The sequence below is a fragment of the Esox lucius genome, chromosome 16 (assembly GCF_011004845.1).
Source record: "Esox lucius isolate fEsoLuc1 chromosome 16, fEsoLuc1.pri, whole genome shotgun sequence".
Classification (NCBI taxonomy): domain Eukaryota; kingdom Metazoa; phylum Chordata; class Actinopteri; order Esociformes; family Esocidae; genus Esox; species Esox lucius.
The window spans coordinates 19,576,037-19,720,215 of record NC_047584.1 but is presented as its reverse complement, the minus strand read 5'-3'; the positions used below and the strand labels follow the sequence as shown (position 1 = coordinate 19,720,215).

Below are 144,179 nucleotides of genomic sequence, written 5' to 3'. Positions count from 1 at the left end.
AATAAAAGGAGGGAACACATTTATCACTTTATAACCCCAAGTCAATTTTAATAAGTATTATATGAGATCAACTGGCCTATTATAGTAATTAATCATTATAAAAATAAAGGATAAGGAAAAAAGCCATACAATTGGCCTGACTTGAACAGCCCTATCCTACTACAGGGAAAATATGTAACAATATAATGAAACAAAACAGTACTCTTTCTCTTTCTTTACCTGTTCCATCAATCAACAATAGCTTATACCAATGTACATCCTTCTCTTTCTCCAACAGCAGCCAGTCGCACGATGTGATTGTGGGCATACAGTTTTCTTTAATTAACTGAACGATTTAAGATCACAGGCTTGCTGTTATCTCATCCAGGATAATAACTGTCTTGTGTTCTTTTTATTTACTTAATAATGTACAGATCCAAACAGTCCGGTCGGTAGCCTAAATCCTACATAATTGCAAATACCTGAGACCTGTTGCAAATAAGTCAGACCCAACCCAGATCCAAGAAAAAATTAATATTGTTGGACAAAACCTTCTTGGGTCCAAGGTCACCTCTCAGAATTTCAGGTCTGGGGGACCCTTGAAGACCTCTACTCTAAAGATACTGTTAGAAGGTTAATTAAAGCTATTTGTGCAAATTATGTCAATTATTATAGCCATATATTATAAAAGTAAAATAATTTTTAGTTGGGAAACAACATGGTTTGGTCTCTCTAGCGTTTGTGGTAATCATATCCCATGTACACCTACATTTTAGAGCCCTTGGCCTTATCTGAGGATATAAAGATCAGGTGTGAAATGAGGAAAGATTGCTTTTAATAAAAGACCCAGCATCCTCCAAGTTGTATTTAAGATTGGTGCCAGCAGGCTTTTTGTACACTGTGAAATTTAAATTTGGTCACAAGAAAGATACTAACGGCATCCGTTTAGAATTACCTTTACCACTTCAAAGTACCTCGGAATAGGTTTAGCAGTTCATTTCCAATTTGACTTTTGTTGCCTTACTAATAATTGTTTGCAGTTGTGTGTCTCTGTGGAGGAATTGTCCCTTTGTGATGCTCTAATGACTGTTTTTACGATCTGCTATCACAATAGTCATTGTCTTCAGTGTCACCGACACAACAGAGAATTGAACTGTTCATTAAGTGGGCAAGAAATGCAGAAATATTGCGTTATTCAAACAAATTACACACCTCTGCCCAAAGCACTGTTATGAAATGTAACACTCATAATAACATTTTATACTAACTCCACCCAAACTGATTAGCAGCTCAGAATCTGCTGATGTGCTAGAATCAATGTTTCCATTAATACCTACAGTGAGAGGAAAAATCTGTTTTTGTTTAAACACTAGACTTGATTGTCCAGTGATTGATCAATGACATTTATTACAGCTCAGACATTCTACTGTACCGAAAAAAAGCAATACTTTTATATAAAGGACACAACATTAGTCATGTAGCTGAGACAATGCATGACATGGATCACAGATGCAATGGCTCATAGTTCGGGTCTCTGCTTAAAGATATTGTGCCCAGTTAGGTCTGATGCACATTTGAAATCTCACTAGTCAAATTGATGTGCAGAGAAGGAACATCCGGCTAAACGCTAATTATGAAGGTTGAGAAACTAAACTTTTGAATACCCTCTTACATAGCCTTGCTTCTATTAATCTATTATGCACAGGCAGATTAAATACTCGTTTAATGCAAAGGTCTTGCTGGAATATCGCTTGGGGCACCATTAAACGCAGAGTTGGTGGGATTTGGCCAAATGATTTGAATTGGATTTGAATGACATTGTATTACAGGGTTGTCACTTTCTGGCATTGATCAATTGCATCTTTCATAGAGTGTTTGGGATTTATGCAATGGACACGATAAGCTTTTGTCACCATGTTGAGCTTACATTGAGATGTTTTTGGCAGGCAGGCCACAGTGATTAATTATGTTGTCTAACGTCAGTATATCAACATGCACAAATTGTCTTCATTTTTTTGTTGTTGGTACATTAAGTGTGCAATGTGCATCAGTCAAAGCATTTATTCAAACTTTTTTTTCACTGACTATGGAAAGAAATACATACATATATGTACACTGATCAGCCAAAACATTATGACCACCAGCCTAATATGCTATTGGTCCTCCACGTACAGCCACAAGAGCACCGACCAGCCAGGTCATGGACCCTACAAGACCCCAAAAGGTGTCCTGTGGTATCTGGCACAAAGACATTTTTGGCAGCAAGTGGAACAGCATTTTTCGGCAGCTGGTCACAATGTTTTGACTCACCAGGGTGTATATCAAGCATCTTTTTCTTATTTGACTCAACAACATTTTTGCTTGAGTATTCAAAATTTGTCAAGGGTTTATTTTAGCAATTATGCTGTTTTAACTTCATACCTTGCAGTCCTAGTCACTAACCTATACATTGCATGCTGTTGTGAGTTTAACTGGAAACTGGAAACAGGAATTATACTTCAGTATTTTGCTGACCTATTCTTTTGTTATGCCACAGAGCACATTGCTGTTGCCATTACATTCAAAATGAGCAATATGCAATTTATGGATGTATTGCAATAAAATCTTTTTCATCCTGAAGTGTTCACTTATGCACTACTGTACTTGCCACAAATATAAAAGCATTGTATTGATAAACATACGGGCCATAGGAGTTTAATTATTTTTTTGACAACCCAGTATTCATTTTCTAAAGAAGGATAGGTAATTGGGACAGCCGTATATTCAATAGTGTTCTTTAAAGAAACAAATCCAACATTTATGCATAGATTAACTGAAAAGGAAATTACTGGTTTCTTAGAAGCGTCACCAGGAAAGGCATGTGGAGATATTCTACCACAGGCTAGATGGATGAATGATGAAAAATATGGGCACTGGCCTTGTCTGTCTCTGCCGAATGTGCTTCAGCTACAGCCCACATTCATTACTCATGTATCAGTGGGCCTCTGACAGAAATGTTTGATAGATTCCTTAAGACATCAATTTGATATTGACATGTACTTTTCCTGACAGAAACACAGCTTCTTGTTGGTTGGACAGGGCTTTGCTTTTACCAAGTATGTTTGTTTGATGATAATAATGTTTTCGTAGTTAGGGGAAAATGTTCTTTTGGATTTCCTGGCTGCTACTGCCGATTTTAACAGTCAACAATTACAGTGTCCTTGAGTGTAAAGGTAAAGCTTTTACCTGCACTGTTGAGCCTTCATTAATGCTCTACCAGCTGTGCTCTCTTATGTATAGACTGATTTAAAGGCCTATTTTGAATAGTAAAGGTCAGTCAGCTGCTATACAACCATAACCAGCCTTAATAGTGATAGTATTTAGTCAATAATACAGGGAATATCAAAGAGCACTTTACCAAATGGTAGCAATTACAAGGAACATCTACATATGGAATGACTTTACTGTAGTGTATACATTTTCATACTTTTTGTAATGGACCCCTTGGGAATCAAACCCAAAACATTGGTAGAATGCAAAGCTCTTAGCAACTAAGCTACAAAGGACCATTGCCATCTAATCACCCACAATGGTAAGAGAAGGTTTCTGAACCTTTAGAGCTTTCTGGAATGCTTAACCTAAATGTCAGTCCTAATAATACAACCTTGTTTACAAAAAAGTAGTGTAAAATGTAAAGAAAAAAAGAATGCAATGATGTGCAAATAATTTAAACCCTATATTCAATAGAAAATGTGTACAGTTAAATAGAAATTATAGTACAAAGACAACGTATCAAATGTTGAAACTGATAAATGTTGTTGTTTCTTGAAAAATATATGCCCACTTTGATGTCAGCAACAGGTTTCAAAAAAGCTGGGACATGTGCAACAAAAGACTGAAAAAGATATGTGATGCTAAAAAAAACTTGGTGGAATATCTCACAACTAATTAATGTAGGTTAATTGGCAACAGGTCCGTAACATGATTGGGTATAAAAAGTGCGTCCCAGAGAGGATGTGTCATTCAGGAGTAAAGATGGGGTGGAGTTCACCACTCTGAAAGACAGCACAGACAAATAGTGAAAAGATTTAAGAACAATGTTTCTTAATGTAAAATTGAAGAGTTTGCTACCATCCAGACAATGTCTTTTTCAGGGAAGGCCTTGCTTATTTCATCAAGACAATGCCAAATCAAATTCTGCACATTACACAATAGCATAGTTTGTAGTATGGGGGCATGTATTTTTCCAAAAACCATAATATTTCTCAGTTTCAACATTTGATATGTTGTCTTTGTACTATTTTCAATTAAATACAGGGATATATGATTTGCTCATTGCATTCTGTATTTATTTACACTTTGCGCAGCGTCCCTACTTTTTTGGAAACAGGGTTGTAGATGAAGTGAACCTAATTTAGTAAATAACACAATTAATAATGTCTTGTAATTTTGGAAGTATGTTCAGAAACCTTTTTACATTCATGGGTAAGTTACCTTAATTATGGATAATCATGAGGTTTTGAATAAGAGTGAGAAGATTGCTGAGGTACAGGAAATCATGCACCATCAAACATGCTAACCTCCCCTATTATGGTGAGAGTTTTGTGTGTTTTGTTGTGCCTCTAGTGTTTTATTAGGTCATTTGAGAACCAGTTCAATTCAGCAATGACAACCTGTTAAAGTGCATACAAATGTAATAGCACTGGGGCAGGGCATTGTTTGGATTTAAATTGTTGTAATTTACTCCATGAAATGGGTGTGCTGAAGAGGGGATGAATGTGCCTTAAAGGAACTTGGAAATATGTTTCTACCAGTGAGTCTGGTGTTGTGTATGTCAATGAACCAGAGTGTAAAGTGTATTGTAGTGAGTGTTGAAGGGGGTGTTTGTGACAAAGCAGATGGCCGTTTGCTTATTTGTAATGTATCTCAATAAATTATTACACATAATTTTTTGAGATACATTACATTAACAAAGCCTCTAGCAAGCCAACATGACGTTGCTATAGCTGAAGATAGGCAGGATTGTCATTTTTACAAGGGTATACTTGAAGCCATGAGTGAAGGATGCCTTGTTGTAGAAGAATCCAATCCTGATTTAAAATTTTGACTGACGGTGGGTGATATTGGTTTTGAATGTGAGCAGTCAAGCCCAACGCAAAGATATTTCCAAGTGTCAATATACTGCAACTTTGTCCCATTCCGGGAGAGAATGCTTGGGGGGCAGGCAGGTTGAGAAAGGCTCTAACTTGAGAGCATACATTTCGTTTTATATATAACTGAGTAGGTCAAGGACAAAGAAGGTATGCTGGATGTTGTTCATGTGATGTTGAAGGGTGTAAAGCGCAGGGGCCAATTGTATATAGCATAATGTATACAGCATGAAGAAAGATGATAGAGTTATGAGCAGCAACAGCAACATAATGAATATACACAGAGACTACGGTTTACCCAAGAATTGAACCTTCAGGAACACCCACAGATATACCGCCAGAGCTGTTGACAGCAGCCCCTCAGATTTAACACATCTCTCAGGGAAATAGTTAATAAACCAGGCTAGATCCCTAGGTTGCTCAGTTAATTAATTACAATGATGCTTGACAGAGTTTAAAGGCTTAAGCCAAATCAATAAAAACACAATCACACAAAACGACGTGTTGTTAAAAGCATGATGTGATGCTGACAGATTCATGTTTTCCTTAATGATTGCATTATCTGTTGAAATGTTCTAAACCTAAATGTTACCTACTCAAAAGTAAAATTACTTTAGTCATCATTTACCACTGTGTTAAAGGGGAAATTCACCCGGGAGGGAGCTTAAGTTGTGAGTATTACTGTACATCTGAGAGATTTCTAGGGCAGTGAGATGTTTCACACATAACTGGCCAGGAGGAGCAGGTTTATTTTTTGCACAACAAAAAGTACATTCTATGACATCTCTGTATGTATTTAAGGAAGGGCGAGACCTAAAAATGAATGTAGTCATGTTTTGCTTCTATTTGTTAAGACTCCATGTTGTACCAATTGCACTACAAGTCAGTTTCATATGTTGTCAAGGCTGTCTTTGATTGGTGAAGTCACCAGATATCTTTCAGCGATGTTCCTATCAGCAGAGATATATTGATAAATCAACAAGATATCAAGATTTTCTGTCTATCATAAAGACTACAACTCTAAAGCCGTAACTTCCTGTTCTGCCATAGTCCCTCCTCTTCCTCTCCACTTGGCAGGTTCTTAACATCTGCAGAAGGCTGGATACTGCTAGCAAGCTAACTTTACAATAACCAGTAAAATGGCTTGTCATATTGATTTGAAGGATTCATTTTTTAAAGTGATCTGATATTGGATACATGTACATGAACTAAAGCAAACTTCTGTACAATGGATTTGAAAGACATTGACTGGATCTTATGGGATTTTTTTCCTGCCTGGTGAAACACGTTCAATATGTATTGAAGTATGTATTTGATAATTGCATTTACTGAATTTACTGCTTTTTTTATCTACAGCTTTTTTTGGCTAGATTAATAAGAGAACTATTAACATATGTGTCTGGTAATCTACTGTAAAATGTATAGCCTGCTCTTTTTACAAATGGCTAGTTATTATTGTAAAATCATGCCTATGGAATAAACTCTTGAGACCTATGGCCAGCATTGAACTGAATAATGTATTAACAAATGAGAATGCAGTTGCTTTGCTGTTATTCAATCTACTATCTGAACATTTAGTACAACACATGTTGGTATCTGTCACAGATCCACTTGATTTAATGGAAAGTTAAAAAAAACTATTTCTACTGGTACGTGTGTTAGGATTTGTTTTTGCCAATTTAGCTGGATATAACACGAGGGTATAGCCTAGGATCTTTAAATGTGTTTAGTCAGAATGCCAACTGATTTTATTCTTGCTTAATGAAAACTGTGCTATGTAAATAAATTATTGAGATCTGTCTCCAGCAATCTACTGTACAATGGCTACTCTTTTTGAACATGGTTACTTTGCTGATATTGCAAAAAAAGAATGGCATCCTTCATAGAATACCAGATTTAGTGAAGAATGTTGTTAGCATTTATTTTTAGCTATTCCTGCTGGTAAACATGTTTACTTACAGTATGTTTGCATTTTTGTAAGTAACCTCAAAAGTACAGAAAAAGCTTGTCAAAAGCAAATGTACAATGTTTTTGTATGTTGGTATGTTTTGTAAGTGAGGTAAATGTGAAAGTGATGTTTACCAGTGAGATCAGTTACTTATGGGTGAATTACTGGCAGTGACACCAAGCAAAAGACAAATTGATGGTGTCTCCATTCGACATTGACATTGGGGAGGCGGTATCTACGTTCTCTATGAATTCTGGAACTTGTTTTATTTCATGGACAGACCAATACAGTGGAAGTAGACTCAACCACAAAATTAAAATTTGCTCATACTAGATGAGGTGACGATGTGTTTAGGAGACCTTCTGGATTTACGACACAAATGTATCATTGCTAATATTAGTAATTGGTACATTAAGTAATTGTGCTATGGTGAAATGTCCCTTTAACATTTGGCAAAACATTACCCAAAACACTACTAAAACAGTCAAATAAGTTTGTTTAGTAAAATGCTTGATTTTGACCAGACACTAAACTTTTATCTAACAATTCCCATTTTTTCCCCCAAAAAACTAAATGTACTGCTGGACCTGTTTGTTGCATAAATAAATATTTGTGCTTATTTGTTTTTCAGGTTCACTTTCATTATTAAGATTTCAATTTCATCAATATTTTTTGGCAAATGTATGCAGAAATCCAGAAAATACTAAAGGGTCCTCACCGGTGTAGCTCCCTCACCTTGCTCTTAATTTACCTGGCAGCACTGCCTGCCAATCAAATATGCTAGAGTGACTGATTAGATTTGAAATGCAAAACAGCGAGGGCGCTTTAAGGAGTATGGCACTGATGAGTTCCCAGTTGTATTCCTCTCCTGCATCAACAACATCTTATTAGGTATTCTTATAATGCACATCTGCATGCGGGCGGATGGCGGCACACAGCAGGGACAGATCTCCCATATCCTGTTCCTCCTATTAGAATGCTTCCAGTAATCAAATTAATTATCCCAGTCTGTATTAAAGACACCGTGTGGGGGGTCCCTTCTCATAAGGGATGAATGAAAAGAAACCAGAAAAGACTAAATCTCTCAGTCCTAAATGGAACCCTGTTTCTTACATAGATGGAGTATTGACTAGAGCCCTGTTTAAAGGGAATAGTGTGCCATTTGGGACAAATATTGTGTCGCCAGATCTTTGGCTAGGGTTTTCATGAATAGAGCCGAGGGGTTATTTATCAGAAGCGTCCGAGGCATGACGTGAGATCCATGCCGAACAGCAGGTGATGCAGTTAACACACGGGAAAACTGGGTTGAATCTTGAAACGGAGCAGCTGCCCTTCAGCAATTACAGTTATGAACCCATAAATCACAGCTAATAGTGCCTAGACTCTAGTGAAGAAACACAGACTTATGGACGGACCTTACAGTCATTAAGCCAGGGTTTTTCAACTACACTGAATTAATTAAATCAGTTGTGGACTTTAATTATTGGAACAGTGGTTTAGAATTAAACGGGAAGTTGAAACGTAATTGGAGTTAAGTTTACGAATGCATCAATGCCTACTCTTTGTATTCATAATTAAGTTGCCATGGCGCCCTAACAGCAGGCCAGGCAGAGAGCTCCAGCTATTTTTTAAAACTGTTTTATGAAGTAATATTTATTTTAGCTTATCTAAATAATTACACCTAAGCAAATGTTTAAGACAGAAGTTGGTTTGGTTGTTGGCTAAACTAGGTCTGACTACCAGAGATGGTAGTCTGGAGGTTGGGGATGGAGAGACGTCTGACTGCAGAGATGGTAGTCTGGAGGTTGAGGATGGAGAGACGTCTGACTGCAGAGATGGTAGTCTGGAGGTTGAGGATGGAGAGATGTCTGACTGCAGAGATGTCAGAGGACTACTATGTGGTGCCTAATGACTGCCAGGGCTTTACAAAAGTACAGCAGATCCAGCATTTTAGTAGTAGTGGAGAATAGATAGCAAGGTTGTAGTACTGTGGCTAGTACTGACCTCTATCCTGATCTGACTGGAGGGTACTATGAAGCCAGAAACCATGCAGTGCACAGGTAAGGCTCATCCTGTGCAGAGCACATGCCGCTTTGCTATATAGTGCCCTTTCCAGTTGACATGTGCACATCCATCTCCGTAACGTGCGTCACGCACACCGACGAGCATTTGTTGTCCGTCTTTACACGCATCACTCCCCCCGACGCATTGCCCATCTGTGTGAGCCGACAGCTCCGCCCACTTTTTCAGTTTCAGCACATTCCTCTCAAAAGGTCTGTGCACAACACTGCCGTAGACAGTTTGGATGGAGAGCCACCATGCTGTCCCCTTCTGTTTGATCCCCTTGGCCACTACGTCCCACCTATCGCCCCCTATGCTTTGACTTTTCTCCACCTTCAGTCACTTGACCTTCTACTCATCGGTATTAACGGAAATGTTGTTTATTGCTCGTGTTTTTTAATCGCTTTACAGAGCTTTGAAATTCATGCAATTAATAGCTCTATAAGTTCAATTAATTATTGTTGGTATTACAAAAAAAAGAGTATTGAAGTAATAAACTTTGTTTGTCGCTTCAATTAATACTGTCCCTCTAAATCTCTTCCACTCGGGAGTCATTTTTAGACTTTCAGCCAGGGACAGAGCAGACCTTGCCTTGGCGACTAACCTGCGAGTCCCTGCTTTTCTCCCACCCCTCCACCCCCCCCCCCTTTTCTGACGGAGATCAGACAAGGTGGGTGGTGCCCTGAGGAAAAGCCCCCAGTGCAACAGCTTGCTCCCCTGCGTCCGCTTTGCTGTGAAACACTTCTAACGGAGGCAGGGCCGCGCAAAGGTTAATCCTCTCAGACAAGAAGCAACAGCGGCTCCGGTGTGACATGCGCCCACACACCCCCCCCCCCCCACCCCCAGCCCCTCGTTCTGTTAGTCCACAACACACACAACGCCTCTGCAACCTGAGGCCAGACCAGCTTCACCATTGCATTGTGTTTGTCTGTTCAAATGGGTTCCTGGAGCGATACAAAGAATCGTTACATAATACTAACACTGTGTCTGTCTCAGTTTCATTTAGACGCCACCAGGCACATTACACAAACCGCCAGAATATTCTTTACACCGCTAAACTAAAGCTGAATGCATGACACGGGAAGCTCTGTTCTGGTGTATTAAGGTAAATGCAGTATGTTCAGCTGCATTCTGCTTTAGCCAACATAGTTATGTTTCACCCTCATGACCACAGGGGCAGGTCAAGGTCTCCTGTTGCCAGTTTTTATTACTGGGGGCTGGGGAGCAGAGTGACAGGCGCGTGATCTCTGTGATGATGATGCCTTATTGCTTTCCGTGAACACCCTGGTGGCATGCATATTTATGACCCGCTGGCTGTTCCGTTTCCTTGACGCTTAGTAGAAATATCTGTTTAACACCCTGCCTGGCTGCTAACCCAGGCAGTGCTGGCAGTAAACGCCCCCCCCCCCTTTTTTTTTTTACAGCAGAAGCCAGAGAATGACTTCTATTTAAATGTATTCAAATGGTTTTATTTGCTAGTTGACATGAGTATGAGAGAAATGGCCCAACAGCAGGCCACGTACTGTCAGTCAAAGAAAAATTGCCCGACCTATCACCATAGAATCAAGACCATCCATAGTCCCATATAAATCTTCACAGTACTCATGTAAGCAATTCACATTAAATAGGAATGGCCCTTGACCACCCATTGAATTCATTTGAACTAATTGGAGGGACAGATTGATTTGTAACACGACACGTGTATGTATTAAATATTAACAACCACTGGTTCCCTCTGGATGGAGCTTGGATTTTAAAGGGCAACTCATACGAGGTAATTCACTTGATTAATAAGCGCCTCTCATTGCTAGCTGACATTTTTGTTCCTATTTGTCCATATTTTCTCATAATGCATCTTCTTTCATTTCGTTTTTATAGAAGGCTACTGGCTCCTGGGTTAAGAACAAAGAGAAAATATTGATGTCATACTTTTTTTGTATACAAGTATGTTACAGGTCAGATCAAGGTGAACTGCGTAATTCATAAAAAATCTATGTAATGCATTAGAGTTTCATTCTAGGAGAAAAAGCTATTTGCATTGGAAATTCATATTCTGCATTGTAATCTCTTTTTTGTCAAGGATTAGGCGTGATCTTAATCTGGTAAACTGTCCAACACAATATTCAACACTACAACAATGAATAGCCTTTAGCCATACACTGGGCCACATCCATCTCCAACAATTACAGCTACTTGTTCTATATTGCCTTATATATATATTTTAGGTGGGACTTTTATCTATGTCTTAGATTTGTTTTCAGCACCATACTTGATCACATGTTCTAAATCAGATCTAGCATTTATCATCTGCATGTTGCAGCAATGATTCATGACGCGGGCAGCTTAGGCAGGTTAAATTATTGTCTGTTGCATTGTACTGTACTGTATATCCAATAGCTGGTCTTTACTCTTCCCAGTACATGTCTTTGGGAAAAAAAAATCTCCAGGCCACTGAATTTAGAAATTAAAATGTGGTCAGCAGACATTGTCAACCCTCCATATCTCTCTTTTCATACAGGGCCACCTTCTGGTCTCCGAGTCGATTGGCTTGTCTTGGCTATTCCCCTCTTACAAGCAACTCTGTTGAGATCCTGTCACCTGCAAATGCATGCAGTGGATGAAGTGGTTGGCCTCTGTGATGGGGCTCAAGAAATGATCCCAGACCTGCTACTGATTTGACAGTGACACACCCCAGACGTACACCAAGTTATCCCTCAACTACAAACCCCATAAGAGCCTCGGTATGGAGATCTGATCATATATGTCAAACTATATCCTGGTTAAGTATACAGTATATGATTTGTCATATATTCTAATGTATTTGTGGTCATGCAGACGAACCAGTCACTCCACCCTGGCCCATGTGCATATAATTCACCACGGGATGCAATTCGTTAAATACATTAAAACTCCAATTTAGGCGACAAAGTAGGAATAAATCATTCTGCCAACTCTGCTGAAATAGGCACTGATTATTCCACTTCGTGACTCAGAATGGAGACACAAGGCAGCCACACACTCCCATTGATAAATACACATTTATTTGATCAAACATAGCTGTATTAGTCATCCACTTATACAAAAAAATGAAACTATCATTTAAGTTGATTTAAAATCTGCTAAATTGATGATTGAGTTTGTCGCACAGTAGGCTATTACTCAGATTCATGTGTCACACAGCCTAGTTTGTAAGTTCACTAGACCTTAGTAGAGCCCCAGAATTGCCATTGCCAGTTTTCCAGAGAATCTCTTCCTGTTGCCATCCCCATTGTTGGTTTATATCTCACCTAAGGGATAGAGTTTTACAGTCATGTGCTTGGCTTTGATTCTCACCCTTTATAAGTGAATTGTCAGGTTGATACAGACATAGGCATTCCAAGGATTTAAATCTGTACATTTAGGTTGTATATTTGTCACTGTAATGGGGTCCTCCAGAGTAAAAATCCCCATTGCACAGTTTGTGTGTATTTATACAAACGTGATTTAATGTGATGAACTGTTTAATGGACCATATCTTTTTTTAAAACATAAGCAGAGTTTTCTATCTCTTGGTGCTTTGAGGACATTAGTTCGACAAGGTTCTATGTTTCTATTTCTGTATTTTGGGGGGTTAAGACTGCCATGTGCTAAACAGTAAATTAACTTAGCATAACCAAAATACTTAAGTCAGGCTTGTCAGCTGCTACTCTGCTAAAGTGACACTCCAATGTATTGGCTTTGGCACTGGCATAAAATGTACCATCAATGTCACTAGGTAAAGCAAGACAGTGATCATAAAAGGGAATGGATGATACAGAAATATTCCCACTTTTATAAAAGTACACGCCCTGCAAAGTTTTTACATTACATTTTACATATTTGGACCATTTCTGAGCTAAATTACAACCACATTCATTGATACAGTAACCCAATTTAACAAATACAAAATAAAATTTACTTTGGAACCATGTATGCAATTAAAATGAAAATACATTCATTTTTGTTGTACACCCTGACCTTTACAATCACATAAAACGCCTAGAATTTGAAATATATTTACCAAAACAGATGAAAATGATTAGAAAGAGTAATTTGGAAGGGTCCAGCCCTTCATAAAGATTAGAAAATAGGTCTGGTTTGGTGTAAACAGAGGCACTTGGCATTATGGATTGGGGCTGTTTTGCTGCCTTAGGTTCTGGACAACTTGCCATCACTGAGTTAACCATGAATTCCATATGGTAGCAGATCATTCTTAAGGAGAATCTGTCAGAAACGCTGAAGCTAAACTGTATATGGATTTTGTTACATCCAAAACAAAAGCAATGCTTCAAAAGAATAGTTACAAAATTAAATGGAGGGCTATGAAATCCAGTTGAAATACTTTGGTTGTTCTTCCTCAAACATGATATAACAGTTCTGTGAAGAAATATTGTGGAAAGTTCCTCCCTGTCGAATAAGAGACTGACAGACAGTTGGCTACATTAAGTTATTTCAGCAAATAGGGGTCAATATCAGCTATGGAAATGAAGGGTGTATTAATTTTTCCACTCTATGAAATTGCATTTCTGTTGATGTTTGATGAATCAATTAAAGTGAAGATTAAATATCTATATTATGTTAAAAAAAAACATCCTTTCCAGGGAGTGTGCGTACCTTTTCACATGACTGTACATTTCAATTCAACTTTTTGAATAGCAAATGTCTTCCTCTAGATGATACTGTTGTAGGTCTGTGAGTAATTATCATCTATCCACAGCCCCCAGAGGCAATTGAACTAATACAACTTTATCACTTTTAGAACTACGGTTTGCAGCCCATCTGTAGAGGGTTGGCTTGTCTCATTGAAATGCACTGTGATGTTCCCTTTAGTTTGATTGGGCTGCTGGTTATTTGGGGCATCAGTGGTGGGTCATTTGTTTCCTGATTAAAGAGTTCTGGCCTGTTAACATACCACATTGTAGACACCTTTGATTTTGACTTATAAAAACAAAAGCATGCTTTTCATATTAGGGAAAATGGCTTCTGAATTGAGGCATGATTTATGGGGAACCCACCTGACTTTAACTTATTATACTCAGGCACAAACAAATGTAATTTAGTTCATTCTGCATTTTGCTCGTCGTTGGGTTACCCAAGGCTATTTTGAATGAGTCTATCCAAGTCTTCTAACTGAATCAGCTGTTTATAGGCTGAGGTGGAGGAAAGAGAGAGTGAGGAAAGCAATTGGCACCGTGCTTTGTGATTGGATGGGAAAAAGTAACCAAGGGAACAACGGTGCTTAAAGTTTCCTAAATTGGTTTAAAGCTGTTTAACTGCAATGCGACTTGCAACATTGGTGAAGTAAACATGATCAATCAATGATGAGGTAAAGCTCAATATGTGTGGACACCGTGCCCTAGGCTATTTCTGTATTCCCCTTCCTTGGTCTGTGTATCCATAATGTTGCAAGTGGCCTGCAAGAGTACTTTATGGAAATTTGGAAAATAATTATAGAAAGCGTTTCAAAGGTACCCTCATAAATAATGTAAATTCAGCGTTAAATGTCCCTGACAGCCAGTGCTGGCGCTGCAGAAAGGCTGCCCTGGGAAAGGCTGAGCTGGTCTGTCTGGTCAAGTGCATTCATTGGAGTGCCATAAATTGACAGGAATGGGAGACGCTGCCGAATAAATCGGATAGCCTGAGTGACTAACGTTCCCTATTAATAACATGTAAAACAAGGGGATGAAAAAAAAACGAAACCTACCTATAATCGAAAAAAATATAAATGAACATTTCACTTAAGATCATCTCCATACTCCTCAGATCTACTTAAATCAGTCAGGGATACTGTCCAGAATACATAAAACCAAGCTAACTTCAGTCATCAATCATTTTTCATTATTTTGAGAAACAGAATGATGGTCATCATGACTTATAGCAAATCTGTCTTTCTAAAACAATTAATGTCTTGTATTACCTAATCTAATAGTGATTAGATATTTTTCCACTTTTATTATTTTATTTCACCAGGTAAGACAATTGAGAGCAGATTCTCATTTGCAATGGCAACCTGGCCAAGACAAAGCAAAACAGTGCAAAGACAACATAAAAATACACATAAAATACACTAAGTACAAAATGCAAGATAATCAAAGTACAGTAATTAATAGAACATTTCTATGTACAGTTTGTGCAATAAAGGTCTGTTTAAAAGCAGATCAATAAATATGCCGAGGTGGCATAGCAATAGTAATGGGACAGGAACACTGGGGCATACCTGAGCATGTGTTAAAGTGCAAATAACTGTGCAGATTTATGATGTGCAGGTATGCTTTGGAGCACGGCAGAGAGACTGGGGCATACTGTAAGATGTGCAAATGCACCATGTGCATATGCTAAAATGGGGGAGAAATTAAAATGTGCAATGATCAGAGAGCATATCTAACAATAGTTTCTGAAAGGCAGTGAGGGAGATGAGAATATCCAGTTTCAGAGTTTTTCGCAATTCGTTCTTGTTGTTGGCAGCAAAGAACTGGAAGAGTGACGGCCAAAGGAGGTATTGGCTTTAGGGATGACCAGAGAGATATACTTGCTGGAGTGTAGATTATGAGTGGGTTTTGCTTTAATGACAAGTGAACTTAGGTAAAGCAGGGATTTATCTAGCAATGTCTTATAGATGAGCTGACACCAGTGGGTTTGATGTGGAGCGTCTAGCAAGGGCCAGCCAACGAGTGCATAGAGGTTACAGTGGTGGGTGATATATGGAGCGTTGGTGATTAAACGGATGGCACTGTGGTAAACTAAATCCAGTTTATTCAGGAAAGACTTCGAGGCAGTTCTGTAGATGACATGTAGATGAAGTCTAAAATTGGTAAGATGGTCATTTTCACCAGGGCATGTTTAGCAGCGTGAGTGAAGGAGGCCCTACGGAAAAGGAAGCAGAATATTTAATATTAGACTTGGAGGTGCTCAATATGGGTCTGGGAGGAGAGCGAGCAGTCTCACCAGATGCCTATATATTTGTAGGTATCGAAATAATCTAGTTGAGAACCATCCAGAGTGGTAAGGCTAGTCAGACAGACAGGTTTGGGCAGAGTTCAGTTGAAATGCATGGATTTTAGTTTACCGGAATTCAAGAGCAGTTGGAGATCTTGGAAGGAGTGCTGTACGTCATTGAAGGTTTTTTGGAGGTTAGTTAACACAGTGTTCAATGCAGGGCCAGATGTATACAGAATGGTGTCGTTAGTTAACACAGTGTTTAATGAAGGGCCAGATGTAAATAGAATGGTGTCGTTAGTTAACACAGTGTTCAATGCAGGGCTGGATGTATACAGAACGGTGCCATCTGGGTAGACGTGAATCAGAGTCACCAGCATCAATAGCGACATCATTGATATATACAGAGAAAAGTGTCAACCCGAGAATCAAACCCTTTTTAGATTTCATCTATAATTTGTATTGTCTTTATTTTCTGCTTTGAGCAAAACATAATAAAGATTAAGTTAAACCTGAGTAGAAGAATGACACAAATGTTCAAACTGTCAACTCTACTTTGCCAAAACGCACCAGGAAGCACCTGTCACCAGGCTTATCAGCACACCAGGAAGAATGGGCAGGAGAGTCAAAAGTAGAGCTTCTTGGACTACATGGTCCTATAACTAAACACTACATTTCACAGAAAGAACCTAATAGCAACAATGGTCAAGCATAGTGGTGGTAATGTGATGTTCACATGAAAATGTTAGTCTTTTAGCAGAAACTCTTATCCAAAGCGATACATAGGAGCGATTAGACATTTTCTTATCTTTTTCTTATCTTTTGTTTTAACAAAAATGAACATCCATTAATGAAGCAGACCAAAATAAAATACATAAAACTAAAACTTTCTGTATTTGTAAGTATATTATTTTGCATTCAATCATCATTGTATTTCTCACTGGGGTGTAATGAAAATTTTCTCTAGTATTTCTAATTATTTCATTTCTATATTTGTTGCGGGACAATATAACCTGTCACCAACATCCACCTCATTTGTGATAAATAAAGGTCCTTATCCAATATTACATTCAAATATCTGTGGGGCATTTTACCTTTTGATGGATTGTGCCGAAACAAGAAGGGACTCAATTTCATTGAGCAAAGCTCTAAATCTCTCTTCAGTAGTCAATGAGGAAATGAAGTGTCTAACTTGTAGATATTTGAAGAGGTTGGATTTAAGCACATTGAGTTAATCACAGAGCTCTTGGAAGGATTTCAGTGTTGAGGTATCCTGATGAAACAGGTTTGAAAAGGTCCACAAATAGAGTTTGGCATCTGTGAGGGCTTTTGGCAATTCTAGGTTGCAAATTACACTATATGCGAGGGAGAGCATATCTGATAGGAAATGCCAAGATATTTTATGCACTCCTTCCATGCCAGTAGTATGTGGAAAATCTCAATGGATTTGGATATGTTGCCCAATTTACTAAAGTCATTAATTAATATAATATACCTCTAGGGCAATGGATCACAGTAAAGGGCTTCTATCTGAATCCATATGAGTTTTTGTCTGTTTGTGATTCATGTTATTACATTTCAGATTTGGGCAGAACAATTTTACAGTTAAAGGCAAAGAAGGGTAAGATCACCATTAGATTAAGGTTTGATAGTGGAGAACTTTATCCTGTCATTCTTTCCTTCGTAAACATTTAGAGATGCATTGGTTGGTTGTTTTGAAAGAATCTGCAGTAGGTACTTCAATCATAAAAAAAAAACTGGTTCTCTGAAATAAGCTCATTGGGAGGGAGAACCAGATGCAGAGGTCATTTTCAATTTAGTCCACGAGTGATTGTTTACTCCACAAAATTGTTTTCCGTTGTGTGTTTAAAACAGGGCTACCTTGTCAGGTCACACTCTAGCAACTCTTTGTGGTAGGTCCGACAACTGCAAGCTCAATCGTGGTTGTTGTCTTGGATTGCATTCTCAGCGCATGTGTATCAATGGAAACTTCCTGGTGAGAAGTTTGATGAGATAGGCTTGGTGCAAACATGTCATTCTATAAACTATTCACACCTTCTATGGTTGTTGCAATGAGGCAAGGTTGCAATTATAAACTGGACATAATGAAAAATGTGAAATTCATTATACATTTTACTTTATGTATTAAGAGACATTTTACAAGTTTGCATATAGAACATGACATCATCAGAATAGGACTCTAAAGGCCGACTGCAAAACAGCCATAATACCTATTCTTCTCTTTACCATCTACAATTCTACGGTGCCCACCATAAGTATTGGGACAGGAAAGTCAAAATTACCATATGTGCTGTACACTAATGCAATATTAAAAGATTAATATGAGGCAAAACACTATTTCACAACATAAGATGTACCAACAAAAAAGAACAGCACTGTCAGAGTTCCATCCCCAAATTTGTGTGATAAGTGTAGAGATATTTGGCTCACAAGTGTTTTTTTATTTCCTAGTGCATTGATTGTTTAAACTTTAAAGAGCTGTAAAAATATTGTCTCAGTTCCATCCTTTGCTTTTGCCTTTGGAGTCTATGTTTGGTGGTAGCAGCATTATCCAACATATTAGGGAGTTGTCTATGTAAGAAAAGCAAGAGATTTGGATACTAAAAGAAAAGATTAACTCAATTAGAACAATAGCAAAAAAGTTAGGCAAAGCCAAATCAGTTTGGAATGTCCTGAAAAAGTAAGAAACCACTGGATTCTTCAGCAATAAGCAACAACTAGGTTGGCCAAGAAAATCAAAAGCAATTAATGACAATGGACAGATGAGAACCTTTATCAAAGTGAAAAAAAATGTACTGCAGGGCAGGTAATCCAAAGCATACCACATGGCATTGGCATGCATGGCTACCTCCAAAAGGGACTTACTGTATCTAACGAATAACTGACCCAACAAAGGAATTCATCAGGGGGAAAAAGGTGAACATTTTAGACTGGCCAAGTATTCTTCCTGATTTAAATCCGATTGGACATGCCTTGCACTTGTTAAACATGAGACTGGAGTGAGAAACTTCCCAAAACAAGCAACAGCTCAAAAAGACTGCAGGAAAGACTTGGAAGAGCATCTCTAAGGAAGATACCAGGAGTGGTGATGCAAATGGGTTGCAGACTCACTGCAGACAACATCACAAACCACAAAGTAATGGGAGAAAACTTTTTTTTTGGTTTCTCCAATGGAAGTCCATGATGTTCTTTGGTGATACATGTTCTCCAATAATTAAAAAGTTAGCCCAGGCGTTTATGCCAGAAGAGGTGGTCTATATTGTGAAATTGTGAAACCCTACACAGTCTATTATTCTCCAATCAGAACCTGACAGAGGATCTGGTGTGGGCCGCATCTGTAATTGGATCCAGATGTTCCTTCTCACCCATCTTCTATGGAGTTTCAGTCAGTACGTCATGCATTGTGTTAAGTTTTCAGGCCCATAACCTCACAGCTCTTTTAAGTCACACTCATCATGCGACAGGCTAAAGTGGGGTGGTGGGTGGGTTTAGCATGTGCATGCAAATAAAACAAGCTGAGCAGCTGATTGAATACCCTGTCAAAACTTAAATAGGACGCAATATTAGATAAGGAAATCTTGACTGTGGTAGGAGTGATCCCTACGTCAGACCCAATGCCCACTCGGGTTCCCTAAACTAGCTGTGCTTTATTTTACAGTTTCTAGTCTTTTGGCAAACCACTTGGTAATTATTTTGATGTCCAAGTCCAAATGGCTTATGGGTCGGTAAGATGAGCATGAAATAGGATTTTGTCCTTTTTGAGGTAGTCTGTGTTATGAGCTGTCTAGAAGGGCTTTGCTTTGGGAAGGGAATCTTCCAGCATTCAGATTAAAATTAAGAAAAAAACAATGGCCTAACTTAGAGCACATTTACACATCCAAATACAAATGCCAAAGTCCCAAAACAGTAATAAAGAAGTAATGTTGGGAGAGGTTATTATAGATTTAAGGATGGTAGGTAGCCTGTCTGTCATTCTGTCTGGAGCTTCAGCTCAGTAACTGAATGGTTGCCAGATCTGATCTTCCATCTTCGGTGAGATATGTACTTCTGTCCGGGAGCAAGACAGTTAATGCCAATTGCTTCCATTCATTTTGGTAAATGAGAGTATTCTCAGTCAACTTACCTAGTAAAATAAGTGTAAGAAAAGTAAAGAACAAAAATTTGTTTGTGAAAACATTGTAATTTTTTCAAATACCTACAGAAAATCAAGTTGAACGTGTTAGTGTCTCAGATTTCCATGCACTTAAACTAGGATTTTTTCCCCCTACTTATCTACACCATATTTTACACTTTTAAGGGGATTTTCTTGTGCCAAACAGTGGTAGACTTTCAATATGCATTGAACACTTTTGTTCTGTTAAATATTTTATTTTAAAACACTGTGGGGACATACATAGACATTTAAGAGTATGTGATGATATTACTATGGTATAGATTTTAGCATTGGAAGAATCCTTTCCTCTGAAATAAATGTGAAAAGCACATTTACAGACATTTGAAAAGCACTAATACGATACGATGCAATGAATATTAAAACATATTTTTTAGCACATTCATTTTTTCCTTCCTTCACGAAATGATATTAAAGACAAAACTCTAGTGGACCTTCTAATTCAGCAGAAATATAAACATATCTCCCATAAACATAACATCTTAACTGTCGGTCATGAAAGTGGATAATTTCACAGTTAAGGAAGCAGTGACTAAAGAGGTATTAAATTAATACATAATTAAATTTGCATATGACCATAACAAAATAAACCACCTTACCTCTGAAAGTTAATAAGAGTTAAAAGCCATTGTCTTGTGTCTGTATTCATTCACTACATTTACATTTTAATATTTTTGCAAACACTGCTGTACAGAGCAAAATAATTATTTGTATAAGACTGATGATGCCATCTTATAAGCAAAGTCAGATAAACAGAAAAGGCAACTTGCTGAGAGACAATTTAGGAACATTTATAAAAAAACTACAACTACTTCAATATCTGGACTTATTACATAACATTAACATTATATAACTTATGATAAAATGACTAGTCTTTAGCTAACCCACATATTATGACAAAGTATATTTGCTAGCTTGTATATTAGCTATACTGGGTTCAATACTAAAGTATTGAAATCCCCTATGTATCCCCACTTACTCCACATTTTCTTGCGGTAAAGACATAATTTATAATTTATTACATTTATTAAAATGTTCCCCATCAATATACAAACAATACCACATAATGATAAAATGAAAACACATTTTTCAAAATGTGTTTACATTTATTGCAAAAGAAGAACTTGATGTTCAATGAAATGACACAAATATCTAAAAATGTGTTTTCGCTTTGTCTGAGAATTGTGTGTAAATTGATGCCAAGGAAAAGTATGTAATTATAAATTTAGTCCATAATGCAACAAAATGTGGAGTCAGTGATGGGGTTTAAATACTTTCTGAAGACACAATAGTTTATAGAGTTAACAGCTGGCTTATTACCTAATGTTTTCTATTGAATAATACAAATAGCTTTCTATATAGCAACATTTGTATAGGGCTGAACATCGAGTCATCTCTGTGCCTGATGCTACGACTATATGGGAATACGCATACAATAGCCTATATCGCTAGACAGTTCTAGTACTTGACACTCCAAGCTGCTGGAAGAAATGTTTTAGTCAATAGTTTGGGGTAAATTGGATTACAATATCTAAACAGGATAATGAATTTCCTTGTTATTTTATTTTTTTATAAACTGAAGCTCAAATTCATTATTTCAATTTTGTAGTCATATGAGGGGAAATAAATAAATTTGCAAGGTAAAAGTACAAATGTACCGGCCAAACAAATATTTAGCTTGTGGGTGTATGCCTTAAGATCTGCATCACTCTGATAGCTTTAAAAGCTTTCAAAGGCTGCCCTAGAATTAAAGGGGCAGTCTAGGATTAGTACTGCATGGTTTGCAATTTTAATCAGTCAGTGCCTTCATAACCCTGACTCTGAATTTAGGTGTAGTTTCTAAAGCTGCAGCCCATAGCTGTTCACCAGAAAAAGTGCTGTTTTTTTGTTCAAAACCTACAATAGATACTGCATGTAAACCTAATATAAATGATTTCTGAACAATGTGGTATAACTTCTATAATGCATCCCAAAGAGTATGCATCTGAAATATACTTTTAATTTTCAGATAAATGTATTTCATTTATAAATCGATCGAAACAAATAAAAATATTCATAATGGTTGGATCCCAATTTTTTCCATTTTCAGGTAAATAAAATTGGTTGTGAAAAAATTTATGTTTATCAGCTTGAGCTCAATGAGTCTACCCTGTGCATTTTGTACTTTGTGAACCCTCCGATTCACAAGTTAAAATCTCTGAGTCATCGTCAATAAGGTTTGTTAAGGTGGGAGAACAAATAGGAAGGGATTTGAGACCAATACACCACACAGAAACTCTCCAGACCCCTAAAGGGATAGTTCATCCAAAATTCATATTTTTCTCAAAGTTAACCTATGAAGAGATATTACAAAAGGCAGATTCATAGTCATTTTTTCAAACAATCCATTCAGCTCTGTCCCAGGCTGTAATTAGCGTTATTAGCATCGTCCAAATTCATGAATGGAAACGGTTGGTACCGCTATCGCAAAGCTGCAATGCAAGTGGAAAACACAGGAAGTACCCGTTTATTTGAAATGAGAATTATATTGCGAAAGTTAAAACTTTATTTAGAGGAATACAACAGTGTCATGTTCATTGCAGTAAACACCCTCACGTGTCTTAGTTTGGTGTGTTTTAGAGTACTTTTCCATTTGCAATGCAGCTTTGCGATAGGGGTTTCCATTCATGAATTTGTACAATGCTTATACCACTAATTACTGACTGAAAAAATGACTGTGTCTAAAGGACAAACCTGGGGTAAGGGGACTGTCACAGAAATAAGATTTTTGGATGAACTATCCATTTAAGAGGTTATGGTCCTCACTTGTGGACTGACTTCATAGGTTTTTAATGGGATTCAGGTCAGGAGACTGTTAAGGCCATTGCAAAATCTTCACTCAGTGGTCAGAAAACCATTTTACTTTAGATTTGAAAGTACTTCCTAGATCATTGTCCTGCTGGAAGATCCAACAACGACCCAGTTTCAGCCTCCTGGCAGGGCCAGAAATGTTTTAGCCTAAAATCTCCTGGTACTTGATTAAACAGGCCCACAACATCATAGCTCCACCACCATACTTCAGAGTGGGTATTAGGTTATATTATGCATGACCTTGGCTCTTTTTATGCAAAACCCACTTCTGGTGTTTGAAGCAAAAAGCTTAATTTTATTCATCAGCAAAAATCAACTCATGACTAATACCTGCGATTCTCCAACAGCGATTCTTGGAGAGTTATCTGAGAATTGTCGTGGGAACAGCTTGACCCTATGGTATGTAAGTGCCCATCAAGCCAATCTAACTTGTGGGAGGTGCTTCAGGAAGCATAAGGTGAAATCTCTTCAGACTGCCACAACAAATTGACAACTAGAATGCCAAGATCTGCCATGCTGTAATTGCTGCATATACAGGTGCTGGTCATAAAATTAGAATATCATCAAAAAGTTGATTTATTTCAGTATTTCCATTCAAAAAGTGAAACTTGTATATTATATTCATTCATTACACACAGACTGATATATTTCAAATGTTTATTTCATTTAATTGTGATGATTATAACTGACAACTCATGAAAATCCCAAATTCAGTATCTGTAAAAATTAGAATATTACTTAAGACCAATATTACATAAGACTCAAGATGAGATGAGACTTAAGACCAATACAAAAAAAATATTTTTAGAAATGTTGGCCAACTGAAAAGTATGAACATGAAAAATATGAGCATGTACAGCACTCAATACTTAGTTGGAGCTCCTTTTGCCTGAATTACTGCAGCAATGCGGTGTGGCATGGAGTCGATCAGTCTGTGGCACTGCTCAGGTGTTATGAGAGCCCTGGTTGCTCTGATAGTGGCCTTCAGCTCTTCTGTATTGTTGGGTCTGGCATATCGCATCTTCCTCTTCACAATACCCCATAGATTTTCTATAGAGTTAAGGTCAGGCAAGTTTGCTGGCCAATTAAGAACATGGATACCATGGTCCTTAAACCAGGTACTGGTAGCTTTGGCACTGTGTGCAGGTGCCAAGTCCTGTTGGAAAATGAAATCTGCATCTCCATAAAGTTGGTCAGCAGCAGGAAGCATGAAGTGCTCTAAAACATCCTGGTAGATGGCTGCGTTGACCTTGGACCTCAAAAAACACAGTGGACCAACACCAGCAGATGACATGGCACCCCAAACCATCACTGACTGTGGAAACTTTACACTGGACTTCAAGCAACGTGGATTCTGTGCCTCTCCTCTCTTCCTCCAGACTCTGGGACCTTGATTTCCAAAGGAAAGGCTAAATGTACTTTCATCAGAGAACATAACTCAGCAGCAGTCCAGTCCTTTTTGTCTTTAGCCCAGGCGAGATGCTTCTGACGCTGTGTCTTGTTCAAGAGTGGCTTGACACAAGGAATGCGACAGCTGAAACCCATGTCTTGCATGTCTGAGCGTGGTGGTTCTTGAATCACTGACTCCAGCTGCAGTCCACTCTTTGAATCTCCCCCTACATTTTTGAATGGGTTTTGTTTCACAATCCTCTCCAGGGTGCGGTTATCCCTATTGCTTGTACACTTTTTTCTAACACATCTTTTACTTCCTTTCGCCTCTCTATTAATGTGCTTGGACACAGAGCTCTGTGAACAGCCAGCCTCTTTAGCAATGAACTTTTGTGTCTTGCCCTCCTTGTGCAAGGTGTCAATGGTCGTCTTTTGAACAGCTGTCAAGTCAGCAGTCTTCCCCATGATTGTGTAGCCTACAGAACTAGACTGAGAGACCATTTAAAGGCCTTTGCAGAGACCATTTAAAGGCCTTTGAAGCAACAGCCAATCACATGGCAGTTGCTTCAATGCATTTAGGGGTGTGGTCCTGGTCAAGACAATCTCCTGAACTCCAAACTGAATGTAGATTGGGAAAGAAAGGTGATTTAAGCAATTTTGAGCGTGGCATGGTTGTTGGTGCCAGACGGGCCGGTCTGAGTATTTCACAATCTGCTCAGTTACTGGGATTTTCACGCACAACCGTTTCTAGGGTTTAAAAAGAATGGTGTGAAAAGGGAAAAACATCCAGTATGCGGCAGTCCTGTGGGCGAAAATGCCTTGTTGATGCTAGAGGTCAGAGGAGAATGGGCCGACTGATTCAAGCTGATAGAAGAGCAACTTTGACTGAAATAACCACTCGTTACAACCGAGGTATGCAGCAAAGCATTTGTGAAGCCACAACACGCACAACCTTGAGGCGGATGGGCTACAACAGCAGAAGACCCCACCGGGTACCACTCATCTCCACTACAAATAGGAAAAAGAGGCTACAATTTGCACGAGCTCACCAAAATTGGACAGTTGAAGACTGGGTCAAACACAGTATTAGTATGGTGTTCCTAATAATCCTTTAGGTGAGTGTATCAGTCTGTGTGGAATGAATGTAGAAATTATACAAGTTAAAATTTTTGAATGGAATTACTGAAATAAATCAACTTTTTGATGATATTCAAATTTTATGACCAGCACCTGTATTTCCTAGTAATTGTGCTATATTTCCTATTCAAACACATTTCATGTATGCTTTCATGAAAAATATGGAAATTTGTAAGTGGCCCCAAACTTTTGAATATCTACTACATTTTATTCATAATATAGGGGGCCAATGATTGTGGCAAGCATGTTTTTGAATGTTAATTTTTTTTTGATGATTGATGATGAACAATTATCAATCAATTAAATGTTTGATTCAACATATTTTTTAAGTTGAAGATCATGCTACAGTAATAAAGAACAATTACATTTCTACCAGCCTTTTTGTTTACTTTTAACTGTTTGCGTTTTTATTACTGACATAGTGGGACAGCAATTCAAATAGCTCAGGTAAAATAACAAGATGAGCCCGCAACAATGTTCTGTTTTGCTCAAATAGATTACATTGAACTCTTGGGATCACTGCACAGGGACATGTTTTTCTCTTCCAATCCATTTGTACAGTGTGTGTGTGTGGTCAGTTCGATCAGGGTAACAACAGTGTATTTTTGGAGAACATGCTCCATGGTGGCTCTGACTGGTTGTCATGAAAGGTTGCTAGGTGAACATGTGCTAATGGGGAAAGCAGCATGAGTGACTGTGTGATGAAAGTGGATGGATACATTAGTATCATTTGCTACAGCAGGATCACAGAGTCTGGCTCTGTTTAGGGGCCATTTGAAGAGATACAGATCTGTGAAAATACCCAGATTTACATTATTACATAAGAGAGAAAAGATTTAAATCACATACATAATTAAACATATTGCCTTTGGTAATAATTAGGCTATATAAAATGTACTTCTAACCAGTTGCAAGGGTTAAAACAAAATCAATGCTGTGTTATGGATAAGCTCTCCAGGTATTTATGTATAAAGAACTTTTCTTTCCCTCATATGCTAGGGTTGCCTAGTTATCCACATATCGAATTGGAAACCAGGGATTTTTCAGTTGTTGTACAATTTCCTAACAAGAAGTGCATTCATAATTTAGGCTTCACTCCAATTCAACTGTAGAAAAAGCAAATCATTTAATATAAAATGTTTTATAGTTTTATGTAAAGGTTTGAGGTGTGGGCAAACATGATAACAATATAAAATAAATGTATCATATTGTTATTGCAAATTGCTAAACCAAACATGAAATGTATGACCTATGAACAGTTTTATTATGCTTTCATCAAAAGTACTATAATGAGAATACTGTGGTTTTGTTTAAAAGATCCAGGCATGTTTGCCTTGGCTGAGCAACCCAAATTACCAAAAAAAAATGCCTGTAAAGAACAAGAACAAAATCTGTCCTGGAACTTAAAATTTAAAGCACGGCAAGCAAGGTAATTTTCCTCTACCAGTAGAATTAATATTTAATGTATTCGTGTCAATTCTGATTGGCCCTAAATTATTTGGGTCCAGCTAATCAAATATGCCTAACCAGGCGGTATTTCATTCAACCAGACACCAATTATGCATATTTAAAAGCCTTGTGTACATTGAGATTTCCTTTGAGACTGGAATGAAGCAGTGCCATTTTCCTGTTGCACAGGGGTTGCCTGAACCAGCCTCAATCAGCGGCATGCCAAACCTCTAGCGTTCTGTGGTACAAGTGTGTAAAAAAAAAAAAGAAAAAACGCCCGGAACAAAAGCAGTGAGAAAGAGTGCCTGGGAGTATGCATAGCCTCAGTCAACCTCAACCTCAGCCTCAGTCAACCATGGGAAGTCACTAACTGGAGTATACCCAAAAGAGACGTCTTATTTAGTCAACAAATCACATCAAAGGAAGAGTAAAAAGTGGTGTGTCTATACTGTAATTGTTGCAGAGTGCACAGCTCAACATCAGAGAAGATCATGGAGAGGATCGCGTGGCATTTCACACTCCACAAAAGCACAGGTAGTATGTTTTGCAGTGCTCGTCAAACACTCCTGGAATTGTAATACTCGTCTATCCATCACCCTCTTATTTATTCTCTCCTCACATTAAAAATAACAGCAAAACATATATAGAAAGTGTACATTTTCCACATTTAAGTTGACCATTTCTTTGAGCTTCTCTGTAGAGATCTGTTGATGGGTCTCATTTGCCTCTACATATTAAAAAAACATTGGTGATTGAGATTATACACTGTACAAACATACTCCATGTAAATCGTTACAAAGGCAGAATTCATTCTGCAGCAGAGAGAGAAATGGGTTCAGTTGAACAGCTATTCCAGTACTTGAGTACATGAGTGCCCGCTGTCATTTGGGCTCCAGCTAAGTAGACTACACAGTGGTCCCTCTGGATCTGACAAAAGGGGTTTCTTTTATTCATTCTCTCCTCGATAAGAGCATCTTAAAACACTGTCAGAGACAACGGGGTGAGGACTAATGAATATTCGGTAAGGGGGTATAGAAGGGAAAGCGATTACATCTTGACTCTACTCTGAGATTTCAATGGAAAAAGGTCCAGGGCTTGCTCTTATCAACAATAAATGTTTAATGGCATAACGCATTGTGAAATAATGGAGAGCAGGCATGCAACCTGAATACAAACTCATTTCAAGGTATAGCATGTCATCCTGGGGTATCTGTGCCTGTACACCATAGTATATGTATTGTATGGACAAGACTCACGGACGTCTTTATAAGATGCTACTCTATGCCTCACATAGAGGAACACTGAAATCATTCCTGAATTGACACTGTAAAAAAGCATTTTTCTTTGAATAAAGCTTCAAAGTATGGAATTTTCCGAACTCCAAATTGTATGGTATTGAATTGCCCACCTTGCCACAAAAAATAATTTGTTGGGAGGAATCTAATTGCTTTGGACAGTGGCCAAGAGGAGGAGAGCTGTGAAACGGGTTTATTATAAGTTGTGATCTACCATGGCATAGGATCAAATGGCAGACAGTGATTTATTTTGCTCCGGTGACATCAATTGCTGAGAAATATTGCTTTGGTCCAGTTGGTCAGTAGATTGTGGATTTAACTGAAATGACAATCACCAATGATTAACTACTGTACAAATGGTTAACTATTATACAAATTAAATACTGAACATTGGGTTAAACCTACTAGCAGAAACCTGAAGGGAAATATGCTGTTTCAAGGTTAGGGAAAACGAAGTCTATACATATTTTTATCTATTATTTCTTAACCTTAGTAGTGAAATCCATAAAATTGTTACAAGAAAATCGTCCCTGTCAGGCAGAAACCTTGTATGTCCAAATTCTTTTATTTTCAGCAAAACAAATAAAACTCTGTGTTCTTAGAATAATGGAATACCGCACCATCAAAGTTGGTATTGCATCTTTATATACGATCAGATACTTGGATCATTATATTACTGATATTTTACCAACATGAAGCTCAGAGGGATTTGCAAGGTTTTTGAATAGCGAATGGCGAGATACGTGTTTTGTCCATCATTGATTAGAACGGCTGCATCTGAGGCAGTAAGTGCATCGCATTGTTATCATCAACTTACAGGTTTATTTTAGCTATGTGTGCCCTCAGGTTTTCCTGTCATTGAATACAAAATCTCTTGTTATAAAGGATAAAATGCTATGAACCGGCTACTGAAGACAGTATTGTCCCCTTTCAATTGGCATACCACCCCAATAGATCTACAGATGATGCCAATCGCCCTGACAACACACACCGCCCTCTCCCATCTGGAAAAAGGCAACACATATATGTGAGGATGCTGTTCGTGGATTACAGCTCTGCATTCAACACCATTGTGCCCGCCAAGCTTGTTCCTAAGCTAAGGACCCTGAGACTTAACACCTCCATTTGCAATTGGATCCTGGACTTCCTTATGGGCCGGCTCCAGGTGGTGAGGATGGGCAACCTCACCTCCTCTACACTGACCCTGAGCACTGGAGCCCCACAGGGCTGCGTACCCAATCCCCTCCTGTACTCCCTGCGTGGCCACGCACAGCTCCAACACCATTCTTAAATTTGCAGATGTCCCAACCATCCTGGATCTCATCTCCAAAAATGATGAGGCCACCTATATAGAGGAGGTAAAGAACCTGGCCACATGGTGCCAGGACAACAATGTCTTTCTCAGCATCTGTAAGACTAAGGAGAGGATCATGGACTTCAGGAAGCGGCGGGGGCATGCCCCCATACACATCGATGGAGCTAAAGTGGAGAGTCTCTGAATTCAAGTACCTTGGTGTGTTTCATCAAAGTTGACCTTACTTGGTCCAGGCAAGCGAACTCTGGCAGTGAAAACTGACATAAAACAAATTTAGAAGTTTGGCATGTCTGTAAAAACTCTCACCAACTTCTACAAGTGCATAATGAAATCATCCTTTCTGGCTGCATTACTGCCTGGTATGGCAGCTGCTCTGCTGCGGACCGCAAGACCCTCTAGAGGGTGGTAAAGTCTGCGGGGCACATCATCGGCTGACATCTCCCCTCCATGCAAGGCATCTACATTTTATAATGCCAGAGGAAAGCACGGAACATCATCAAACACCACAGCCACTCAGGCTCTGGTCTGTTCATACTGCTGCCATCTGGTAGACGCACTGGGGCATGCACATCCAGACTCACAACGTTTTTTCCTTCAGGCCATAAGGCTCCTCAACCAACAATGATTTATGATCATACTGTTCATACATGAACATTCCAGATGCTCTGATATCTTTTCAGGTACTTTCAATGTACAGTAGAATATTCCCTCTCATGTTCCACTCATAAGCATATTAGACTCATATGTATTTATAATATTAAATACTTAAATACCCATAGTGCATTTTCCCAATCCTACTCCTCCTAAGTTGCTGCTAGTTTTATAGTTTATATTTTTGCTATATGTTTTTGATTATTTCATTTTTCTTCATTCTTACTACGCAGATGTTGGGTGCCATGTCACAAGAAGTTCATTGTGCAGGATGAAGCTTTGTTATTCAGTACATTTGACAAATAAAGTTGAATCTTTTGGCTTTTTTGTTCGATGGCAAATGCTAGGCTAAACTGCACTCCAACCAAGTGTTGCCAGATATTGCAAGAGAAACAAGAAACTGGGACTTTCAAAAGAAGGCTGCAGATGATTAGCCAATGCTAGCATCACCAGGAGTGCTTTGCTTGTGGGTGTGTCTGTGGGCATGCTAGCGTAATAAAAGCAGGTAAGCTGTGTATCAAGGTTTGAGCATTGCAAATTTGTATGAAGGAACACCAGCTTATTACAATGGTTAAAATAGCTTGCTACCAGCTTGCTACCTAGCATTGCACCAGACTTTTTGGCTATAAGGTAGCCAAAAGTCTTTCTCGGCCACCGTTCTCCATGCCACATAATCTTTTTTGTAAGCATCTCTGAGCGAAAATAACGTGCAATCGTACAGCTCAGGGAATCCCATCACAGCTTACTAAACATTTTTAAAAATGGTTCATCCATCTTTTTAAAAATGACCGCAAAAGCAGACGATGGAACTTTGTCTGTTCTTTATCTGTTCTTTTAGTGGTACGGAGAGCATTTCACAACCACCCACCTGTATATGTGGTTGTGAAATGCAAACAAACATAAAAAAATAATAATAATAATAATAATTCAGCATGGAAATGCAAACAGGTGGCCGAGTTAGTTTGCTATCTAATATTGACACCAGAAGCACTATGTTAGCTGACTGGAGGCTACCTTATTCTAGCAAGTTGGTTGTACCCTTGTTAGGTAGTTGATTACAAGCATGGCCATAATAAAAAAATCATTAATTACTAACACATAGATACAAAAACAAGTAGTTCATCATAAAAGTAAGATTGCACCACAGATTAAATCAGACGAAATTGCCTCGTTGCAGTTCAGCTTGAGCTCTGCCGTCCACAGAACGTCTTCATTCAAGATGGAGGTGGGGTGGAGCTACAAGGTTTTGCAGACAGTTTGAGGATCTATTAGAGTTATGAGGTTTAGTCACAAGCTCTTTTTAATACTTTTCGTTAAATATTTGAAAAACCCACTGACTGACGTGAAGGGTGACCACTTGCATTGATTTATGAAAAAAATGTCAATGACAAAATATGGAGATACAAGGTTTCTACCCCGCAGCGTAAACCTCCATATTTAGAAACATTTAAAAAAATTGTTTTGAAAAGATCTGCAATTTGGACAAGACTGTATGTTTTTAGAGTATTCGTTTTACTTTTACTTTTGTTCTTTGTAAGCATATGTTTCCTCTCTGAAATCTCTTGTTGTACTTTTCTGACAAAAAGTTAATCCACACAAAAGGAATGCCTGTCAGAATGTGCTACTCCAAATGTTAATTCCTAAGCATATGTCTATGCATGGTTCATTGCTCATGATGCAATCAGTGAAATTAAAAGGAAAGCCATTGAATATGATCAAATTGTCCTTATTCTGACAGGCCCATTCATCAGGCTGTCAGATTCTTCTCTGTCACCACCAGCAGCCCCTCGATCTGCTCTGTTCTGCTGCACCGCTTTGATGGGAAAATGAAAGCATTGTTTAGAACTATTGCCATGAGTGCTGCATTGTCTTTTAGGCAAAATCGTTATACTTGTGAACCTTCATTCAGACACAAATGTCTTAATTTGTCTTAAGAGTCACAAGACATTTGTGAACACATCCTATCAATTGACAGTGCATGTTTGTGTTGCCACACAAATTTATTCAGTGGGGATGTGCCACAACAAGCCAACGTGATACTTAAAAATAACATTTATGACTAAAGTAGATGAAAGTTAAAATAAAATTATTTTCCCATCATAAATTACTTCCTTCATAAATTTAGCTTTTGCTTTCTGACACCAAGATTAATTCCTCACTTGATATCCAACCCAGGTGACATGCAGCTTCAAATAAAGAATGGTTATCAAATAATTTACTCACACTCCTTATATTCTAATTAGGCATATTTACTTGGGCAATAATCATTTTCAATTTCACGCCATTTTAACTTGAAGTTAATTAAAACAGGAATGTTCCTCTGCTCAATGCCCATGCCACCTCCCCATCTCCCCAATCCGACCCCCAAGCCTCACCTGCATCATGGGTAATGACTAGCAGTCGGGAAAAACATAAATGTACTTTTTAACATTTCTACTGTGGGTGGCTCCAAAGTAACCAAGTTAATACTTACATATTTGAAAAGAAAAAAACAGCATAAAAATTGTTAAATAAAAGTACATTCAGCAGGTTAGATCATTGGTTTGACTAATGAGGCACATTAGTTAAAAATAAAATGTATGGAGGTTCCATTAAAGCCTACTTATAAATACATATTCTTCTCTACTGATGAACCATGACAATGTGTAAACAAACACTGAAATATAATAAAGCTTGCTGGCATTCAAAATGACTTTAATATTGCTGGGTTCATTAATTTTACACACACTCTTTATTACGAAATGATCAAAATATTTTAAGAGAAACCAATAAGGTGAGGCCTCTTGGAAAATGTTTTCTTTACATGACCATTTCTGCTTGGTAGAGCATGACATTGGGTTGACATTAGGTTTGTAAGTAACAATATTGTAAACAAATCTAGCCTTCATGGGTGTATTTTTTCCTCCCGTAAATAAAGTTTAGACGGATAGGCCAGGAGAGACACTATCAGTGTCCTGCTACCCGGTATACATTGTCAGCCTTAATTTAATGTGTGATTCATTTTCCACCCTTTGTGATCCCCAGTGAGACAGCTAGTAAAGCCCAGGTTTAGGCAGCATGGCCGTCTGAGATAACACTGCACGATTCAACAACCAAAAGCATTTTAATTCATTATCAAAGGACTGTGAAATGACGAGAGAGAGAGAGAGAGAGAGAGAGAGAGAGAGAGTTTGTGATTATGTGTAAAATAAACCAAGCCTGCCTGCCTAGCCCATAGCAGAACCTTTCAACCACAAGACTTGAGCACAAACACTGTTCAACCAGCAATATTTTACAATATCCTAACAACAGTACAGTTAATGTGGACATAACATAATGGAACACGTACCTTACAGTGCTTAGTAAACAGCTACAAACCAACTAGACTCCAAACATCCAAGCTAACTATATTGGACTTAATATATTTAACCAATAAGTCTCAAGGGGCTGTGGTAAATGGCCAATATACCACAGCTGAGAACTTTCCATAAGCACATCGTGCTGCAGACAAATGTTATTGCCATTATAAACCATTTACAAATACAATAAGAGCAGTGAAAAGCGCTGTGATGTCACCCGTGGATAGGCTTATCAGCCAATGTACATTCAAACCTGCTGTACGTACTGTGGAGGTGTCAGTGTCTTCATCAACTAGCAAAACAAATCCCCTCCATCTGAAACAGGCACGTATGGTGCACATGAGGGGCGAGGGGTAGGTCTGGTGTTTCACAGGGAGGGCACACTCTCTGATTGATGTTTTTATAAGTAAGACCTTGCTCCACGCTCCCCCCTGGGCCGGGCCCGTGCTTCCTGGCATCAATCACGCATCATTTCCATTCCTGCGCCACCGCGTGACAGAAATACTGTAAAGGTGATCTATGTGTGTGTGTGTTAAGTAATTATTAAGTGTCCAGCTACACTAATAAATCATTGACATCCACCCCCCCCCTCCCCCGTCAACCCTTTCTTACACCCCCACCTTTATGACATAGAAATAACAACTCAAACCTCAGGGGGGCCTGTGTTGGTTCCGTTTCCTCCTCTCAGTTCTTTCAGTGGGTTGCTTAAGGGGAACCTAAAGGTAAGCTGTCGGTTATGCTGCCGGCTGGATCGGGCCAGGCCGCGTATCTCTGGTTGGTGCGGAAAGCCTTGGGCTGGTTGGGCGTTAATGAGAAGCTCGCCATCAATCAGAGACTGTGGGACGGGAGATGGCTGTAAATAAGGTGGTGATTACAAGAGGCCAGTGAAACGCGGAGGCCGACATGGACCGGGTCCCCCGCTCCTCCACACTTGTTCTGTTTAAACACGTGTCAAGGTGACAGGGGTCAGGGCACACCGCGGTACCTTTATTGGAACCTGGTGCAGAACCCAAGATGCGCCCTGTCAGCATGGAGACCCCCCTTCTGATGGATGAAGCTGTGGGATGGGAAGGGAGGGATGGAGATGGACCGGGGAAGACTGATGGCTTTTCAAACGGTGGCCTTCAAGAAAGCCTTTCGGTAATTTTTGAGAGACGTTTTTTTAATCAAATTAAGAAGATGAAGCAGATGCAAAAAAACACAAAAGATTATTCACATTTTGTCGCCACTTCATATGGAGATTCTTTGATTACAGTCTATTGTACTGTGCACTGGCAGTCTCTTTCAATCTACGTGATACAGAGGGCAACCAAGTGCATGTCACTTGTGGAAGTACTGTCTCTAAAATAACTGCTGCGGTGCAGATTAGACATGTTAGTCGGGTGGTATTTGGGCCAATGAGCAATGGGGCTGTTAATTGATCAGGCATCCCAAAGCATCAATCAACTTAGCAAATGGCATGTTGCTTGAAAGAGATGTGTTTGTCAGTTAACAAAATCTTTATCTATTCAAGGAGCATGCAAATAGCTCAACAGCTTAAACCATCACATCAATACAAATATTTCACTGAGTACTAAGTACTGTAGTTTAATGTCAATATATTCAATAGCCTCTATTTTACCCTGCCCAGGCCATTGTGGTATTCCCTGTTCCAATATGTACATTCTACATGCCCAGAGACGGCTAATGAGAGAGTGCCTGAACTTCATGACTGAAGGCACAGCAGCCAAGCCATTTCCAATTAGTCACAAAATTACTTATTTAATATTATGCATTAGAGTGATTGCAAAAAACTTCCATTGTAATTGTATATTGAACTATATTTCCGATAAGGTATAGAGTTAGAATTATTTTTTTAGCAGAGTAATGATTAAGCATTTACCCTTTTCTAGTGAATTGAAAATTGGTTATTAATGTGTAATGTGAAGGTGTTACTGAAACAAGCTAAGCAGAGAAATGTTGTATCATTTACAGTCAATTATAGTACCACAGGGAAATGGTTAGAGATATTGGGGTAACTACTTGTTTTGCTGAATGCAAGGAAATTGTACCTATTTCAACCATGCCCTTAGCATAGACTATATCCTGTGAGGGGTGAGCATGCCTACATCAAGCTGCCTCATGCTACTCAAAAAGGACATAGGTTCAATGGATCATTTGTCAGAATGCTAATTCCAGACTGGGACAGAGGTGAATAAATACTTGTGAAAAATGACTCCATAGGCCTTCAAGAACAACAATGAATCTAGGATGAATTTTCCCCTTACTTAACAGTAAGTAAATGCCATCTGAATTATATTTCAAAATGCGGAAAGGCCTTTTTTCTTCCAGTAGAGCATAAGAAACATGGATTTATGGATGAATCCTAATGAAAGGATGCCTCAATATAGACAAAAAGCATTAGTAAACATGTTGTCCCCCACTCTTGCTGTTCCATAGTGATAGGACTTTGCAGCCTTGGTGTTAATGTTCTGCAAAATGTAGTTCTACCGAGTTGTGCTGACCACAGGGCTACGCAGAAGCTTGGCGCGCCAAGCTCATTTTATGTATTAGAACGTGCAAGCACACATGTTATTCAATTTATTACCATTATGCTTGTGCCAATTAATGTTTTATTTTTTTATTGCCAGCTCTCAATAACAAAATTGAAAAATGTCACAATGTGTTACGTTACAGCGTCAAGTTCAACAGCTTAACAGCATAGCGTAGTATAATAGAAAACATCACTGCATTTGATAGTTGATGATAATTCTCAATAGTGATATTCTCAATCACATTAATGGGGAAATACCTTTTGCTCTTCTGAGTTATACAGTGTTGTTTTGAATGAGTTGTCACAACCTTTGGATGCAGAGACAGCTGCTCTGAGCACTGAGCTTTGCAGCAGCTTGGTGTAGCCAGCAAATGCATACTGTATATACAACTATGACAGCACGTGTTACATTGTGAGGTCTCTACATGTGCCAATAAACACAATTTAGAAAAATGCTAATTTTCAGCAGTAAGACAATGCACATCCACTAATGAACGGACTGAACACGTTACTGTCCCCTTCTGATCTCATTGGTAGGGAACACAAATAAATCTAAATGTGGCTGGGTCCAGTCCTTCTGTCAGCCTTTCTCAGAAATTGCAGATTCTGGGGGAGTTTAGAAGAAACCTTTACAGTCTCGTAATAAACTGACCTATGCTTGGCCCAGTGCAGTTATATTGGATTATTGAGTTGTATTTCCTCACTGTGAGGTTGGAATAAAAATGGAAAAGTGTGAAAAAGATAATAACGGTAAAAAGAAATGTCCACTAAAAATGTCAAACTCTTTTGGTTGGAAAGAGTTTTGGCTTGCCGGGTAACATCACCAGATGTATAAGACCTAAGAAATAGAGTCACCCTTTTTGTTGTTTTGGTTTAAGTAATTTTTTTATTGAACATGAATGTTTTTCTTCTCTCCTCTTTTTGTTTATTTTTTCCTGTAAGTAAAAAAGTAAGTAAAAACATGTATGTAAAAATCTAAAAGAAGATTTTGCTCTGCTAAGAAGCTGTTAGTTTCTTTTTTTACCATTTAATTTAAAATAATCACTGAAATGTAATACCCAGAAATTATTTGATTTGGTGATAAAAACAGCTGCACTGGACCTTTACAAGAAATGAGTGGGATCACGGTGGATGAGATTTATCAACCATTGAGATAACAACATTATCCAGCCGGTCTGCCGTCTCAGCTTACAGGCCACCGGCCCTATCCTCAGAAGTGAAGACCCGTGCACTGGAACATGGGAAATAAATCTACTTTTGTTGAGATGTGATGAAGGGTGCCACAGTAAACTGAATGAGCAGAATATAGGTGGAGGATGATACACTTTGAAACACTTTTGCTCAGTCTGTCTTTTTTCAGTGGGGAAAAAACACAGCTCAGCAAACTATCAGAAATGTTCCTCCCAGATGGCATCAATAGGACATTTTCAGATTTGTTTCATTTATTATACTGTATAGTCAACAGAATCATTATGCATGTCCTTCATCTTTGGCATGAGCAGATGTACTAAATCTGTGCCAATGCAGACCTTTTCACTCCATCTGAATATTTTCTTTCTTCACCTTTCTGTGTACAACTTTGGATATGTACTGGCTGTGCAGTATACACGTACCATGCCTTTTCACTCATTCTATAGTAAGGAATTTACTGTTTGGTGTCACCGTACTGCAGTTCATCCTCCCAGTTTGAGACTGGAAGTGGAAAGGCAGGTGTTTTTAGTCACACCACAGGCTTTAAAGCTTATTCCTTTGGTGAGAGTGACAAGAGTTCAGGAGGATCCCAGCATGTCACACACATCCAAGCCCACTTCCGCCAGGGGTTGCCTGATGAACCATGAAGCCCAATATGACTCTGGCCCTCGGAACAGCTAATCTCAGTGCAGCACAGCCCTGCTGGGGACCCTGGACAATCTCTATCTGCTGGCCTTCTTGCCTCCCTACCAGCCTGCTGTCTCCAACATCATGAACATGAAGCTGCTCTCTGTCCTACTGGACACGCAGCCTCGCCTGCCGACCTCCAGATCACGATTGCGGCGTTAACTCTCTGTAGCAATTCCCAGCAGTTTTTGGCAACTTGAAGATTGAGAAGTGTCCGCCGGTGCACACCGCATTAAGCCGCTCTGCCTCTTATCAGTTTCCTGAACCAGGAAGTATTAGCTGATACATACACGCCTGGAGGAGAGTGGCCCTGCCCAACGTCCTATCCATTTACCCTGGAAGATACGCCGCAATCAGGATTCTGAACTCTCCGCCTCTATGGCGCGGCTGTAGTGAAAGGCAATTGACTATTCCCCCCCTCCTAACCATTCCTCCATTTCTTTCCCACTCCATTGTGTCCCCACTACCCAGTAGATACATTGATTTTCTAAACTAGCGCCTGATACAAGATGTCACGGCCTCATCCCCTCCTCCTAGTATGAACTCTGGGCCAGTGGATATGACTTGTCCATAGACGAGGAGAAGGCCAGGCCGGGGGCCGAATAATTCCCAGCGGGTGATGGGTTTGGCTGAGACCTTGTCCGCCCTCCATCTCCATGGCTGCGATGCTAATGACAGCAGCGGCGGTAGTAATGGCGACACATGCAGACAGGATCCATACAGATAAGAGCGTGATAACACTGATGGAGTCTCTCAATGTCATTAGTGTCCATCATGTAGAATTACAGGGCAAAGCCTCAAAGCCATATCTGTTATTATCAGCACGGCAACCTGGTGTGTGATTCTTCTGAAAATATAGCAGTGATTAGGCCCATCGACCTGGTCTGGGAACCTGATGTGGTGTACTCAGATCTGGAGTGCTAAAGCTAAACATGCATGTCTTCTCTCCTTCTATGCCTTTGTCTTCATTACACAGATAGGATAAACCCCTCATTGTACCTTCTACTTTGTCCTACTCTTTAACAGGGAATTCAAACATGGAATTAAATATTTAACGTGTTGACATTTTCTAAAAGCTGTTTGATATATTTCAGCAGTCACTACATTACAAAGATAATTGTTAATTACCACAGAATTTTAAATATTAACATTGCAAGTGGATTTAGGTGAGGATCAACACATGTTGCAATTAGGTTTGACACATTCTAGCATTAATACTGCAAACACCAACTTCCACAAGGTGCACTTCAAACTCATGTTCGATTTACATAAATCGAGGCCAGGGAAAAGAACAGCAAATGTTCTGACTGAGAAGCTGTAAAAGCATCATTCCTCTTAGCGCCCCACTAAACTGATAGCCAACAGAGCTGTGTATATGGTGAGCTCCCTGTACTAACATAGGAGAAAGCAAGAGAAACAGACTCTATTCTCTGTGAGTTTAACATTCCAGGCATGCAGCTACACTGAGATGAGAGGGAGGCTCAAAGGTTTATTTGGGTGCAGAATAAAAAGACTTGGGAGGGTAATATAAATGTTGAGGTTGCTCGATGATTAGTCAAATGACGTCTATTAGTCAAATGACGGTTCAGGAGGTTTAATAATAATTCTCCAAATCAATTTAACAGACTGCACGACTATAAGTCAGGCAAACCTCATTAGGCTTTCCTTTGAAAGTGTGTCTGAGCAGTAGTTATTGCATTTAACCATAATAGAGATTACGTGACAATGACTTATTAAACATTTATTAGACCTGTAAAGTTTTGAAACACCAGCCCCCTTTAACTGCATGACAGAAACACACAGCTTGACAAGCAGACAAACTCAAATTAAATGGTACCAGTGTGTTGAACTCTGGAACAATAGTTTAGTTTGTAAGAGTGATAAATTACTGATACACTGATGAGCCAAAACATTATAACCACCTGCCTAACATGCAGTTTGTCCTCTGCATGCCACCAAAACAGTGCTGACCCGCCGAGGCATGGACTCCTGAAGGTGTCCTGTTGTATCTGGTACCAAGTAATTAGCAGCAAAGCCTTCAAGTCCTGTAAGTTGTGAGGTGGAACCGCCGTGGATCGTATTTGTTGGTCCAGCACATCCCACAGATCTGGGGAATTTGGAGGCCAGAGCGATATCTTGAATTCTTATTCATGTTCCTCAAACCATTCCCAAACAATGTGTGCAGTGTGGCAGGGCGCACTAATCTACCCAGACCGTGACATGTGCCCTTGTTATGGGATGATCAACGTTATTCGCATCACCTGTGAGTGGTCATAATGTTTTGGCTCACTGGTGTCTTGGGACATTTGGTCCAAGAATTCATGGAAGATTACAGCGGCACCTATAGGTTAAACCTCATCTCCTTTTTCTTCCTCTTGCTATTCACATGAGTCTATGTCAAATATTAATAGATGGAATCAGAGGCTGGACTTGAGTTCATTAGTTGGTCCCATGAAAAGATCAAAGATAGAACTCCAACATGATAAAATGGGTTCAATCAAATAGACATGCTTACTCTGTAGCAGATAACAACACATCCAAGATAAGCTATTTATAGTACTTATAATAACATAGCTGCTACCAAAGAACTGAAAAATCAGGTCATGGGTACTAACTAATGGTTCAATGGACAATGGAGACAATGAACCTATGAGCAATTCATTTTGGGATAAATCAGGATTAATATTTTTCCCCAATTTCTGTGATATCCAGTCTAGGATTAAGACCCAGTTTCAATGCAACTATTTTTAGACTCTGGACAGTCAATATTAAGGTGTCCTCCCTAGCACATCTAATGCCAACGAGTCGCTAGAGCTTTTTGAGGCAAGGCAACCATATGATAACTAACCCCCAAAACCTGAACGTGCTGACAAATTGCCCCAAAATCCAAGGGACCCCTGGGCTAAGAGGATGAAACATTATCACTCAAAATATCCTCCAGATTACTAAAAGACAAGAGTTGAGACTATAGAACATTGCACAGCACTAAAGCTAAAGATGGGCAGGTCTTTGGGTTCTTGGCAAGTTGATACAGTCTGTTTCAGAGAATGCTACACACTGGTCTTGTTGAATTACTCTCTGAGAGGTTCTGCTCTCATCTTCCAGCACAACACTTGGTTCATGGCGGCATGGCTTCCTAGAAACACATTAACTGCTTTTCCCTGTAGGTGATTTAGAGATAGCTGGGGTCTCCCTGAACTGAGGCGTTCCAGGGGCAGGCCTGAGAGCTACAGGTCCTTAGGGAGATCTTGGTGCAGTACATCTGCCTCCATTAAGCCTGCCAGGCTGGCTCTTTGAGATCAGCACCACACACACACAGTCTAGCACAAACTGCTTAGCACACACTCTGGGGTGGGTTGCAGACGGGTGGTGTCAGATCGTCTTGCTCTGCACACAAGCTCTGGAAGACATCATCCTGCCAAAACACAGCTCATTAAATGCTATTAGCGAGTCATTTCAGCAAATTGAATCCCCTCTCAACTCCTCTAGTTAGCAAACAGCTTTAGGGTCATAGCAAAAGAAAAAAGCCAGGCAAATTAAGCTAAGGCACTCATCCTTATAGTGTACGTATGACAGACAAAAATAACGTGATGCCGTTGTTTCCCGGAGATTGGGTAATTATACGCCAAGGGCAAACCCGTGGGTTGGTAGAGGGTTTATCATACACATGTGGCCTCAGTGAAAGCATCACAAACAGCTGAGAGAGGAATATACCAAATAAACGAATGAAACACTTTGTCACGATTATGTAAGAGACATGTACAGGCAAGTGTCCTCGGTGGAAAGAAGACAAATTGTTTGTGGCTTCTCGGGGGTTTGCCACTAGGTTCTTTTCTTTTTCAGATTATATTTTCAATATGATGACGCAGAACATTTTATTTATCAAGTACTGTTAGGCTATATCTTTTTGGGACAGCAGTAAAACCTTTGTGAAAAGCATTTAAGGCCAGAGCATATCCCAACGTTTTGGGGAGGAGGGGAATCCTATGAACTGTGAGCTGGGGAAAAGTAATTACACATCAGAATGACAAAACACTACTTTGATACTAGAAATTTTAACACTGATGCCTTTCCCTCATCCTGCCAGGAACATATAAATTATTTCAGAATCTTCAGTCACCGCTAAAATTATAGGCATCCTTGATTAAGATGAGTAAACCGTAGACAGTATTAGTAAATAGTATTAAAAAAATATTTACAAAAATACTGAGCTGTAAGGTCTTATATAATCTTACTACCTTAATGCAAATTTGTATTTGAGGAAAAAAATTAGTTATTGGCTCTATATCCCAAAGGTGTTCTATTGGATTGAGACATTAAGATGCCAGGTTGGGATGGGCCTTTTAAGTAAACTGAAGTCCCTTTCATTTTCATGGAACCAGCTGGGTGCATTGTGACATGGTGCATTTGAAATGGCTAGACTGTGGCCATAAAGGGATGCACATGGTCACCAACAGTGCTTAGGTCCACTGTGGCATTTAAATGATGCTCAAATGGTAATAAGAAACCAAATGTGGGCCAAGAAAACTCCCCACACCTTCAAACTACCACCACCTTTCCATCTGCATATCCCAGCAGAAACCAAGAATGATTGTCGACACGTTTCGTGTTCAGAGAAGTTCTTCTGCACATCAGGATTTGAACCCTGGTCTCACAATGACAAGTACATTACACTTCCCACATGTAAAGTACCTCATACTTACTGTAAAATGGTGTTGATGTTACAGGACATTTTAGTCAAAACCTGGCTGCCTGCCAGGAGGCAGAACAATAGGTCTGACAAGCTCTCTTTCCAAGATTCTGGTTCAGTAGAGTGGGAATTCATTTATCCAATGGACATGTCAACAACACTTCTGGGTACAGAACTTCAAAAAATTTAATAGGTGCAAACATCTTTATAGGGAAGCATCAATTCAAAAGATTAGCAATTTGAAAAAAATAATCACAAATTCTAAATACAGTCTTGAATCTTCATTTCAGGGGTGAACTGAGCATTCTACTCAAATCAATATTAGCTGACATTTTCATTTCACCAGATATATATGTATAGCTATTTTGACTTATTTAGCCCATAACAACACAGCCATCTATTTAAAATAAGTTTTATGCAGCCTAGGGTGATCCAGTGGCCAAAGCCCCTAACCTTCGATGCACAAATTCTGCTGCAGGGTGGGTTGAAATCCGATTTACTGCACACTCAGCCAGAACTCTGCCTGTATTTTCCAGTGGTGTCCTGTCCAATAAAGCATTAAATACCAGAAGAAAGAAAATAAATGTATTGACAAAATGATGGGAAAGTTGTTTTCTATTAGTTCAACTGTTGACCAGCAATATGGCTGAGGGGTCTTCACAATGCTGTTAACAAGCAACGGTGCAACCTGAGTGACTGATGGAATACATAAACATGGAGAATTATTTAGTTTTTTAACTTGAAACTATTGGATGATAAACACTATGGATTTCTCATACATACAAGGCCCAAGCATCATAAAATATATATTTCTAAGAACACTGAGCTAGCCAGACCAAAACTCTGATAAGACCAAAAAGCTTCTCAAGCAATGTCCACTATCAGTGGGTCCTGTGCAAGTGTTCCCAACTATTTTTGCCCACATAAGCTTGTGGTACTAATAGAATGTAGTAAAAAAATCTAACAACAACATTGCCAACTTTCTAACAACCTTCTGTGTTTTGGAACTACACCAGCCTTGATGTTGTACGTCCATTGGCCTTGATATCATAGCAACTTTTGAATTAACTTTTAGTGATTTACTGATAATTGTATTGGAAAGGGAATTACATGATCTAATCAAAAGTGAACTAAATGGCCCTTCATAACCACTAAACCCATAGCAAAGCCTCAGAGGCTGTCAGCTGTTCTCTTCTTTCTGATAGACCTGATAACATGAGGACATTCACAGGCTGGTTTCCAAACCTGTTGTGTGGAGCCTGCCTTCAGACGGCACCATAAATCAGGATGACATTGCAGTCAGACTAATGGAGACAAAACAGCAGATTAATACGGCTCAAGGTTTTGATAAAGGTCAATTTGGTAAAAGTATGCATCCGTTTGAAGCAATTACCACCAGCGATCTGGCTCTACCTGCAGAATTAGGGTTGCCATGGATACCTGCTGAGCTGGAAATGGGAATGTTCCCCTGCATGACAACATCTTGGATTTGTTCATTATATGCCTATACCACTGCTAAAACCAAATACAACAGATTTGTCCTAAAAACATAAAGACACTGCCAATCAATGAATACTATAAATATACAAACACTAAATACATTTTTGCCTCAATATTATTCTCTTGACAGGAAATGTCAGTTTTGTGGGTAATTCCTAAAACAGAAACACAACAGTAGTTTGTTTAATAATGCTGTAAATAAGCTTGCATTTTGGACCACAAAAATTCATAATGGAAATGTCACAGTTAACCCTGGTGCAATGTGACGAGATGCCAATATTGAGCCGCCAATCCCGACAGAAAGGCCTCCACTGGTTTGTTGCCACCCACAGTGAAATTGGAAAGGGGACTGGGGATCAGTCTCCGGGGATCAGTCTTCTCTACGTACATGTGACACACAATTATATTCATGACAGACCAATCTGAACAAAACTTAAACAAAATGGGCACATTAGACAAAAAAAAACACGAATGTGGGAGAGATCTGGTGCATAAAGGCATAAAATCATCATCAATGTCATACTGTGATTATGGTAAATGTCAGGGCAGCAAGGTAGCCTAGCGGTTGGAGTATCTGACTAGAGTTGGAAAAGTCCCTGGCTATAATCCCCCTATTGCAGAAGTGAAAGCCGCGTAGCTCTGACCCTGAACACGATCGCAGCTTCCTGTACCCCGTAAAATCCCCCCCGGTCACTGACGCAAATGAGAATTGATTAATAATCAACTGGCACAATTAATATAGAAAAGTTTTTTGGAAAACCCCATCAAGACAAAAATGCCAGACACTCATAGGCCATTAGGTGATGCTATCATAGGCATGTTTATAACTATTAACCTGTTTGCGTCATTAGATTTGGCACAAATGCTTAGAGACATGAGTTTTGCTAACAATGCAATTTATCAAACAAAATTGGCACAATGATTAAACTTAAGTGAATGCAAAATTTGTTAGGGACCACATATTTATTGGCTTGTAGGTTTGCACTTATCTTTTTTAGTTTTTTTTATCATAACAGCACTTTACTTCCCACTGAGATAGACAATTGCACAGACAAAAACACTGGAAAACAGGTTGAATCCAAGACTTGTCTTTATTTAGGCAAAACTATTTGCAAAGCATGCCCATCAATCAAGTCAAAACCAACTACAAGGTATTCTGTTTACATAATGGCAATAGATATTAAAGTTCTGCAAGGCTAAACATGTACACTAGCAAATTAAACATTGTGATTGTCTGTGCTCTATGTATTTCTGAGGGTGAATTGTTTACATGGGTGAGAGAAAGAAGGACTTCCATATGTCAATTAGAGTTGCTTGATGAATGCTGCATGACAATAAACATGAATAATCTAGAGACCAATTACTCGTCTACAGGCCACAAGGTTACGGAGAACAGTTCCCCCCACAGGCACTGAAACATCAGATGTGTCGGCATAAACATGCTCTGCCTTCGTCCTCCAGGAGCCTCAGATAGCAATGAATACAGAGAAGGAAACCAACTAGCCTACTACCCTTGGTTTCTCTCTGTATACTTCCCCAGGGAAAGTAAAATAGCATATAAACCAAGATACATTTTCAAGTGTTGACCATCTACTACTGGACACTGCATAAATAATATTTCCAAGACAGTAGATTTTTATACCACAACCTGCATCATCACTGTAACCAGTGAGTATATCAAATAAGTCTTCATACATCTGTCAGGTTAAACCTGCATGGTAATGTAACATATTATTCAGAATTTACAGAAGTCAGAGTTTTTTTTTTACCTCTCGTGGTAAGTAAATGGTGTTTTCTAATCTTACATATTTCTCCTAATGCAGTATATCCAAGGTACTGTATGGCCCCAATATTGTATGTTTACTAATATATTATCATTAGGCTATGACAACAACATTGGTAGATATACTGTAGCTAGAACCTCATCTTTAGGAAGATATCTTTATACAGTGACACTCTCTCCTGAGTGAGCAATTTTAATTAAACCCCAAACACTAGAGCAAAGGATAAAGTCTTCACAACTTAACGCCTTGTCACTTTCTGCCGTGAAGGTGGAGAGAAAATAAGTAGGTTATTTACACCAAGAGAGTTAATCTGCTCTGAGGCTTGGATCTCTAATCTAATTGAGAGAGATTGTAAATATCAATACAGAGTAATCCACCCTTCCCATGAACCGAGACGTCAGATAAGGGCAAACGTTCAGTGCAATGTGAGTATGTCTCGATAGAAACAGGTAGCTCAGATCATGCATCCACTTCATGACGCTGTGCGATTAATAACTTTGTTTACAGACTAGAGTAACTGGTTATCTACAGAAGTGCGAAAAAGAACAAAATATGTAGAAGAGGCACATAATTACTTCTGGGATTACTTACATTTACAAAGGATGTCTGTGAAGATGACAAATATACTCAGCCTGTAAATATGTGAAGACCATAAGGATGACACAGAAAATGTGTTTGATGGATCCATCTTCTAATGCCTCATTACGGCAAAGTAATCCAAAAGTAACAAATTATTTTGCAAATCAAAATAATGGTTTCTCATTGACATTTTAGACACCTGACTAGTAACTGTATGCATACATGTAAGAGATTACAACCCTAGTTAATAAATTAATGGATTTGTCCATCTGTACAGTATAGCATGATAGTGACACAGAGTGTGAAAGACTGTTCTGTCTGCAAGTCTTTCTAACAGCTTCCTTTAGCCCATATTTCAAGATACATGTGCACTCATGAGACAGGTGGTCTAAAAATGATATGAACTGCTTTGGAAATACCAAAGTAGAAAAAGGGACTTCAAACAGAATATATTTCAAGCTTTGATGTCTAGTTAGTGCCTTTATGGGCAAAAATCATTCCGCAAGCAAAACATATTCAAAAAGGTACTATTCTTGTTTAGAAACAGTAGCCATATATTGTTCTTTCACTGTGAAATCATTTTCTTACAACAGAGCACTAGTCAATAGAAACCTTTCTGATTCAATAGATGGAGGCCTGTATGCATATTTATTGGTCCATTGCCATCTTCCATAGACTCTGCAGGCCTCAGGCCAAACCTCCACTGAAAGGATTAAGTTCAAAGGCAGAAAGAAAAATGACTCGGTGACTTAGGGTCTTCAACTGTGGAATGGGCTTTCTGAAAGCGACAAGACTTCACCATGTCCCACAAACGGTTCGAGGAGCAGCCGCACAGGTCGGTCAAGTTAAACGTACACCAGTGGCACCAGTTAAAATGTACCAAAAGGCCTCTTTGGTCTGCGAGAGGCCTTGGTGATGCTTTGGTTTTACCTTGTCAACATCACACATTTCTCTTTTCATTCAGCTAAAGAAAAAAAGAACTAAAACGACCAACTACAACGTCCTCCTCATCAAATGCTGTCAGTGCAACCAATTGAATTTGACTGATATTGCAGGTTACAACAGGGAAGTAGGCTTAGGAATTATAAAGATAAAAAGATTTGGAAACAACTCATTGACCTCATCAACAGTGGGTTTTTTCTCAGGGTATGTTTTTGTTTAGAGGTCTTTTTGCCTTCAGTCGCAGCTTCCTGAAATGAAAAGATATTCCAATAGATTTAAAACAGATAACTTTTTAAGAAAATTTCAATGTCCTAGTTTACATGGTGGCACATTTGTTGTTGTCATCTTACTGTATGAAGTGCCATTCAAAGAGTTTGGAGGAATTTGCTTGTACTTTAGCAGACAAGATGTTTCTGTACACTTTGGAATATCTTCTACAGCCATCAGCAGTTACATCACTGAACACAGTTTCATTGCCAGCCATACATGCCCAAGCTATAACACCCCCTACACCATATTATTTCACAGAAGAGGTGGTATGCCAGTTATTTTTTTTATACACACTTTCCTCTTTCCATCACTCTGGTACATATTAATATTTGTCTCATCCGTCCACAATACCTTTTTTCAGACCACTGCCATCTTATGTAGGTACATTTGAGGCCATTCTCTATTTGAAGATAACTAGTGTTTTTGCACCTTGCATTGTAGCTTCTGTAGTCTTGCTCTTCAAGTCTTTTGAGGATTAGGTAGTGACTGACACATCCATGCCTACCTCCTGGAGAGTATTCTTTGTGTCTAACAGGCTTGGAATTTTGTCATTTAAGGGGCAAGGCCATTTGGCCATCCTTGTCACAAAAATATTTTGGGCACCAAGGCCACTGAGTGAAATAGGAGCATTTGGAGCTTACGGTACAAATGAACAACAAACGAATTGCTGATATGAAAAAAAATATATATTATTAACTTATTATCATACTTTGAAAAATAACTTATATCTGATATGGTATTTCCAAATAAAAAGTAACATTTTAATCCTTGAAGTTACATCTACTAATTTTTTGTTTCATTTCAGTAATTCACATGACGACAGAGGCAACGGTATTGACAGTTAAGTAAAGTTAAGGATAGCTTGCAAGAAGGTAATGCTTTACTTCTCGGAGCTCTCAAGAAGCGTTCAGGTGTATTCTCCCACTGAACTTTCCCACTTCCCAGGTGCTAAACGGAGATGTTTGATTCAGTTAAGCACTAAACAAGACCGATATCTATTAATAACTGTCTAGTTTGCTTACCTGTATGTAGTCCGTTCTTGCGGTTGTACTAAGCTGCGAACTATAAACAAACTTACAAACAAAAAAAATAGATTTTTGACCGTGAGATTTTAGCAGGGGCACAAAGGCCATGGTCAGTGAAGCCGACAGGGGGGGGACAACAGTGAATGTTGTCCCGGGCCCAGGCTTCAATGATACCCTAACACCAACAGCCAACCAGAGTGATACACTAACACCAACAGCCAATCAGGGTGATACCCTAAACACCAACATAACTCTGATAAAGCTGCACTAGATAGGATTTATTCAGTAAAGAAAAAATTATAATAATAAAGTTACGTGCCAGGGGAATGTTATTTTATCCTTTTTGGAGCTTGCCGCTACTACCCAGCCAATCCCGTTCCAGCCAATCTCCTTCTGCGAGGCAGGCTTTCCTCCTTGGTTTATTTTAACAGGATGATATTATATATAGCATAACTATGCCGTAAGGGACTATTTTTATTCGGAACGTGATTCTCTATCGCGCATTGGTGCAGAATCGCTTCCTGGCGGATGAGTAATTGCAAAATGCGGTAATTGTTTTTTTTACTGAAAGAAATCCTTCATAGTGGTGCTTAATTTTTTTTTCTAACAGCAGTACTGTAGCTATCTGGCTAAAACATTGCCACCATGCAACCAAAACTAGGAGCACAGAAATGGAAGGACAAATCTAAAAGAGAACATACATATCTATCCATATCTATCTATCTATATATAAATATACATATATGCTTTGCTGCATACCTCGGTTGTAACGAGTGGTTATTTCAGTCAAAGTTGCTCTTCTATCAGCTTGAATCAGTCGGCCCATTCTCCTCTGATCTCTAGCATCAACAAGGCATTTTCGCCCGCATACTGGATGTTTTTCCCTTTTCACACCATTCTTTGTAAACCCTAGAAATGGTTGTGCGTGAAAATCCCAGTAACTGAGCAGATTGTGAAATACTCAGACCGGTCTGGCACCAACAACCATGCCACGCTCAAAATTGCTTAAATCACCTTTCTTTCCCATTCTGACATTCAGTTTGGAGTTCAGGAGATTGTCTTGACCAGGACCACACCCCTAAATGCATTGAAGCAACTGCCATGTGATTGGTTGATTAGATAATTGCATTAATGAGAAATTGAACAGGTGTTCCTAATAATCCTTTAGGTGAGTGTATATGTGTAGCAGTTTTTTGGACAGTCATTTAATTACTATTAATTAATGCTTTGGCCTGTGGTTTGGGTCCTAAATGTTAAATTCTGTCCTGGGCCCTGTCATTCCTGTCGGCATCCCTGGCCATGGTGGCCGTATGGCATGCAATGGATTTTCACGGCCAGAGTGAATAGCTACGTCATGGCCGTCGTTAAATTCCGACGCTGGTGTCTAACTTTTTTTTTTTTACTTTATTATAAGCGATCTGTCATGTATTGCAAAGTTCTTCCATGGACTACCAAGTTGTCACCAGTGCATTCCTTCTTATTAATGATTTTCAAAGCTGAAGCATTTTTGTTGATTAAGCCAAAGGATTTGGCAATGTTTTGGACAATGTTTCAGCCACATTATATTCATGGTCGAAATGCAGTTAGCATCTAGTAAGTGGAATGTATAGCTGTGAAATGAAGGCAAACGCAGTACAAATGGCAATAATAAATGTGCAATTAAGGATAATAGGGTAGGGCCAAAAAAAGTATTAGGTATAGCGTATGTAAAAGTGGGATAAATAGTTGTGTGGGTACAAATGGCAAATAGCATTCTAGATGTGCAATCGAGGCAATTTGAAGGTGTAAGGTAGCTTGTGCAACCAGGATGCAGAGATAGCAGCAATGAGGTCCCTGGGGTAAATGTGTATGTAACAACAGATACTGTTCTTGTTTTTATTGACAAGTGTACAATGACAATTCTAAGGGTGCTGCTGCGCCTTTTTGACCAGGGCTGAGGTGTTGAGGGTCCAGGAGAGGTCCTCAGGGAGGTGGACATCCAGGAATTTGAAGCTGGACACACGCTCCACCTCAGTGCCATCGATGAGGACTGGGGCAAAAACTGGGTCGTAATAGAAGACTCCAGAAGACAAACGCAAAAACCTTGGAACACTAGACACTGAGAGCTCCCTCATGGCAGCACACACGACGACGGAACACATTTAATGAGAAACTCTTTTCTAGCCAATACATTACTTTCCCAATATCTTGGTGACCTGAAACAAGAGGACAATGTAAATTGTCATCACCTCTAAATGTTGAAACTAATATGTACACAAATCAAATGAAATACTCTTAAATTGAGAATCTATACTTAAACATCAGATTAATGTTCTGATTTCAAGTCCAAACTTTAAGATTATAGAGACAAAAGAAAAAAATGCTTACTGTTCAATAAACTACAGAGGGTACTGTATTTGTTTGGTGTGCAAAACAAAATGTATAGACCTTTTCTGTTCAATGAAATACATTAGAGCAAGATGTTTTGGGCTTGGCTATTATGAAACATCAATACTGGTCTCAATTTATTGCAGTTTATTGCAAAAGTAATATATTTTGGGGGCAGGGTTCAACAGTAGTATATCAAGCTCTATTTTGCCATTTTGGTTAAACTCTGACTGAAATATAGAGGCACCTTGCCAAGATGCTGCACTATTATCTCAACAGGGGGTGCAGGCGACAGAAAATGGTTGTGCTTTTGCTCCCTGTCTTGACAAATTAATTAGGATCCCTGTAGCATTCCAAACATTTTCCTGTTATTATTTCTGAACAGTATCACACTGAATATTTCTGAACAATTCCCCCCACCCACAACTTTTCACCGGAATGCATTTTTGGAATATAGAAGGGGCGGAGCAAAGGCTGAAATTGGGTTCAGAATTACTCTTTTAAATGATCCAACCAACTGCGAAGTTGACATTTTAAAGCAAACAAGACTGAAGTGAAATGCATGGCTTTCTGTAGTTTACCCTCAGACCATGGTGAGATCACGTTCTGTGGCCAAAATATGCAAAAGCAGAAATTATATTTAATGGTAATATAAGGATGAAAATCCTTTATGAATCACATTTGCTACACATTGCGGTTGGTACTGGTCGGTATCAATAGCATCATTCTCTCCTCCGCCTTCCAGCGCCTGTCTTTGTTAGGCTTGAGCTCTTATTAAAGTAAACTTGTATAGGCCCATTACAACATTGTATTAAATGGGCCCTCACGGTTTCCCATTCCAAAGAGCTCAGAAAGACGCATTCGCATAAGTGAGAAGGGTTCAGGTAAGTTATCACCCTTCCAGACAGTGTCAGAGGAAGTCCATAAAAACAGTCAAGAACCGCAGCCTCTCAAGCAAGACTACAATCTGCACTACCGCACTACAGGCACGGCTTAGCAAACCAGTGCCTTATGGGTGGAACTATCACAACCTCACACAGCTCCTACTCAAAACAATTAAACAAGGCTACAAAATGATAGAATTTCAAAGCAATCGCTAATCAACGACACATAGGAATACAGGTATATACACTGCTCAAAAAATTTAAGGGAACACGTAATCATCACAGTATAACACCAAGTCAATTAAACCTCAGAGTTATTCATCTGCCCAGTTAAGAAGCATAAAGGACGGTGAAGCAGTCATCTGTTTTGGCGCACATGAAAGTGACAACAGATGCACAGGAGTGGCAACAGCAAGACAACCCCCAAAAAAGGAATGGTTTTGGAGCTGGGCTGACTACAGACAATTGCTCTTTCCTTATCCTTCCTGACTGAATCTTCAAGTTATGTGTATTCTAGTGTCCTTGTCATTCTGGTAGCATGTGGCAGTACCTGCACCTGCACAGGTAGTCCAGCTCCTCCAGGATGGCACAAGAAGAAGGTTTGCTGCATCTCCAAGTACAGTCTCGAGAGCATGGAGGAGATACCAGGAGACAAGCCGTTACACGAGGAGTGCTGGAGAGGGCCGTAGAAGGGCATCAATCCAGCAGCAGGATCGGTGTCTGCTCCTTGGTGCGAGGAGGAACAAGAAGAGCACTACCAGAACTCTTGAATATGACCTCCAGCGGGCTACTGGTGTGCATGTTTCTGACCAAACTTTCACGAGGGCCCAACGTCCTCTAGTGGGACCTGTGCTCACAGCCAAGCACCATGCAGCTTTGATTGGCATTCGCCGGAGAACAACAGAATGGGCAGGTCTGCCATCGGCGCCCCATTCTCTTCACAGATGAGAGCAAGTTCACACAGAGCACGTGACAGACGTGAAAGAGTCTGGAGACACTGTGGTGAACGTTATGCAACATCATCCAGAATGACTGGGTTGGCGGTGGGTCAGTGATGGTCTGGGGAGGCATATACTTGGAGGGTCACACAGACCTCCACGTGCTTACCAACGGTACCCTGACTGCTGTTAGGTACCAGACCTTACACTGGCGCAGTGGGCCATGGGTTCCTCCTGGTTCAGGACAAAGCCCGGCCTCATGTGGCCAGGAGGTGTAGGCCGTTCCTGGATGACGAAGGCATTGGTGCCATTGACTGGCCCTAAAGTTCCGTAGACGTGAATCCAAAGGAGAACCTTTGGGACATTATGTATTGGTGCATCTGACGCCGCCAAGTAGGACCACAGACTGTCCAGGAGCTCACTAATGCCCTGATCCAGGTCTGGGAGGAGATCCCCCAGGGAACAATCCACCATCTCATCAGGAGCATGCCCAGACATTGTCGGGAGGGCAGACAGGCACATGGGGCCAAACCTGAGTCACATTATGAGTTGCCATGATGAAATTCATTTAAGTTGGAACAGCCTGTGATTTCAATTGTTTACTTAGATTATTGGTATGAGTTTGAATCCAGCCCTTAATCGTTTGGTGATTTTCCATTGACCGTTGTTATGTCATTTTGTTATCAATGAGTTATGCAATGTACAGTAAAGGTTTGTGCAGTGTACATTTATGGAACTACTGCATAAAAAATAAAATTGTTACATGTTCAGGTTCTGTCAACGTTGGGGGGGAATTTCACGGCTAGAAATGTTTTAAAAATTTATTTTGGGATCCAGTAAGACCTCTACAGTAGAGAAAACACACCAAGTAGAAATGTTTCTAGTCAGACAAATTATGCTCTCTCATCAATGAAAATCAAATCAGTGGATGTAAAAAGCTTTCTCTTTTGGTTGAATAAGTGCAGGAAGCTATTCTAATGGTCTTCGTTCCTTCTGGTTCAGATAGAAAGCAATAAGTGCTTTTTTTTGCAAAAATTACTGAGATATTCTTAAGCAACACTACAGTATATTTGTTGGAAAACAACCAAAACTTTCCTTTTTCTTTAAAAACAAACTTAGGAAAATAACTTTGTTGAATTGTTATTTGGTTGGGTATTACAAGAACAATATTCACATACTGTAATAATTTATTTTATTTTCTACTCATACTAAGCATTTGCATAAATAAACTAATACTAATGTCTGTTGCCTGCAGACTAGCACTCAGTAGAAAAAAAACAAAAACTTTTAACAATGAAGTTCAATACATAACAAAAATGCTCAATAAATAAGAATTCTCTTTTCATTATGTAAAGGAAAATGTACAGCCAAGAGACAGCATGTCCTCTCTGACTGCCATCTCTATCAGACTAACACCCTCTTAGCCAACCTTCCAGAACCTAGGTAACACTGCCAGGCTAGAAGCTGTTCTGCCCAAAAAACTGCCATCATCTCTCTTGGCAGTGCTCCAACTGTATCCAATAATACAGCCAATGACCTCTCCTCACAGCATGAATCTTGTTAATTCTCCAATCTGAAGGTCACCAAATGTGGCATTGTATGCATGAAGTTCATTATATATATTCAATTGTTATTTCTTGTCAGGGGGAAACAATTCCAATTAACCAAACAATCATCAGCCTGGTCAAAAGATATGGTTATGGATATTTGAACCGGAGTGGCCTACAACGCCGTATCGACTCTTCAGATTATTGGTTCCTTCTATTGTGCTTGACTTATTCCGGATCTCTCTTGAGTATTGTGCTGGAATGTGTAGTCTACTGGCTCCTTTATAAAACAAATAGTCCATCATGTCACCTACCAAAATTCACACACAGCAGAAAAGAATATAGGTTGATCACAGACAGGGCCGCAATAGGACTCATTTTCAGCCCGGGAGTTGAATGGTGCACCAGCCCATTTGGGAGGAAGGGGCATGGTGTACTGCTGAAAACTACACACATTTTTGGGCACTTCACAACTATTTTATATTACAAATATCAATATAGATAACACAGAAACTTTTGAATGAAATGTTTCAAATAAGAACACAAAAATATAAAAAGTAGTGTTGTCAAACGATTAAAATAGTCAATCCTTGATCGATTGAAATACTCAGAAGGATTAAAATTAAGAGATCACTGCAAATTGAACGCTTCTGTGCCTCACTCAAAACTTTGAATTAAGGTGCAGTGGTCTCTTAATTCTTTCTGGAGCTATATGTAGCCCATGTAAATTTAAATAGATCACCCCTTATGTAATGTTTGTATATAGTGAAACATTGCACCCCTGCATGTAAGTAGCCTATCTTATGCATTGACCCCTCATTCAATTCATTGTCTCTTATCTGTATTCTTCCCTCTAATCAAAGGAAGCAAAGGCACCTTCCAGGTATAGATCCCCTATGGTATGCATCCCCAGCTCTCCCCATTATCTAAGTTAGAAGAGCAACGTTTTATTTTTTATTTGAAGTAGGCAAGACATTGGTCTTTGTAAACACAGATCGCACTATGTATAATGGGATTATGGGATTTTTCAAGGGGGATATGGGACATAAACCCAGCGCATATAGTATAGGGGTGAATATGAGGGCACTACATTCATTTCTATGGCCATATATCCGCTAACCTGCTCTGAGGCAGGCTCCACCTAAATTAAATTACTAAGCCACGAGTTGAGGTCCAATCAAATTAGATTCCCTCACTCTCTGGTAGAGTTATTATTATCCCCTTCATTTATGGAAGACAAGTGATTTCATTTTTAAATGTTTACAAAAGAGACATTTGAAACAGGCAGTTATTTTTTTTTATTCTTTTTTTCTAAGATTGGTGTGGGGGGGGGGGGGTGCATTGATTGACACCAATAGCACATCCAAGAAAACCATAATCGTCTTGATGAATCAATGAAAGTCTGTACATTTGCCTAGTTTACACAATCACTTCTTGAAATGAGATATTAATGATTGATGGTTCAACATGGTCTCAATGAAGAGTTCAGTGTAAGCAGTAGTGGCAAGTGGACTAACAATATCCCCTGTCATAGTATGGATAAAGGCAGGTCCTGGGAAGGTAAAACAGGAAATCCTGCCACCATATCCTAAAACAGCAGGCGGAAGGTGAGTCCTTGATTACAAGGCCTATGAGGGATGCCAGTGCAGAATTTCTGGTTTCAATAATTGCATCCCATAGTAAATTACAGATATTCTAATTGCTGGATACCCTAAGCACTTTCATTATTTTACTGTCACGTTAATGGACCCTGCAAAGTATTTACTCAAGTGAGTTCTAAGTGTATCATTCCACATCAAATGATTAGATTAAACAAATATAATACACCTGATGCGAAAAGATCACCACTAGACAGATCTTATTTGATTATTTAAATGGTGTGTGGCCCATGAAAAAATAATAACGTGAATACGATTTTTTATGTTACCATTATTTAACCAGGCAAGTTAATCAATAACCCATTCTTATTAACAACAACAACCTGGGGGAATGTTATGTGGGAGGGAGCAATTTGGGTTAACTATCTTGCTCAGGAACAGAACTGCATGGCTTTCACTTGGTGGTAGGGGGATTAGAACCAGGGAACTTTGGGACACTAGTCAGACGCTCTTAAAAACAAACAAACAAACAAACATACACACACACAGCTACCCTCATGGGGACCATAAAATAGAAATTGCATGCTCCCATGCCCTAATCTTAACTCTAAACCTAACCTAATCTTAACCCTAAACCTAACCATAACCTCAATAAAGTAACATTAATGCCTAAACTTTACCTAGATGTAATGCCTAACCTTAAGCCTAAACGTAACCAACAAGACCTGGACCTAAAAGAAAACCCAATTTTAACTATAAAATAAATTGTAAATTTGACCCTAAACCTAAACCCTGAGCCGGAAATTGACTGTTGCCTCACGGCGGCCGGTAAAAGGTCCTAATGGGTCAAACATTTTCTGGTTTTGCTATACTCATGGGGACATTTGGTCCCCATGAGTTAAGTAAGACCTAAAACACACTCACTCAAAACTATCCTTTTCGACTTTTTTGGAAAGGAAAGAAAAAGGTGCAGTGGTCTTTTGATTCTTTCCGGAGATACAGTGGGGAGAACAATTATTTGATACACTGCCGATTTTCCCACTTACAAAGCATGTAGAAGTCTGTAAATTTTATCATAAGTACTCAACTGTGAGTGACGGAATCTAAAACAAAAACCCAGAAAATCACATTGTATGATATTTAAGTAATTAATTTGCATTTTATTGCATGACATGAGTATTTGATACATCAGAAAAGCAGAACTTAATATTTGGCACAGAAACCTTTGTTTGCAATTACAGAGATCATACGTTTCCTGTAGTTCTTGACCAGGTTTGCACACACTGCAGCAGGGATTTTGTCCCACTCCTCCATATAGACTTTCTCCAGATCCTTCAGGTTTCGGGGCTGTCGCTGGGCAATATGGACTTTCAGCTCCCTCCAAAGATTTTCTATTGGGTTCAGGTCTGGAGACTGGCTAGGCCACTCCAGGACCTTGAGATGCTTCTTACGAAACCACTCCATAGTTGCCCTGACTGTGTGTTTTGGGTCGTTGTCCTGCTGGAAGACCCAGCCACGACCCATCTTTAATGCTCTTACTGAGGGAAGGAGGTTGTTTTGCCAAGATCTCGCAATACATGGCCCCATCCATCCTCCCCTCAATACGGTGCAGTCGTCCTGTCCCCTTTGCAGAAAATAATCCCCAAAGAATGATGTTTCCACCTCCATGCTTCATGGTTGGGATTGTGTTCTTGGGGTTGTACTTATCCTTCTTCTTCCTCCAAACACGGCGAGTGGAGTTTAGACCAAAAAGCTCTATTTCTGTCCTATCAGACCACATGACCGTCTCCCATTCCTCCTCTGGATCATCCAGATGGTCATTGGCAAACTTCAGACGAGCCGGCTGCGCTGGCTTGAGCAGGGGGACCTTGCGTGCGCTGCAGGATTTTAATCCATGACGGCGTAGTGTGTTACTAATGGTTTTCTTTGAGACTGTGGTCCCAGCTCTCTTCAGGTCATTAACCAGGTCCTGCCATGTAGTTTTGGGCTGATCCCTCACCTTCCTCATGATCATTGATGCCCCACGAGATGAGATCTTACATGGAGCCCCAGAACAAGGGAGATTGAGATTCACCTTGAACTTCTTCCATTTTATAATAATTGCGCCAACAGTTGTTGCCTTCTCACCAAGCTGCTTGCCTATTGTCCTGTAGACCATCCCAGCCTTGTGCAGGTCTACAATTTTATCCCTGATGTCCTTACACAGCTCTCTGGTCTTGGCCATTCTGGAGAGGTTGGAGTCTGTTTGATTGAGTGTGTGGAGAGGTGTCTTTTATACAGGTAACAAGTTCAAAGAGGTGCAATTAATACAGGTAATGAGTGGAAAACAGGAGGGCTTCTTAAAGAAAAACAAACAGCTCTGTGAGAGCCGGAATTCTTACTGGTTGGTAGGTGATCAAATACTTATGTCATGCAATAAAATGCAAATTAATTATTAAAAAATCATACAATGTGATCTTCTGAATTTTTGTTGTAGATTCCGTCTCTCACAGTTTAAGAGTACCTATGATAAAAATTACAGACTTCTACATGCTTTGTAAGTAGGAAAACCTGCAAAATCGGCAATGTATCAAATAATTGTTCTCCCCACTGTAGATAGATAGAGATATAAATATAATGGACAGTCCAACTGGATTGTCTAGGAACATTTTATTAAAATCTAGATCTGCCTCAAGCTGAAGAGAGATGGACAGGTTTACCTGATGCCTTTCTATAAGTGCTGCAGCCATTCCTGTGACATTCACTGATTAAACTGTGATGTAATATGAGTACACTAACATATAGAATTAATTGGAACTGTTTTCTGAAATCACCTCATCCTGTTTGTTTAAAATTGCTACATTGTGCTCACAATTAAATGACAGACCATACTGCATGTTCATTAGAGACTGATAATGATTTTTTAATCTGAGTCAATTTGCTAGAGTTCCCTCATAATAATCAAAATTACCCAGAGCAGGCTAAGCAGAAATATTGGGATTTCTAACTCCTTATCCTTCCCGATAAGCCCAAAAACCATGTAATTTGTGTAATTAGTTTAAATTATGAATTTTAACTAAGTATTGGAATTCGCTCCATTATGTCCAAAGGTAAAAAAAAATAATACACATTTCTCCACCACACTGAAAATCCCTTCTGCATTTAACAGATTGCTGACAAATGCTAACAACTGAGTATTTTTTCAGAAGGCTGTGTAATAAGTTTGAAAGTTTAATGTTTCCTGAGGGCTTATTAAGTGTTCAACTGGGCAATTAAACTCATTACTTTTAAAAATATTGTAAAATGTGGCATAAAATTGCAAACACGTAAATAATGTTCCTTCCCCAGTCCTGTCATGGTGCGGTGAGCAGCAGCGCCACCGTGCCATATTTTCACAAGTTCCCATATTCTCACGAACACATCCCGGACTGTCACGTTTTCAATCCTTCACACCAGGTCCCAATTTGAATCGTTTGTATGTGTATATATGTTTCCCCTCTGCTCCCCACATTGTGGCTCATTGTTCTTGTTGTGTTTGGATGTCGTGTGTGTTGCCGTTATTGTAAGTACTTGTGTCATTCCATATTGTCGTTTTTGCTGCTTTAGTCAGCCCTTTGCTTTGTGTGTTTTGTGCTCGGTGTTTTGTTTATTTCTTATAATTAAAGTATCAACACCGACTACCCCTGCCTGCACCTGGTTCCTTGTCCATGCAACACTGCACTACACCCCCCGTTTGTGACAAGTCCAGTGTACAAACTGACAAAGAAGCATAGACTATTTTGACCATATCTGTTGAGGGCTCAGAAACTGCATCTGTCTTAATGTTTTTAATTAAATGTCAGTGCTTTATATGTTAGCCAAAGACTGGGGGACATAGTAAGCCTATGTTTGGTCATTAAAAACAAGCATTTGAGAACCATCTTAAACAATGAAGAGCAATCTAACAACACTGGCCTCAAGCATGTAGTCATTTTTTCTTCTTACCTTATCAGCCAAGGCACCAGTTAAACACAGTCCTTGGAGCACCGAACAAAATTACTTTGAGGGCTTTGAGCCACTTGGAATGTTGCCATTATTTGTGAAACTATCAGGAAAGAAATGGCCAACCTCATGAGCTGACGGCACCTTAAGTTATGTAGTCTAAATCAAGTGGTCTTGAGAGCTCAACCAAAGGAGAACAAACGTTCTAAAGGGCTAATTGTATTTGGAAAGATGCCCAAAACTCAAAAATAAATTTAAATCTGAATTTTTATATATAGCTGTGTCCAGGCACTAATCATGAGCATGCACATTGAACTTCAAATGACCCATTATCACTAAATAGTAACCACAGTTTACATGGAAGACAATTACGATGGCATATCACTTTAAAGTACACTGTATATTTGTGGCATCATCACATCTCTCACAGGATATGCGCATGAATATCAATTTAGTGTAGGATTCAATATGCTATAAATCATACAGTGGCCACACTTGCATACCTTAGCTAAAGTCAGGACAGCTGATTCATCCTAAATATCTGCATCAGCCAATAACAGTATTTCTAACATTGTACAAAAACTAATATTTTCATACATGCATGTATACTATTGGATAGAGACAGAGAAGAGAGCACTTTGCTAAAAGAGCAGTAGGCCAGACTGGAATTCAAGCTGCAGGAGTATGTGTGCACTACACGGTGAGGCTTAGACAACTGGACCCCCAGGCCACCCAACGCTATGTTTTCTACCATCAGGTAACCTGTCAAACATAGCTCAATGCTATTTACAGAGGAAAATGAACAATCAGCCAACTCAAAATTCCAAACTCTAAAACACTTCCTAGAGCCCTGCCTTTCTAGCCTGGTGATTTTTATTTAATTTCTTGTCAGAATAACTTGTTAATAAAGCACTACAACTTCCTGTCATTGAATCGTCCCTGTTAAGAAAACCCTCTTTCTTCTAAAGCTTTCTTTATCGGTTTTGACTAGGCTCTAAAAAAAGAATTAAACTGACCATATCACTAACTACTGACCATGTATTTGAGGCTGAAACACACAACGTTTAACTCTGAAAACTGATTGTTACATCCCCTGTTCAAAATCCCTGTAGTGTTCTGTGTATGTGTCTTCTCAGTACAGGTGACAATATTCTTCAATCAAGCTCATCAATGACTCCGCCTACCCCGTTACCCGGTTCAGCTGTTTCCACTCACCATCTGTCCCATCATGCATTTCTGAGCAGTATATGTACTTCTGGTTTTTGGTCATTCTCTCTCTCACTCTCCATCCGTAAGGTTGTGTATGTGGTTTCTGGTTAGTTGTGAAGTGTTTTGTGGTTTTGTGTGGTTTGGAGTGAGAGCTGTGTGTGTGGTTGAATTGTTTGTGGTTGAACTTTTGTTTGTACAACTGGTACGTTGTCTAACACTGTTATTTCCTCTTGTTTCTACAGGGAGTGAGGAGTAGTTTAGCCCTGCTCCGGAGTCTACATCCCTGCACGTAGGGTAACTCCCCTGTCTAGGCACACTAGTTACACCTGGCTGGGCCACCTACTGTAAGTTTGGGTAGGGCGCCCTGACAGTGTGCCAGATCAGCTTCTGTGTTTTGGGTGGGAGTTAGGACAGGTAAGGGGGTGGGAGGCTGTTTGTTTCTTTCTTTGATTTGGTACTGCCAGTTCTCCTCATCTCCCTGATAATTTCTGTGGCTAAATAAAAGCCTGCTTTGTACGGTACTTCTGTGTGTTGTGTCCTTACTTGCACTACGACCCCATACCCTTTTGCTGGCTGCAGGGCGTCCTTGTGCAGTGGCGTGGCTCCCACTCTCCTCCTGGGGAGGACAGAACGTAACACTGATGAACTTCAGAACTATGCTTTGTTAAGCTGTATTAAATTTGATGCATGTTAATATTAAAGTCTTGAGAAAATCAATCAGCCATTATTTTTACTGATCAAAAAGCATGTGCTTATTCAAAGTAGGCTTACAGCAATACCTGTCAAATATGTAAGGAATTGGTTTAGCAAGACTTGTACTGGTCTTACAAAAGAAAGCCTGCAGTCAGAGAGCAGTACATTGCAAATCAGAGAAGTCACTACCCTTACGAAACACTTGTGGCAACTCAAACGAAGCATGCAGCGTGAAAACGCTTCACTGGCACTGTTTCAGCGGACTTAATGTCAGCTCGCAAAACACTCAGGGCTAAACAGAAAACATCCAGTTCTATGGCACCAAAATCTCAGTAAAACAATCTCAGCAGCAACTTTTAATGTAGGGCTTAGTGTGAAAGGTTATAGTACCTAATGGGAGCAGGTAAAATGTAGCGTTGTATCTCATGAAACGGCTTTGGCGACTTCTATTGGCTGAGGCAGATTTAAGTCAGGATCAGCATCTGATACAAATGTTTCCAAGTATGTCCTATCCCTATTCACCGGATTCAGATCAAGGAACAAACACTGGCCCTTAGTATGGTGAAAGTGAGGTGGAGGCTGTCTAACACAGGGAGACATTTTAGTGCAACATGATATAACTGTAGCATTGACACAATGTGAAGTCACACTGCACTTTACCTTCCTTTTTTGCATCAGGTTTGATGATAACAACTTGGAGTAAAAATATACTTTGAGTTTTGTAGTTGTCCCACCTAACCATCTTAAGATGAATACAATAACTGTAAGGCGTTCCACATGAGACTATGATAAATGACAAAAATATAAAATCTGTATTAGTGTATATATAACACACACAACAAAGAAATATATTCTGGGCCTACAGGTAGCTGTGTATGAAGTAATTAATACATACTTCCTTTAGTGTCATTAGTCAACAAACATTCATAGTTAGTAAGTAGTTGCTATAACTTAATAACATGGAGGGCCACCAAAAAAATCTACACTTTTGGAATTTGGAATACCAGAAATGCCTCTGGAAGATTATGCTATGCTGTATTTTAGTTTAAAACAAGAATGGCTACCAAAAGGTCATACAGTGACATTTGTACATGTACCAGCCAGTGGAAGAAACCATTTGAAATGGGAAAAATACAAGCTGAGACAAGGTTTGTGTTCCAAGTTGACATTTCCCCCATTGTAGGTCACGGTTCTTCCGAATACATTAAAAAGAATTACACAGAAGTCTTCTGTCAACAAACATTCCAATAATTTGCATCTACATCAAAAACACATTATTCCATTGCTTATCCACAGCCTAGCGAATAGGCACCTCTTATCGGCTCAACTAAGATCTAGTTCAAACACTGCTCTATTGCTACACTCAAAACATTATGTCACATTCTCTTTGGAAGAGTGGAGATAGATTGCACTCTGAAATCAGAATTGTTCCTTGTTGTCCTTATGACGATAGGTAGCATACTGGATGTTTTACCAAAATCAGTATGCATGTTTATGTTAATAATATATATGCTAAAGGCAGACCAAAAAAATATTTTGCCTCACTCAGTTTCATGAGTTTAGCAATGAGGTATTGAGGGGGCAGCTCTACCATGAACACATTTACATTGTAGAAAATACTTTTATTAAGAGCAGCTTACTGTTAGTGCATTCATCTTAAGTCAGAGAAACAGGTCAACCATACAACTCTGTTATAGCAAGTACACAATGACGAAGTACCTGTCAGAAAAACAGTGCGAGAATGGAAAAAAATTGGCAAACTTTAGTTCACTTAAGGCACAGGGTGTTTTTTTGGTTACATTTTTAATCAGGCAGAGTTTTGCAGAAGATGGGCACCAAAGTAGATAAACAGTTTGTTTACTGTAGTTTTGGTATTAATCATACATTTAATTCATCCAATTCAATTTCAGATAGTACAGTAAAGCTTATTAACAACACTCTCTTTTACCACAGAATTGCAATGATGATGTCTGAAGACACAATACATTAACCCAAAAAGTCCAGTTTGTCGAGAGCAGTTCTATAAAGTAAATTGGCACATCAAACAATGCACACAACTGTACCTGCTCATTCCTGTATGATTACAACTTTGGGTCTTATTCTTCCAACTGAATACTAATTATCATCTGAAAACAAACCTTGGAATAAACACCACTTGAAATCATTCTTTAACACTGAATTTTTACAAGGTATGTCTGTTGTGCTGGAAGATCAGTGTTTCCAACACTGGTCAATTTGTCTTTGGGTTCTATTAAGCCAGGGCAGCTTAATCAACCTATGACATTATATTTGAAATTGTATTTAAGACCAAATGTGTCTGAACTATGAACGAAGTGTAGTTGAGTGATGTTACACAACTTGACCAGGCTTACCCCTGACCACAGCAGCTGACTGGTATAATGAACACACCCAAACCACACACACACTGGTCAACAAACCAAAGTTGAGTGATTTCTACCGTAAATATCTGCTTTAATCCCTCTCCCGTAGCCTGTTTATCGACCGTCCCCAAGTCTCAAATGCAGGTCCCACAGTTTTTTTAAACAGCACTTGTAAGCTTACCTGCTCCATCTCTCCAGGGTGCAGTCAGTGTGTTAGCGGTTCATTTAAAACCCATGTCATTAATTATTCAAGGGTATTATTTTCTACATGGAATCTATTTCCTGCATCAGCGATGCTGATAATGGTTCCCGAGGGATTTGGGAGCTCCATGTATCCCTTGTTTATTACACGCATCGCCTTCATAACAGCACCACAGACAAATGCTACACACTAAAATCAATGTTTTGCTGGGCAGCAGTGTTAAGCAAAGTACACCACTAAGTGAAAGGCCTGTACATAGCGTGGCACTTAAAATGGAAAATTACAATCTACATTAAGGATTTGAAACATCTTCCTGTTTCAGAAAGAAGCAGCTGGGCTTGTCAACAGAAAACTTCAAGACTATGTTAGAAATCAGCGGTTTCGTATAGTGGTCAAATAATGTAGAACCCGTATCAAATCGAGGGAGAAGTTCGCTCACGTTTATTGGAAAATTGTAGCACAGATGTCATTCGGTGAACGTTCCATTATCTTCTCACTGTAATGTTGGTTACCAGCTAGCCTATACATTAAGGGCGTTTCTAACTAAGACCATGTCTTTAGAAGTCAACCCCCATGCCGTATGGCCATCATAAACATTCCTGTCATTAGAGCACAACCTACAGAGAGATAATCTAAACAGAAAGGTTTCTGTTGTTCTCATTATCTAGGCACATTCACTTCCAATGAAATGTACATTCATATTGTAATTATTAATGCTCAGATTCCACAACTACAACTTTTTATTTATTTACCTAGGAACAAGAATTAAGTAATTTGGTTAACCACTGGTTGTAAAGTGACACTGTTGAGCCGAAATGGGTCCCTGAAAATGTTGTATTGCCATGTAAGTGCCAATTTGTTCTCCATGTTATTAAAAACATTTGCATTCACACTGACTAACTTAAATAAGTTTACTGAAATTGTAAGTCATAATCTCTATGTAACCAGGTGTCAAAATTGAAAAAATGTCTCTTCGCATTCTGACACCATTCATTTCTTCCACAGCAGATTTTTAGATCCACATACGGTCTGTTTCGTGAATGTTTACACCAGCTTGCCGTTTTCATGTGTAAGTATCTGAGGCAAGATAACTACTATCAATATTGGCTACATATTGCAAAGATATTTTTTCTAGACTTATTTGAAGCCAATGTGATGACAAACGTCACCTTGCCCTGACAAGATTTACACAGTTATCAAAACATCAAACTGGAGTAAGCTTGAATGAAAGACTATTTGAAGCTATGATACATTTCCTTATGGGATAAATTAATGGTGGAATGCAAAAAGAACCAGCAACACATTTTAGAGCTCAGTTGAATGAGGAACATGATGTGTTTTCAGTCTATATTGATTCTACTTATAGATTATACACATCATACACCTCCAAAATGGGCGGTTTGAATAAATATCGTTAAAAAGACCCAGACTGCATCTTTACATAATGGTCTGAATTAATAAGAAAATGAAGCATCAGATTGTTTGCTTTCTGACGCATTTGAGGAGTGAAAAAATAAAAGTGTATAAGTTGTCTCCTCTTTCTCAACTCAGTTCCTAACTTCTGCTCACTCAGGCCTGTACTTACAGAAAGCTAAAGCATCCATTTCTGGTCTGGTGATTATTTATGCAATGTGGTAACATTTCATTTGTAAATCTCCCAACACATCAGTCAGTAACTAGCTGCTAGAATAGAGTAACATTTTATCAATCCCCAAGAGGAAATTCAGGTGTTAAAACAGCAGCCAAAAATTACAATCCATGTATCAATAAAATCAATGAAATACACAAATACAAGATAAATAATAAAATAGCAGCAATAGATGTCTACGTAGAAGTGCCGCTGTGCAAGTGGAGAAATAACACCTAAGGCGGTCATTTATATAAATAAGATAAGGGAGAGGTGTTGACGGTAGAGGGAATAGTGTTGGTGTTTAGGGGATCACTAACTGGAGATGGGGGAGGTGGTAAGGGCATTAGGGTTGCAGGTGTTGTTGTTGTACAATCTAATGGACACCTACGGCGCTCCGTGTTGCAGCGTGGAGGGGTGAGTCTATGGCTGAAGGTGCTCCTCATTAGCCACAGCTCGTTATGGAGGGGGATGAGAGGGTTTCTCCAGAATTGCACTGAGCTTCACCTTCATCCTCCGCTCCCCCACCATCTCCATATTGACCCGTTCAATCCCGACAACAGGGCCGGCCTTCCTCACCAGCTCGTTTAGCCTACTGGCATCGCACCATCTGATACCACCACCCCAACACACAATGGCGAAAAAGAGAGTACTGGCTACCACAGACTGATAAAACACAAGTAGCTTATTGCATAAGTTGAAATACCGGAGTCTCCTCAGAAAGAACAGCCTACCTTGTCCTTTCTTATAGAGAGACTCTGTATTACTAGACCAGTCAAGTTTGTTGTTGAGACGCACTCCCAGGAACCTATGAGTGCACCATCTCAATTGCCTCCCCCCGGATGGTAATGGGGGTCTGGGGGCTTCTTGCGTCATGGGAAATTCACCACCAGCTCCTTTGTCTTCTTAGTATTGAGCTGTAAGTGGTTGTCGTCACACCTTCCGACAAAGCTCTCTACAACACCTCTGTACTCCTCATTGTTGTCCTCCATGATGCAGCCGACAATTGTAGAGTCATCTGAGAACTTCTGCAGGTGGCACGTTTTGGAGGAGAAGCGGAAGTCAGAGGTGTAGATAGTGAAGAGAAATGGTGACAGTACGGTTCCTTGGGGTGCACCTGTGCTGCTCAATACCACGTCTGATCTCCAGTCTTGCCAACAAACAAACTGTGGTCGATCAATGAGGTAGTCTGTTATCCAGGCAACCACATCATTGTCCACCTGCATTGCCATGAGCTTCTCATCCAGCAGGGGAGTCTGGATGCTATTAATGGCACTAGAGAAGCCAAAAAACATGACTCACACTGTACCTCCGGGCCTTTCCAGGTGAGAATACAACATGGGCCTCAGGTGCTGTAGAACTAATCTCTCAAAATTAATCTTTGGTACTGGTACTACCTCCATTTTATAATCTTGAGCTAGATTGCCTTGCTTTGTAATTCATTCGTGTTTACATTATTAGTTAACAAAACTGTAATCTAGTACTTACATAAAAAAAAAAAAAAATCTAAGATGGCATTGCCATTCTGCTCCATATGAAACAGCTGATCCAATTAGGGATCAAACACAATTAACTAGCAGGCACCCAGTACCCCACTAGATAAAAGCTTGAGCGCAATGTTGCAAGATATTCCTAGTGTTCGAATCCTAAATTAAACCAGGTTAATGCAGAGCCAATTAACAATGCCCTATAGGGGTAATCCCGGTCAGAGTCAGAATGCCACAGCGAAGAATCCAACCTGGCTCAGAATGGTGCAACTGCACAGCAAACCACTACCTTAGACCACCTTGCAACTATTTAGGCCCAATGTCAACCCAGTATTGCAGGAATAACGAAAATATGTAACAAACTTGTAAACCACGATTACGTTCAGTATGAACGCATGAGAAGTGCCTTATCCCTACCATCAGAAACCGGGCACCAAGTTAGGAACATATTAATATTTCAATAGAGTGGCTGTTTCAAAAGGTGTTGTGGCCGGGTATGGTGGGCACGCGTTTCCACAGCCGAATTTCAGTTTGAAGGTAGACACTTCTTTTGAAGGGGAAATGTGTTGCAGGCATTTTTCTGTTTTTGTAACCTTACCCGTAACCTTAACTGTACTGTAACGCCTTACCTTAACTGTAACCTAACTCTTATTCCTAACCCCAGTACCTAACCTTAACCCTAAATTAACCTTAAACCGTAAATGTTATTCGTAACAAGGAGTTTTACATTTTCAATTGATTACGTTAAGGAGCAACGTAATAGTGAAACGTTAAGGCGCAACGTAATAGTGAAACGTTAAGGAGCAACGTAATAGTGAAACGTTAAGGCGCAACGTAATAGTGAAACGTTAAGGAGCAACGTAATAGTGAAACGTTAAGGAGCAACGTAATAGTGAAACGTTAAGGAGCAACGTAATCGTAAAACGTTAATGAGCAACGAAATAGTGAAACGTTAATGAGCAATGTAATAGTGAAACGTTGATGAGCAACGTAATAGTGAAACGTTAATGAGCAACGTAATAGTGAAACGTTAAGGAGCAACGTAATAGTGAAATGTTAAGGAGCAACGTAATAGTGAAACGTTAAGGAGCAACGTAATAGTGAAACGTTAAGGAGCAACGTAATAGCGAGTCATTAAGACCAATAGCACTGGGGATAACACAGTGCTATTTGCCTAAGTAAACGACTCGTGAACAACTGACTCGTTCAGTTTTATCTGGTTCGACCCAAACACGGAATACGCTGTTAGTTTTACGTTCGCAAAGAAAAATAGATCAAGACAGTAGCATTATGAAGACATGTTTGTTACATAATTGGACACATGGTAGGTCTAAAATAATTAGTAGTTGATTTTTTATTGTAATGATAAACACAGATGAAATCATACACTGAGCCTTTGCATAAGTAAAAAGGACTTGAGAACAACTGACTCGTTCACTTTTATCTTTCAATTATCTTTCATAGGCATTACGGACTGAAATGAACAAAATGACTCGAAGGATTCAAACTTTTTACTGAACGACTCAAGATTGAGTTGATGTTTGTATAATATTCTTAAGAAATCACCTATAACCCCAACACTTCTGAACTAGCATCAGTCATGGCTAAATAGAAATTGTTAACAATGGCGGAAATCGATATAGTGAAGGTATAATTCTGACAGATGGTTGAAATTCTGCTCATGCCTGAATGCTTCATAATACTAGACTCTCACATTAGGGCCATGTTCTTCCTTTTATTTAGGCAGCATGCTTTTGAATAGATGTGACACCAATTTAAATTATTTATGAAGGCTTCAAGTTATAAAGTACAAGGTCAAGACTGTAGAATTTGAATTTGAGGAACCTCATCATATTTAAAAGACACAAAGGAACATATGATTAGCAAATGGCTTTCCTATTTGACTGCCAATAGAGTAGTGTAAACATGGTAGCTTAACAGGTTAGGCTCACCCGACAGTTATGGATGATAAAATGTATATAATGAAATGTATAAAAATATCTGTGTGTAACAAAAAGCTGACGGAAGTAGCAACGGCCAGCATTGAAGTGGCTACCGCTAATTTGACTCCAAAATTCTGTGGTCACTATCACACAAGTTATGCTACTGTATCTGAATACATTTGTGGTCATTTTGAATTTGGTTTATCTGGGTATAGTAAGTTATTCTTATTTACCATCTCCCTGAGTCCAGTTTGTACATTTGGAAGAAAGCATTCAACCATGTTGGGGCTAATATTATATAGTACCATATTACTGAACTAAATCACAACATGAGATTTAAAATGTATGCTTATGGAGCAAAAACAATTTTCTATCCACAAACATAAAAAGCAATAATGGGTGTTAATCCGAGGACAATCATTTGCAATGTCAATTTCCCCCACAAATGAAGGTTTTCATAAATAAATGCATGTTCTCTCTAAACGAACACGCCAAATGAATTAAATGTCTTATTATCTCCAACTGATTATTTAGAAGGTTTTCTAAACAATGCAAATAGGAACACACCCCGGCCTGAAGAAGTACAGATTTTGCATTCAACACAACGCTCCCTATCCAAATTAAATTTTTATCAACACGGCACTGGGAGAGGATTTAATTTAGAGCAAAACTCAATTTCTAAAATCACACTGGAGTTCCATGCACGAGGTGGGGGGTGCGCATGCAGAATACAACTATGTAAGAGAGGGAGAGTAAGGGAAGATAGAGAGAAATAGAGGTGGCTAAAAGAGAAAGATAAATCAGAAATTGCTTTATACAAAGGATTCATTAAAATACCTCTAGTCTGTTCTCATTCAAACAGACATATTGCCACTAGGATGGGGTGAGAGTGTGAGGGTAGGGGCAAACCTTGCAAGATTACACATTATCTTCCTCCCAGGTCTTTCTCCATTTGCATCACAGAGAGTAGAAATATGTATAATGTAGGCCTACCTTTTCTAAAATGTTCTTAAAAACACTGAGATCATTTATTTTTTAGATTAGTATCAATAAGCGTTTTTCCCATTAATTCTCACCAAAGTACTTCCATTCATGCATTTTTATAAATGTGTTGCAAGGTGGTACACTAGCCAATATACATAATTAAAAGACACCTGTGCGCTTTAATTCCAAGGAAATACAGCTACCTGGGTAGCATAAAGCAATAGGCCTACTCTACATTTAACTTTATTACTTTCTAATCTGTCTAATGATGGTGATATAGAACATCGTAAATCTATATACACAGGATGCTAACACACTGACAAAAAATTATATTCAAACATTAAATGTTCAAAAAATGTCTGAGCTTAGCTCCAAATAAACAAATGCTGAAGGCAAGAGTAAAATCAGAGTCATACACCTGTGTCTCAAACTTGGAAGTAAACAACAGGGCTGCTTGTGATCAGGCCTTCTATTACATCAGAATTTGTGGCCCTACATTCAAAGCCAGCCAGAACAACTACGTGTAATTTGAACACTGAGAACTAGAGACTAAAGCCTCTGATACCAGCAGGCAGCTTATTTTGTTGTGAGTGGCATAAAGTCAACCAAAAATAACAAAGCTTTCCTCAAAAACTGTCCTGATAATTAAGGCCAAACACACTAAAATGAGACAAATTGAACCCGTCTAGAATGAGAAACCACAGTGCCCTCTACTGGGGGGAAAAACAGGAGTAGTATGTACATGCACTGTATGAAGCTATGCAAACATCCATCTAATGCCACTAACAGAAAAAAAGTTTGCATTATTAATGAAACAATAAGCCCTTATCTGAACACATTCTAGACATAGATTAAAATAGCAGATTGGATTGACTTAGTTTTAAAAATGCATAACCTATATAAAGAAGTTTTACCTAGTTAAATCCACTGTCAATCTTTGTGCAATGCGGTCATTAGAGTGTTTGTCTAATACATTAAGTTCATGCAAATAATATATGAGTAGCATAACTGTCAACATCAGTGCATCATCTTTTTTTTCTTTTTTTACTATTTATATACAAATAAAATTGATTTTTATGCAATAAAATGCAAATTAATTATTTAAAAACCATACAATGTGATTTTCTGGATTTTTTTTAGATTCCGTCTCACAGTTGAAGTGTACCTATGATAAAAATGTCAGACCTCTACATGCTCTGTAAGTAGGAAAACCTGCAAAACCGGCAATGTATCAAATACTTGTTCTCCCCACTGTATATGTTGTGTTTTGGGCCTCGGTGTAGTTGGCAAGCTTTATTTCGGTAGGACAACAAGTGGTAGTTACCATATAACTAGTAACAAGTTAGTACTTATATGGTTAACTAAATTATTACTAACAATAGTGAAAATCTTAGTTTCTAATCAAAATGTACAGGCTGGTTGCATTTGTTCCCGTTTTCTTTTGCCTCCAAGATGAGTGTGCATCCCTGTCTGACGTCAATGTAACATTAACTTGAATACCGTCTATAGTTATGATGGGGGATAAATAAGGATGGGTCAAGAAAACTTTAATGACTGTACAATAATGATCTAAAGTGAAAATACAAATAAACAGTAAATACATTCCACAACATGCATCCTATATACAAGAAAGCACTAACAATACTCCAAAAAGGAATAAACTGTTTTGCATAAAAGAAAAGCCTTAAATATGCTGATTGTGATTCTTGGTTCTCAGTTGTGTTACTGTAAAAGTCTCAGACTGTATCTTTATCTTTGGGATAAATCAAAAAGTATTAGATAGATAGTACATATAGTCCACTTTTACAGTGGACTCACAAAAGTGAGTACACCCTCTCACAAAAGTGAGTACACCCCTCACATTTTTGTAAATATTTGAGTATATCTTTTCATGTGACAACACTGAAGAAATTACACTTTACTACAATGTAAAGTAGTGAGTGTACAGCTTGTATAACAGTGTACATTTGCTGTCCCCTCAAAATAACTCAACACACATCAATTAATGTCTAAACCGCTGGCAACAAAAGCAAGTACACCCCTAAGTGAAAATGTCCAGATTGGGCCCAATTAGCCATTTTCCCTCCCCGGTGTCATGCGACTCGTTAGTGTTAGGTCTCTGGTGTGAATGGGGAGCAGGTGTGTTAAATTTGGTGTTCTCTCTCTTTCACTCCCTCATACTGGTCACTGGAAGTTCAACATGGCACCTAATGAGGATCTGAAAATAAAATAGGCCAAAAGCATACAGAAGTTTTACAGGACAGGTTCCACTCAGAACAGGCCTCGCCATGGTTGACCAAAGAAGTTGAGTGCATGTGCTCAGTGTCATATCCAGAGGTTGTCTTTGGGAAATAGATGTATGAGTGCTGCCAGCATTGCTGCAGAGGTTGAAGGGGTGGGGGGTCAGTCTGTCAGTGCTCAGACCATACACCGCACACTGCATCAAATTGGTCTGCATGGCTGTCGTCCCAGAAGGAAACCATGTCCTGTGGTCTGATGAGATAAATGTATTGGGTTCAGATTGTGTCAAGCATGTGTGGCGGCAACCAGGTAAGGAGTACAAAGACAAATGTGTCTTAACAACTTTCAAGCATGGTGGTGGAAGTGTCACGGTCTGGGGCTGCATGAGTGCTGCCTGCACTGGGGAGCTACAGTTCATTATGGGAACCAAGAATGCCAACATGAACTGTGACATACTGATCCCCTCCCTTTGGAGACAAACACATCTCCAAACAAGCACTGCCTTGCTAAAGAAGCTGAGGGTAAAGGTGATGGACTGGCCAAGCATGTCTCTAGACCTAAACCCTATTGAGCATCTGTGGGGAATCCTCAAATGGAAGGTGGAGGAGCGCAAGGTCTCTAACATCCACCAGCTCTGTGATGTCGTCATGGAGGAGTGGAAGAGGACTCCAGTGGCAACCTGTGAAGCTCTGGTGAACTCCTCGCCCAAGAGGGTTAAGGCAGTGCTGGAAAGTGATGGTGGCCACACAAAACTTGGACTCTTGGACCCAATTTTGACATTTTCACTTAGGGTTGTACTCACTTTTGTTGCCAGCGTTTTAGACATTAATGGCTGTGTGTTGTGTTATTTTGAGGGGACAGCAAATTGACACTGTTACAGTGTTACAACCTGTACACTCACTACTTTACATTGTAGCAAAGTGTAATTTCTTCAGTGTTGTCACATGAACAGTTATAATTAAATATTTACAAAAATGTGAGGGGTGCACTCACCTTAGTGAGATACTGTATATACAAATGTTTATTCCATTCATGTTGGGCTTTTGCATTTTTTTTTTTTTTTTTTTAGCCATTTCTGTAGATGGGAATCCTCAAAGGTGGTAGTGGTTTACCCAGATGGAACAATATGCAAAAATGAACATATGGCCATCGACTACTGAGCAAAGCCCACATGCCTTTACTGACCAGCTTGTCATCTGAACATGCAAACACATTGACAAGGCACAACCCTCAGAGTCTGGCTCCTCTTGAACCTACTAACGAGTTTTTCCTCTGTTGTTGTGTGTGCTTTGGGATTTCAGGCTGGGTATCTTTTGCCATGACCCTAAACAGGCAACTCTCATCAAAGACCACTCCCATCAGGACAGAAATGTTTCACCATAGGATAAAGTTGTTTTGGAGTGACCCTGCCCTGTAAGGGGACTAGTAGACCCAAACCATGGCAGAAAAAATCCCTGCAGAGCATAACAGAGCCTCCAGCCCCACTCACTGTAGGGGTCAAGCGTTCAGGCTATACCGATGTCTCACCCACTGATCGAGAATATGGTGAAGGACGCACCTTCACAATTAAGGTTTATCACTGCAACCCTACTATTTTATCCCTCTCTGTGTCATTCTCTACAGACTGTTCTTGTTGAAACAGTGATCACATCCTGCACTGACATTCATTCACCTGAGAGAGTTTCACTTCTGTTTTTCTTTACATATCGTGTTATTGGACAACCATCCTGGCCCTCGAATGCGCCCTTTTGGCCACAATTTCCAACTCCATTTACTGAAGTATTTCTCATTGATCTTTTTTACCAATTTTTTCCTATTGAAACAATAACCAGTCGAGCAGTCAGACTGAAGCTCCTGCCATCTTTGCCCCAGTAATGAACCCTCTTTCAAAGTGACAGCCTTTCCTCATGCCATCTTGATCCTAAAATCAAGGTCAACAGGCCACCTCAGATACTGTAGGATGTTTGGGTCATGGAGTACAACTATATGTAAGCATCTGCATTCATCATATTCCTCCACCCATTTTTTTTTCTTTAATTTGTCACCCGTCTGTATATACAAACCTGTTTCCAAAAACTGGAACGTCTCAACTAATTAGGTTAATTGGCAACAGGTCAGCAACGTGATTCGATACAAAAAGAGCATCCCAGAGAGGATGAGTCTTTCAGAAGTAAAAATGGGGAGGGGTTCACCACTCTGAAAGACTGGGGAGACAAATAGTGCAACAATAGAATAACATTTCACAACGTAAAATTGCAAAGAGTTTGGGGATCTCATCATCTACGGTATATAATATCATTAAAAGTTCCAGAGAATCTGGAGAAATCTCTGTACCCATGGGACAAGGTCAAAAACCAATATCAGATGGCTGTGATACTCTAGCCCTCAGGGGCACTGCATTAAAACAGACAATTCTGTAGTGGAAATCACTGCAATGGGCTCAGGAACACTTCCGAAAACCATTGTCTGTGAACACAGTACGTCGCTGCATCCTCAAGTGCAAGTTAAAACTCTACCATGCAAAGAAGAAACCATATATAAACAAGATCCAGGAACACCGCCACCTTCTCTGGGACTGGACTCATTTAAGATGGACAGAGACGAAAATTGTCCTGTGGTCAAACAAACCAATTTGAAATTATTCTTGGGAATTATGGGCGACGTGTCCACCGGACTTAAGAGAGGGACCATCCAGCTTTTGATCAGTGCATAGTTCAAAAGCCAGCATCCATGATTGTATAGAGGTGCATTGGTGCACATGGTATGGGTGACTTGCACATCTGTGAAGGCACCATTAATGCTGAACAATATATAGAGGTTTTGGAACAACACATCCAGAAAACGTCTTTATCAGGGAAGGCCTTGTTTATTTCAGCAATACAATGCCAAATCACATTCTGCACGTATTTCAACAGCATGGCTCGGTAGTAAAGGGGTCTGGGTGCTAAACTGGCCTGCCTATGGTCCAGACCTGTCACACATTGAAAACATTTGGTGCATTATGAAACGAAAAATACAACAAAGGAGACCCTGAACTGTTTAGAAGCTGCAATCCCATATCAAGCAAGAATGGGAAAACAATTCACTTTCAAAACTACAGCAAATGGTCTCCTCAGGTTTCCAAACACAGAGTATTGTTAAAAGAGGTGATGCAACATGTCCCAGGTTTCTTGAAACCTGGGATCCAATTGCATTGAATTTGTTGCTGGTATCAAATTCAAAATTGGTATTGTAATAATGGTTAATGTATTTTTCCAAAAACAATAAAATTTCTCAGTTTCAACCTTTGATATGTTGTCTTTGTACTATTTTCAATGAAATCTAGGGATAAACGATTTGCACATCATTGCATTCTGTTTTTAATTGCATTTTATGCAGCATCCAAACTTTTTTTTGGAAAGGGGGTTGTACATTAGCTGTTGGGTTTTGAAAATATTTATTTCTGCCACCATTGATTTCACGCCATTGACCCATGTGCATAATTTACAGTATAAATAGAATCACCATCTTACCTCAGTTAGCAGGAAATTTAGAGTTTGAAAGTAAAGTCGTTTTGATGGCATGGGTCAGAAATTGGCCTATACATGACATGGTCCTGAAAGTTGTGTACTCTTTTGGCTTGGGTGCACCATTTTCACAAGCACAGGCAAAGAAAATTGCAGAATGCCTCTTCAAAGGATTTTCCCTTGTGCTCCATCAGACCAGAGTAGCTTAGATTTGCTTGTGAATGTAACTATAGTTTGACAACACATCAACATAACACATACTCATGCAGGGTCTGTCTGACAGGTGCTGCCAGCAAAGCAGAGATATACATCCATACGAAAACAAGTTCCTGATAGGCTGTAATCTAAGAAGTACAGAATGTGCAAAATGATGATCTTATGCCATAACTTAGAAGTGACAGCATTACAATATGCAATCAAATGAACAGTGTTCCTTCTTCAGACGGATGGTCAGTATGCATGGCAGCAGCATACAATAACGTCATCTGACTATGGGAACATCCACCAAATAAAATGCTGTCCCGCATTAGTACAATTTACAGTACTGCAATTTTGTTATGCCCACCCAAAGTACAAAAACACTAGTTAGCCTGAAAAACAAGTACCTAAATGAGCTTGGAATGTTCTTGAATAAGGTATTGTGGACCAATGTCAAAATGTCTCATGTGGTATGGATAATTTTATGGATAACATTTTAATATGCATTTTAAACCGACATTTTAACCCCACATACACATACAGCATCATTTCAAATCCAAAGTCCTTGAAAATAGAGCTAAAAACAAAAATTGTCACTGTACAAATATTTTGACTTAACTGCATGTTTGTCTTATTGCTACACCTACTGTAGCTCTTGTTGCCGCTAACAGTTCAACTCTGCCATTTAAGATTGTAACCTTACAAAGGCGCTCCATTTTGAGGAAGAGGTTCTCGTTCCCTTCAAAAATGCACTTGGGGGTACTTAAAGATGCATTCCAGTACTTTTGGGAACAAAATATTATTTTAAATCTCCCATTTGGGCTGCATTTATATTACATGGTTTATAATTGTTCTCTACATTTCCTTGGAATTAATTGAAGTCAACTTTCTAAATGTAGTGGTTTTATGTCAGTGTTTCCCAAACCACTCCTGAAGACCTAGACTTTCAAACCGAATCATGTGGCTGTCTGGAGCCCTGGAAGGTACTCAGCATGAGTACACTGACAAATATTTGGGAAGTACTACATTTCAAATATTTTCTTTTCACAGTACTCCTTTTAACATAATTACATTTCTTACCCCAGGCAATCCAAGTAGGCTATGAAGTACCTTTTGTTAATGTGGCATATAATTTTTAGGTTAAACTCTTAAAAATCCTACCTTCGTGGACTCCTCAGCTATGGCAGAACTTACGGACTTTCAGCTGAAGGCACTGCATGGTTGTGGTTTGCAACTAAAATGCAAAGATGCCTAACGCTCAGTCATACACCTACCACATCAAGAACCCATCGAAAAAGACAAATGAAGCTCTTATTAGCGTAGCTAGGCTTAAGCTTGCAGTAAACATTATGTATTCCTACTGGACATCAGGATACAGAGAAAAAAAGCTAGGAAATACCATAAATTTGATTACGGAAATAATGGCACGAATTATTTAACGTTAGCACCGAGGTATGATCTGAGTAAAACATTTCATAACATACATTGTTGTTGTTGATTTACCAAAGTTGATGCGGGAGTTAATTATGTCAACATCACAAGAATTTAGTTAACAGTAAATTAATGTCGACCAGTACCTCGCGATTGGCCTCCGGTTGCTGCCGGTTTTCATAAGTGCGCATCCAGCGGTAGGTGCGTGCATGCAATTTCGTTAACATATTCTATGTTAAAGGGTGATTTGCCAATTTATTCTTTGAACGTTTGATAATACTATACATTTGTTGAAATGTTGCCTAATACTGACCGTTGCTATTGATACCTGTAAAAAATTTATGTTATTGGAGGTGTGTAGGTGGGGCAACACATTTTCTGTCTCCAATCAGGCCTTGAAACATGTTCGGAACGACTGCTAAATTACGTATTCTGTTAACATAACAAGTTCTAGCAATTTGTAGTCTATAACATTTCAGGTTTACATGAGTTTCAATGAGCGTTACTCGAAAGTAAGCTACGTTTTTTAAGGTTAACTTTGGTTAAGCTAACTTTAGTGCTTGGTTGTTCGTTAAAACTTTTTAGCCAAGTCGCCTCCCCAACCCAACATTGTAATGTCCAGTTTAGCAAAACTACGTATTCGTGTCCCACGTGAAAGGTGGAGATTCGTGTCGTTTTGTTTTCGTTTTTTAGCCAATTGCCATACGCTTTCTTGATATTCAGTATCAGTTTAATTTGATGTATATTTTTCTATCCATCACCATCAGTAAAATGGGCGAAGCCTTTATCAGGGAACTTCTCTCTCTGTGCCTTCAACGTATTGCTGTTGAGGGAAATGCAATGAACACTGAACCAGGTAAGAATAAACCTGTTGGGCTGTGAACCAAATATTAAAGAAGAAATCATTCACAAGGAATTATTTAAATGTTGTCTTGGCCATTGTTTTACATAAATGTAATTCCATTCATTCCTATACAATATTCCAGTCCAGATGTTTGTTCAAAGGGCTTAGCTTGAGAATAAGTGAATGTCCAGTCAAATAAATGTTTGTGTTTATAGATGTTAAATGTTTAGCATGGTCTCAGGCGAATACATAACATGGACATTTGTGATATTGCTGAATACATACGTTACGCTATGGTACATTACAATGAGATTAGACCTGATTTTCCACTTAGCGTTGAAGCATCATCCTGGCAGTTGTTTTGGACAATATTGAATTTCTGAGATTTCTGAGAAGTAAAAACTATACATTTCTCTAATTAAAACAAGTATATTTCAACACTAAGTGGAAAATTAGGTCCAAAATTAGGATATGATTAGGAGAAAATGGAAAGCTCACCTCAATGGATTCAAAATTGTAACCATTAGAATGAAGGTCAGGGGTGTTTCTGCCTATCCACAATTCCTGACCACAATGCCCTTCCAAACATCCACTCTATTTAACTCTAAAACTGCACTCACCTTTGTCACTTAGTGGCTGGTCTGTACCATAACCAAACGTAATGGAATTATTAATTTGTCTGTAAAGTAACTTCCATATCCCCGAGACTAAGACCTAAAACGAACATCCACCCATCAAATGTGGGTGAGTTTTTTTGCGTTGGCGGGTAGAATGTGGATGGACACGCAGGGATCTATAGTTTTTAACTTGCTTTTTTGGGACATAAACATACTGAGTACATGCAAGAATTTACCATCATGTTTTAAAGTATATCTGATGTTTAGTTTAAGCTTTACTTAAACTTACTAGCCTACATTAAGTATCAGTAAACTGCAATTCTCATTTCTGTTATAGTATGCCCATTTTATTTCTCATTAATGTATACACACTTGGAGCAGGCTGCTTTACAAGGTAATTATTTTGTTAATAGATTGGTGTCTAATACACTGCTTTGTCACTTTGGTCTTTACATACTGACAGAGTTTATTGAGGTAGTGAGAAACTATGATGCCACCAGGAAGAAATGGCTCCATGCAGAGCTGGAGTTGAAGAGGTACAAAGAACTGCTGTTGAAGTCAGACATAGCCCAAGCAGCCCTGGAAGTTAAACTGAAACACTGTCGCAACCAGGTCGAAGTGGAGATTAAGAAACGCTACAAGGCAGAGGCAGACTTTCAGTACCTGGTATGGCTCCCTTTAACCTTGTCATTCTGTCTGATTGAATTGACAATAGATTCAAAATGTTAGAGGTCAAGTATGACTTCCACAATGTAATGGTAGGTGTCCTGTAGTCATGACAAATCCTTGGGCGTTTCAGAAACCAATAGGGTCCAGCTGCAATCTACAGTCTATTTTCATAAGATGCATAACTAGTTGGAAAGTTGAAATAAACTCCATTTGAACTTTTCAAACGTATCAGTTTGAAAAGGCCGTTTTGAATTTTCTGAGGCAATGTTTCAGACTATCCATTAGGTAACCATGGTAACATGTTTAGGCATGATAAACCCTAATGTAGTAGCTCCAATATGTTGCTTGTTAACTCTGTGTTACGCATGACCATTTATCAATGCATGTTTCATCAGTGCTTGATTTGTACAAAGATCTACTTTCTGCAGTCTGTGAGAAGATTGGACAAATTCCTCTAACTGTCGTATTTTATTTCTTTACAGCAACGGCAAATGCAACTAATGTGTGAAATACTGGTCAATGACAGCAAGTCCAATGCATGTCTGAATGATGAGCAGAGATCTATGCTGGCCAACTTCAACCACAGAGGAGTCAATGTCACCCAGCACAAGAGCAAACGGTACTACAAATATAGCTATATTTGTGCCTAAATATCAGTCTGTTACCATAGTTACTCCACAGACGATTAGGCTGAATCATGTTGCTTGAGAAAAGACAATTGTCTCCTCAAGTCAGAATGTTGAATAAAATTATATTCAGATGTACTTTAGTGGTTGTCCATTGTTTGCCCTTTTGCCAGAAGGAGAGGGTATTAAATGTCTGTAGCTAAGTAGTGGTACTTTACTGTAGTACGTTTTGGGGTGTTGGCCTGTATGTTGTGCTATTGGCTTGTATTAGTAGTTGGTATTTTAAAATTCCTCACGTGATGCACAATATGTAAATCATTTGTGCAACTGACCAAGTTATCTCTCATTTAGCAGGAAGTATGTGTGTTTCACTTACAAAAAGGAATACATCCAAAACAAAAATAGAAACAGCAGCAACATATACTATACTGTGCAGCATATCGTTTTGTTAAAAGCCTAACACTCCCCTGTGTATACTTTGTCTCAGATTACCTGAGGGGAAAATCTGCATATGACAAAGTTGTTCTTTTTAGAGAGAACTCTCTGGTTTAGACGTCCTATGTCTGTTTACATATTTCCTTTTTACAGTATTTTATTTTACTCATTACCTTTTAGTATTTTCTGATTTCTCCTTAGATTATCTGTCATCGATGAGTCTTCATTCCTGTCTCACTCCGATATTAGTTATGATAGAACTGATGATGACATGGTACGATGTGACTTTTTTTGCATTACATTCACTTTGAACGTAAGATTGAACCAATAAATGTTAATGGCATGTATGGTTAATGTATCACTTTGATTAAATGTGAACAGGATCTGGACGTAACAGTAGCGAAGCCACTCAAGTCCAGGGCAAGGGAAAAAAGGGTTTGTAGATCTCTTGAATTAATGATTTAATCATATTTACTATGGTGCTTTGAGCCTTGTTCTGTTTGGGCTTACCTAGCGATCTTCCATGGGCCCAAATGTCGGCGCTCCTGCTGGGAAGAGAGGAAGAGTAGGTGGTCACTCAGAGGATCTCGAAAGAAGACCTGTTGAAAAAGTAAGCAGCCTATAGATCCTGATTAAACGTACTCCCCATAAACACAAGGCTGCAACACAGGCAGTGGATGTTAACTTTCATAATGAGAAACTACACTGAACAAAACGATAAACGCAACACTTTTGTTTTTGCCCCCATTTATCATGAGCTGAACTCAAAGATCTGAGACTCTCTCTATGTACACAATAGGCCTTTTTCTCAAATAGTGTTCACACATCTGTCTAAATCTGTGTTAGTGAGCACTTCTCCTTTGCTGAGATAATCCATCCACCTCACAGTTGTGGCATATCAAGATGCTGATTAGACAGCATGATTCTTGCACAGGTGTGCCTTAGGCTGGCCACGATAAAAAGGCCATTCTAAAATGTGCAGTTTCACTGTATTGGGGGGGCCTGGGGGGATCCGAAAACCAGTCAGTATCTGGTGTGACCACCATTTGCCTCACGCAGTGCAACATATCTCCTTCGTATAGAGTTGATCAGGTTGTTGATTGGGGCCTCTGGAATGTTGGTCCACTCCTCTTCAATGGCTGCGCAAAGTTGCTGGGTATTGGCAGGACCTGGAACACGCTGTCGTATACGCCGATCCAGAGCATCCCAAACATGCTCAATGGGTGACATGTACGGTGAGTATGCTGGCCATGCAAGAACTGGGATGTTTTCAGCTTCCAGGAATTGTGTACAGATCCTGCAGTCAGGTCGAGACACCGATGAGGACGACGAGCATGCAGGTGAGCTTCCCTGAGACGGTTTCTGACAGTTTGTGCAGAAATTATTTGGTTATGGAAACCGATTGTTGCAGCAGCTGTCTGGGTTCCTGATCTCAGGCAATCTTGGAGGTGAAGATGCTGGATGTGGAGGTCCTGGGCTGGTGTGGTTACACGTGGTCTGCAGTTGTGAGACCGGTTGTATGTACTGCCAAATTCTCTGAAATGCCTTTGGTAGAGAAATTAACATTGAATTCATGGGCAACTGCTCTGATGGACATTCTGGCAGTCAGCATGCCAATCGCACACTCCCTCAAAACCTGTGACATCTGTGGCATTGTGCTGTGTGATGGAACTATACATTTTAGAATGATCTTTTATTGTGGCCAGCCTAAGGCACACCTGTGCAATAATCATGCTGTCTAATCAGCATCTTGATATGCCACAATTGTGAGGTGGATGGATTATCTCCCCAAAGAAGTGCTCACTAACACAGATTTGTGAACACTGTTTGAGAGAAATATGCCTTTTGTGTACATAGTCTTAGATCTTTGAGGTCCAGCTCATGATAAATGGGGGCAAAAACAAAAGTGTACAATTTGGTTCATTGTATATTTTCAGTCTGAGAATGTACTGAGAAAATGTACTAAGAATATCGTGCACCATTCCCAGAACGTTGTGGGAAGGTTGTAGGAAAATGTTGGATAACCATGCTCAAGTAACATACAGCATGGTTCTCAGAAAGTTTTGTGCTGACTGGGTTACTTGGTTCATCCTGGCTATCTTAAGCCCTAGTCACAACATGAATAGCTTTTTAGTTAAAACACATCAATTAACCTGATCAGGTCATTATGTTCATATCTTTAAAAGCAATCATTGGACTTTAACAGAGAATCAGTAGCGATGCTGTAGTGATGCTGACCTCCATTAGCAGTTTAGACATTTAGTCTCGGGAATCATCCGGCATGGTCATGGCCATTTGTGTCCCTGTAGTTGGGCCTAGTGTGTTGTCACTTTTTATTAGGTGGCTCATCCATCAGTCTGTAGGACCTTTTCGCTGCATCATCTCAGAGCTGCACACCTGTATTCTCAGGTGGAAACAGCACTGCACCTTACCATTTGTTCTAAATGGCACCCTATTCCATGTACTCCACAGTTGTTTTGGCCAGGGCCCATAGGACTCAGTAGCTGCGCGGTATGTTCAATAGTAGTGCAGTATATACAGAATAGGGTGCCATTTGGTATCCCTCAGTCCAGTTCCTTCTTGTCCCACTCTGAGGGGGAAAAAACAACTCGGCACTGTGAGACTCACTCCATTACAATGTGATGATTAGGTAAGCTAATGAAGAACGATTGGCCCCACTGATGAATCGAGCATTTTCTTTCAGGAAGTGGAGACTACGATTGTGACTGCGTCTGTCACTACCCCAGAGAGCGGAGGTCAAATTCACATGGTGATCGACATCACCCAGAAATCACCCGAGAAGCCACGCAGGACTTCCATTAGGGACAACCTGATTTCATGTGTTGGCGGTAAAGGAGCTATACTCCACAGTGGATGTGGTCCAAGCAGCGTCTCCCAATTCTCATCTCAATAATTCTGTCCTTCAGAGCAAACATCTGTGTGGACTCCCAGTGATGAAACTATTGCTGACCATGAATCCACCATGGAGCCTGATACCACCGAGGAGCCTGACACCCTCACGGAGATGGAGGACACCAGCACCGAGCTTGGATTTAACCAGGTGTTCACTCCCATTGTAACCAAAGCTCTGAGACACTACTTTCTGACTAAAACGGTAAGAATTGCCTTTGGGATACTGTTCAACAATATATGGACTGTAATTGTTGTTAGTAGCATTTCGACTGCCTACGGAGCAGCTAAACGTCCTGTCAGGTGATTCGTCCAGAAACCTGTGTGCCGTGTGGGAAGAGGATCCGTTTTGGGAAGATGGCCGTGAAGTGCAGGGACTGTCGTGTGGTGGCTCATCCCGAATGTAAACAGAAGTGCCTGGACTGCTGCCTTTCCTCACATGGATTTCATGGATCTGAGGTGCTTCAACAGAATATTCCGAAAGAACCTCCCTTTTGTTCTTTATTTTTAAACGTTTCTCATTCGCTTGCAGGACACTTTAGAGAGCTTTGCCCCCACGACGCAGCCTAGGATCCCTCTGATAATTGTGCAGTGTGTGAATGAAATTGAGAAAAGAGGATTGGAGGAGGTATGTTCTCACTGTGGATTAGTTTAACACTGTTATATTTGACTAGTTGCCAACGTAAGTTCAACTGGCTCCTGCTCTGTTGTTACAGAGAGGCATCTATCGTGTTCCTGGAAACGAGCGCGTGGTGAAGGAGCTGAGGGAGAAATACATTGGCCGCAAAGAGCCCATTATGCTCAGTAAAGTGGATGAGATCCATGTTGTCTGTGGACTTCTCAAGGACTTCCTGAGAAAACTGAAGGAGCCCCTTATCACCTTCAGGCTGCATAGAACCTTCATGGAGACATGCGGTATGTTTTACCCCACACTGTGTTCCAGATGGCACATATGGGCCCTGGTCAAAAGTATTGCACTACCCAATATGCTGCCATGTGGGGCATAATTTTCACTGATATGTTGTCATATAACCAAATGGAAGGGACGCTTTGTCAAATGAATGGTACAATACTATAGTCCCCTTGAATTCCTTCAGGTGGATATGCTTGTATATAGTCACCTCAAATACTCTTGATAATGATCTGCATAAACATAATGCATTTTAACATAATTCTTGTTTTCAGTACAGTGTGCACTGAGCCTTATTTATATTTGTTGGAGAACATATTGGAAGGGATCTTGACCATTACTTAATACAGAATAATTCCAGATCCTTGTGCTATTTTGGTCTGCCCTTATGGACACTTTGGACTGCCTTGTGCAGTTATCCAACCATCTATTTCTTTAGATTTCAATATGTACTTGGTCATTGATTTGCCGCTAGATCAGGAGGTCCACTTGTGGTTGGATGCAGTAGTTTCTTTGATTATGACTCTTGTCTTCCTTCTGTACAATCTTTGTCCTTGCATGTGGGGTTAAGATGCACTTAAAGGTTTTTAATATTATTATAAATTCATAGTTGTTCCATACTTTTTGCATAAAATACAGCTCATTATCTGTGTTTATTTTATACAGATTTTTTTCTCATCTTAAGTGTGTCAATAACATTCCAATCTTTACTATGAGAAACACTTCAAGCTTATCTCTTGAACTGCATCATAGCATACTGGCATACAGAAAGAAAAAATTAAGACCAAGTTGACAGAACGGAACAGAGCAATTCATTTCTAGACCGGGAGAAATCTCACTAAATTCTCTAAATATAAACTCTTCTCACTAATCATCTAAACATACAGAACGTTCTGGAGAAATGTAGTTTCTGTGAAACAAGAAAATTCTTATTTCCTAAATGCAGACATCTCTTCATTTGAAATATGAGAAACAATCCAGACAGTGTGGCAATACCCCTGGTCTGGCTGATTTATAAGATGGGTTTTCTCTCCTCACATAATGTACAATCTAATGAGGAAGGGTGTACTTCACCTACTCTGGATGTGGTTAGTACAGTTATTAATAAAAAGGGTAGGGATCCAAATATGGGTCATAGAGAAACATTTCTGTCCTAAAGCCCAATCAAAAGATATTGGCAGAGACTCTGGGAAAACTGGCTTTGTACTGAAAAGATATGGAGGCTGTTTCTATTAATTGATGTATTAAGTTAGATAATGGATTTCCAGAGTACGATTGTTTATTTACAACTACCAAGGGGAAAACTCTTGATGACTGCAATCAACTGTATTCTACAAAGAAATTACAGGTTGTCGGAATTTTTTTTACCCATGATTGCCCAGATGCCAATTGGTCTTGACATGAATTTAAATGAAACAGTGAATCATCTATTAGGTACGTTTTTTTATTTTTATTTAAATTGACCATTACCTCAGCAACGTTTATATCCAGGTCTTAGTCGCAATGTTGTTTGCATTCACTAGAGATGAATACATTTTAATTTTTAACTTAAATTTTACTAAAATTAGCTTTACTCTGATCACCATGACAGTTCAAATTAGATATTGGGCCTCAGATCTTGACACCAAGTTTCCCAATTTTGGCAAAAAGTAATTCCATTCTTGTGCACCTCCAAGTACAATGACTTATCGGGTCAGTGCAATTGACCCTTCTCAATAGGATTATACTGTTCTGGCATCTTACCCAGTGTGAGCAAGCCGATAAATGCCGGCAAAATAAATGTTTCCTACCAAGATCAATATGTAAGTACCATGCCAAGACTAGTATGTGAACAGTGCAAAGCCTCAGAGGTGACACACAACCAATTATATTCCCTTAAAATCCTTATTTGCATCCTCAATGTTGCCTCTTAACTAAAAACTGATATGTGATGCTTAATATAACAGTTCATTTGATGGAAAAACACCTGGTGGAATGCTAACTCGTTCATTCTGCAGAACCATAGTGGCATTTGAACCTAGGCTACATGAGGGAGTTGTTGAAGATGGGATGCTGATTGGTGATTGTTGAATATACTCATTTGAAGAACAGAATATTTCCCAGTGCTAAAGACACTTGTTCCAATTGTCCTCTTTTTAGCAAAGTTGACATTTAAATTATTTTGACATTCACTCAACATGTTAAATTATAGCACCTATCAATCTAATGAATATATTTTTCTTAGATATTTGGTTTGTATTTTATTTAATGTACAGCATTGTATGTTTCCCACTGGTCTAAATCATCCCTTTAAGCCTTAGGCGTAATGTGTTGGAATGCAAATAGCCATGGTCCTGCACGACCACTGAGGCTAAGAACAAGTAGTAATTATTAATGGTGATCTCCTACCGGTGTACATAAAACAGCCCTTGTTATTTTTTGTTGATAAAACAAAGTGCACAACCAAAGGATAGCTTCTACTGTAAACACTTGATAAATGGTCCATTACATGTCACAGCAGCTTATATTAGGCTGCCTAGAGCTTTTGTATATTTTCAGCTAGTACATTTATAAGTAATGCACTTCATGTGCCAAGATTCCTGAAATGTGTGCATGGTTGTTTACCATGTAATTTGTTTTGTATGATATGTTATGTACCATTTTCCCAAGTTTGTATCTGCTGAAGATCTTAGACTATGTTCGTTTTAAGTCCCAGTGCCTTCCAACATGATTTGGATTATTTTCTTAAAGACATGACTATTAGGTGGAAATCACACATCATGTTAAATATTTTTGTATAAGAGCTGTGTAAAAAAGACCTGAAATTTCTGGCACTTTAGTTAGTGGGCTCTAGAACATCATTTAATCCAATCCAACATGTGTATGTAAATATCTTCTATCTACACATTTGTTTTTTAATGCCCAAATGAGCATACTGAACATTTCAAAGCCCACACGAGGCTTAAAAAATGAGTTATATAAAAGAACATAACGGCATGTATTTGGCATAAAATGAAAAACTTCAGAGGGACTTTAAGAAGAATTTTCACTTAGTCATGCATTGATGTCAGCGGGAGTTAAGAATTGCCTGAGTGTGCAAAACTGGATCTGTGAGTGCATGCACTCAGACTTAGTGATTTGGCCTTTGGTTTGAAGATTCACTAAAGTTATCTAATTCACATTAATAAGATGCTTGATAGAGAGTGCATTTGGCATTAAGTCCCATAAGTCATGGATGGATTTTTTATTATCTTAAAATCGCCTTGGAACCCTTTTGGTATCAAGTGCTGGAGATGTGGGAATGTGTTTAGTTAACCTCATCCATTCAGGGCAGATTATTTCCTTGTTGTGATATCTGACAACTCCCCAGTGACTGTAAAACTATCAATGTTCCGAATTTCTCTCAGCCCAGCTCTTCTACGTTCAGCATGTTAATTTCAATCTTCAATATAATCTTGAGTGAAGGGTAAGTGGTAATTTGCAGCGTGCTGGAAATTATCCCATGTAAATCATGTCTCTCTGCCTCTCAGAAAATCTGATTGACTTCAGGACATAGAACCTCCTTTTTGTAAATTGCATTGAGATGTTTGAGAGAGCCCAGGGCAGCTTTGTCTTCATTTTCTTGGCAGCCAATCCTAGACACATGCTAATGCTACCAAGAACTATCATTTCTACACTGTCTCTAGAGGGCTTCTCAGTCATAATGAAGTGAGTGAATCAACTGAGAGATTATAAATCGGTTGAGTGAGTGTACTGTAGGTCGGCGGTGTGTTTCTCTACGAATTACGGCATGCTGTTCTTTGTCCTTAGGTCTCCCATGAGCCTCACTGATGGGATGTGTATCATTTACAGAGACTCCTGAGGATGACAAGAGCGCAGCAATAATGTACCGGGCCATAGGGGACTTGCCCAAGCCTAACAGAGACACACTGGCTTTCCTCATGCTTCATCTTCAAAGGTAAGGTCTGTGGGTGATCAGTGGAGTGACGTCTTCCAGCACTACGGGTTATTAAATACCCATCTGTCTCTAGAATGATTGTTTGTTTCTCTCCATAAGCAAGCGCCGACTTTAAAATGTCGACCATTTCCTCCACTTGCAGTTAGACAACTTTTGTCAAGATAATAGTTGTTCAACTACATTTTAATGGCACTCCGATGTAGGTTATTGCTAGAGTAAACAGGATGTCTATATGAGGTTTAATGCCTTCTCAGTAAGTGCATTAATACAACCTGCCTCTTCTGCTGTAGAGTCATGCGAAGCCCCCTCTGTCAGATGAACCAGAACAATTTGTCCAGGGTGTTTGGACCCACCGTTATTGGACATGGAATGGCAGAGCCCTCCCCGATGACCATAATGAGAGACACAAACACTCAGCCAAAGGTCGGCAGGGTGCAATTACAATCTTCCAGCATTGCTGGAATTTCAATGTGTTCTTGATTTCAATGTTAGAAATGAAGTACCCAGATTTTTTGTGATACCGTGCTTTTGGTGCTGTAAAAGTCTTATTTTTCCAACATCTCAAATGGGGATATATTGTAGTAACACAATGTGAATTTGGTGGGATGTGATGCTTTTGTATTTTTGTTGATTTCTTTGTATTTCTAAGGTCATAGGTAGAATGCTGTCGTTCCCAGCTGAGTACTGGAAACGGCTCCTCATTGCAGGGAGGGACCAGGTTATATCATCAGTGGTCGACGCTAACATCAATAGTGAGAGGCAAAGCACAGACCGAGGTAAACACACAACCTGCCAGCAACACTCCGCTGCTGTGTGCTATCGGGCAACTCACGCAAACGGTGGTTCAGCTGCCCTCGCACAAAAGTCACCAGGGTTATGTGTCTCCTTCAATGTACTTTTGTGTAGGTGATGTTGGACTCTGAAAAATGCTGAATCATCATGATGCCTCTAACCTGCATCTATCATCTCTTTAGATTGTTTATTTAAACCACTGACTTCCCCTGAGCTGAGTAAATACTTGAAGACTCCTACTAGTGGCTCCTTAAAGGGGAGAATGAAGAATGCATTTAACAATACGTAAGACTGCTTTTTGTATATAAAAGGAAAATAAAAATGTTTGCCAAAATACCTTTTTTTTTGTTACACTTGTCATTTTCAGTGTTTTTTTATTTATTTTTCTCTTCAGTAACCGGACAAAGAACGACCCAAGCAAAAAGAAGTTCTTCCCGTCCCCCAACTGATTGTGGTTAGTGTGGATAGTTTAGTGGAAGTAAGGATGTTATTAATGGAAAACTAAAGCACTTTACATTTGTCTAGCTATCTTTTTGTGTTAAAGAATGCCAAATGTTTAGTATAGTCAAATTTATTATGACATAAGGGGCATTACAGGGCACCTTGTAGGACCTCCCACAGTAATGCACGAGAAACACTGATTTGAATAAAACTGAATAAAACTGTATTAAAACATTTTCAAAATTGATAGATCTGTGAAACAATACATTTCTGCATGAACTTGAACCAAAACAGCTTTTTGTTATACCCGGCACAGATTGTTGCAATTCAGTTACAAAACACTAATTAAATGTAAAACTCAGACTGAACCACAAATGCTTGATTGAAGACAAAATCCCTTTCATTTTAAAATAAGGCATTCAGTAACAACATTGAATACTGGGTAACCATTTCCCATTCTGATTGATTCTGTACTTATTTGTGACAAAGCCTACTAATTAAACGTTATCTTCACTAACTACAGCCCTCTCCCTACCCACTCAGGCCAGAATTCTAGGTCCCCTGCAATGTTCAAATTTAAAGCAAACATTTGATTGCTACTTCAGTTGTAATTCTGCAATTGGTACATCCATTTTGGGCTTTTAATTATATAGCCATTGATTGAAGAACATAAATGCATCATTAGCAGAGTTAAACTGCCATACCCCATTGGAATTCAAAATATAAAATTGTAAAAAGAAATTCAACTATAATGTTGATCTCGTGATTGGTCAGTTCTTGCATCTAGCCTAATATCATGGTTGTACTGTAATGTAGTTTTCATGGTCAGTCATTCATTGCATCTATTGCTCAACGAATTTAGATGTACATTTCTCCAGCCCCATACCTCTGCCAGTTAACAAACAAGCAACGTGACCAATTTGTTATTGTTTGTACTGTAGATTGCCCTCTAACCAAAATGAGACAATCATTTGTTTCTTTTAGAGAAGAATGTAAAAAAAACTATTGCAATTAAAATGGTCACATTTTAATCAAAGCACTCATGTAAAGGGCCCCAAATTAGCCCACACAATTAGTTTGTAGCAGACCCATTATTTATTTTGCAGTCTTGAGTCTGCAGCTGATTTGGTTTTACATTTTTCAAGAACATTCTCAGTAACTAGGCTAGCACCACAAGTAACCCTATGAGAAAATATAACAATTTATAATTTAGTGAATATATCAGAGTTAAACTTCTGCACTAGCCTTAAAATGTACATTTAAAGACAATTTTACAAAGCATTTTTCAGAAAAATCGGGGGATTATGACTTGGAGAAAATGCACCAAACACTACCAGCTTCCAAAAGCATCTCAAATGATATCAGAATTCATGAAGGGTAAAACTAATATATACACTCTCAGACCAGTTTACTTAGTTCACCTATCTAGTAGTCGGTTCCACAGGGATGTAGGCCCATGCTAACCCGATGGTATCACACTATTGCCTCAGGGTGGACGGCGGTACATTCGCTGCCAACATACACACATTTTTGTGTCACAGCCCACTCTAACTGAACTGGGATTATCTGCTGATTGTGTGCCCACTTGATTTACTGTTTTTAACTGATAGAAATGTCTGGTGTGCTCCAATAGCAAATTCATGACAAGGACTGACATTGTGCCGTTATTTGCCTAAATGTGGCCCACCTGTTAGCTTGGACCATTCTCCTTTGACCTCTCATCAACAAGCTCTTTGGTCCTATGGGACTGCCACTGATTCTGTGAAACCTAGGCATTGTTGTGCATTAAAAGCACAGGGGGTGGGCTGTCAAATCCTTAAGTCAGCATATGACACTGATCATACCCCACTGTCATGTCACTCATTTTGTCCACTGTAACATTCAATTGAACAGTAACTGAATGCCTCAACATTCTGCTTTTTATAGCAAGGCACATCCACTGTGTGTAGGAACGATCCATTTATGTGAATGGGTTGCTTTACCTAATGAACTGGCCTGTGAGTGTACCTCTTTCCGAATTCCTAAATAATTGTCATCTGTTATTTTACATTCTAAACAATAACCCAGAGGCAGTGGTGGTGTTCTTCAAACAAACAGTTCTTCGTGGTTGACACTAAATGAACAGGGCAGACAGAAAATGAACTACAATATAATTTGGTTTTTGAAGCTCCGGTTCAGGTCTTTGTGTGGCAAAACAATCGAGTTGAGTATGATCACTTCGGCTGGTATGGTCACATTACAACCTGAAAGCAATAGCAATAATTAAATAATGGTTACATGTTCCAAAACCCTTTTCAGACAGTTTTGAAATACACTGGCTAGGATATTTACAATTGAAAATGTGCATTGCAGCAACTATTGGAACCAACCCTGCCCTGTACATTTCCATGAATCTCCATAGTGGTAAAAGTAGAAGCAACTTACCAAGAATGGTGATTGACGGTGTGAGCTTCCCATCTCTGAAGAGTGTTTCACTGTCTATTTTTGCATAGGGATCATTCGGGTTCGGGTCACTGGGAGTTCCTTCAACTCTGGCCCACTTGCCGACAGAGCTGTCCCATCCAACTATACAGTTCAATACACAACTGTGGTCCTAAAAATCATACAATATTAAACAACTGAACACAACATGATAAATGCAAATTTGACATGTCTTTCGTCTAAGGAACTGGCAAATAAAAAAAACGAAATCATTATCAGAAAATCATTACAATTGGTCAGTGTTTAGATATGTCTGTGGTAATTGCTTGCCTGTAGAGTAGCACCATGCAGGATGATGGACTCCCTCACTCGAACACCTGCCCCGATGGTCACCCCTGTGCCAATGGAGACATTGGGACCCAACTAAAGAAAATATATTGTTTAACCATTATTATTGCATTTAGTGTTTGCATGCCTCCAGCATATTTTTTATTGTGGAGAATTGTAGTTGATTATGCAGTAAAAGCTAAGCAGGATAAGCACTTACCACTGCAGTAGGGTCAATATTGGCTGTCGGGTGCACATATACATTTCCTGGGACACAAATCAGTGGTGTGTAAATAAATGTAAAACACAAACTGCAAAGCTAAAGAGCGAAAAGTGCTGTATTAACCAACCGCTTATCCGTGGCCCTCCATCTTTGTTTGTAGCCAGACGTTCCTTGTGGGTTTTGTGGTACTGGTTGAGGTACAAGCGACTGGCATAGATTGCAGACCTGTTAAAAGTAGATTCAGAAGGTGGTCAAACCAACAATTTAAACATCTTTGTCTGTGACGAGAGAGGGGTTTGTTGTAGATCGGGACAACCTACTCACCCTGCAGATTTAATCTGGCTCCAGAAGGCTGGGGTTTTGTAGACATAGAGCTTTCCCTGTCCAGCTAGAGCTGTGAAGATGTCCTGTTCTAATCGAATGGCCTCAGCTCGATGCCAGCCGTTTCCATTAGTCAGGTCATCTCTGAAAGAGACCGATGTATGAGAGAACAATCTTAAATGGAAAACAAACACAAAAAAAATCACCATCACCCCATTACAATGTCCAGGCTCCTCCAAAAACACACCCTAAGTTATCCCCGTCTCAGACTTATCACCACCAGTTACAATCGGATGAGGTTCAGGTTTGCTTGCTGGGTCTCTTTGTTTTGCATCACCCAGTGGGTGTGTGGAGTCCACATATTTATACTATTCCATTGATCCTAAAGATGAAACTCCAACCCTGGGAAATGCTCAGTCATTCTCTAGTACAGTGTTTACTAATTCCAAGGTCACAACCACTTCTGATTAGATAGTGACCGTAGCCTAGCTTCAAGGTCACACAAATCTGTAAAGCTTTAACTGCTTTTAAGTCACCAAGAAGAGTAATGGATTGACCAGGTGCCCAAGGATACAAGGGGGAGTGTTAAAAGTTGACAAGCACAGTGTATTAAAATAGATTTTGACAGCAAAAGTAATTTGACGGAGAAAGGATCAGAGGCAACATGGTTGACTTGAGTAATGGCACACATCCTAAAGGAAATTAAAAAAATATTCAGATATCATAGTCAATATCACATCAACCACTTTGAATGGGTCAAATGTATTTATTTGGCCAAACGTTAGGTGATTTACTAGAACAGCTGTATGAACCTGTGTGCCAACTTCTCCAATCTTGACAATGGCTGAATAAGTGTGTGGCAACAAACTTTCCTAAAACCTTCAAGAAAGATCCTTTACACTGTGGGCCAGTAGTGTGACTCCATGAAGAGATGCTTTTTAGATACCTCCATGTGATGTTTGACTAACGTTATCTCTACAACCACTCTGTCCAGCCTATTTGTACCGACTTACCCCTCATATGGATATCTGATGATGGGGAACGGGAAACAGAATGATGGCAGGAAAGGGGAAAGGAAAAAAGACAAATGAGGAGAACCAAAGATAGGAAATGATTGAATTCACATGCACCACTCCCATGGATAGAGGCCCTTCAGGGTAAAATCTCTATGCTCCCGCAATAGGATCCGAGGCAGATTCCTCCCACTCACAACAGCATGTCCTGCTGGTTCTTTTGGAATACTGCCCCAATGTGTTGGAAAATCTCTGGGGTAAACAGGTAGATTCCACAGTTTATGATGTCACTCACAAAAGTGCTAGGCTTCTCCACATAATGCAGAACCTGAAACAACAGCAAGAGATTGGTAAATGTGCTGAACCAAGTAATAACTTAAGCATGTTCAATATCAAAGCATGGCCAAATGTCCTGCATCACCTCATTTGTTTCCTGGTTTTCCACAATACAGCCATAGTTCATGGATTGTTTTCTATTTGCCTACAAAAAAATGCAATGCATTGAGTAGGGATTTAAAACATTAAAGCTCAAGGAATTATACGCAAATGCCCCCCATCAAGATATCCCAAAAGTAAATTGGCCAGGGTCAGGTAAAACATAAAAATAAAAGCCTCCTCACAGTTGTTCCCAGGATGACCAAACTGCTTGGGTCTCCATGTTCTTTCTGAAAGTGGAGCATCTCACATAGAGGAAACTCAGAACACACGTCAGCATTCATAATGAAGAATGCTTCAGGCCCACCGGAAAGGATCTGATCTCTGAAGTGGTAGATTCCTCCCCCAGTACCCAAAGCTGCATACTCCTGCAAATACCTAAAATTTCAACAAGCGTGTCAGTGATTGTCCATCCAATTTCAGCTAGTTCTACACTGCTCAAATAAATTAAGGGAACACGTAATCATCACAGTATAATAACATGTCAATTAAACTTCAGGGATATCAATCTACCCATTTAGGAAACATAAGCGATTGAGAATCAATGTCACCTGTTTTGGTGCAAATGAAAGTGACAACAGGTGCACTGGAGAGGCAACAGCAAGATACCACACCAAAAAGGCAATGGTTTTGCAGGTAGTGGCCGAGACAGTTGCTCTCTCCGTATCCTTCCTGATTCTTTTCTTTTCTAGTTTTGCATTTTGCTAGTGTCCTTGTCACTACTGGTAGCATGAGGCAGTACCTGCAGTCCATTCAGGTTGCAGAGGTAGTCTAGCTCCTCCAGGACGGCACATGCATACGTGTCGTCGCAAGGTTTGCTGTGTCTCCCAGTACAGTTTCCAGAGCATGGAGGAGATACCAGGACACAGGCCATTACATGAACAGAGTTGGACAGGGCTGAAGAAGGGCATCAACCCAGCAGCAGGACCTGTATCTGCTCCTTTGAGCGAGGACACAGAATCCTCCTCCTGTGGGCTACTGGTGTGCATGTTTCTGACCAAACTGTCAGAAACAGACTGTGAGGGTGGCATGAGGGCCCGACATCCTCTAGTTGGACCTGTACTCACAGCTCAGCACAGTGCAGCTCGATTGGCATTTACCAGAGAACACCAGAATTGGCAGGTCCAGCACCCCATTCTCTTCACAGGTGGGAGCAGGTTCATACTGAGCATGTGACAGACGTGAAAGAGTCTGGAGATGCTGTGGTGAACATTACACTGCCTGTAACATCATCCAGCACGACCAGTTTGGCGATGGGTCATTATTAGTCTGGGGAGGCATATCCTTGGGTCGCACATACCTCCACCTGCTAGCTAACGGTACTCTGACTGCTGTTAGGTACCAGGATTAAATCTTTAGACATTACACTGGTGCAGTGGGCCCTGGGTTCCTCCTGGTCCAGGATAATGCCCGGCCTCATGTAGCCAGAGTGTGTAGACAGGTCCTGGATGAAGAAGGCATTGATGCCATTGAGTGGCCCTCACATTCCCCAGACCTGAATCCAATTGAGAACCTCTGGGATGTTATGTATCAGTGCATCTGACACCTCAAAGTAGTGCCACAGCCTGTCCAGGAGCCCCATCTGCCGTCACATTAGGAGCATGCCCAGATGTTGTCAGGAGTGCATACACGCAAGTGGGACCCATGCACACTACTGAATCACATTATGAGTTGCCGTGATGGAATTCAAACCAGTTGGAACAGTCTGTGATTTCAAATGTTTACTATGATATTTGGTGTGAGTTTGAATCCAGCCCTTAATCAGTTGGTGATTTTGGTTTCCATTAATTTATGTAATTTTGTTCTCAACAAATGACAACCTACAGTATATATTTTGATCGTTCATTGAGACCCGATCGATGTGTGATTTAGGTGTTCCCTGAATTTTTTTGAACAGTGTATATTTTTATTTCTTATAGAATTTCTGAATTGTCCTTTGATTTACCTGATAGAGATTTTGAATTCCTGTTGTGCGCTAATCATGAATCTGGTAAGTTCTTCATTTGACTGGTAAAAGCCGATAAGCAAAATCTCCTTCATATTTGGAACCTACGAAAAAAGTAATGATTTTTTTTTTTATTTCTACTGATGATGATGATGATGGGAAATGTTTTTCCCATTGATAACCTACCTTGGCACATGCTTCAATATGATGCTGTAGCATAGGCACACCAGCCACCGGAAACAAGGGTTTTGGGACCTCAAATGACAATGGTCGAAATCGTGTACCTATATGACAAGTATGACAAAGTCACCGGCTCAGTTTTTCTTGTTTATATTCTAATAAGTGAAAAGATTTTCATTTACCCCTATTTTACCAGGAAAATTGAATAAGTAAATGCATTCATATGGACAGCAACAACCTGTATTATAGCCATTCTGTAGGATTGTAGTTTATCGTTTATTGTGATGTCTTGAAAAAGTTCGGGTGCAATTTATTCGATTAACGAAAATTCAGGAAGGTAACTTTCAAAAATAGCTCAGTCCATACAATCGCGTTTATTAGTTAACTTCTTCGAAGAATGTTTAGTAAACTATACCCTATGCCACGTTCAAAGCAACTCCAAACGTGGAACTCTCAAATCTACAACCTATGGCGTCCGTGCTTTAAAAAATCTGGGAACTCTGGATAAACAAAATAGCTCTGACTTGGGGGAACACAATCGTTTTGATCGGCCAACCATCGTTGAGTGCCGACTTTCCAACCTGGAGATCACTGACATCATGATTTGACATAATTCTTTTCTCAGTTCCGAGCTGTTTTAAACGAGGCATTAGGGTTATCTCAAACAACGCCACGTCATTCATTACAACATCTAATATTGTAGCCAGTTAGAACCTGGCTAGTTGGCTAATATAAACGCGTTACCTAAAGCTAGTAGTGTTAGATGCCTGGGTCTAGTCCAGATAGAAGAACTTAAAGTCAATAACACGTACCTATGAACTGGCAAATTAATTATATAAAATATTTAACACTTACCTTTCTGCGGCCCTCCAATGAGAATTACAGCTTTCAGCATTTTGAACTGCAAGTAGCTATCTGGAAACTAAATTATGAGAGATTACGCTCTTCTGTTTCGTTCTGTCTACCTGAATTTCTGTTCTTCCTGTTTGTCTAGTGTAATACGTCACCGCAGAAATTGGGGATTGTGGGAAATAGAGTTGTTTTACCATTTGAGAAGCCTTCGAGCGATTTCGGGTTGACCACTTTTACGTGCGGAAGATTCTGAAATTCTAGTATTCCATAGGTCCCACGGCGGAAAATCGGTTGTAGATGGGGGAAAAAAACTTAATGAAGAGCTTCAAAATCTTGGTAAATGGTTAGCTGCTAATAATCTTTTCATTCACATGGGAAAATGAGAATACATTCTGATTGCATCAAAAGTCAGCATGAGAATGTAACCTACTCCAAACTGACAGCTTCAGATTCCCTTCTTGATGTGAGATAGACAGTCACCCATTTGCTGAATGTAGGCTCTGAAAGCTCTCACCGAAGCCAACCAAAATACCTAAAAAGGCTAACAAGAACAACATTAGCATGGGCCCTGCAAACATGGGCCAGCAGTTTCATAACAATATTTTTATTTAACCTAAAACAGACTGACAAACATGTTAATCAATTATTGAAAATCTCATATAATTCACACTACCATTTTATTTCACTTCAACGTTTGTAAACAGTGTATGTCATCAAAACATTTAAAACAGATTTTTAAATAATGGATGATCGGTTTCTTGAATCTATGAATTTGTTTTTCTCTGGACATGCCTCTTAGCGTTTAACCAAGGCTGCTTTGTTATTGTTTTAATTACGGATTCAAATGTTTTCTTTTTTTTTTATGCTTCTCTTACCAGAAGTAGAATTCCTTCATGTCTCTCCAAATGCTGGTTCAAAATAGGCAAGCAAAATACCTGCACGTATGTGTTCTGTTTTACATCCCATTTATGCACGAAATATGCCTTCAAGTACAACATGAACTTCAAATAGGACAACAACAATGCAAAAACAGTTGAATAACCGATGAGTTAACTTTTATTTGCTCGTTAAAATGTAACCTGCAGTAAGATTATCTCCCATGCGGGTCCCAGCTCCTCGACGCTAAACTGTTACATGTGCAAATACTCAGATCTGACTGTGGCAAAGAAATGAAACGCCATAGTCTGGAATAATCATAGGAATGGAATCTCAGGAGATGTCTGAAGGCCTCCTTCAGCAACCAAAATATACAATTTCAGAGGAAAGCAATAAACGTGAGGTTGGATCTGCAATTCTTAAATTCCCTTAAGTAAATTCTAACAAAGATTTTAGGATGACAGTACAAGGACGTTTATTGGTATTACGCTGTGGGTAGCTGAGTATACTTAACTCCATTTTACTTAGGAGTTGAGGAGCTAAGTGTACGCAGACTGAAGCTCCGACGTCACATACAATTTTAATAAAACAAAGTGACATCCAAGCTGCAGGCCTTTATTTAGGCTCCCTTAAAACAAGCTCATGATAACACAAAAGATGTAGCCATTGGTGAGTAAAGAAAACATTTAAATAATGCTTTATTGCAATAAATTCCCAATCACTTTCATCAAATAACAAGTGCTCTCAATCTCATAAAATCACACATATCATTGGTAACTTTTAATTTCCTCCTTACATAGTGTAAAAGATATCTAACTTTTCAGTTAAAACCTTCAGAAATGTACAGTAGTAGTTATAAAATGCTAAACCCTTCAGAAGGCAGCAGTCAATTAAAAAATATATTTTTATAAACTAGTGTTTCTTTAATTTCTACTCATACCAACAACAATCTACAGCTATTTTCCCCAAAAATCCTAAAATGTCAATTCTTAAATAATTAAAACAGCATACAGTGTGTGATATTTTAGTATCCAGCTAATATACAAGATAACATGTGCCCATCGACAATCTATATGGTCCAGTAAAACAGAGTTAACATGCATGTACCCATTTTAATTGTAAAAATATAATGCCAATAACAATCTCTGTTTACTCCTATTACACAGCATGACATGAACACAAAAAACTATAATAGCAGCTTACTATGAACAGTACCCATCGCTTCACCTTTATAGTTCAATATTAATTCAATCAGGCAAGAAGAAGAATGCGCAATCAAAACATTTCAAAACAGTCTAGCTTGAGTACCAGAACTGGCACAAATGTCTGAAAAGACTGGCATTACATTTTGTCACTTGCAGTACAGTAATAAATTTGTTGACCATTTCTAGAATCATAGACAAGATCAACTTAGCATTGAGGTACTTTGACTAGTGTCCTTGTGCCAATTTCAAGCAATATATTTCACATTTGCCACCTGCATTATTAGAGGTGGCAGGTCTGAGGTCAGAGCAAACACCATGGAATGGAAAGAAAACATGTCTTGTTAAAGAAATGCTAGTGGAAATGTTACCTGCCTTTGTTTTGCACATTAATGAAAGCTTGGCTTAATTCACCTAAAGGCATTAAGTTGTCTTTTATTCTCACCACTATCTTCCCCTGTAAAGATCTTTTCTCCTTCGCAGCTCCTCTAAGACACGAGCCCGGAACAGTGTCCAGTCCTCATCTGGGTCCTGCTGGAGGCCCATTGCTTGGTGCAGCTCAGAGGAGTGGATGCGCAGGAATGGGTTGTACTCCTTCTCTTCCCCAATGGTGGAAGGACTCTGGAACCACAACAATGTGAACAAAAAAAGTCACAATAATTCACTCCACGTTTTTGCTTTCACATTTCCAAGTAAGGGGTCTGAAAGGGGTTTATTTAATTAAAGTGAAATTTCACCCTGGGTTACCCTAAGTCGGTTCTTCTTTGAGGTTTCTAGGTCAGTGTGATTTGTTCCTTAACTGAGCAGTAACAGGACAGGAATGGGTTAAATGATACATTATTACATGAGAACATGTATTGAAGGGCCAGCAAGATCTGAAAGAAATAAATGTAGTCATGCTTTGTTGCATTTCGCGAAGCCTCCATTTCATACTCAAAGTCAAAGTTGTCCTTGTTTGATAGAGCCATTGGATGTGTTTCAGCTATGTTCCGCAGATACATTGATTCATGAATTGAAACATTTTTCCAGACATAAAGACCAGAACTTTGGAGGAGCATCTGCTGTCCAGTTCCTCCTCCAAGACAAGTTTTTTTTAAAACATCCTCTGGCAGATTCAAAAGAGAATTTCTAATGAAACACAGTGGCATCTCATCAAGACTGAGGATGACGAATTTCATCACTTGGTGCTAAACAATGATGACTGAACCGGAGAGACCTGAAGAGGATTTCCCACAGAAGGAGCTAATGCACCAGTGGCATTTGCAGAAGATCCTTTGGAAACTCCTCGTACACCGATATGTGGTAATTCTCCAGCTAGGCGAGGAATAATGTATTTGCTACAATAAATGGGACTGTGGACAGGTCTTTCTTGGAAGGGTCAATGCTAGCATGACAATGGCATTTGTGTCACAGTTTTAATGCACGTTGATTGGAAAGGACAGACGATGCCAGCAGCAGGACATCAAAAGTAAAGTCTAATGATAATTAGTAAAGCAAGGCACAGAGGGGCATGGTGGACCTTGGTGTCATTTCTACTGGTAAATGTGTACTAATGTTGTTTGCTGGCAACTGTGGTATGAGCAGGAATCTTACAGTAATATTCAAATTTGCTCTTTCCAGATTTTGTCGAGAAGTTGTATTGTTATTACAAAAATGTATAATCTCTAACATTAGTAATGAGTACATAATTTTAGCTATGGAGAAATGAACCATGAAAGGTTTGCTAGAAATAACCTGAATCTATTTAAAGACAAGGAGTGTATGCAAGCTAGTATTCAAAATCTGTTTCACCCTGGGAGCAGAAGCATCAGACCCACACTCTGATCCCAAAAGCTCAGCGCAGTCAAATCCAGAGCAAAGACTGGTCTTATCCTCCTGGCCAGATGAAAACCCCACCTATAGCTTTAATCTGGCATGCATTTCACTGTTGGAATCTGCCTCCACTAACTTCAAAGATGCCGGGGGGGGGGGGTCGTCACTGAGATCAGGGAGTGGGAGGCTATTTTTAGTCTCCTGCATTCATAGACATGAGGTTGTGCGAATTGATTTACACCATTTAACACATTTGGCTTAGATAGGGCAGATACGTTGTCCGTTGCACCACCACAGAGGCCTGGGAGCATTCAGAGAGCAGGCGGAGTATACAGACACAGACACTGACAAAGCTTGTCCTGTGGGCTGCTGATAAACATATCCTCCACACAGCCCGGGATAGTAAATACTGTTAGGATTTGAAATCTGTAAGGAATAACAATGAGGATGGATTATTCCCCGTACCGTACACAGCTTTTGACCCCTTTGTTGCAGGACCCACTCATATTTGTTTTCCCTGGCAGCATTGCGGGGCTCCACCTCCGCAGCAAACATCAGGTTTTCCTCTGCATACTCGTGGCCTGGGAAATACATTGGCACAAGACAGACACACACGGCAACACAAATATTACGAAGGACAGGCGCTGAGATATTGTGTTTGGAATTGAAATGGGTCTATTTGAATTTAAAGGGGTATTGCATTTAAAAACAGGACTTTCCTGACTGATAATATTGCCACACTGTGAGTTCGAAATGAAACTCAGGAGCTGGGAATTTTGATAATGTCCTTTGTGTAAGAGCGGTTTGAAAACAATACTTGGCATTTCAGCCTGTTCAGGTGGTATGGAACCTCTTGCCCAGTTCATGCCTTAGTATAGTTGATTACAACAGACCACTTACCATTAATTTGGATGAAGGGGTGGGCTCTAAACCATCTTACATACATAACCACCAATGATGGTTAAGTATTAAAGATTTTTAAGACATACAGTAATCATTTCAAAATGTAATTAGAAAGACTACATGGAAGTTTTTACGCAAACGCCAAAGATATTCAACCCTCTGCTCCAAGACCCCAAGATGTTTCACAATTTTGTTTTAGCCCTGAACAGGCACATCTGATTCGCTAATCAAGGGCTTCTTGATTTGCTGACAAGTCTAAATCAAGTGTGTTATAGCTCTGGAATACATCAAATACATGAAATGGCTTGGGGTCCCTAGGCAGAGGGTTGAATACATCTGATGCAAACAAAAAGGAGGTAATTTCCCTACCACGCCATAAGAGGGTTTCATCACTTAAGGAGCCAACTGTGTCTAGGGATGACAGCATTGTGGAAGCACTGCCTTCAAACATCCTCCCTGCAGATAAAACAGACATCATTAGAACTCATACACAAGAAACAGGCCTATCCACCACAATACACTCACATACTATAAAGCAGATGACACGCAAAGCCAACTGTAGTGCACTAAGCAGACAAAGAAGCGTTTGCAGACAAGTCTGCTTTTCAACAACAATGTTTCAAGTAGAAAGCTGATTTGGACCTGGACTTACCGCATCCAGAGAGGAAAACAAGGTCACCTGAGAATAAGCTGGATGGGGCTCCTGTGGCTCCACCATCGAGGAGGTAGATCATATGACCCACGGTGTGTCCAGGGGTGAACAGTGCCTTGAAGTGCATGCGGCCGATATCAACCGAGTCTTTGTCTGAAAGCGGGCTGGAAGCCAAAGCAAAAGCTTCCTAAATGTGGTCATCATATAAGGTCGTGTGACCATCTAGTCAGTTTGTGCGCATACCTGAGTCAGATCTCTGCTAAAATCTTTACGCCACTCAGGTAGCTGTGAAATGCTGCACTGAGTAAATAAAGAGCTGTTTATGCGCTTGTGACAGGACTTCACCACAAACATCTATTTTGTACATGTTTATTTTATTAATCTATTATTTTTAAGTACAAATCAACAGCCATAAAGTGGGAATATAGACAGCGGCATATGAGACAAGGGGAGGGTGTATTGTGAGATTGGTTGTTCACATTTTTTGATTAAGCCAATGGCTATCATGCCACCAATTTGACGGTTTTCTTTCAGGCTATGAAGGCCATGTCTGAAGCAGGGGTCCATCAGACCTGTGAATTTGGACGGAAGTGTCTAGGAACAAGAATACTGTAGCGCGGGTTATCCCCTAGACACAATGCTAGTCTACCACAGAGCCTTACTCCAGATCTATTATCCTGAATGATGCACATGCCAAGTGCAAGCCAATGATATTGAGAAACTCTGATGTCACTGTGAATCATTTGACCTTTTCTGATTTTGTGTCATTTGAAACTGAGGAGATAATTCCCCTAAAAATCCATAGCAGACAAATTAAAGGAGAGTACCATGGGAACTGCTGTTGACATTCTGTTTAGCAAGTGAAATGCATGTTTGCCCCCTGGATCAATAACATCAATGACACATTCCTGTCTTCTCTACGACTTTTTAAAATCACAGAATTGGGATAACATGCCTATCATGTTTGCCACTGCAACAATTCTCACAACAGAGTAGTCTGAAATTCCAAATACAGTGGAAAAGCTGCCGAAGACAAGATCATGATTGACTTACTGTGTTAGACCTGGAATGTTATCAGTTGCATTCCCATAAACACGACACAAGCTGTGGAGTTTCTGAAGTCCTTTGTTACCCCCACTGTGGTCCCTAAGGAAATAAATTGGAATATGTTAATAAATAACAGCAACATCAGTGCACCGCATTGGCATTAAGTAAGGTCAAAAGGAGGTTTTCTTCAAAGAATTGGGTATACTTCAGAACACGTACTGGACACACATTCAAAGATACTGTAGTTTCTGCTCTGAACTAGGAAATTGACTTGCCCCCATTTTTGTGTTTTGTTGTCCTCGATTGACATTCAGTATTTTGCCAATTGACTCGAACCGGTAATCTGTTAAGTTAGTTTACTTCATTATAATTTTGGCCACTTTTCATTGGTCTATACTATCCACTGCCCTAACCTTTTTTATAATCAATTACACCTGAATCCTGATACATGTGCACCCTGAAGAAGGCCTGCAATGCCAATTACTTTGTGCTTTTTAATCTTTACAATGAAAGAACCCCTTAAATAAAGGCTTTTAAACTTTCCCACAAGATAGTGTCTTGTTTCTTTTGTTGTTTTAAAGGGTTTCTGTAATTTTGTAGATCCATGGTTATGTATAACACACATCCCAGTTAAAGTATCACTGTCTGCAAATAAGTTGCATTAAAAACAATGAAGCTCTCAGTTCTCACCAGTGTTTATGTGTGCAGAGGATCGCTTCCAATATTACCCCCTCTTCCTCAAGAACTGCCTGAAGGGTTACAGAGGGACAAATTGCCATCAACATGGTAGAAACAAATGAATCATGCCTGTGGCGAAACTTACCACTTTAAATCACTAGAAAGGCTACAGTAGATGGATGCAAAATGCTGACAGAACTAAAAGCTGCTAAAACTACAATGTGTATACAACAATGACCGATGATATATTGGTATAAGGCACAACAGTTTCTTTTAATGAATGATGATTCATGAACTTCCTAAAACATGCTGTAGATAAATCTAGGCCACCATAAAATCCAGCCTTGCCTAATCCAGACTGAGCAATCATTGTACACATATGGAACAAACACCACACTGGCTCCAGAGCTGGTATATCCAATCAAAGAGGGTCTTATTCAGGCAACGAGGAAGTAATACAGATGAGATAATGAAGCATTATGACAGTCAACAAAAGCCCTTTCAGAAGCTCATCCATATAAAAAATGCAATAGTGTATTGCTCTGGGTTAAGTAATCGAATGTCCCAAATCATATTTGTGTTTCTGACATTTGCTGAATATCCACTAGACTATATATACCAATCAGGCATAACATTATGACCACCTGCCTAATATTGTGTAGGCCCCCCTTTCTCCGCCAAAACAGGCCTGACCCGTAGAGGCATGGACTCCACTAGACCTATAAAGGTATGCTGTGGTATCTGGCACCAAGACGTAAGCAGCAGATCCTTCAGGTCCTGTAAGTTGAGAGGTGGGGCCTCCATGGATCGGACCGGTTTGTCCAGCACATCCCACAGCTGCTCAATTGGATTGAGATATGTGGAATCTGGAGGCAAAGTCAACACCTTGAATGCATTGTTTTCCTCAAACCATTCCTCAACCATTTTTGCTTTGTGGCAGGGTGCATTATCCTGCTGAAAGAGGCCAATGCCATCAGGGAATACTGTTGACATGAAAGGGTGCACCTGGTCTGCAACAATGCTTAGGTAGGTGGTACGTGTCAAAGTAACATCCACATGAATGACAGGACCCAAGGTTTCCCAGCAGAACATTGCCAAAAGCATCACACTGCCTCTGCCGGCTTGCGTCCGTCCCATAGTGCATCCTGGTGCCATGTGTTCTCCAGGTAGTCAACGCACACGCACCCGGCCATCCACATGATGTAAAAGAAAACGTGATTCATCAGACCAGGCCACCTGCTTCCATTGCTCCATGGTCCAGATCTGATGCTCATGTGCCCATTGTAGGTGCTTTCAGCAGTGGTCAGCAATGTGTGTGTTCTGACACCTTTCCATCAGTACCAGCATGAACTTTTTCAGCAATTGAGCTACAGTAGCTTGTAGCTTGTAGGCCCCACACGGGCCAGCCTTCACTCCCCACGTACATCAGTGAGCCTTGGCCACCCATGACCCTGTCACCGGTTGACCGCTTTTACTTCCTTGGGCCACTTTTGGTAGGTACTGACCAGTGCAGACCGGGAACACCCCACAAGGGCTGCAGTTTTGGAGATGCTCTGACCCAGTCGTCTAGCAATCATAATTTGGTTCTCAGATCCTTATGCCTGTCCATGTTTCATGCTTCTAACATATCAACTTTGAGGACAGAATGTTCACTTGCTGCCTAATATATCCCACCCACTGACAGGTGCTGTGACAACGAGATTATCAGTGTTATTAATTTCACCGGTCAGTGGTAATAATGTTATGGCTGATCTGTGTATAAGCCAGTGAAGTATAGGCCTACAAAAAACACCAACCTCACTACACTTTCTTAATTTAACATGAGACCATAGGATTTCAATTATTTGAAATCACAGCATTATTGTGATAAAAATGGCACATTTCAAAGTGAGAAAATAAACTATTACTAGGCCTAAACGGCATCACCCACCTGGACAGTCTGTGGGTCTGCAGGATCTATGACCACTGCAACACTTGAGGCCGTGTCAATAACAAGGTAGCTGTAGTTATCAGACAGCACTGAAATTGGTATTATTTTAATACCTGTCGACAAAAAAAATATAGATATTTAGGCTAGTTATTCATTTACTGGACCTGAAGTTAAAATAACAGATTTACCATTTACTTCCATGGGCTGTGCTCTGGAATGTCCAGTAGGAAACTGCTCCCGTGCTTTTCTCATCTGCCTTTTGTAGTACATGTAACCAAGTTTGGTTCTAGTGTACAATGTATACCTAAATTGAAAAACCTATTAGTCAGTTGTTTCCATACATTATTTGCAGGAAGAAAAACGATGTAGTGGCTGCTAGCTTGCTAATTATGCTAACTAGCAGCATCGAATGTTTCAAATGTGACAAAAGGAAACTAAAAATATATTTTTTTGATTCAGAAATCCTGAAGAGATCTACAGTACTTACGCGATTCTAAACAGTGGTTTCTCTGTGCGTGCCATTATTTTACTAAGTAAGCTTTTCCAAATGGGTCGCCCTGTGCGTCTAAAACGAAGACATAAACATAACACACCGCAAAATAATGCAGTTGCAACGAGGGTTACCAACCAGTCAGAAGCCGCCATATTGCATTGGCACAACTTGACCACGCCTTTTTCATTACGTCTCCTCCTACTACCAACTATGAGCAACATTTCGAAGTTGGCTGAAGTAATTTCTGCGAATAATATTTAATATGTTTAATGTTTTGGCCTGGTGTCCCATTCGTATACATGTCCATGCGATAGATTCAAGGCTAAAAAATTTAACTACTTCACTCAAGACTATTATTGTGAGTAAATCTAGTTTACTGTAGATTTATTCTTCTGTTTTATATTATTGCCCAGCTGGAAGGTGAATTAGTCTTCTACTATCTGATGGAATTGCAGATTGAACCAAGATTTTCAGTGTGCTCCTCTGCATAAAAAAGATAAATAAAAAGTAAGAATTCCCTGGTCCATGCCAATTACAAGCATTCCCATAATGTAATGCAGACACTAGCAAACTTAAAAATATGAAGAGTGGTGCTCAGTAATGTGCTGTGTAGGATTTGCCAGAAAGATACTGCTTGGAATTCAGAAAATATCACTCTGCAGAATTACTTAGGTTGCAAACATGATGCATATTTTGGAATAGTCTGATTCTTTAGAGATTTCTTTCTTTTCACTCTGGCATTTAGATTTATTTTGTGGTGCTCTTCAACAGTTAAAGTGAGGTCAATAATGAAGAAAGGTCAGGTTGGCTTCAATAGTATCAGATGGTTCAATGACAGAGACAAGTATAGACTTACTGTTGTGCTCAAAAGTTTGCATACCCTTGGAGAATTGGTAATATATGTATCATTTGTAAAGAAAACATGAGTGAGCAGGCAAAACACGTCTTTTATTCCTTATGGGATTCACATTCAACTGTAGGTCATAACAGAATGGCACAATTATAAAACAAAACATGGCAACAAAGAAAAAAATGAATTTGTCTTGGAAAAATGCCTCCACACGTTTGAGATCTCCTCAGAGTGGCTCGATGATATTATGGTCAGGAGACTGTGGTGGCCACTCCAGAACCTTCACCTTTCCCAGCTTTAACCATTGGAGGGTCAACTTGGCCTTGTGCTTAGGGTCACTGTCATGCTAGAAAGTCCAAGAGCGTCCCTGCACAGCTTTCATGCAGAAGAATGCAAATTGTCTGCCAGTATTTTCTGATAACATGCTGCATTCATCTTGCCATACATTTGAATAAGATACCCCAAAACATCAGTGAGCCACCACCCTGCTTCACAGTGGGGATGGTATTCTGTTATAGGCCTTGTTGACACTTCTCCAAACATAGCTCTTACGGTTGTTGCCATAAACCTCTATTTTGGTCTCGTCTCTCAAATTACAGTGTGCCAGAAGCTGGGAGACGTGTCAAGGTGTTGTTGGGCATTTTGTAACTGGGCTTTTTTGTGGCATTGGCGCAGTAAAGGCCTCTTTCTGGCAACTCGACCATGCAGCTAATTTTGGGTGATTGCAGTTATCATTACGATTTAAAAAGGAGCCAAACAACTATTTGATAATAAATGGCTTCACATGATCACTAACCTTAAATAAAAATAAAAAATGTTTTTGCATGATCAGTCATATTTTCAAAATCAAAACCAACATTTCAAAATGGTTACCAGGGTATGCAAACTTATGAGCACAACGGTAACAGACACCCAAGCCCTCAGACAATGGCATAGGTTTACATTGTATATTGGGGGGGGTCAGGGTCAATGAATGCCAGGATTGTCACTCTTTTCCAGGGGGGTCACATTGACCTGTCTGTAATATTGGAGGGGGGGGGGTGGCGGGGGGGGTCATGACCCCCATGTCCTCCCCTAATTCTACACCCCTGCCAGAAGACAAGACAGGTGTCTGAGAGAAAAAAACTATCTCAAAACATAATAATTTACCACATTTCTGTTTATACCTAGTTTTGCAATATAATCTTTGACGCGGAAATCAAATTGAGCAAACTTGACTTGACAAACTAGACCAAACTGCTGCCTCAAATACATACAATTGTTTCTCACAGAATACATTTCAAAACCACCTGCAAGATGGCTGTCTTTAAACAACTCAAAAAAAGTGTTGCTGCATACGTGTTTCTCATATCACAACCATCAAACTGTGTTACTTTGTCTTTCCCTTCTGGTTAGTCAGTTTGTATCTTTGTAGTGAAAGGATATATTTATACATCATCCAAATGTATATTCTTTACATAACCCCTACATATTAATTTCTTTAAAAATAAAATTCTGATTGGCTGCACGCCATGGTATATGACACTATAATGGGCTGTGACAAAACATTTTGTTATTGGTGTAATTGCATTTTATAATAGTTATAAGGCACCTCTGGGGATTATCTGGACAATATACTAGGGCTAAGGGCTTTAGGCAGCCCAAGTTCAGTCGTATTTATGACCTGCCTGTAGCCATAGTACTGTATTTGGCAATATAACACACCTTCTCCAGCCTTACTGCTTCATGAAAGCAGACAAAGGGCAAATTATGTGATTTGTGATATATTATTTTGCTTTTAAAAATAAATATATTATTTAGCCTTGTAAAAAAGAATTGCATTCAAAATTCCCTTTTGATATTATGTGATATTGTGTCAGTGACACACAATCTAAATACACTGCTCAAAAAAATTAAAGGATCACAATCATCACAGTATAACACCAAGTCAGTTAACTTTCAGGGAAATCAATCTGTCTAGTTAGGAAACATAAGCGACTGTGAATCAATGTAACCTGTTTTGGTGCAAATGAAAGCGACAACAGGTGCACTGGAGAGGCAACAGCAAGACAACCCTCAAAAAGGGAATGGTTTTGCAGGTAGTGGCCACAGACAATTACTCTCGCCTTGTCCTTCCAGATTCTAGTTTTGCATTTTGCTAGTGTCCTTGTCACTACTGGTAGCATGAGGCAATACCTGCAGCCCGTTCAGGATGGTACATCCATGGGTGCTGTCGCACAAAGGTTTGCTGTGTTTTGCATCCAGTACAGTCTCAAGAGCATGGAGGAGATACAAGGAGATGAGCCGAGGAGAGCTGGACAGGGCCGTAGAAGGGCATCAACCCAGCAGCAGGACCAGTATATGGTCTTTTGTCCGAGGAGGGACAGGAGGATCACTGCCAGACCCCAACAAAATAACCTACTGGTGTGTTTGTTTCCAACCAAACTGTGGGTGGCATGAGGGCCCAACATCCTATAATGGGACCTGTGCTCACAGCCCAGTACCATGCAGCTTGATTGTATTTGACAGAGAACACCAGAACTGGCAGGTCTGCCATTGTCATCTTGTTCTCTTCACAGATGACAGCAAGTTCACACTGAGCACATGTGACAGACGTGAAAGAGTGTGGAGACGCCGTGATAAATGTTATGCTGCCTGCAACATCATCCAGCATGACCGGTTTGGTAGTGGGTCAGTGATGGTCTAGGGAGGCATATCCTTGGAGGGTCGCACAGATCTCCACGTGCTGGCCAACGGTACCGTGACTGCTGTTAGGTATCGGGATGAAATCCTCAGACCCATCGTCAGGCCTTTACGCTGGTGCAGTAGGCTCTGGGTTCCTCCTGGTGCAGGACAATGCCTGGTCTCATGTAACCAGAGTGTGTAGACAGTTCCTGGATGACAAAGCATTGATGCCATTGTATGGCCCTCATGTTCCCCAGAACTGAATCAAATTGAGAACCTCACACTACTGAGTCACATTATGAGTTTCTGTGATGAAATGTACGCAAGTTGGTACAGCCTGTAATTTCAATTGTTTACTTTGATTTTCAGTGTGAGTTTGAATCTCGCCCTCAATCGGTTGGCGATTATGGGTTCCATTGACCAGACTGTTCTCAACGAATTACACAATGTACAGTAAAGATTTTGATCTTTAATATATTTTGTTTCATTGAGACCCAATATGTGATTGAAGTATTCCTTCATTCTTTCGAGCAGTGTTTAATTACTTTAAAATGTTACGCAAAAACAGTTGGAAATAGTCAATAGGGTTGATCACTTTCTGAAGGCCCTGTCAGCTGTCCAAATTACATTATACATTGACATTCAAATGAATATTAAATTCTAAAATATGTCTGAATAATGTGCACATTGCCTAACAAAAATTGAATGCATGAATGGTAATTTGATAAATGCTGCAGAAACAATCAGATTAATAAAGCCTTGGCTAATGTAGCAGCATTAATCTCACATTCATATTCATTTGTGATTTGGGTAATTTAATCACATTTTTACAATGAGCAAAAAACCAAAATGTGTATGAAAAGCCAAGTAAAGCCTTTTCTTTTTTGTCCTCAAATAATTGCATATGGTTTTATCTCAACAAGCATAACATATTGGCGCAGAACTTCTTCATTGAAACTGCTGGGGGAATGATAAGGGCTTAGTTTTTGTGTGTGTATGGTGAAGATGAGAAACATTCTGAAAATGTAATTTCCTAAAGACATTTCAAATAAACGTATTGTTTTAACCTCAAACACGATACCGTTTGAAATAGCTGAAGACCTTGAATGCATTATACAAAAGAAATAAGAAATAAATAACAAACAACCAAAAAATAACTGATTCTTCTCCAAAAAGAAGTTGTGCTTAGATAGAAATGTTTCAAGAGGTAGTGACAAATTGGGAAACATTACTGACAAGTTAGGATAATTTATCTGTATTTTCCAAAACAAGCTGGAGATGGCTCTTAGAATTGAACATACAATTTTCTGGCAGCACTGGTAGACATTCATAAGTATATGTCATTTCAGTTTCCATTATGCCTTCAGTCATTGCACAGTCAGGTCCAAAATGATGATGTCAAACCAACTGAACACATAATCATTGTTTACTGTGATATACTTCCCCACAGACATTGATTTGTTTTATTATGTTATTGTACACATACGAAAATATCCATTACATGGCTTAACTGTCACATTTTGTAAATGTTCACATCTAGGCTACACGTTATCGCCCGTCTTGATTTAGCACGACTTTCTGTAATAGTTCCACGGACCCGTTGATCTAGGTTAGAAATCAGATTGGGCCAGTGTGTTCGGCGTTCTGTTTCCAAATAGCGACGTCTAGTGATGGCTACAGGTATGAAATGTCACAAATGTGTATAGAACTATAAAACACTGTTAGCAACTTAGTGTTTTCAGGGCAAATTAATTAGCTAAAGGTCTGAGAGTGTATACTTCGTTATTGCAATTTGTATTCTGATAATGTGTCATACAAATATGACAAAAATAAGAAACTCTAAAAAGGTTAATAAACAATATTTTAATGTCATTTTATAAAATCGTAATAATGGTTCATTCGGAACAATCAAAAAATAACAGCACGTTTTACTTCCAAAGGGAAAGGGCATCAGCGGGGTTGTTGGGTAAGGATCTCATTACAACTTGTGTCCGGTTAATAGACGTTGCCAGGCTAAATGATTCAGCCGTTGAAGTGTTAGTGGTTTTACAGCGCAGATCGATATCTCATTAGAGTCCATTCAGTAAGTATCCGCCTATATTTTTAAGTGCATAGTTTTAGTCGTAACTAGGCTACTTTATGACATTAACTGTGACTTTTTTAATTGCTCGGGGTTTTTGTAAAACGTTTATGTTTTAACGCATTTATAGATGCTATACGCATTTTTAGGTTTGTAAGATATTCTTTTTTTACAATTTACCCCAAGAACTATAATTAATTCAAAATGACCGTAAAAAAAATGTCGGAAATGCGAAGGCTGTATGCAGTTCAATATGCGATATTAAACATGACTTTAGAGATGGCTTAGTGACCTTTTGTTTGGAGAGTCAAATAACGTAAGTAAAAACTACTTTGCCAGAAAGTGAGGATAGGTTTTCAAGTTTCGAACTGTCTGTCGATGGATAGTGTGTGTGTGATGGTGCACGCAAGGTGAGTAATATTGATGTGCAGTATGTGAACGATTGGTTTATTTTTTACTGACTCTAGAATAACGAGTCTTTTTTATTGAATCTTTTAACTTTATCGTTCATTCGAACGGCTGGCAACGGATCTGTACTATAGGATCACTTGTTTGATGATGAGCGGTGTTTGGGGGGATAGGCCTATTGAAGGGTCGGACTACGTGTGCCTATTGGACTCAGAAACGCGCGTCTGGCACCCCTACTAAGACGAAATGACACGAAAGAGCCATTGTTTTACGGAATGACTCCAAAATATCCACGTCAGTCTACAGACTAGAACTTCCTATCAGTAGTGTGTAGGAAAATGAGCTGAACTTGTGTGTGCGTGCAAACTGACTGTAAGGTGCAGATCAAGGTGCTAACAGGCATTTCATTTAATAGCCTGGCCTCAGCTTAGAAGTTACTTTGTAAAACCCAATATACCCCATCTGCTAATTATGTAATATCATTATCATGATGTTTTCCTTTTCATAGGTGCCCCTTTGGCAAATTAAAATGTCAAAATCGGATTTACCTCCAGCCTACGAAGATGCCCTACATAGCCCCCGACATGGCAACTACCCGCCGGCTCCCCCGTATGGTTTACCTGCCTGGGGTAGTTCACCACAACCGCCAGCCTATGGACCGTACCCTGCTCAGTCCTCTGCTCATTACCCAGGTCAGGCAGGGTACCCTCAAGGCTACCCACCAGCTGGGATGCCCTACTCCATTCCCCTGGGAATGCCCACCTCCAACCCAGGTTATTGCAATACTGTTAATTGTTTGTAATAGACTACAGGAAATAGATACTGTTATAAAGTGAAGTTCGTCAAAGTAGGTATACTTTACATTACCACGTCCAACGTTTTGTATTTCTATTGCAGTTGAAGACGATGGATTTCAATCTGGTCACGTATGGGAAAGCACATCTATTCGACATGCATTCATCAGAAAAGTATGCGAACATGTACATTGTTTAATTAGACGAGTGTTCACATGCGTGTACTTGCTGTGATCATAACAGATTTCCCATTTTTGTGTTGGACAGGTGTACTTAGTTTTGGCTGCTCAGCTCATTGTTACTGTGTCAGTTGTGGCTGTGTTTACGTTTGTGTAAGTATCAACCATGCTTCATTGTATTATCCCTGTCTTATCATGTCATAGAAATGTATTTGCTGTATTTGAAAATACATCTTGCAGGGATGAAGTGCGCGTGTTTGTCATTAGAAATCCAGCACTGTATTGGACATCATTGTGAGTAACATCATCGGTACTTCACATTTCATCCATAAAACTATGGATATTCAATCATTATAATGGTGTAACTTTCTAAAGTTCACATCTTTTGACCATTTCATTTTTTCCCTTTTAGCGTTGTATATTTTGTCACTTATTGCATTCTTGTCTGCTGCAAAGGGCCAAGGTATGATTGTCCATCCCCTCTTCATTCTGTATATATATATAGAAATCCAAAAATGTACAGGTAAACATCAGTTGCAGCAGTACAAAGTTATATTTATTTTGTGATTTTATCATTGTTTAGGAGACGCTTTCCTTGGAACTTTGTGCTGTTGGCCCTTTTTGTAAGTTTTGCTTGGACAAAATAATGACTTTAATTTGTGGTGGATATATATAAGTTAGAATATAGTATAAAATTACATGTTTCCCAAATATGGCTGACAGAATACATTTATATCATGTTTGAACACATTGCATGCATCTAGTATATTGGTTTTTGTTATAATAGACAGTAGGATAGATTATGTTTTGTTTATCAATTTACATTTCCTTTTCTAGACCCTGGCCATGTCCTATATGACAGGAACAATATCAAGGTTTGTTATTGCATTTCAACCTATTCTTATTATTTAAATGCAAAATGTCTGCTAGAAATAGTGCAGGGCAATATTTCTGTCACTCCGTCTGCTTTGCATTTCTTACAGTTACTATGACACAAAAGCAGTGTTTATCACCATTGGAATAACAGCAACAGTGTGCATAGTTGTCACCATCTTCTGCTTTCAAACTAAGGTACATGTGTCAAGTCCTGCCTTTTTAGAACCTACAGCCTGTAGCTTGTGAGAGCGTCTTTGTTTTCAGTGTCAAATGACTGCTTTGTCTAGGATTACAATGGGTAACTGTCTTTTAAATATTCATGACATTTTGGGTAAGATCTTGTGCAATTCCTTCTTATGAAACTTATGAAGAAACTGAATTATTTGTGATTTAACTATTTTTTTTTACTGTGTTCATTTTTGTAGACTGTTCATATCAATTTACAGCATTTCCTTCATGAGCCATTTTATTAAACATTTTAAGTAGTTCAACTTTTTGAATGTTGTATGATCAATGAAGTAACATGTCTATGCTTAAAACAGGTGGATTTTACATCTTGTGGGGGACTTTTCTGTGTTCTTGCCATTGTAGTCATGGTTACTGGGATCATCACAGCCATCGTACTGTCTTTCAAATACGTAAGTTCATCAGTGGTCAAGAGATGGTGAAAAAGCTGACTTACCAATTCTGTTTTTTTTTTACATATACTTCAATTGTGGGTAGTATCTCCATTTGTACCTATGGGAATATGGATGTTGAATACAGAAAAACCTGTGTTTTGTTCACCTCTCAGGTCCCATGGCTTCACATGCTCTATGCGGCAATTGGAGCTGTTGTTTACACTCTGGTGAGTTTTTTTAAAGCCTCAGTATTTCAGACGGAATTGGAGAAATTATTTTGTTCATTCTCTTGAATCAATCAGTATGAAATTAAAACATTTTGTTTGGTAGTTTTTAGCCTACAACACCCAGCTTCTCATTGGAAACCGTGAGCTTTCCCTCAGCCCAGAGGAGTATGTTTTTGGTGCGCTCTCACTGTATGTTGACATTGTCCAGATCTTCATTTTCCTCTTACAACTAGTTGGAGTTTCCTCAGACTAAAAGTAGGAGGATCACTTATAACCAAATGTGGTTCATAATAACATTGTATGTATTCACTCAAACTATTTCTGATGTATATGTTAAATTAACAATATATATTTAATGAAATCTTACTTTTCATACCATTAACATGGTAACATTGTGAGTGTGGCACACTTTTAGTATTACGATTGCTACATATTTACAATATGTGATTTGAAAACGTATTAGTGCAAAATGCATACATGCTTGTCTGAATGACATTTGATTTGACTTACAGATTAAAACGATACTTGTGTGTCCTTAAGTTACACTTTTTCCTAAACCATAAGAATGTAGAACATTAACTGTTAATTTTCAATCCATTATGTCAAAGCGGCTCAATAAACTCTGTCCTTGTATGCATCCATTGGAGCTATATTTAAAATGTGCAGTCTATTCTAACCTCACTCATTAAAAGGAAATGTGTAAGTGATCCCTTGAATGTTTCCCGAGTTATAGTAGATTCTGATTGTCAGACCCTTGCCTTAATCAGGACACATCTCTGAAAGTTGCTATTGCCCTTCAGTTTGTAAAAAAGCAATTATTCCATCAGGACTTAATTACAACCCAATCACTGAACTCTCAAAATCAAAATGACAGAGGTGGAAAGTAAAGAAAAATGAATGTCTCTTATACAGCTTTTCAGTGTTCAGACTTTCACAAAACCTTGCCTCTAGTTGATTTCCCTACTGATTCTTTCAGGTGCGATGTCACATGGCAGTTTTTGTGGAAAAAATGTCATATTGTAATGGGGCAGCAGATAGCTTGATGGCGTGCTGGGCTAATAACTGGTAGGGGGGAAAAAAATAGGACACTGTGCCTTTGAGCAAGGCATTAACTTTTATTGGTCCTTTAAGTCATTCTGGATGAGTGTCTGCTGAAATGACTAGATGCCACCGTAATCCCAAAAATGTTTCAGACATGAGATCATTCCTCCGAAATGACAATTAAGACTTCTAAATGAATGATTTCTCTTGAGTGACAAGGTTTATAGTAATAACAAAATCCCACATAAATCAGTTGAACAAAGCACGCTCCTACACACATTGTCCATTGCGAAGAATTTGCAGAATATGATAGGGGTTGTTTCTGCCATTGTTTCCAAGGATTGAGTTAGTGTCTCATCTGAGCAGTCGAGCCAAAAGATATCCAAGGGGCTCTAGTAACCCAATACAAGTGAATGCAACCCCAAACGAAGGATTGTCTGTTCTTTTGAAAAGGCAACAAAGTTAAATGTGCTTTTGAAGTACTTTATTTTTGTCATCCAATTACTCATAAAAATATGCAACAATTAAAACTTAAGTCACCAGACCAGACGTATTTATTAGTAAAATCTCTGTAGTGTGACAAAGACTTATCAAAGTTGATCAACTCCATAGAAAATGTAAAACAGATTATTCTATCACTGAGCCTAGGGTAGCCTGGTACATTTGCTGGTTTGTACTTTTGCCTACATTGTCACTGAAGCCAAACAGGCCAGTACCAACCTGGCAGCACAGTTGAAACTGACAGGCACCCAAGCTAAGCTCAAGTGAATGCATACCCAAATCATATTCTGTAAAGTAAATATTGCTCCCTTCTATTATGAATCTTTTCCTTCTTGTGTGATTCTTTATAACTGAATACGATAGACAGTGGTACCCTGGCTTGATTCTCTATTGTTTTGTTAATCACAGTGGCACTTCAGTGTCGTGGCACTAAGTTCTCAAATCTGTGTAGGTATATTGGAGATTAGTTTCCCATGTCTGGCATCCTTGTACAGTGGTACTCAATAGGTGTTCAGGGTGTCAGGCGTTTCGGGTCGCGGGGAAACATGGAGGTCTGACGGACGTTGTGGAGACCAAGGTAGAGCATGCAGACTCTCTCCAGTCCTGAGGAAGACAACTCGTGAGCATTGCAGTACATTCACAGAGGATGTATTACTGTACATTCACCATAAGTACACACCCGATTCTAAAAAAGTTGGGACACTGTACAAATTGTGAGTAAAAAAGGAATGGAATAATTTACAAATCTCATAAACTTATATTTAATTCACAATAGAATATAGATAACATATCGAATGTTGAAAGTGAGACATTTTGTAATTTCATGCCAAATATTGGCTCATTATGGATTTCATGAGAGCTACACATTCCAAAAAAGTTGGGACAGGTAGCAATAAGAGGCCAAAAAAGTTAAATGTACAGATAAGGAACAGCTGGAGGACCAATTTGCAATTGGCAACATGATGGTGTATAAAAAGAGCCTCTCATAGTGGCAGTGTCTCTCAGAAGTCAAGATGGGCAGAGGATCACCAATTCCCCCAATGCTGCGGCGAAAAATAGTGGAGCAATATCAGAAAGGAGTTTCTCAGAGAAATATTGCAAAGAGTTTGAAGTCATCATCATCATCTACAGTGCATAATATCATCCAAAGATTCAGAGAATCTGGTACAATCTCTGCAAGGGTCAAGGCCGGAAAACCATACTGGATGCCCGTGATCTTCGGGCCCTCAGACAGCACTTTATCACATACAGGAATGATACTGTGATGGAAATAACATGGGCTCAGGAATACTTCCAGAAAACATTGTCGGTGAACACAATTCACCGTGCCATTCGCCGTTGCCGGCTAAAACTCTATCGGTCAAAAAAGAAGCCGTGTTTAAACAGGATCCAGAAGCGCAGGCGTTTTCTCTGGGCCAAGGATAATTTAAAATGGACTGTGGCAAAGTGGAAAAGTGTTCTGTGGTCAGACGAATCAAAATTTGAAGTTCATTTTGGAAAACTGGGACGCCATGTCATCCGGACTAAAGAGGACAAGGACAACCCAAGTTGTTATCAGCGCTCAGTTCAGAAGCCTGCATCTGATGGTATGGGGTTGCATGAGTGCATGTGGCATGGGCAGCCTACACATCTGGAAAGGCACAATCAATGCTGACAGTTATATCCAAGTTCTAGAACAACATATGCTCCCATCCAGACATTGTCTCTTTCAGGGAAGACCTTGCATTTTCCAAAATGACAATGCCAGACCACATACTGCATCAATTACAATGTCATGGCTGCATAGAAGAAGGATCCGGGTACTGAAATGGCCAGCCTGCAGTCCAGATCTTTCACCCATAGAAAACATTTGGTGCATCATAAAGAGGAAGGTGCAACAAAGAAGACCTAAGACAGTTGAGCAACTAGAAGCCTGTATTAGACAAGAATGGGACAACATTCCTATTCATAAACTTGAGCACCTTGTCTCCTTAGACCCCAGACGTTTACAGTCTGTTATAAAAAGAAGAGGGGATGCCACACAGTGGTAAACATCGCCTTGTCCCAACTTTTTTGAGATGTGTTGATGCCATGAAATTTAAAATCAACTTATGTTTCCCTTAGTGATAAATTTTCTCAGTTTAAACATGTGATATGTCATCTATGTTGTATTCTGAATAAAATATTGAAATTTGAAACTTCCACATGATTGCATTCTGTTTTTATTCACAATTGTACAGTGTCCCAACTTTTTTGGAATCGGGTTTGTATATTCAAGGCACGTGGTCAATGTCTTGGATTAGTATATTTAAAATAAGCGTAGTGAGTTTTTCACTGGGACAAGGTTTTTCTTGTGGAGGATATTCACAGTAAGTAGGTTATATTTAGAATATTGTTATGCTGTTCATGCAGAGTTTGACTATACTCAGAGCACCATAGATTTTTTTTTACAAAAAGTATATTTTTTGTGCGGAGTATATTTACAGTTAGTATTTGTATACTAACTGTAAATATACTCCACTCAATGAACATTTAATTCTGTAGATCTTTATAGTTAAATGAATGTGACCGTTACAATGTCTTTCATATAAAACATTGCATTACCATCCCCAACACATTTACAGTGCTCCCATATTTAGACCATAACATCCAAGCTTAAGTCATCTTATTCTACATCTTACCAATACCACCACCCCCGTGTGGAGGGGCCCCGAAACGGAAGGAATCGATGTAGGCCTTGATTTTCTCCAGATCTGCAGGAACACACACGGCATTGTGGGTAATATTTGATAACGGGTTGTCACGCTTCAGTCCAGCCACAATGTGTTTGTCAGATCTAGTGTAGCGCATTAGCCTAATTACCAATGTTGTGGTGAATGGCCCTCTCAGTGAGCAGCTGGGCGTCGTGGATCCTCTGAGCTCCGGAGAGAATCTCCTCTCCTCGCATGAACATGTCGTAGGAGTTGGAGTATTTCTGGGGAGGAAACATCTGTCAAGGCACTGGTGTAACACTGTAGGGTGAAGCCTTGTGTGTCCTGGTGACTTACATTGTCAGTGGGGTCAGGCATGGTGTAGAATGGCCTCACTGCCAGTGGGTACTTGTCCAGCACATAGAAGTCAGTGTCATACTGTCAGGAAGGGAGACGGGTGAATTAACAGTTAGAAATGATACGCCTACACACAGATCACTACATTTGATGTCACCCCAAGGAAACAGAACAAAAGCATACCTTTTCTTTCACCAGACGCCCTAGCAGCTTCTCATTGGGTGTGCTGTGGAAAACATCAATACAGTAGAAAATGAAAACCAAGTAAACTGTTTAGTGTTTGGGAATACAAGGTTCTACACGCAAAAAGAATCAGATATAATTGGCTTTCATTTTTTTTTTTTTACTATATTTGGTGTCTGACATTTTACCTTGTCTGCTGAGCTTAACATGAATTCTACAGCAGTAGAGAACATGAAACAGAACAGGGCTATGTCAATAACTAAACACTTCAGCCAAAAAATTGCAGATAGAACCTTCCTGTCCCAAGCTCAGGAGGTTAAAATGTAACCCGGCACTGACCTGAGGTCCTCCTCATCACCCATCTCCACCCCGGCCTCCCGGAGCATTGCCACTCCCTCTTGGTACTCCAGCCTCAGAGTGGGCTCCAGGAACTTGAAGGGCTCGCTGGGGAACTGTTTCCCCACTGTCTGGATCTCTGTCTGGAACCTGGCCAACACGCCCAAGCACAACATTAACGTCGCTCAGATTCCACCTGCAACCTCAGTACAGATGTAGTACTTTCTCAAACCAGAAGATGGTGGTGGAGGCACACATTTGCATCTTGACTGGGCTCAGACATATCCCCTCTCACAGGCCCTCTAATGTTGAAATCGTACTCATTAAATTGGCTTGAAAACATGGGTTGGACATGAATCACTTCGTACTTGTCTCGGAGCCCTTTGAAGATCTGGACCATGGTGTCAGTGATTGACTCGATCACTTCATGGTAGTGGTAGTTGAAAGCCAACTCAATATCCAGACCCACAAACTCGGTCAGATGACGATGGGTGTTGGAGTCTTCTGCTCTGAACACTGAGGTGGAGAAAACCTTCAGTTAGGATCAGCAATGGTCTATTTCACTGATAACGAAACACTTCTGGTCATATCTCCTATTTAGGGACAACTTCATACCTGGAAAAGCAGGGGAGCACAAAAAACTAACACCAGGAGTGTATCTGCCCTACAGGAGGGGAGTTGAAGAGCCCAGTCTTTGACATGATGAGACGCAGCAGAACACATGCAGGGTTTAAAACAGGAGGGGGCCCTTTTCAGCCAACTCAGAGAGACAGTCAGACACATTGCTCTTATTGCTTCAGATGTGCTGCCCCATCACAACTTATTTTATCATATCATCTGTGGCTTTGCAGTCACCCGACTGGTTTCAGTTGAGCACACGTTCCTTTTCCTGAACCCAGGGCTTGTTGACTGTGTAACTAGTGACATACGTAGTGAACACAATTGGCTGAGTGAATTCCCATTTGGGTAGGGGGTTCTATATGGAGTGACTAGGGGCTGGGCAATGGCCTTAGAGAAGTCCTCTTATACAATATACACGCTTATACACACACGCTTGTATATATTTCCAACATTTTCTATTGCATCCGGACAGTCAGAAGCAATGGGGAAAAGTCAAGCGGGAACACGAGTGCGGAGAGGGGGGATGTTGGGCGCCTTACTGCCGGAGGTTGCCTTACCGGGTCCCACACAGAACACCTTGTCAAAGTCAGCGCAGATGCACATCTGCTTGTAGAGCTGGGGAGACTGGGCCAGGTAGGCACTGGTTTTGAAGTAAGACACGGTGAAGACGTTGGCACCGCCCTCACTGGCAGCTGGAGGACAGGAGGACACATTTTAATCAAGCTGTCCCAGGAAAGTCATTTTGGTAATAATGCAGTTTCCTAAAAATGGCATTTGCTTAATGACACCTAACACTTCTGCCCGAAACATTCAGGTCAGATAGACAGTCTGCCGTTTTCCTTTCACAGGAGGGTGGTCAAGTAGTACATTTTGTACATTCTATGTGATGGGTGTTGGCAGAGGAAAACTGCGGTTTATAGAGTAGTACATGTTGTTTAAACACAGCTGCTAGCAACTTAGATGGCGGCAATTTTGAATGTGAAAACGTCAGGCTAGCTAAAACACCATTGGCCCACACAGAAAATGAGGAAGTGAAAGGAACACCCTCTTTACCACCGCTTTGTACATGAAGTACTACATGTGGGGCTGCGGTGGCAAGGGCCGTAGTAAACAACCCTGTTACGTCATCACTTGTTTCCATGGCTACATGCGTCGTCCATGTGCTCAGGCTTGTGACATGCAGTTTGAGACAATCTCAACGTGTTTTCTCTCTAGTGCGAACTAGAAATCCTATCAGCGGCAGAACAAACACTGTCCTGATCTTGAATTTCTACACTGCTTACGCTACGCCCATTCCCCCACTGCTATGTGGACATGAAAGCACTTTGCAGCCTAAACAGTGGAGAGGTACCTTGGCCTCCTCACTGCCAGGGTTTTGGAAGACAGGAATAGGAGCTTGGAGGTACCTGATATGATTTTCGGGGTCTGAATTTCAACAAAGCCCTTGTTCATCAGAGTGTCTCTAAAGAGCTGGCACACTCCAGACTGCAGGCGGAAGATGGCCTGGCTGGTGGTTGTCTGCCAGGGAAACAAGCAGAAACAAAACGCACACATTTGAGCAAGTCGGAGATAATACACCATCCCCCAAAAAAGTTCAAAACAAAAAGGTCAACATGGCTTATTACTGTTGTCATCATTCACTTTACCTCTCAAGTGAAGAGGAGAGTATATATGGAAACAAATCAACTTTAAGAAAATGATGCCATATTGATTTATTTCATAACCTAACATTAACCTGTGGAAGTTTCATAATATGTTTTGTTGGGGGAGTATGTAACAACGCAACAACCAAAACAGGCATGCTGGACATATTACACAACACCAAAGAAGTCAATAACAACTGATTGTGTAACTTCTTGCAGTCTCCACACCTTAGATTTCAGAAAGGTCTGAATTCTTGGGAAGACTAACTTTGTTTTTAAATAAGCTTTCAGAAGGCAAACTATAAGCAGTAAATCCCTTTATAAATCGGTCAAACCTGTTACAGGCAAAAATTTGGTAAAACATTTGGTAGGTCAATCTTAAATTAACTGGAAGTCATCCTTCAGCATTCTGGTTGTATAGAAACTCTTTGTTGACCTCGAAAATAACCAACTAAAGGACTTTTGATGAGGCACGTCAATAAGCTGGGTGTTACACAGAACGTCTGGGAAAAAACAGAACCAGTCAAAATCCCCAAACCCTGTAACCGTCAGGGCCACTCATGTAATCTCTCTGGGTGTGTACTCAGTCCTCAGTTGATCAAATGACTCATTTCTTAATAATATGACTGTCATTTATGATGAGGATTCATTCAAACACTTCTCTGGTTTCAGTCAACATAAAACTCTAAGGTTCCTGATTGAACACTAAAGGCTAACCTTTCTCTCTCAATAGAAAATCCCAAATGTTTTTTTTATTGTCAGACAATAACTCTGGTCCAGTTCCCATACAAACGATCACCTAATAGAATATCTAGCCTATCATAGGTTGTGGTTGGGAAATAATTATGGCACTGATAACACTTCTAGAAAACACTAGATAAAACCGCTAGGTAAACGCCAGGGAGCCGACCTAACTGCCATCATTAGGAACCTTCGTGTTTCATAAGAATAGTGGAGTTCCGGTGCAAAGTGTTTCAGCGAGCGGATTGGTTGTAGTGTTCACAGATTGTTTCCCTTTCGATGTTCTCACACCAGGGCGCAGGGTATAAAAGAGAATGTGAGCGAAATAGCTCTCAGTGCGTCAGCCTCCTGTTGACACACAAGCTCTGGGAGCATGTGTCGAAGGGCCTGTGGCTTCTCGTTTTGGTCACATGCCACCACCGCCACTACCACCACAACTGCGTCTAACTGATAGCAACACTTCCCTAGAGATCAGCAATCATTATTTTTTAGGACGTTTCCTAGATGATTGCGAGCAAAACCCAACTTCAGTCAAACATGTTATTTTAAAAAGATACCTTTCTTTGTTCACTAAAAAGTGAAATAATCCTTTAAATTTGGTCTCAAACAGAGCTCGGTTTGCCTGGAGCCTTTTAATTACGGTTACCCTTTATTGTTGACCGGGGATAAGCGTCTGCCTGTGTGAAACCCTTTTTATGGGTTTACTCTTCATTTAAGTATGGCTGTGATAACAGGCCCAAGTGCATGAGCTCAAAGGGACATTGTGTTAGAAACAGGTGTTGTGACAAAGCGAGGGTGAGGGGAGTGCCAGGGCTGCTTTCCTGCTGCTTAGGCATCACTAGTGTGGGTGGTTCAGAACAGAGCAGAACAAAGGTTTAGCACCCCTCTCCATGTTAACCCATGCACTTCTACAATCCACTCATGTTACAGGAAAAAGGGATAGATGTCATGAACCTGCCTGAATGGCAGGGATGCAGATCTTCTCATTTGGGACCTCTTTAAAACACGTGTGATACAACTGGAGAATAAATTGGGGATAACTTCAACCCTAACTATACAGTTGGGCTCAAAAATCTCCCCAGAGTGGCTAGATGATATTAAGGTCAGGAGACTATGATGGCCACCTCCAGAACCTTCACCCTTTTCTGCTGTAACCACTGGAGGATCAATTTGGCCTTGTGTTAGGGTCATTGTTATGCCGGAAATGCTAAGAGTGTCCCATGCGCAGCTTCCATGCAGAAGAATTGTCCGCCAGTATTTTCTGATAACATGCTGCATTCATCTTGCCATCAATTTACACAAGATTCCCCATGCCTTTAGAGCTCACACACCCCCAATAAATCAGTGAGCCACCGCCATGCTTCACAGTGGGGATGGTATTCTGTTCACTATAGGCCTTGTTGACCCCTCTCCAAACGTAGAGCTTATGGTTGTGACCATAAAGCTTGATTTTGGTCTCATCACTCCAAATTACAGTGTGCCAGAAGCTATGAGGCGTGTCAAGTTGTCGGGCATATTGTAACCAGGCTTTCTTGTGGCATTGGCGCAGTAGAGGCTTCTTTCTGGCAACTCGACCATGCAGCTAATTTTTGTTCAAGTATCGTCGGATTATGTTCCTTAAAACAACCACACCGTCTTTTTCCAGAGCAGCCTGTATTTTAACCAGAGGTTACCTGTGGGTTTTTCTTTGTATCCCGAACAATTCTTTTGGCAGTTCTGGCTGAAATCTATCTTGGTCTACCTGACCTTGGATAAATTAGTTTTTGGTTTTTTTACATGATAAATGAAAGTACATGCAAAACTGAAGTCCGCAGTACAACCTACCCTGAGGTCAATGACTCGGTTGTCCAGTCTGGTGTCCTGGTTCACTGTTGCTCTCCCATCCTAGTAGACAGACAGGCAAAACTTGACAGAACCCATAAGCATCTACAACATTGGCAATAAAATGGAAAATATATGAATGGACTACAATATTTTGATGAGCAAAGTTATTTGTTCTGTAACATGGGGATTGCATCTACAAGCAATTTGAAACCATATCAAACAATTACTGCAGCTGTTACAAACACATGAAGATTCCCTGAAGATTCTGCAAGGGTTAAAACAACCTGTGAACTCAAATTTAAAACTTTCATATTGAGTCAGACACAGGAAGACAGAGATGAAGACAAAGACCCAGCCCAGAGCCTCCTCCCCACTGGCAGTTGCTGCGACAGACAGACAGACTCCACCCAAAATCCCCTTCCCGACGGCAGACTAAGAAACAGACAGACTCCTCACTGACAACACCTGGGTCACAACTGCAGCTGGGCTTGGCTTACAGCCTCAAGACAGACATCCTTCAGCTGTCTGAACTGAACCATATAGGAGAGCGATGACCCTTGACACCAACAGATAGACAACGGTACTGAAGCAACAATACTCCAAAAGACCAATGACCGGTCATGTATTGCGAGTTGCCTTGGAAAAGACAGGAGAATATGACATTAGGCTGACCTTGCCCCAAGAGCCCAGGCCTCCACCCTACCTGGTCACCCTCTTCTTACCTCATCCCCCTCTCCTTCTGGCCTCACGCAGTCCTCCAGTTGAAGGGGCAGACGGGGCTCAGCCTGGCTGATCACAAATATCTAGGACAGGAAAACAGGACGAGAATTTAATATTGGACAAATAACTCAGATGTGGGGAAAAAAATGACAATTATCCTTAAGGTTTATACAGACATTTTCTTATCGGTATTTGTTAGGCTCACTATTTAAATATGAATCGGAATGGATTTCAAGACTAGAAAATGCACAATTTACAGTGATGTATTCTCAATTAGCCTGGCGTTAGCTAGCATTAGCTAGCTGTTCTTAGCTAGATGAGGTAAGATAGCTAGCTTAAGCTTCTTCACTGTCAACCCTTGAAACACTTGCTTTGCATGTTTTGCAACTACCCGTTTCACTAGTGGCTGTTTCAAGTGTTAATTCCAGACTGCCATCTTCAACAACTTGTTTAAGGCACATAATTAGGACAATCTCATGGCATCAGCTCCATTTCATACACTAGCGGTCATCCTTTACCCAATCCCGTATTTTTGGGCAGTTTAATTTCAGACCCCAGTATTGGATGGGTGTATGCCTACTTATTAATGTACCAAACAGTTGAATTTGGGTTGCCTAATTTTCTGGCTACATTTATGATAAATGTATCGTTTTATCTGCCTCATAACGGCCAGCTACACTTATGTTGGTCCTCATGATATCAGACACCAGCATCAGACTACAAACGCAAATACTAGAATCCTGACTTGAGATTCTTGAGCATTTAACTAACAGTGTATGAACTAACAATGCAAACTATCACATCTGTCTAATAGGAATCAGATCCAAAACAGATGGTTGAGAAAAAAAAAAAAAAAAAAAAAAAAAAAAGGTACCTAGAAAACTCACAGTACTTTCCAGTTTTAACTGAAAGGGAGAAACAGTTTCTTTTTTAACCAACATGAACTGTTTTGGGTTTGTACTAAGTGAATGACTGGTGTCTACACGTCTGCGGTGCTGCCTGTGGTGTGGTTGGACCCAGCAGAGGAGAAGACGGGCCTACCCTTTCAACATGAAGCTCCACATCCTGCTGAGAGCAGCTCTCGATCTTCTGCTCCACCTTCCTCACCACTGCCTCCACGTCCACGATGCTCTCCTTGTTGATGCTGCAGACGGGCGTCGCCGATGGGGGAGGGGTTGTGGGGGGGGGGGGTGGGGTGTTATGGGTAGAAGCACAGCACTTAGTCTACCCAGATCAATTGAAGTCAAACGAGTGGGCGGCTATCTGAGTAAAAACTTTCCATTCACTGCTGATTGAAGGTGGGGGGGGGGGGGGGGGGCAACACTAGTCTTTTTATGTTGACGCAAATGTCAGAGGATCATGCTCTGTGGCAGACAATTCCTCTTAATTTTGATGGAGTCAGCTGATTGCCACAGCATGAAAACATTCTCGTGACACTGTTGCTCTGTTTGTTTCGAGTTACACTTGAAGCACCGGGGCTTCCCTCCCTTTTCGCAACTGTATTTTCCGTGGAAGAGATCAGTGCTGGGCACAGGGCAGACAGGGAGGGGCGCCTAAGGTCAGCGGGATGGATGTGAACCCATACGTGCGATGGGGTCAGAGGCTTTTACCACTAGACCACCCTTGGACCAGCGATTGCGTAATTACTATAAACTAGAGAGGCCAAACAATGACCAATGACGGAGACATGAAACAACCTTTTTAAAGACATGTGGACAGAACACCAGAGCAGGTCACCACAGTCCTGTCCACCCTGACGTAGCCGACCGAGGCACATGTACAGCATAATGACCAACTGTCAATAAAAACTCACATAGTGTGAGCCCATATGGGAACGGGCCAGTGTAATTCATCACCTCTTCTCATTAAAAAGCGGTAATGAGAGACAGGACAAGGGTGAATGGTGATCCTAGTTGGTCCCCTGCAGCTGCCTCAGTCAGACCCTTCACACTGGGGGATCAGCTAAACAAATAAAGAGCACATTAAAAACCTTCAGCCTGCTCCAGGACGATGAACACCAAACAGCAGTCACACAACCAAGGCTTCTGATGAACTGGGCCGTCGCCCCACGTACACAGGCTCTACGGGATCAACTGCCCCAAGCTACAGGGACAGGAGATCATTTGGGCCACTCTGGCTCTGATAATACTAACATACTAAGAAAGCCTTAGGAAGATCTTTAAAGACGACATTGTAGTGAGACAAAAAAAACAAGAAAAAATTCAATATTAGGAGAAAGAGAACAGCAAGACTAATGAGGAAGTGGAAATATTACATGACAAATGTTAAGCGGTTTTCCCGATGTCACCACTGACTGTGATGATTACAAAGGAAACCTGCAATGCAGAAGCTCGCTCAGATTCGACAGCGTTTTGGCACAGTTGTCTTGATGTTGATAGTGATGGCCATGGTGAAATTACACTAGGCAGGAGGCTATGTGGATTGTTAACATTATAAGGGCAGGGGGATGCTGAGCATATATCGGATGCTGTAGCCCTCAAAGCTGACTAAACATTTGTCATGGGGCGTTTTTTTAAAAGCTGGTTTCATGGCTGACATTTCATCATGGACTAATAGCATCTCATTCCCTACAGAGTGCACTACTCTTAACAAAGCTCAGCAATAGTAGTGCACTATGTTGGGAATAGGGTGTCATTTGGGATCGAAACATGGGGAAAGTGGTTGCGTGCAAGAAAAATCAACTGTCATATTAAACCGCATGACATTACACAAGCAAAGGAAAAGGGAACCAAATCATTTTAGAGCAATCGGGCCGCAGAATTTCAACAAGATTTAATTGACATGGTCAACCCTAAGGTTGACAAAGGATTTTTATTTGGTAAAGAAGCATGGATGGTGCCTGTTAAGAGTAATAAATGATTCCAAATTGTCAGCTAGTGGAACAGTCAAGGCTTGAATATAGACTGCGTGAGTCAACTTGATGCTAGCAGAGAACACATTAGATCACTGCGCAATGTGAAGATAAACTATGCATTATTTAAAGTGGTAAAAAACTGGGGAATTCCTTAGGAACCAAATGTAATCAGAAAAGAAAAAGTAGGGCGGGGCCTCAATTTGCCCAATAATAAAACACCTGTTTTTCTTTTTGCAAGAAAATGTTTGATACGATGTGGACCAATGAACGCAAGGAGGTGGCACTAACGCAACTTCCTGGTTGTATCATCAAACATGAGGCTGAGAGGAAACAAAGCACTCAACCCACTTTGACCCAACTCACAAGGTCAGAGGGTCCCCTCAATGAGGTCAATATTGACAGTGTTCTTTTGGCCTTGATAAATATTTTGGGTCAGTTTCTTAACCTACCAGCCTATGGTATGACTGTCCTAGGCCAAATTCAAAAGGAAACCAACCAGTGTCTGAGACCTGGTAAAAGCTTTACTGGAGTCTCACGAAACACTGAAAATTAAGTGGAAATACACCAAATGTGAATATATGCTATGTCACAAACGCTAAATAATACTACAAACTTTTTTTTTTTGGAGACATGTTGTGATGTCACCGATGCTGCAAAACCACAAATGTAGCATTGATTGCTATATACTTATTTAATGTAGATAAATAAACAGGTAGATATTTTTGAAGTATGGGTTTGAAAGAAATCCTTTATTTAGCGACGATTATCCAAGCCTCTAGTAATGTTTACAGAGTGTCCAATTGTTTTGAACAGACTGAATGGCCCTGTTGTAGTACTTTTGGTTTTATTTAAGTCTTGTAAGAGTCAATAAGTGGCAGGTGCCATCAAACAACATACCACGAATGTAAGATCTTACAAAAGATCTAACATTCATGGTATGGAAAATAACTTCATCCTTCTGTGGTTCTGCTATCCATAAAGAGCTCCATGAGGTAATCAGCTGAATGGAACCCCCAGGTTGATTAATGAGGGACCTCATCCTTACTGATGTACTGTATCTACTCTTATCTGGGCAGGAACAGATCCATTATATACTACCATAAGCCCTAAACATAAACACTTTGTTAGGGAGGTGAAAAATGATCGATTTTTGTGTGAAAATGGATTGGCCCCCATTACAAGCAGTCTTTTCCCACCATTGTTTGTCAGGGCCTCCAGGAAATGCAGTGTTGTACTTACTTGGCGGCAAACTTGACCATCTGCTTGCTAGCACGCTCCCCCACAGCAACTAGGGCCTGAACGTTGAACTGCTGCTGACGAAGGACCAAGAAGCACTGCTTCCCTGAAACGACAACAAAGAAACAGTTATTAGCAGGGGGCCCTCACATTTGGGCTACATCAACTAATTTCTCAAAGCAGGTGAAAGGATAGTTCTATACAATGCCATGTCACACTATAGATCAGGGTAGAGGTCATACCTAATCTAGATACCACCTCTCACAGACGACAAAACAAGAACCATTTCACCGTCAGGTAAACGTCACACAATTGTGAATGGGTGACACTCTAAAGAAAGGTGCATAGATTGAGTGAGGTTGACAGCTTATTTTTCAACACACACCTTGCGACTCTACAAACCAAGTTAGACAACCAAACCATCAAGCCAACATCAGAGACCACCCAAGCGCTTTGATGTTGTTTTTTCCCTTCATTGGCTAGAGTGGGGAGACAGCAGTGCTACAAAACATAAAAAAAAAAATTGTCACTTCATCCCAGTGTAAATCAGGATGTTATTCTGCTCTCAAGGACATCCTTCACTCTAGACCTGAATGAATGAATGGAGAGGAGGGGAAATTGCTTTTGACATTGGAAGTTGTTCTGGAAGGAAGCTGCGACAATATCATCATAATACAGTGGTTTATTCATTAGCATATTGTCAGCACAGATGTGGACGTGCTCTGCGTATCCAATAATTTTGGATGGAATCCAACAGTAAAGCAAGGGTTATTGAATTCATTGTGTTAATGTCTCAGGCACCAACAAGCTTGGAGGAGAATGCAACTGAATCCAGATTTTGTGGGTATATTTATTTTACTGAGCTTTGGTGTGTCTTTTCAACAGTCTCAAAAAGGTTCATGTGTCAGTTCAATACCTAAGGAGGAGTTTAATCAAATAAAGGTACACTCTGCCCATCCCTATCCCCTATGTCTCTTATCAACCAAATAAACATTGGATTCATTCATACAAGCTCAGGGAAAACATCTGAAAAACAACCAGAATTTTGTCCTAATGCGTTTCACGAAAAAGTCCCTCCAAGTTTAGTCACATTTGTTCGTTCTGAAACAAAGACATTTGGTGAAACAAACCCCAGTTGAAAAACAGAAGTCTGATGCCATGCAGAATCATTGCTCACGTCACTAGTAGCTGTTGGGCTTCAGTATGTATCAACTTCAGAAGACTTGACTAAAAAAACTAAAGCCCACTTCCAAAGAAAGACAATTTGGCCCAAAGGCAGTTGGTAATCTTTTAGGTAAACCCCAAGGTTCAGCTACGGCGCCGTTTAGATTAAAAGTCTGGTTGTGTCCCCAGGACTAAAGGCCACAGATGAGTGATACAGAGCTGGACAAAGATGGATAATCTCACCTTTAGCTCTGCTGGTGTGAATTCTGGCACGAACCCAGATCAGCTGGTCAGACTTCTCCAGTGTCAGTTCCTGGACACGTACCAACACCCTGTCTGGCTCACAGTGAAATAAAAGAGCACCTTTCAGTACAACTTCAAAGACCAAACACACCCCTCTTCCCACACACATTCACAAAAAGACACTCATGTTACAAGAAGAACAGAAGTGATAAATATGAAACACTACGCGGCCCTGGGTAGACGTTGGCCAACTCTGCTGTTCTCTGGGCCTTATGACAAATGGACTGTGATTTTTCTGCGTCATTGAGGTGAGCCGTTATTAAGATGGACTGGCGGAGCCAGAGAGCATGTGCCCCGACGGCAGTGAGCCGCCCATTTGGCTGAACATGATTCTACCCACATGAAAGGATGCCTGTCTACCTCTCTCTCTCTGTCTCCTTATCCCTATAGACAGGCATGCAGGTGGGAAAGCCAACTTTGTTCTCTGCCGTTGGAGCTGAAAGAACAAGCAGGCAGGTGGACGACCCAACTGTCTCTTACATTTCTCCTGGAGGTATGGCACGCCATTAGTCAGCACAATCATGTGTGACATCTGCACTATCTCCACTACAGACACTGCTGACGCCATGCTATGGCGTCATTAAGATATAATCACTAGCTTGATTACTTAAACAGCAGCAGACATGGCTGATGAAACGGAGATATCCCATCTGTAAATAAGCCGTTTTGAACGGGGGAACAGAGGCAGACGCCGACGGTACTGACCCAGTCTCTGACTGGACTGGACCATGGGAGACACGCCGTACCGATCCTTAGCAAAGTCCTGCACAAAAAGAGTTGATCTGCTGATATTTCAAATACTGGAAATGTTTGCCATATCATGTTTGAAAGAAAAGGTAAAGAATGAGTTTGAGCAATATCTGAAATATAGAAATGATCCTCTAGGATACTTACATCTTCATCTGTGGTTTGTTGGTCAGCAGCCTGAAAAGAATAGATGCTACGTAGTTAGCGAATACAGACAAATATAGGTCTAAATATAGGCCTATACAGTGCATTGTATAGAAAATTGTGAGTGCGTTACATTATCTGTGAAATTAATTCCCTGCAACTAGATGTAAATAACTACAAAAGATTGAATAGATGGTTAGGCTACCATTTTAATTTCCCATGCAAATAAACACTAGCGTGGGTAAAAAACAACAACAGGTAAATGCATTAAATGACCAAGGAAGTGTGTTTCTAAGAGCCTAGTGAGAGCATATCAATTCTAAACATGATTTCCTGGTGAAAGCATCTAAACTCAGATTGACCCGCGTTGAGAGAATGAAAACGCATACACCAAAAAGACCATTCTTCATAATCTATTTTCCCTACTTGCTTATGATGCAACGCTGATACCCGACTTGAGTTTGGGTAGACAAAAACAAACTAACAACAGCAGGAATCGCTAAACAATGGGCACCCAACCCTGGGCCGACTGTGCCCGCAGCACGTCACGTCAACAGCTGTGAGGGCTGACCAAAACCTACTGACCAGCTTGGCCTGCTTCTCAGCCTTCTTAGCCGCTTTCTCTGCTTCCTTCTGCTGTTTCTTCAAGCCTTTCTTCGACTGGGCCTGGTCAGTCTCCTCCGCTGCCCTGGAGCAGGAAGTCCAGAACAACACAAAACATACAAGTCAACTTCCTAGGTCTATTTCTCCGTCTTCCTGTAGGAAGTTTTTGACCGGTGGGAAAATTAATTCTACCCATCACCACCTCGGGCTGGCTGTCCCGTTGGCAGGCTTTTAAGTTTGTCAAGATTTAAGCCTATTGTTTTCACATGCTTTTAAACAACACTGGCATGTGAACTGTGGGATGAAGTTGAGAAAAGGTGTTGACACTGTCACAGAATGAGATTAGATGGATAAACACATAACAAGTATGGGTTGGGAAGTAGAACAATGGTGTGACTATCATCCCAAATCCTCTCACAGTTAAATACTTAATACTGATAATCATGTTATGATCGTATTCATATGGATAACTCCGGTTGCCTTTATCTGCACTCCATTAAACTGACTAGCCGACCTAGCTCATAGGAAACAGGACAGAAAAGCCTCAGTCTGCGGTGAACAATGATAAGGATGTGGGCATTAATAGCTAATGACATGGCTAATTAACCTAACAATAACACCTACTAGAATACAAACAGATCGCTTCAAATTAAAGGTCAGTCGGTTTTACGACTGAAGACAAGGTTGTCTGTCTATCTGGCCAACTTAAAGACCAGAGTGAGCTCTAATTAGTGGTACACATAGATCAACTGTTTAGCAGCAGACGGAGATCAAAGATTAAACTCCGCCCTTCCACCATAATATTACAACACAGTTATACAGTATGTCACAACAGGAGGTATTGTTCTCATCCACAACCAGTGGAAGTGGGTCCGTGTCTTTGTATGCATTAACAGTAAGCATCTCCAGGAAATAACACAGATCAAACGGCAATGGCAATATAAATAGCATTACAAACAACAACCACAGCAGCCATGGATGATTGGAGCCTGCGACTTCAACAGAATGACGTGAAGCACCTGCCAGTGTTTTTAACACCATTTCCCTTCCACTTGTTTCATTTAGCACAGGAAATGATGACAGGCATTAGAGGCTGTCATCCAAATAAATTCCAGACATTAAACAACAGGCATGTTTGTATTGCATGCCCCCGGATGGTGACGTTTTAGATACATCTGTTACGTTAAGAGCAGCCTCCGCCCTTGGGACCACGCAAGATCAACTCACCCCAGAACTTTATTGCCAGTCATATAAAAGCATCCCCCAAAACCCATGAATCTCTCAATAGAGCCAGGACGAGAGATCAATTGTTCACATTCACACCTATCTACATATCCAGTGGCATTAACACACAATGAGCAGCCGAGGAAATGCTGGTTTGATCCCTGACCAGGCCACCACCAAGTTAATGTAAACTAGCTTCATATGACATAGTCCTGTAAATGGCCGACTGGGAGTGTAGTTTGACTACTTCAACATGTCATAATGCATAGACAATCTGCTATTTGAAAAATTTTACAAACAAAGACGATGTGTTGAATGAGTGGACCCTATTTCCCCAACATTACATTCATTGGTCTACTTTAACATTTCGTCTGCAGTTTTTGGGAGAGTTCCTGCATCCATGGAATCGATCAGATCTATACGCCAATAAACATAGCATATTCTATTACCAATATTTAAAAACGCAAATCAGGTCACCCGTCCCAGTTACTAACATAATAGGATGTGAACAGGCTATATAATAGGACGTAAAATGTGCAATCTCTCTCTTTTCCTTTCTGCATGGTACCCTGCCTGGGCCTTCACTAAAGCAAAGACTGATCATTTACAGACAAATTCAACTTAACAAGAGTGTTAACTTCAACTTCAAATTCACCTGCTACAGTCAGCGGCCTGGGGTGTTCCAACAATGAGCTGCTGCCTCTGGTGCACATATACTGTAGGAGTATGAATTCAAATACACTAGTCTTTTAACAACAAAAAACTCTCCTCTCTTTTAAATAGACTAGAGCATAAATGCATATTCAATGCCAGAAAGACTATCAGGAGTGCCAAACCCATTGCACCGAGGGGCCTAGTGTCTGACTAATCTAGAAAGTTAGAGCACTCCAAACTAATTAGGCATGTAAAAAATAAAGTCCAAGGTAGGAGCAAAAACTTGACATTCCATGGAATGAGTTCTGGGAACCAAAATCTATACAATTAAGAGTAATTTTAACTATAATCTGATTATTAATCATTATTATTTAAGCTTTTATTAAAAACAGTTCAGCATGACAACGATCCATAATACATGATTTAGACGTACTTGGAGCCGAGGTCTGCAGCTAGAACATTCTGTTTTAGATACATCAGTTCCATGCCCTGACCTCAACATGTTTGAAGCTGTAAGGCACAGGTGTCAAACCGGTTCCATGGAGGGCCGAGTGTCTGCAGGTTTTTGCTCTCTCCTTGTACTTGATTGGTTAATTAGGTCACTGATTGGTTAGTTTCTGCCCTCACCTGGTTGTGTAGGTATGAACTAGGAACCAATTTATAGGAAAAACCAAAAACCTGCAGACACTCGGCCCTTTGTGGAACCGGTTCGACACCTGTGCTGTAAGGGATCAGTTGGACAGGGATAATAAAGGCAGCCATGGTCAAAATAATTGTTACAGCCAATCTGACAAGAATCTTAGAAGAATTCGCTAGAGCTCATCTTGAAAAGCGCATTCATGCAGTTTTGCATTCAAAGGGAGGTCAAACAACATACTGACCTGTTTTAAAAACAAGTGTTAATTTTAAATTGCATAATTTTTTCTTTTGTATAACTCATTCGTGATTTTTTTTAATTATTTCTAACTTTTTTCCACCTTGCAGCCCGAGCACTTAAACATGCTATTAAAGCTAACTAGCCACCAGAACGAAAATCATTGGGGTCTGTTCACAAGGAAGGATCTGTTCACAAGGCACAATTTGCCATCTATCAAGCATTGAACAACTGCACATTTTAGCAGTTCCATGCTAATTGGAACTAGGAAACTCACAACATTTCCAACTTATCTGGTTTTAGTTGACAACATCCCACAAGCCAGTAAGAAATGTCTCAACTTACATGTGAAGGTTACATAAGCATAACTGGGTAGTAGTTTGTTCAAGACAGATGCACAATTGAATGGACTGGTGATTTTTCAACAATATGAGTACATTTTTATTAAAAGTAAAACCCATATCTTCCTTAATTTCCCAAGCAAAGAGCACAGATGTTTAAAAAAAAAAGTGTCCATATTGTGTTGCAAGCGCTATACTCTACCAACCCACAATACAGTACATGCAGTAAAATACAGTAAGTGTGGCATTCATTGTTACCTGATAATGATGGTAGTCAGTTGTGGACATTGTATATCAGATAGGGATCTTTACATCCCCACTCAATAATAGCTCATGGTAGAACAAAAACTACAAAAAGTTTATTTTAAACAATATTAAACGCAATACGTTACCTTTCTCACAACTGACGTAATATGATTTTGGTACAGTCCATTTTAATTAAATACCGTTATTCTAGTAAAGAATCATGGACGAACGCAAATGTCAGGTCAATCAGCTAACGAATGCTTTATGTTCAATACTAGCCATCAACCATGCTACTGGTAATACTGGGTTTAGCAAGCATGAAAAACACATATTAGCCATTTAAATTGAGTGGCACGTATTCTAGCTGTCAAACTTCACTGAAGTAGGTAGCTAGTTAGCCAAGTGAACGTTAGCTAAATCTGAGCAAATATTAAACGGGGTTTTCACGACTGTACTAGCAGCATTGACGTTTCATGTATATTTTGCCAGGTACCTGTATTGAATTGTCTAAATAGACTACTGCTTGTGTCTTGACTCTTAATCAGCTGCTGCTGATGCAATCAGTTGCAAATTCGGCTCACTATGTTAGCATAGCCAGCAAGCTAAATAGACGTTTGACTTTCAACTAAAACCCTCTGGGAAATAATGTTTATCACTTTCTCTTACCCCTGGACTCCATCTTTAGTCATGGCTTTAATGATTCAGTTAGGAGATTTTAGTTGATATCAATCGTTTCTTTCAGTTATTTCTCAGTCACCTCATCAGCTGTTCACAGAGCATGCATGAGTGGTGGAAGTACAAGTAAAAGGACCCGTTTCCCTGAAGCACTGGAAAGGAGCTCTCATTCCGGGTAGAAAATAGGTCAAAGAACCATGGTTCCGATAAAAAAAACAGCCTAGATATAGGCTGTTAAAGGTTTTATTTACACCACTCACGTAATTTTGGGCTACATTGTATGAACAACAATTGAAAATACCAAACATTACGTGGAGGAAATAATAAATATAGGTGAATTTACAAGTTTATTTTTTTACCAGGTAGTATGACTGAAAAAAAACTACCTCAGCAACAACCTAGGAGCAGTTAAGATTAACAACCTTACTCAGGGACAGAACAATCTACCAAACTTTCGGTTATGGGTTACAACTCTTATGCCTAGGCTACCTTGCTACCCTAAAGTGAATGTCAAATACTCATTTCAAATAATTTGAAATTTTAGTTGCTTTAATGTCAGGGTTTGCACTACTGTTCCATATCTTCCCTTGTACATTTCCAAACAAAATTAGCCGCAGTGTTTGGCCTGCTAAGATTGACTTACATTACTAGCCTTTGCAATGAAATGACCTCCTCTAAAATGCATCAGTGTCCTTCTGGGTGGTTTGAATATAGTCAGGGGGGCCATAAGTATTTTCACAGGCTGTTGGTCAGAGTAGCTCCTGATGCAGGAAACAGTCTTCCTGCTAGACACTTCCCAACAAAAACAATGTAAATGTTAATAATAGGTTAATGCCCTAAAGGAACTGTGACTGTTTGTTTTACTCCAGCCCCAAACTCACAACACGTCAGGTTAATATGAAGGAGATATTAGTTACAGTCTAATTTCATCTCAAGCAAGCTTCCCTTTGCCTCAGCAAGTTGAGTTACATCTTGTAAAGTGATTTTAATATCTCTGTCAATCTGAACCACTTTACAGTTGAATGCACCTTGTTAATAGATCCAGGTTAGAAGTAATTTCCTTTGCATGTCAACAACTTCAGCCATTAACCTCTTTGAATGGAAAAAACTGTAAATAATCCCTGGAAAATGTTTTGACAATTTTTTGACCATTTTCCTCCTGAAACACAGATGTATAAGGTTAAAACCATAATTCTGTGAAATAATCAGGTTTGATTATTTTATCAAATTGAGAGAATAATTGTGATTATGTTGATTAAATTAAACTTAAATTGGCCTTCTGTCAATATACACATACCATTACTGCATCATTTGAATATAATACACCTCTGATCTCATTTCAAAGACAATGATATGATGAAGTCTGGAAGCCTCCAATTGGTTATAAAGAGGTTTCCAAGTAGCAGTTAAGTAGCAGAAGTGGCGAGCCCACCTGAACTCAATTGAGTGTGAATGCAGAGTTCTCTGGAGCTGCCGAGTGGAGCGGCTGAGATCTTATGCTAAAGATGAACCATTCCAACACATTTCCAACTGAAAAAGCACTTCTAATGTCATCCTGTTTCATTGTGAGGAGACTGCGGGAACATAGACTAAAAAATAACCATAAAATTCTTGGGCTGATAGGGGTACTTGACACCCTTTTTAAAATGCAAAGAAATGGTAATGTCTCCATGTTGGACTCCAGGGGAATGACAGCGAACACTGAAGCACTACACTTCATTTACTATGGCATCCATTGTTGTTAGCTTCCTACAGTCTGAAATTGATCATATGGGATTTCATCACTTCAAATAGTTTAATTTGCTATTCCTATTCACCAGTGCTAAGGAACAAACTGTGATATGCTAATTCTTTCTATTTCCATATATGTGTGTATAGGTATTATGTTTTAGTCCTTTATTTAACCTCAAAGATGTCACTTTGAGATGTAACCTTTTTTACTTCGTATGCTGCTTTTTTAGATCGGTTTGGAAGAACACAAGACCAAAGAAATGAAAACCTAACTTGAGCAGCTAAATCAGTGCAAGTGTGTTGTAGAATTTAAAAGTGTGGTTTAAAAACATGACTTTAAAAAAAGAAAATACTCCAAACTGTGATCTTATCCAACAATTGAAAACTTATCTAGTTGTTAGTTCTTTTAGGTTTTAAATTCCGCAACCGTTCCAAGATGATAGAGAATTAAGGACATTTGATGGGGATTTTACAGTTTTTTTTACATCACATACGGTTATGTCCATGACTCTAATAATTATTGGCAGCTGCCCTAACATAGCTTCATTAGAAGAAACATACATATAACAGTGTCTTTGGCCTCACATTTAAGGATTGTCATTCTGCTAGCTGGCTATATATTGAGATGTGTAAAAGGTCTTGAATAATTTTACAAATCTAAGACCAGCATGATAGTGTGTCTAATGAGTGCTGACAAGACACTGGGACATTCATGCACAAAATGTCACCTTTTACTCTATAGCCCTACATAGGCTACAGCAGTGTACATTTTAAATGATGTCCATGAAATTATCAAAGAATCAGTTACCTCTTCCATGGTTATCAACATTTTATATGTAGTCTATTAAATTATAGAAGAAACCGTGTGTTACCTCTTCCATGGATATCACCATTTTAAATGAAGTCTATGAAAGAATCTGTGTGTTACCTCTTCCACAGTTATCACTAGTGATGGTCATTCGAGGCTTCATTACTGTTCTTCTAGCAGCAGGATATTATGCTAGCAGTGCTAATTCAGATTTCCTTTTGCAAAATAAATGCCATCATTGAACTATATATGGTAATATAGTTAACAATCTAGTCTGTACATTTTATGTTTAATGTCGGTTCCAATGTCCAATGTTCTTATTCACAGACTTGATTGTTAACTATATTGCCTTATACATTTCAATTTTATTGTGATAAAGAAAATCTGAGTGCTGCCAGCATGATATCCTGCTACTAAAATAACGAATGGCCATCACTAGTTAACACCATTTCTTTTATAGTTTCAGGAAAATTAATGAATCCTTTCATTGTTACTTTTATCAATATCAATATATTGGATTAATAGGGAGACATCAGTTGGTAAACATCTCTTTTTACAGATAATTTAAGTTAAAAACTAAAATTATTCTGATAATAATTTGGGGGAGGGGTACAGTTTGACTTCTAAAAACATTTTAGTCTACCCAAACACACCTTGTTTTCTTACTCAAGGAGCAGCCATATGGGTCCTCATTCTTCAGACTCGACCTTAGCTTTTGTACTACTGCGGCGGCTGCCTAAGATGTGAAAGTGCACAGATGTTCTTCCAATTACAAGGCTCACTGCTCTGTCGTCCTCAGATAAGGTGGAGGCATTTGTGTAGGAGACCTGACACACCTCCCCCCTCCACTCAGACAAACCTCACCCAGCACCCCAGGGGACACCAGCCACTCATTAGGAGAAGAAAAGGTCGACAAGAAATGAACTCCACAGCTATTTCATGTAATTTACCAACATTTTATTGTAGAACACTGGAACAAAAACTCCACTGACTGAAATTATACAAAAACACTAAATAAGAAAATAATTATAAAAAAAAAACATTCAGTGTGAGCGACCGCAATAAATATTGGCTTCTTATCGCACAACATAAGTGCAAAAATAAAAGCAAACAACTATCTACAAACCTTTTAATTGCTACAGATATAATCCCTAAGTTATGAAGAAGTGATGCCTAGTCTATTTCAAACAAAGCGTCCCTTTATCATACTCAACAAGGAAATGTGTCTGCAGCTAGACTGATATGTACATTTGACCAGTCAATGGACAGCAGGCACTGCCTGCACATTATATATTCTTTGTACATTTTCTTTACAGCGAACAAACATTTTTACAGAAATGAAAAAAAGTGGCAACTTCAAATAGAAAAAGCTTACAAAAGAGGTATGAAAAGTGTTTAAAACTGTACACTGTGTAGTTAGTCCCTGAAAAATAAAGCTTAGTTTTCCCTATGAGGGTTAAAAGTCACATGTTCAGGACTGTTAACTGTACAATACACTGGAGGACTCAGACTCAGTGGATACAGATGAAATAGGTCCTCTCTTCTTAGTCAGTATCTTATGACTCATTCTACTGTTTACAGACAGAGCATTGCGGGCAGATTTTTTAAACTTTACACCTAGGAAAGCATAAAGGATGGGGTTGAGACAGCAGTGAAAGTATGCCAGAGCCTCTGTGATTGAGATCCAGGTCCGCAGACTCTGCTCCAGGGCACAGCTATGTGAGATCACATTGAGCAACATCAAGGTGTCCACAAAGATCCCCGCACAGTACGGCAGCCAGCAGCTGAAGAAGCACAAGATGAGGATAACTGTGGTCTTGAGAGCCTTCCTCTTCAAAACTTGACCCTTGGCGCCCTGGGAAAGCTTGGCGATGATGATGCAGTAACATGTGAGGATGACCAACCCAGGCAGGATGAAGCCTACCAGAATGTGCTGAAAACGGAAAGCAGCCACCCAGTACAAGTTATTCTCTTGGGGGTAGATGCGCTGGCAGATGGTTCTGGAGTTTGCTGCCTGAGCTGTGGCAAACACTAGATCAGGCACTGTGAGAGCAGCAGCAGGTAGCCATACAGCCACATAGATCACCCTGTCTGCAAGCAGCTTTCTGGTGGATTGGCTGTTGGTGGCACGCACCACTGCCAGGTATCTATCCATGCTGATAAAGGCCAGAATAAGAACGCTGCTATACAGGTTGATGGTGTAGATCACGTGCACAGTAGTACAGAGGAAACCGCCAAAGTACCAACTGCTGGCTGCATCCACCGCCCAGAAAGGTAGCGTGAGGACGAATAGGAGGTCGGCTACAGAGAGATGGAGCCTGTATTTATCAGTCATCGTTTTGACCTTTTTCTGGTAGCCCATTACTATCACAACAAGTCCATTTCCGATGATTCCTAAAAGGAATATTATTCCGTACACTGTTGGTGAAAAGATCCTTTGAAAATCTTCATCACTGACTCGGTCGCATACCTCCTGGAATTCCGATTCCATACCGTAGTCCCCGGAGTCGTCCGAGGTGTTGTCATAGTCTATAAAAATATGCTGCGAAAAAAAATGTACAATTGTTTCTAAAAATATAATAGGAAATGAATAAATTGCTTTTTGTGAACATATAAACGGACGTATATAAATCTTTCTGTTCAAAAAGGTTCCTCCCCAGTGGCAATGGTCAGGAACCCCAAAAGGGTTATCTTCTCTTCTACTTCTAAGAGTGTAGTTATCAATTAATAATTTGACACGAATTGTTTTATTTGATGAACAGTTATTAATTACTTTAGAATAACTAGCCTACCAATACAATAGTTAAGCAATACAAATTACAATAGTTATACCTATAATAACATAAAAAACATTACGAAACGTATTATATTGGAAAAAAACATTTCATATAATATGCCTACAGACAATGCCACGCTTTCAATAATGACAAACATAGTCAAAAAATGTTTACCTCGAAATAAGACATCTTTGTAACACGCCGATGTAGTTAAGCTATCTCCGCGGGTATTGATAAATTAACTTGACATGCGGATTTGAACTCGTCTATATAGTCAACCCCTCTTCAATACCCCTTTTAGCTCCTCCCAAAGGGAGGAGGGGCGATCCGGTGTAACACCATGTCGTATTTGATGTTGTTTTGGTAGTGTTCAACTAGGGTTGCACATTTTTGGCAATGTACAGAGGTGGAAACATTAGATGTTTTTTGCATTGGATATATTTATCATATTTATTTATTCAATATACAGAACTCTGCAATTGCACGTTTTAAAATACCCAGTTCAACATAATGCGGGTTTTATGAATAGAATGGTGAAGAAAGCATAAATGACTATTGTATGTAAATGCAATCACTACTGTCATTCAGGATACGAGTTCCTGGTAAATTACGAAAAGGTAAATGTCTTGGAATCTCCGTGCGCTTGTATTTTCCTCACTATAAATAACCAGGCCCCTGGTTGCTCACCTCATTGATTCAGAAGGGCTGTCAGGCATTTTCTGTGATCTGATTGGACTGACAAGTTTTCTTCAAACCCAGCCTCGACCCTTTCAACAGGTTGTCCCTTTTTAAGTACTGTTATGTCTATACTGTCACAAGTGTTAACTGACCTACAATATTTGAATGATCTTTCTCGTATGTGTTCATT

At 39.8% G+C, this 144,179-nt stretch overlaps 6 protein-coding genes across 15 annotated transcripts; 2 read left to right on the top strand and 4 right to left on the bottom strand.

Moving 5' to 3' along the window:
- The first annotated feature begins 77,843 nt into the window (after positions 1-77,843).
- si:ch1073-416j23.1 (rac GTPase-activating protein 1) lies at positions 77,844-90,354 on the top strand. 6 transcript variants are annotated; one of them, XM_010890764.4, is made up of 17 exons: positions 77,844-78,105; positions 78,852-78,940; positions 80,009-80,211; positions 80,697-80,833; positions 81,477-81,549; positions 81,657-81,710; positions 81,790-81,885; positions 83,980-84,124; positions 84,203-84,390; positions 84,489-84,644; positions 84,718-84,813; positions 84,902-85,100; positions 88,927-89,032; positions 89,323-89,455; positions 89,682-89,808; positions 90,007-90,109; positions 90,219-90,354. In XM_010890764.4, the coding sequence occupies exons 2-17, from the start codon at positions 78,856-78,858 to the stop codon at positions 90,271-90,273; spliced, it is 1,956 nt and encodes a 651-aa protein (XP_010889066.2). In that variant the 5' UTR covers positions 77,844-78,105; positions 78,852-78,855; the 3' UTR covers positions 90,274-90,354. The 6 variants fall into 6 exon arrangements, with proteins under 6 accessions (XP_010889066.2, XP_019910542.2, XP_012993436.2 ...); XM_020054983.2 differs by lacking the exon at positions 77,844-78,105 and adding an exon at positions 78,191-78,281; XM_013137982.3 differs by lacking the exon at positions 77,844-78,105 and adding an exon at positions 78,200-78,285.
- Positions 90,355-91,270: 916 nt separating this feature from the next.
- On the bottom strand, positions 91,271-98,137 carry gmppaa (GDP-mannose pyrophosphorylase Aa). 2 transcript variants are annotated; one of them, XM_010890758.5, is made up of 13 exons: positions 97,986-98,137; positions 97,137-97,234; positions 96,951-97,054; positions 95,191-95,383; positions 94,992-95,051; positions 94,768-94,898; positions 94,571-94,585; positions 93,561-93,701; positions 93,364-93,461; positions 93,234-93,280; positions 93,017-93,109; positions 92,690-92,858; positions 91,271-92,508 (listed from the first exon to the last, which is right to left on the bottom strand). In XM_010890758.5, exons 1-13 carry the CDS (start codon positions 98,023-98,025, stop codon positions 92,408-92,410), a joined length of 1,290 nt encoding a protein of 429 aa, XP_010889060.2. In that variant the 5' UTR covers positions 98,026-98,137; the 3' UTR covers positions 91,271-92,407. The 2 variants fall into 2 exon arrangements, with proteins under 2 accessions (XP_010889060.2, XP_010889061.2); XM_010890759.5 differs by lacking the exon at positions 94,571-94,585 and having other exon boundaries at positions 97,986-98,136.
- Positions 98,138-99,527: 1,390 nt separating this feature from the next.
- Positions 99,528-107,737, bottom strand: pnkd (PNKD metallo-beta-lactamase domain containing). The gene is made up of 9 exons (XM_020054985.2): positions 107,570-107,737; positions 107,271-107,386; positions 107,083-107,195; positions 105,165-105,223; positions 104,481-104,573; positions 103,428-103,591; positions 103,145-103,231; positions 102,338-102,453; positions 99,528-100,681 (listed from the first exon to the last, which is right to left on the bottom strand). Exons 1-9 carry the CDS (start codon positions 107,725-107,727, stop codon positions 100,508-100,510), a joined length of 1,080 nt encoding a protein of 359 aa, XP_019910544.2. The 5' UTR covers positions 107,728-107,737; the 3' UTR covers positions 99,528-100,507.
- A 5,250-nt stretch (positions 107,738-112,987) lies between these two features.
- On the top strand, positions 112,988-117,475 carry LOC105022412 (protein lifeguard 3). 4 transcript variants are annotated; one of them, XM_020055030.2, is made up of 12 exons: positions 112,988-113,055; positions 114,086-114,350; positions 114,475-114,545; positions 114,639-114,703; positions 114,791-114,844; positions 114,963-115,013; positions 115,134-115,173; positions 115,388-115,425; positions 115,534-115,621; positions 115,969-116,064; positions 116,220-116,273; positions 116,377-117,475. In XM_020055030.2, exons 2-12 carry the CDS (start codon positions 114,107-114,109, stop codon positions 116,524-116,526), a joined length of 951 nt encoding a protein of 316 aa, XP_019910589.1. In that variant the 5' UTR covers positions 112,988-113,055; positions 114,086-114,106; the 3' UTR covers positions 116,527-117,475. The 4 variants fall into 4 exon arrangements, with proteins under 4 accessions (XP_019910589.1, XP_010889069.1, XP_010889068.1 ...); XM_010890767.3 differs by lacking the exon at positions 112,988-113,055 and adding an exon at positions 113,073-113,172; XM_010890766.3 differs by lacking the exon at positions 112,988-113,055 and adding an exon at positions 113,320-113,485.
- Positions 117,476-117,781: 306 nt separating this feature from the next.
- Positions 117,782-138,181, bottom strand: dars1 (aspartyl-tRNA synthetase 1). Its single transcript, XM_010890770.4, has 18 exons — positions 137,987-138,181; positions 133,964-134,066; positions 133,382-133,411; positions 133,193-133,250; positions 132,428-132,520; positions 131,024-131,126; positions 127,951-128,053; positions 126,912-126,992; positions 126,190-126,249; positions 123,388-123,499; positions 122,539-122,673; positions 121,729-121,876; positions 121,364-121,510; positions 121,025-121,067; positions 120,842-120,922; positions 120,657-120,768; positions 120,476-120,547; positions 117,782-118,418 (listed from the first exon to the last, which is right to left on the bottom strand). Exons 1-18 carry the CDS (start codon positions 138,007-138,009, stop codon positions 118,327-118,329), a joined length of 1,596 nt encoding a protein of 531 aa, XP_010889072.1. The 5' UTR covers positions 138,010-138,181; the 3' UTR covers positions 117,782-118,326.
- Positions 138,182-141,469: 3,288 nt separating this feature from the next.
- On the bottom strand, positions 141,470-143,564 carry cxcr4b (chemokine (C-X-C motif), receptor 4b). The gene is made up of 2 exons (XM_010890772.4): positions 143,486-143,564; positions 141,470-143,076 (listed from the first exon to the last, which is right to left on the bottom strand). Exons 1-2 carry the CDS (start codon positions 143,498-143,500, stop codon positions 142,015-142,017), a joined length of 1,077 nt encoding a protein of 358 aa, XP_010889074.2. The 5' UTR covers positions 143,501-143,564; the 3' UTR covers positions 141,470-142,014.
- Between the last annotated feature and the right edge of the window lie 615 nt (positions 143,565-144,179).

Bases quoted from the DNA above. Each gene is read 5' to 3' on its own strand.
- si:ch1073-416j23.1 (XM_010890760.5), top strand. From the start codon at position 78,699: ATGTCCAGTTTAGCAAAACTACGTATTCGTGTCCCACGTGAAAG. The intron at 89,456-89,681 runs GTCGGCAGGGTG...TGTATTTCTAAG, and splicing joins ACACAAACACTCAGCCAAAG to GTCATAGGTAGAATGCTGTC. The intron at 89,809-90,006 runs GTAAACACACAA...TCATCTCTTTAG, and splicing joins GAGGCAAAGCACAGACCGAG to ATTGTTTATTTAAACCACTG.
- pnkd (XM_020054985.2), bottom strand. From the start codon at position 107,727: ATGGCGGCTTCTGACTGGTTGGTAACCCTCGTTGCAACTGCATTATTT. The intron at 107,387-107,569 runs GTAAGTACTGTA...TTTTCAATTTAG, and splicing joins AAACCACTGTTTAGAATCGC to GTATACATTGTACACTAGAA. The intron at 102,454-103,144 runs GTAGGGAAATTA...TGTATTTCCCAG, and splicing joins TGAAACCCTCTTATGGCGTG to GCCACGAGTATGCAGAGGAA.
- gmppaa (XM_010890758.5), bottom strand. From the start codon at position 98,025: ATGCTGAAAGCTGTAATTCTCATTGGAGGGCCGCAGAAAG. The intron at 97,235-97,985 runs GTAAGTGTTAAA...CTTGTCATATAG, and splicing joins CATTGGAGGGCCGCAGAAAG to GTACACGATTTCGACCATTG. The intron at 97,055-97,136 runs GTAGGTTATCAA...CTTTTTTCGTAG, and splicing joins ATATTGAAGCATGTGCCAAG to GTTCCAAATATGAAGGAGAT.
- LOC105022412 (XM_020055030.2), top strand. From the start codon at position 114,107: ATGTCAAAATCGGATTTACCTCCAGCCTACGAAGATGCCCTACATAGC. The intron at 114,351-114,474 runs GTTATTGCAATA...TTTCTATTGCAG, and splicing joins AATGCCCACCTCCAACCCAG to TTGAAGACGATGGATTTCAA. The intron at 115,174-115,387 runs GTAAGTTTTGCT...TTCCTTTTCTAG, and splicing joins TTGTGCTGTTGGCCCTTTTT to ACCCTGGCCATGTCCTATAT.
- dars1 (XM_010890770.4), bottom strand. From the start codon at position 138,009: ATGACTAAAGATGGAGTCCAGGG. The intron at 132,521-133,192 runs GTCAGTACCGTC...ACTGTGAGCCAG, and splicing joins CCAGTCCAGTCAGAGACTGG to ACAGGGTGTTGGTACGTGTC. The intron at 121,068-121,363 runs GTCAGTGCCGGG...TGTTTTCCACAG, and splicing joins GGTGATGAGGAGGACCTCAG to CACACCCAATGAGAAGCTGC.